The following is a 144,179-nucleotide window of genomic DNA, read 5'->3' as shown; positions in this document are numbered from 1 at the left end:
AAGCCCAGAAGAAATCAGGCAGACTGATTTTTGTGTGTACCTTTAAGGCCCTCTGCTGAAGTCCTTTTCCAATACCTCATCGTGGTAAGGTGCCTGTAGAGAGCTCCCTGGGCTTATCGGGTCCTGCCAAGCCAGAAAGGCTTTTGGCGTGGTCAGGGAAGGACTGTGTGTCTGCCATCCAAGGAACAGCTCAGTTCAGAGGGGCCCCAAAGGGACCCCATGGCCGATCGCAGGCATTGGCTTTTTTTGGCCGTGGCAGCTCATCTCGGGTGCAGAGGCAGGGTTGGGGATACCTGTCAGTAGGAAGAGGAGTCACCCTTGTGAGACCATGAATCCTTGAAGTATTTAAATAAGAAGTCTTTAAGACATTTAAAAACCTGAGACATGTTAGAGACAAGTAGATTGCTAAGAATCATAAAATGATAGGCTTAGAGCAGAAAGAGGCCTCGGGCCATCAAGTTCAACCCTTTCATTTTACAAATGAAGAAACTGAAGTCACAGGGAAGTTGAGTGACTTGCCCAGTGTCACACAGCTAGTATATATCTAAAGCAGGATTTGAATTCAGGTCTTCCTGATTCCAAGATCACCACCTCTACACTACACCATGCTGACTCTCCAAAGAGCTCCCCTCCCAGGTTCTACTGAAAGAGGAACATAGAATCGGTTGTTCATAGGTAGGCTGAGCTAATATAATAAAAATGACAATTCTACCTAAGTTAATTTACTTATTCAGTGCCATACCAATCAAACTACCAAAAATGTATATTGTAGAGCTAGAAAAAATAATAAAATTCATCTGGAAGAACAAAAGGTCCAGAATATTAAGGGAATTAATGAAAAGAAATGTAAGAGAAGGTGGCCTAGCCATACAAGATCTAAAACTGTACTATAAAGTAGCAATCATCAAAACTGCTTGGTACTGGCTAAGAAGTGGAGTGGTGGATCAGTGGAATCGGTTAGGTACATAAGACACAGTAGTATAGTAATCTACTGTAGTAATCTATGCTATACTATAGTACTATAGTAATCTATTGTTTGATAAACCCAAAGACTCCAGCTTCTGGGATACGAACTCACTATTTGACAAGAACTGCTGGGAAAACTAGAAAACAGTATGACAGAAACTAGGAATATACCAACAGCTTACACCGTTTACCAAGATAAGGTCAAAATGGGTATACGATTTAGACATAAAGGGTGAAACTATAAGCAAATTAGGAGAGCAAGGAATAGTTTTCCTGTCAGATCTATCAAGAAGGGAAGAATTTATGACCAAACAGGAGATAGAGACCATTATGAAATACAAAATGGATAATTTTGATGACACTAAATTGAAAAGTTTTTGCACAAAGTCAATGCACCCAAGATTAGAAGGGAAGCAGAAAGCTGGGAAACAGTTTTTACAGCCAGTATCTCTGAAAATGATAGAAATGAGGCATTCATTTCTAAAGTATATAGAGCAGTGAGTCAAATTTATAAGAATACAAGTCATTCCCCAATCGAGAAATGGTCAGAGGATATGAACAGGCAGTTTTCTGATGAAGAAATTAAAGCTATGTATGGTCATATGAAAAAATGCTCTAAATCACTACTGATTAGAGAAATGCAAATTAAAACAACTCTGAGGTACCACATCACACCTATCAGATTGGCTAACATAACAAAACAGGAAAATGACAGATTTTGGAGAAGATGTGGGAAAATTGAAACACTAATGCATTGCTAGTGGAGTCGTGAACTGGTTGAACCATTCTGGAGAGAAATTTGGAACTCTGCCCAAAGGGCTATAAAACTGTGCATACCCTTTGATCCAGCAATACCACTTCTAGGTCTATATCCCAAAGAGATCATAAAACAGGGAAAAGCACCCATATGTATAAAAGTATTTACAGCAGCTCTTTTTGTGGTGACAAAGAGTTGGAAATTGAGGGGATGCCCATCAATTGAGGAATGGCTGAACAAGTTGTGGTATATGAATGTAATGGAATACTATGATGAACAGGCAGACTTCAGAAAAACATGGAAAGACTTGTATGGACTGATGCTGAGTGAAATGAGCAGAACCAGGAGAACATTGTACACAGTAACAGCCACGTTGTGCTATGACTAATATTGATAGACTTAACTCTTGTCAGCAATACAAGGATCTAAGACATCTCTAAAAGACTCATGATGTAAAATGCTATCCACATCCAGAGAAAGAACTATGGAGTCTGAATGCAGATCAAAGCACACTATTTTCTATTTTTTTAAATTTTTGTTTTTTCTTTCTTGTGGTTTTTCCCTTTTGCCCTAATTCTTCTTTCGCAACATGACTACTGTGTAAATATGTTTAATATGATTGTATATGTATAGTCTATATCAGATTGCATGCCATCTTGGGGAAGGGGGAGAATTTAGAACTCAAAATCTTATAAAAGTGAATGTTGAAAACTAAAAATAAATAAATAAGAAAAGCATAGAGAACTGGCTTACGTGAGCAGAATGGATTCAGGGATGGCATCAGAAGTGGCCTCAGGAATTGCCTCATAGCAGCATCCAGAAAGATGATAGGGTGTGAAATTCAGCAGCCACCCCCTTTATCCTTCCCTGAACCATGCCCCCCGTGCCACAATGGCCTGAGTTGTCCTTCTAGTCCTGGCTAAGTGGCTTTGCTTTCTTGCCTGTTATGTTTATGAGGTTTGGACTTTTGGTTGTTTCCTCAGATCACCAAAAACAGGATCCACTCCTTCTGTGATTATGGAATTGTAATGCTTGACCACGTCAAAGGTTTGGTGCAGGAAAATATGATCTTTCAAGGGAAGACCAAAAAGACCATTTTGCAGCAGGTTTCCAATCTTGAAGACTGTTTAGTTCAAAACAACAAGCTTTTGGCTTTCAAGAAGTAAGTCATTGCCACTTTCTGTTGGCCTAGATGGAAGCTAGTTCATCGTGAACAGAACAGTATGAGCAGCTTCACCTCTCAGCAAGAGAGGAGAATGAGGCATCTGTGGCTAATGGGTTGATTTGTTTTTTTAGTTATATAAAGTGAGTGATGTATTCTTTTTAAAAAGTACTATCAATAAAACTTTTTTTAACAGCTTTTAGGTCACACTTGGAACTGGAACCATTTGTTACATAAAAGATTTCACCTGTTTTTTTTTGTTTTTTGGGGGGTTTTTTTGCTGTTATTTTTTAAAGAGGAAAGGGAAAAAGTTGGCATGAATCTATTTGCCTTCCTGATGAGAGTTGTGATCCATAAATTGTTATATAGATCAAATGAGATTGATAATGTATGGAAAGCAATATATAAATGTAAGGCATTATAATTTTTTTTTTTACTGGATTTAGGATTTCAGCAGTCTGAGTCTAACCCAGTAAGGATTTATCATCCTCTCACAGTGCAGATCTGTAGCTTCTCTGTGACTTAGTCTTAGACAGTCTTAGAAAGCCTGGGACACTGAAAAGCTAAGTGACTTACCCGGGGTCATCACCAACCTGTGTCAGAACTGAGATTTGAACCCAGGTCTAATTTATCACCACACTGCTTCTCATAAGATATCACCATCATCATCCTCTAATTATCTTTTTTGATGGGATTCAGATAGAAACAGTTCTGGGACAAGTCACTATCTTTTTTTTTAAACATTTATTACTTACTTTTAACATTCAGTTTTTAAAAATTTTGAATTTCAAAATCCCTCTCCAAGTCACTGTCTTGATATTATTTTATATTTAATGTTCTGCAGTGTTCTAGGGTCAGGTGCTTAGGTTACAGGGCCTGGAGGCAGGAAGACTCATCTTCCTGAGTTTAAATCTGGTCTCAAGACACTTAACTAGATATGTGATGCTAGGCAAGCCACTTTAACCCTGTTTGCCTCAGTTTCCTTATCTATAAAATGAGCCAGAGAAGGAAATGGCAAGCCACTCCAGTATCTTTGCCAAGAAAACCCTAAATGGGGTCATGAAGAGTCAGACATGACTGAAATGAGTGACCAACAAGCATTCTGGGCTGGGCCTTACTAGGGCTAGTCCCCTGATAATTTATGTTAGAGCTTAGCATGAAACGAGAAGCAAAAGGAGATTTACTTAGCCCTTAGCAAAAGAAATATATTTAACAAGGATGTACATCCAGGACATCTGAGTTGGTTCAGCAAAACTCTCCTACCTCTGAGTTGTCCGCTGTTGTCCACTAACCAAACCTCAGAGCCCACTTGGAGCTCTTCACTGCTTCTTTGTAGTCAGGTGGCCGGCAAGCGGTATTAACAGCTGAAGGCTTCAGACCCCCCTGAGCAATGACGTCTCAAAGATGGTTTCATTTTCTTTTAAGGAAAAACTAGAACTTGTGTCAGGGTTGGAAGTTAAGACATTGCTCCTACCACATACGGATTATTGCACAAGTGAATATAATAACTTTTTTTGTAGCTGAATAGCAGTATTAGTTAGGATGTAAGCTCATCCTCGGGAGGCATTGAAAGCATCCTCAATGCAACTTCAGTAGCAAACAGAACAACAGGGATATGTATTTTAATTGTGATCTCTACATTTTGAAAGCTTTTCCTTCGATTTGCTTAAAGATGGTGGATGTTTGGTATGGTGACATTACTGTTATTCGTAGTGCCCACCAGCAGGGTCTTTTTCTAATGACCCACTGTGCAATCAGGGTGACCCTAGAGATCGCAGGTTATGCCAGTGGTGATCCTGCCTCTGGCATGTCCCACCACAGGCTGGTGAGAGACTGTACTAATTGTCTGTTGCCTGAGCTAAGTTCAGAGAGGCTTTTCCCCAAGTTAGCCACCAGTTTGTGAATTTTTAAACCACAGCCTACATTATTGCAGAGACTGCCCACACTGATGAAATCCCAGATCAGTGAGGTTTTTCTAAGAGGCAGGGTAATACTCTAGACTTACAAGGAGGCAAATTAGTCATGTCCCTTTGGTTACTCCTTATTTTTTCTCTTTTTCCTATCTCAGGTCTTCATACTTTTGTGGCAAGTCACCTAACGTTTCCAGGCCTCAGTTTCCTCATGTTTAACATTAGGGGATAAACTAGGTGTGCTCTGAGATCCCTCTCAGCTCTCTCAGAGATCTATGATCTCATGGCTTTTCTTATGCACTTACAATTTATATTACAGTTATCTGTGTAGTTATCTTGCTCCCCTTACTAGACTGAACTCCCTGAGGGCAGTTTGGGGTTACATGATACAGATAATGCTATAGGAATTCATTGAGGCTCTCCATGGAAAAATGAGGGTTTTGAGCTGGGTTTTGACTTTTGTTCCCTGTCTTCGCATCACCTTTGGGAACTCACCCCATGTGTTTTGGCCCCAGCAGGTCCGAAGTCCCTTGGAAACTGGAGAATCCCCCTGCGCGGCCTCACATCGAAGAAACCACAAGAAGCATCTCTACAGCCCACAACAGTCAAAAGGTGGCCAACATGACCACCAGGATAGCCACCAGAGTGGAAGGCAGATGTCCCAACAGCCGCAGCCTCTTCTGTACTATTCTGTGACACTGCCTCGGCAGCTCCCATTGTCCATTCTTTGAGCTCAGGGCTAGGCTAAGAGACCAGTTGGTCACTTTGGCATCAGTGACTGCCCACTCTCCGCAGGAATAGAGCTTCGCCCAGAAACAGAGTGGGGATTTCTGATGGGCTGCGCAAGTGAAATTCATTGGGGTTTGGGGGGGGTGCTTATTTGAACTCCCACCTAGCCCTGCAGGAGAAATTAGTGCCCAGCAAGTCCAAGACCCCCAAGCTTTCTGGGAAATGGGAAAAGTACCTGAGGGAATTCCAAGGAGGACAAAACCAAACAGTAATTATGGCTTAATGAAAAGGGGAAAAAGGTATTTATTTGAAGGGGCCATAATAGGAAGCACCATTTCAAGTCAAAAGACTTGGGTTTGAATTCTGACTGTGAGTTATTAGCTGTGTGACTGTGGTCCAGTCACTTAACCACTGTTAAATGGGCCTCATTTCCTTCTCTGTAGAATGAGAAGGCTTGGACCAGTTGATCTTTGATGACCCTTCTAACCCTAAAATCATGAGATCCTGCGATTTTGAAGAGAACTGTTTGCTGGGAAGACGTTTCCATCAGCCTTTCAATAGTGGCTCCCTCAGTGCTCCCTGGCATCTGAGGGGTCATGCCACCTTCGGGGTGCAGACCAAAGCCTGGTTCCTGACAAGACTCAGTTTCTCCTCCCCAGAGCCTGGTCTGCCTAACACCAGCGAATCGTCAGGAAGCTCATCGTTCCCGACATATGTGTCATGACTGCCTGCTGGGTGCAGGACGTTATGCCCAGCACTGGGGACGAAGAGAGGTCCATGTCACAGCCCCAGCTTTTGAGGCTTAGCGGGGCACTTTAATGACCACCAGAGCGGGAGACCCTGACATCCACTTGTAATTATTGACATCAAACCAAGTCTCGTTCTCTGCCTTTCACTGAAGTCCTAACCTAGTACCTCACCATGGCAGGAGCTCCTGGGGCTGTCCTTCTGGAGTGCAAGCTCTAATGGGGCCTGCCGAGCTATAAAGGCTTTGATTCCGTTCCCAGAGACAGACCATGTCTGCTGTCCAAGGACAAGCCTTAGCTAAGTGTATACAGGCTTTATGACTGGAAGATTGACCACTAGCCAGTTAATTTTCTGGCCATGGTGACTTTTCTTACACACATGTGCACACGTACATGCAGATGTGCACATGCGAGTGCACACACACACACACACACACACACACACAGCCAGCACCCATTCATACAAACTCAATACAAATGCAGCTTAGACAATCAGATCCAAGGAGAATCAGAAGTCTCACTGTGCTTTGCTCCTTTGATCCCAGAGGGCTATGTTAAAACGTGTTATGTCTGGGGGTCCTGGAGTCAGGTAAACCCGCAGGCCCAGCCTCTGAGGCGTGGCCACATACGGGCCACCACTGGACAGAGGAGCTGTTCTTTCACGAAGATCGCGGGGCTCTGATATGGGGCATGCTATATGTACTTTTCCATCAAGGAAGGATGCACATTCTGGGGGGACTGCATTGTTTGACTGTGGCTCCAGTACTGTGGGCTCCTCTCTTAGGGGTGGGTGAGGCAGAAAGGGTGGTGTCCTGAGGAAGAGGATGAGGTTGGAAATGTGGGACCAAGCACAGGGCTGCCCCGTGTTGAGAGGCCACCACAGTGCTGCTCTCTCACATGCCTAGGATCTGTTTTCATTTCTTCTTTGATAGACCCGTTCCACATGGAACTGGTGGGGCCCCCTTTTAAGTTGTACAATGTGCAGCATTTCCTATTTTTAAAGAAAAATCATTTTTATGTGAAAATATAATGAAAAGACATAATGGAAAAATGAAGTGGTATATTTTTTAAAAATACAAAAATGTTTCTGCTGGTTTTCCTTGGCTCCATATAGATATCAACAATAACAATAGCTAACATGTATATAGTGCTCATTCAGTACCAAGGACTGTGGTAAGTATTTTGTAATTTTTATCTCATTTGAACCTGACAACAACCCTGGGTACTAGGGAAGATACTATTATCTCCATTTTACAGATGAGGAAACTGAGGCAAACAGATGTTTAAGTGGTTTACCCAGGGTCACACAGCTAGTAAGTGTCTGAGGCTAGATTTGAACTGAGACTCTCACTCTGTTCCCCATGTCACTTAACTATATTTTACAAACAGCTGAATCTAGGCATAATCCTGCTGTCAGAATGGATGCGAAAGCTCCTTTTTTTTTAAAATTTTAATTTATTTTTTTTTTATTTTTAGTTTTCAACATTTACTTCCACAAGATTTTGAGTTCCAAATTTTCACCCCATCTCTCCCCTCCCCCCACCCCAAGATGGCATGCATTCTGAATACCCCTTCCCCTAGTATGCTTTCCCTGCTATCTCTCCCCACCTTCCCCTTCTATTTTCCTGTAGGGCAGGATAGATTTCTGTACCCCATTTCCTGTATTTCTTATTTCCCAGTTGCATGTGAAAACATTTTTTTTTAAGCATGTGTTTTTTTTTAAACTTTGGGTTCCAAATTTTCTCCCTTCCTCCCTCCCCACCCACCCTCATTGAAAAGGCAAGCAACTCAATATAGGCTATACTTGTGCAGTTATGCAAAACACTTCCATAGTAGACATGCTGTGAAAAACTAACTCTGTTTCCCTTAATCCCATCCCACCCCCCCATTTATTCTGTTCTTTCTTTTGACCCTGTCCCTCCTCAGAAGTATTTGCTTCTGATTACCCCCTTTCCCAATCTGCCCTCCTCTCTATCATCCCCCTACTCTCGTGTCCCCTTCTCCTATTTTCCTGTAGGGTAAGACAGATTTCCATACCCAATTGAGTGTGTATGTTATACCCTCCTTAAGTCAAATCCTATGAGAATAAGATTTACTCATTTCCTCTCACCTTCCCCTGGTTTCGCTCCACTGTAAGAGCCTTTTCTTTTCTGGTTTTTTTTTTGTGAGATAATTTACCCCATTCTACCTTTCCCTTTCTCCTTCTCCCAATATAATGCTCTCTCACCCCTTAATTTTATTCTCCAGATATGACCCCTTCATCTTCACTCACCCTGTGCCCTCTATCTATCTATCTATCTATCTATCTATATATATATATACATACATACATATAATTTTTTCCCTCCAACTACCCTAATACTGACAAAGGTCTCATGAGTTACAAATATCATCTTTCCATGCAGGAATGTAAACAGTTCAACCTTAATAAGTCTCTTATGATTTCTCTTTCCTGTTTACCTCTTCATGCTTCTCTTGAGTCTTGTATCTGAAAGTCAAATTTTCTATTCACCTCTGGTCTTTTCATCAAGAATGCTTGAAAGTCCTCTATTTCACTGAATGACCATTTCTTCCCCTGAAGAATTATACTCAGTTTTGCTGGGGAGGTGATTCTTGGTTGTAATCCTATCTCCTTTGCCCTCCAGAATATTATATTCCATGACCTGCGGTCCCTTAATATAGAAGCAGCTAAATCTTGTGTTATCCTGATTGTGTTTCCACAGTACTTGAATTGTTTCTTTCTGGCTGCTTGTAATATTTTCTCCTTGACCTGGGAACTCTGGAATTTGGCTACAATATTCCTAGGAGTTTTCCTTTGGGGATCTCTTTCAGGAGGAGATCGGTGGATTCTTTCAATTTCTATTTTGCCCTCTGGTTCTAAAATATCAGGGCAGTTTTCCTTGATAATTTCTTGAAAGATGATGTCTAGGCTCTTTTTTTGATCATGGCTTTCAGATAGTCCAATAATTTTTAAATTCTCTCTCCTGGATCTATTTTCCAGGGCAGTTGCTTTTCCAATGAGGTATTTCACATTGTTTTCTAATTTTTCATTCTTTTGTATTTGTTTTACAGTGTCTTGATTTCTCACAAAGTCACTAGCTTCCAACTGCTCTATTCTAATTTTTAAGGAAGTATTTTCTTCAGTAATCTTTTGGACTTCCTTTTCCATTTGTCCAATTTTGCTCTTTAGGGCATTCTTTTCTTCATTGGCTTTTTGGACCTCTTTAGCCATTTGGATTAGGCTATTTTTTAAGGTGTTATTTTCTTCAGTATTTTTTTGGGTCTCCTTTAGCAAGCTGTTGACTTGCTTTTCATGATTTTCTTGCATCACTCTCATTTCTCTTCCCAGTTTTTCCTCTACTTCTCGTACTTGCTTCTCAAAATCCCTTTTGAGCTCTTCCAAGGCCTGGGACTGATTCATATTTTTTTTTAAAGTTTTGGATGTAGGAGCTTTGACTTTGTTTTCTTCTTCTGGTGGTATGTTTTGATCTTCTTTGTCACCAAAGTAAGATAATATAATCTGACTCTTTTTGCACGGCTTACTTATGATCCCAACCAATTACTTGAGTTTTAAACTCTTTGTTAAGGTAAGAGTCTGTTTCCAATGTGGAGAATGTACTGTCCCGAGCTTTGGGGGTTTGTACAGCTGTTTTCAGAGATACTTCTAGGGACCTAAAAATTTTCAGATAAGGGGCGAGGTATTTCCTCTCCACCACCACAATAGGCTCCACCACACCAGCATTCATCCTTGCCCCAGGACCACCCCTCAGAACTGTGACCCAGATCCAAGCACAGGCAAAGCAAGAGATTCCTGCCTCAGCACTGGCAAAGAGATCCTTGCAATCCCCCTCTGATCAGCCACTTGATTCCCCCTCAGTCTGTGGGCCAGAAGCTCAGAAGCCAGCCGCTGCCCTTGGGGCGGCTGAGATCTAGCTTCTTCTCTCACGCAGTAACAGACTTTTCCCAGTGACCTTCTAAGTTGTCTTTGGCATTCGTGGGTTGAGAAGTCTGGAAACTGCCACAGCTGCCCACAATTCAGTCCTCTGAGGCCTGTTCCAGGGTCACTGTGGCCTGCGAGCCAGCCCGGCGCGATATACCTTTCTGATTAGCCTTCCAGGTTGTCTTGGGCTGGAAATTTGTTTTACTCTGTTTTTTTGTGGGTTCTGCTGCTTTACAATTTGTTTAGAGCCATTTTTTGTAGGTATTTGGAGGGGTTTAGGGGAGAGCTCTAGCAAGTCACTACTTTCCCTCTGCCATCTTGGCTCCGCTCTCTAATCCTGAAAGCTCCTTTTAAAGAAGATAGGAGAGAAGCGCTTCCAAGAGACTGGGGATGTGAGAGATGAGAGATCCAGAGAGCAGAGAACTAGAGCAGGGGGTGAACGATCTCTGCTCCAGGGCACTAGCATCCAGGTGGGCTGGCTTCCTCCCATTGAGATAGCCATCCCCAGGCCTAAGCCTCTAGTCCTCAGTGCAGTTATCCGTCCCCACCAACCCCAAGTCTGCATCATCATTGCTCCCTCTGCTGGTACAAGGGCACCCATAGTCAGAACGACCTCTGCACCTCTGCCATTGGGTTGTGAGTTCCCAACTCCCAACTCCACATTAACTGTTTTTGACCTAGGGGAAAGAATGCTGTTAAGGTTTTGCTTCCCTGTCAATGATGTTATCTCATGTATTTTCTATTCTCTTTCTTCCCACTGCCACCAGGTTGGTTTAGACCCTCATGCCCTTCCTTAGGACTATATATATCTAGCTCCCTAAATCTTAGTAGTCAAGGGGAAATAGTTTTTAGCCACTTTTCTTGGTTGTGTCCCTCAACTGGAAGGGAGTATTCCAAGCCCTTCCAAAGGCTTGACTCCCTTCTCACCAAGTGTCTGTTACACAAAGACCATCACAATAGTGAATAGCAAATAAATCTATTTATTCAAGCTGATAGCAAGAAGAAATCAGAGAAGTTATACAGATTGTTATTGTCGTTGTCCTTTGGTTTTGAAAGAAGACCAATGACATCACAGGGTGATGTTTTGACATTAAGCAAGGCAGAGTTGCACAAAGTCATCAACCTCAATCTTTCTTCCAGAGTCATCAAAGTTCAGTGGCAAGACAAAAGTCAAGACAAATGGAAATGGCCTGGGATGCAGTGGATGTCCTTGGTGTCTTTGATGTCTGACCAGTTCTAAGTGTTCCACAGCACCTGCTTCAGCTGCCTTCATGGCCATCAAAACAAATTGTTCTCATCCACCCATTGCTGGAGTAGACACCCCTCTAACTCACTGACAGGTTTGAAGCCTGTCAGTTACCCTCAACCTGGTTCGGACCATCTGCCAAGATAGTTTTACTGAGGTGTGGCCACTGAGAATACTACAGCTTGTTAGAACTACAGGTGAGAGTTGAGTCACAGATGGACACCCAAGCTACTAGTTCTCCCTGAACACCCCAGAATACACCGGGCAATACACAGAGTGAATGAGGAAGATAGCTCAACCAAGAGCCCCAGTCTCACTCAAAGAGGAAATTCCTTAAAATCTAGCATGGCAAACTGGGAAAATGGGCAGGCTGGTTCCTGAATGTGTCAGCTTCCTCCCAGAGTCTCTCCCTCCAGTAACCTCATGTGTCCTCTCTCAGAGCCTCTCATAGCTGTGATGAGCACAGGTTGGGAGTGTGAGAAGCCTGAAAAATCTTTCTCCTCCCATCCTCTCCCAACCCCAATCCTCATGCAGACATGATGAAGCATCAAATAATCTCTCTCTGCTAATGAGGAGAGTCTTGTGCAAAAGCCTAGGTTGGAGCCCTGGGTTAAAATTAGATTAGATCTCTCTCTGTCTCTCTGCCTCCCCCCCCCCCACCCCCAGATTTTGCCCTTATCACATTTCACCTGGCAACATACTGGCTTCTGTAGATAGGATTATAGCTCTAGGATTCTAAATTGAGTAGAATTTACTATTGGACATGTTATAGATAGGAATCTTCTTCAAGTGTGGTTGGACTAGACTGTAAAGTCCCATTTCCTTGGGAGTTCATAATGGGCTATCTAGGTGACTGGCCACTCACACCAAGAATTATTTCAACAACTGGCATGTGATGACAGTGTTCTTCTGTTGGAAAATGACAAGCTTTTTCAGATCTCATATAGGCAGCACCTCCCTCCCAGGGTTGTTGTGTGGATCAAATGAGATGGCGTAAAACATTTAGCACAATGTCTGGCCCATCGTAAGCACTATATAAACGATGGTTATTATTATCCTCAATATTCCACCAGAGAACTGCCTGTGAGTCCGGAAGACTGGTACTTGGGTACATAGCTCCCAGGAAAGCTTCACACAAATTCACATGGAAATTTAAAGTTGCTAAAACACACTTCTCCCAACACCCCTGTGAGGTACGTAGTGAAAGTATTCATTCCCATTTTATAATGAAGAAACAGGTCCTGAGAAGATCCACGACATCCCTGGGTAGGCAGCTGGCAAATGTTGGAGCTGATATTTGAACCCAGATCTCCTGACACCAAGTCTAGAACTCTTTCCACTATATCACTTTGGAGAAGAGGATGAGGTGAGGTGGGTCCCCCTTTTAGAGATGCAGACCTTCTCATGAAAGGCAAATAAAGCCGAGACTCATGAGAGACAGGGAGCAGAACACTGGCATTACCCAGACATACGGGGGAAGAGAAGAGGTCAGGAATTAAAATCTGGACATTTCTCTCTCCCCTTCTCCTTCTGAACTGGACCTAAGTCAGGGAATCTGGGTTTGAATCTAAACTATCACATACTAGCAATGTTGCTGACAGCAAATAATTTAATCTTCAGTTTCTGCTTCCTGTGTATAAAATGAAGCTGGAAACATTCACCTCCAGGGTTTTTGTGGGGAAAGATTTGTTTTGTAAAATTTGGATTTAGTCAAAAAGCCATACTTAAGGATCTAGAAGGTCACATGTGGCCTCAAGGCCATAGGTTCCCCACCCTTGGGTTAGGGGATTTATCCATCAAGATGCTGCAAAACTGTGGCTCCTGTTTTTCTCCCAGAGACATTACAATCAACACCAGTAATAGTGACTGATGATCATCCCACCATAAAATGCAGCTACATGGGAAGAAAAAGCTGCCCATCATCTTGGTGCAGAAATGAATGGCTTATCTCTTGGATTGAGCTAAAGGAGTTATTCATATTGACAATCAATTAACCAACTCCAAAATCCTACCCACCCTTTACTGTTAAAATTCTATTCCTTTCATAGAACCATTCCAGACTGTGTCAGTCATCTCTGGCGGCAGATGCAGAGATGGATGAGGCAGGGCTTCTGTAATCCTCTCTGCGTTTTGCCTTTTAGCTTCTTTCCCCCATTAGAGTGTAACAGGTGGGCAGGGGCCAAACATAGCTTTTGGAGCTGGAAGGGGCCTCAGCAATCATCCAGTCCTACCCATTCAGTTTGTGAAACGGATGAAGAATCTGAAGACCAAGAAATTCAACTAGCCTTCAAAGCTGCATCCACTGACTCCAAATTTAATTTTTTAAAATTTAATTAATTTAATTAAAACAATTTAATTTTAATAAACCCTATCAGAAGATGCAGGGCAGCTAGGTGATGTGACAGATAGAATGCTGGGCCTGAAGTTAGGAAGACCCGAGTTAAAATCTGACTGCACTTATTAGCTGTGTGACCCTTGGCAAGTCACTTAACCCTGTTTGCCTCAGTTTTGGCATCTGTAAAATGAGCTAGAGAAGTAAATGGAAAACCACTCTAGTACCTCTGCCAAGAAAACCCCAAAGAGTAGGACATGACTGAACGACAAATCAGAAGATGAAATCAGGTTAGTTTGGTAGGTCTCATTCTTACAGAACCCATGTTGTTTCTTAGTGATTACCACTAAGTCCTTTGTCTAATGCTGACAAACTAGGTGACTCAGAAATTCACCTTCAGGTTAATCTTCAGGACTCTATTTCTTTCAATGAGGCACACCTATCTTTACCTAGGAGAGGTTTCTCCTGGCCCTCACAATCTTTTTTTCTGTTAACAACCTCTCATTTCATGGGTGACTGAAGAAAAGCAGCTTCCCAACTTATGTAAGGGTTGGCATTAATCTTCCAGAGGTGGGGGGCTTGGTCTTAGGTTTTGGTTGAATGACTTCTTGAAATCAGGCCTCAAATTGTCAAATCCATCAGAATTTTAAACTAAAACATGCATAGAAGCATTCTTTTCCCTACAAGTATATCAGAAATCTTTTCAGTAGAAAAAGAATGTGTTCTTTTTTATTGTCTCAGAGATGGAAAATGAGTATACCTATTCATGGTCATAGACTGTTCCTCTCCCCAACCTCCGCCTCCCCACCCCCTGGGAGCTTAGTGACATAAAAATAAGATTCACTTGAGATTTTTCATCTGCACATTTCTGCTATAGGGGACAAAGCTTGCAAGTAAGAGAGGTTAATAAGGAGCCATGAAAAACAGGGGCGAATAGTCAATATGAAAAAGATGGATTACGGCAGAGCCTCCACAGGTAGCTGTTTTATGTCATTCCTTGAATGGATTATCGAGCCAATTTCCACTAAATCTCCCGTTCATAATAACTGAACATCAAAATGTGAAGGAAAGGATATAAATAAGATGTGAATCATCAGAACAAAATAAAACCCTTGATTAAGATATCATTTAATTTACCATTTTTACAAATAATCTGGTCCCACAAGACCAAGGTGCTTGTCTCTGGCTATACGGAAAGGCAAATGGCTTCTTGAAAAAGGAACTTTCAGGGTCATCAAGAAACAGATGCCCAGCTGGGGCAGGCCAGGGTTTCTACTCTTTGGTCTAGAAGTCTCCCTTGAAACCCCAATTCTCAATGTGCCTTTAAGTCCTTTTTCTGCGAGGTAAGGCAGGCAGGGGGATGGACAGAGTTCCCATTTTGTGGTCCTCTTCACCTCCAGATTCCAAAGACAACTTCTTTTTGGAAATCTTCAACCTCATGGCTTTTGCAATCTCAATTATCCTAAGGAATAAACATAATAAAGTCAGTCAGTCAAGGGGCCTCACTTAATGTCCCTGATCCATCAGACTTCCACTGCCGAGTCCTTCCGAGATCATTGGCAATGAGATCACAAAGGCAGCTCACAGTTTTGACCAAAGATTTTCATCTACTGGGTTGTCACTGAAACGAGACAGTATTTTGTTGTTTTATGCAGACTCCAAGTATGCTTTCACCTTTGGAAATAATACAGGCAATTTATCACGTCAAAGAATTCTGTTACCTGGACAGTTCTCAAAAATCCATGTGTGAACACATGCACATTTAGAACATTTCTGCAACAGTCACACTAAATGGCTGGGGTCCTTGGAATTTCATTGATTTGCCAATAGGTGTAGCTTATGAAAGACGGATGTGCTCAAATTGCTGACTGCGAATCTGCAATCTACTGCCAGATGGCAAGGTGCATGTGACAGCAGGGCCAAGCACAGCTTTTAACTACTGCAATGCTTTCTATTACGGCTGCTCTCTGTAGCTATACAGCCAGGTCAATAATGGATCTAACTATGTGTTTGCAATTTAGGATTTTTATAACTGCCAGAGCCAGCCTTCCTCTGTGAACATACCATGGTTGACACTGCTTGTTAGAGAATGTATACAAGCATAGGTAAACTGAGGTCTTTTCTCCTTAACATTAGAGTGTTTGTGCAAGCCTACCCTCCCTTCTAGAATCCAAAGGGAAGGCTCTTACTCCTCATCTCAAAGGTGACTGTTCTCCCTTCAACCAGGAAGCCCCAAGGCCATTTCTCTGGGCATCTGTCAAGCTAGCTGGACAACAAAAATTCCTTAGGATAGTTTGACTGTTTTTTGATTACCTATGAAATTTCACTATTTTGCATTATATCCCAACCATTAGGAAGACCTCTCCTCACTTCAGCCCAACTGAAACAACTTTTTGTAACATGTTAGAACTTGGAGATTATAGATTTTACATCTTAAGAAGAAATAAGGATAAGTCTCCCTTCCCATCCTTGTCAAATTCATCAAATTACTGTCTTAGAAATCCTGGCAATGAGAAAGCCTGAAGCACTGCTAATAGGAGTCAGGAAAGGGACCTTTTTGCACAAAATGGGAAGAAAGCTTATGAGCCACCTGAGGAGGGGTTCGGAGCTGCTACTTCTCATTCAGCCCTCCTGCCCCCCACCCAAAGGCTGGTCTGAGACAGCCGGCCTCTCAGCACCTGGAAAGCCATCTCTTCAGGAAGGGTTCCCATTCACCTCCTCCCAACAAGCCCCTCGGGGAGCTTCCCTCTCTTCCCCATTGGCCAATCTGAGACCATCGGCCCCTTGGCCTTGGGGAGAGTAGCAGAAACCTAACACGAGACACAGACCTGAGGAGCGTCTCATCTCCAAATGTCCTAAAAACTCGACAACTTGGCTACAAAGGATACCCTTCAATGAACCTATTAAATTTATAAGTTTATGCACATAGGCTGTTTCTTTCTCCCTTTGGTGTGGCAGTTAATCACAAATCACTTGTTTAGAGTGAGACTGCCACTATGTGTAGAAAGTAATGGGAATCTGATCAATCCTCCTTTTCTTTCAGTTACTTTCCATGAAGCTCTAGAGCAGGGGTGGGAAACCTGCAGCCTCGAGACCACATGTGGCCCTCTAGGTCCTCAAGTGTGGCCCTGTGACCGAATCCAAACTTCAAAGAACAAATCCCCTTATTAAAAGGATTTGTTCTATACAACTTGGACTCAGTCAAAAGGCTACACCCGAGGACCTAGAAGGCCTCATGTGGCCTCAAGGCAGTAGATTCCCCACTCCCGCCCTACAGTAAACGTGACTTTGGAAAAAGGAATAGCCAGCTCCCTGTCACTCTAAGCAAGAGAAGAGGAGGAAGCGTTTCCAAGTCACCCACTAAGTGCCAGGAACCATGCTGAGCACTTTTTACAAACATCTCCTGTGGTCTTCACAACACCCTGTGAGGTCGCTGTTGTTATTAACTCCATTTTACAGTTGAGGAAACTGAGGAAGAAACAGTTAAGTGGCTTGCCCCGACTTGCACAGCTAGTAAGCGTCTGAGGCCAGAATTGATGTGGGTTCTCGTGACTCTGGCCTGGCGCTCTTGCCACGGTGTCACCACAGCTGTGAGGACTGAAACAATGCCACAGTAGCCAAAACGGGGTTCTGCGATCTACAGGTGCTTAACATGGGACAACTGACTGGTTACACTCTGAAAAGGTGCAACAACAAAATTCATTTCTTTAGGGCTGTTTGAAGGAGACTTACTCAAACCCATGAGAGCTCTTTGAGGACCAAGACTGTCTTTGTATCTCCCTGAGCATCTGCCACAGAGTTCTGTACATAGTAGACACTCGGTGTTTTCTGAGCTGAACTGAGCAGAATTACAGACTTCAGGTATGAAGAAGGAGGCTCTGAAATCTTCAGTCATGGAAATGGATTTTCAAAGACACACACACACTCTCGCCCGTGTAGCTGTCATGTGACTAAAAGCATTTTCTAGATATCTAGTGGGGGAAAGGAGTACACTCTGGTGCCATACAACATACCAAAGCTAACGACTCCTTATTAGAAATGTAAAAATGATCATGATAATAATAATTCATAGTTCCAAAGTATTTTAATGTTTAAAAATGGTTTCCTCACATCAACCCATGAAATTAGGAATATGAGTATTACCCTCATTTTACAGATTAGGAAACTGAGGCACAGAGAAGGGAAAAAGACTTGCCAAAGTCATAAAAGAGAGTAACTGGATCTAAGTCCTGTGCTCTTTTCACTAAGTCCCATGCCACCTCTGCACCATGTGGCAGCCATCTGCTGACCTTTAACCTTCCATGTTTCACGTCATTATAATGGAAAATTTGATCATCTAGGTACAAATTCACAGAGGCTGGAGTGAAATCTAATCTAAGATTCAGCTTGTCCCCTTCTCCCTGCCCTCAGGTAAAGCCTATGAGATTGAGGGATGGTTAAACAAATGGCAGGACAGGAATGTCATGGAGTATTATTGAACTTTAAGAAACAACAAATGAGGGACAGCTAGGTGGTGCAGTGGATAGAGTTCTGACCTTGGAATCAGGAGGACCTGAGTTCAAATTCGGCCTCAGACACTTGACACTTACTAGCTGTGTGACCCTGGGCAAGTCACTTAACCCCACTGCCTAGCCAAAAAAAAAAAAAAAGAAAGAAAGAAACAACGAATGGGAAGTATGGGAAGACTTATATGAACTGACACAAAGTAAAGTACCTCGAACCTGGAAAACGATATACACAGTGCTTACAACAACGTAAATGGAAAGAAAACCTAAAAAATCAAAATGGAACACTGTAATTATAATGACCAAGCTTTGCTTTAAAGAAGAGATTTAAAAATGTAGCCCTTTTCAATTCTGCAGAGGGGTAGGGGCCTATGGGTATGGAACATGACATGTGTTGTTGAGTTTTCCTCAAATGATTTTTTTATCCCCTTTTTAATGCTTTCTTATAGAGGATGGTTCTCTGGGTTGGGAGTTATATTGAACAATGAAAGTATATAAAAATATCAATAAAACACTTTAAAATGACATTATTATATAATAGAAGATCATACAATAAAAGGTTATCAAACTCACCTTTTTTCAGTGAGTTTCATGTCCCTCTGTAACATTGTCAGGTCAGTCTGGAAATCATTAATGTGCAAAGCCAATGCAATTACATAGGCTGTTATTTTAGCTTTCATTGAGTCAGAAATCAAGTTCCGTAAACTGTGGAAAGTTAGAATAAATTAGAGCTAAGAAAACTTTTAATTGAAGACAAAATTTTAAAATGTCATCCTGCATTCCTGTTTTCTGCTTCTTAGTTAAAAGGAAAATAATTCACTCATCACTTTAAAATTATAAGGCATTTTCCTTTTAAAGGCAGTCAAATAAAAATAAACGCCAGAGTGTATACTGATCTCCACATTCATTTTAACCAGGAGGTAAAGCTAGCATTTAAGAGCTGTGACAGTGGATAAAGCACCAGCCCTAGAGTCAGGAGAATCTGAGTTCAAATCCAGCCTCAGACACATAATACTCATTAGCTGTGTGACTTTGGGCAAGTCACTTAACCCCAATTGCCTCACCAAAAACAAAACAAACAAACAAACAAAAAACAAGCAACTGTGACAAAAAATAAGTAAATAAAGGGGCAGCTTGGTGGCACAGTGGATAGAGCACCAGCCCTGAAGTCAGGAGGACCTGTGTTCAAATCTGGCCTCAGACACCTGACACTTTCTAGCTGTGTGACTCTGGGCAAGTCACCTAACCCCACTGCCTAGCCCCCCTCCCAAAAAAAAAACTGTGCCATGATTTCAGACCGTATACATTTATTATAATTACAATACAACATAGAGGTTACAGTATGTTACAGGGTTCAGTCCTCTCTTACCAAAAATTTTCTAATGTTGGAGGAAAGAATTCCATAGAATGCACCTCCAACTTGATGTAAGTTGGTATGCTTCACTGGAATTCTCTACTTTTGAAGTTTGAGATGCAGAAAAAAAATTTTTTTGTGCAAACTTATAAGCAAAAAGTATATGAGCTGAGGTGTGAAGGGCTTAATGACCCACTGGAATTAGTTCTCAGTGAGCCGCCAATACTGAAAAGATGAGATGCCCTGTTAAGACAACTATTCAATTGGGCACACTGTTAAGTCAATTTTAAACCAAATAAACTATGTGTGCGATAAGCTGCTCTTCTTCCTTACACCTACGCTCATGGGCGTTACTCCCAGAAACATTATTTTTCTTTACCTGCCATTATTGTAAGTCAAACTAGTAAAATTCTTGAGGAGTTTGGTATTAATGATATGTGGCACGTCAGGTCCCAGCGAATCTAGAATGGAAAGTTTTGAGACATTATTTAGTTTTCTTTGTAAAATTTTATGCTATGGAACTCGTTAAGATGACAGTGAAGAGAGAGTCCAGGTCATTAAAATGCCCCCAAAAAACAGTGAGAGAAACACCAGAAAGAAGAAACACAAATAACAACACAAGGTAATTATTACATTTTAACAAAAAATAAAGAGAAGCATGGAAAGTTTAATAAGAAATGTTGCAAAATGAAGTAAGCAGAACCAGGAAAACACCATCCACAAGGGCTAGACCAATGTAAATCAGAAGAACAACAAACCAATCAAAACTATAATAACCAAGGTTGGCTCCAAAGAAGAGACATGAGAAGACCCTCTCTGATTCTCTGAAGAAGTGGGAGATCATGGATGTGGAATACTGCACATAACACCATAATTTCTATATATGTAAGTTCCTTGAGGGCAAAAATTTGTGTTCTTAGGGCTTAGTACAGTGATTGGCACATAGTAAGTGCTTGATAAATGTTTGTTTTTTTAATTCACTCATGTTAGTTTTGTGAAACTCATTTTCTTTCTTCTTTTTAAGAATTCTTTATTATAATTATATAATATTATATTATATATTATTATATATTATAATTATATAATATTATTATATTACATAAACTTCCCATGGTATCCTTTCCCAAACCCATTGGAATTAGTTCTCAGTGAGCCTCTTAGAAGGGTTTGGGAAAGAATACCATGGGAAATTTATGTAATGTAAAAACAAAAACCATCTATCTGTATTTTAAAATTTTCACCAAAAGATAAACTGAACAAAATGAAGCCCACCACAGCTACAAAACCAAATACCATCAACTGAAAATCTAAAGGACCAAAAGCAACACATACAGAAATAGAAAAAAATCTAAAATACCCCAAGAGATGTCCTGAAATTAATAAATAATACTTTTGGGCAGACACGTCCCACCGGCACCTCAAACTCAGCATGTCTGAAACAGAATGCATTAGCTTTCCTGACAAATCTATCCCTCTCCCAAACCTCCCTATTTCTATGGAGGTAATGCCATGTTTTCAGTCCCTCAGGTTCACAATATGACTTGTCCTTCACTCTTAATCACCCCTCACCATCCTGCCTCCTGGTTATAAGTCTTTCCTATTCTTTCTCCATGACATCTCTCACTCTCCTTCACTTTCCCTCACATGGATACTACCATAACTCAAGCCCTCATCACCTCTCACCTGGACTTCTGCCACAGCTTAACTGGTATTATCCTGCAAATAAATACAGAAAAAATACCAATATTCCCCAAATTTATAATACCAAAAGGCTAATTCACAGAATTGCATGGCATCATAACAAAATTCACGTGGAAAAAGAGCGGTTATTGGAGACAAAAATCAATGGATAATTACACATAGAAAAAAATTGTCAGGCAAAAAACAACACCTCCAAGACAAAACAAAAATATACTGGGAAAAATATTAGTAGAAAATATATCAGCTCAGGGCCTGACATCCAGAAATTTTAAGGACTGATCAGTCTATTAGTATAATTATATATCAAGAAGTCAAAGAATATAAATATACAATTTTCATGACAAAAAAACCCATCTTGTTAAAAACCAATGACAAGGAGGCAGCTAGGTGGCACAGTGGATAGAGCACTGGCCCTGGAGTCAGGAGGACCCGAGTTCAAATCTGATCTCAGACCAGACACCACTTGACACTTACTAGCTATGTGACCCTGGGCAAGTCACTTTACCCCAATTGACTCACAAAAAAACAAACAAAAAAAAACAATGACAAGCTGTTCAAATTCCCTAATAACTGGAGAAATGTACACTAAAAAAAATCCAAGATTCCATACTGTAGTCATTATACTGTCAAAAATCCACAAAAGATTATAAAATTCAATGTTGCAGGAAAATGAGCCTTCTATTATATTACCTGAGGAGCAGGAGACCAAACTTTTTAGGAGGATGATCTGATAATATGCCATAAAGGTTCACAAAGCTGATATGCCCTTTGAGCCAGTGATCCTAATGTTAATATTATCCTAACGCTATCAAAAATCTATCTGTAAAAATAATTCATAGCTACTTTATTTATAATAGTGAGTAACTACCAACAGCCTATATGCCTAACATTAGGGAATGGCTATTATTCTATGTTAATGTAATGTGATGTAATATGACAACACCATAAAAATGACAAATTTATAAGGAAATATGGAATGACATATGAAAATTGAAAGATCAGCAAAATAAGATATGTTAAAAAAAAAAAAAAGACAAAATCCAAAACCGAAGATAAACAGAACAAACATTCTGATTTTCAAGGGTACACAAGGCAAGTGTGTTTTTTTAATTTTTATTTTGTTAAAATTTATGTCAGGTATGGCCAATGTGAGAGTTTGTTTGGCTTGACTATATGTTTGTTAACAGGGATTTTTTCTTGCTTTGTGAATGAGAAGGTGAGGGGGAAAGAATGCAGATCTGAAAATAAAATAAAATTTAATTTTAAAAAATGGATGTCAGGTGTGTGGCCAGAAGCCAGCCTCTAAACTTTCTGACTCCAAGGCCTGACCCAGCCAACATTCTGGCTCTGTGTCCTCCTCCAAGTCACTCACCCACTCAGGGATAGCAACTCTGTAAATAAACTTCAGAACAGCAGAAGAAGTTTCCTTGCTGGGAGCTCCACATACCAATGAAATCACAAGTCCAGTAAAATTTAAAAAAAAAAAAAAACAGGTTTACTATTTTCATCCATTCAACCAAAACTTAAATAGAGGATTCTAAAATAGAGATTTCTCCCCATATTTGGTATAATTACTTACATACTTATGTATTTGTGAAAGCTGATTATAATTATTACTTTAAGAAAGGTGTAACATATTCCAAGCATAGGGAAGATACTGTACAAAGGCATGGTGATGAAATGCTGAGTTGAGGGAACATTTGGAAGGCCAGTTTGGCCAGAAAAGAGAATGCATGCAAGCCAGGAATGTGCAACAATCCCAAAAGACAGAGTGGAACCAGACTGTGAAGGGCTTTTCTTTTCAAGCTGAGGAGTTTGTCTTTTATCCCAGGTTTAATGCGAAGCCACCTAAGAGTCTTCGGCAAGGGAAGGACTTAGTCAGACTTGCCGTTTAAGAATATTATTTTGAAAACTGTGTGGAGAATGGATTAGAGAGGGAAGAAATTAGAAGTCAGGAATTCAATTAGGAGACTGTTGTAATAATTTATGGTCCAGACCTATTTCTCAGTGCTTCACCCGTGGCCTTCTTTGTGCTCAGACACATGGCACACGCCATGGCTGCAGTGCCCTCCCACCTGCACCTCAAAAGACTCCCTTATTTCCTTCATGGTACTAGCTATAGGAAGTCTCTCCTCCCTATACTCCCTCGTATTTATTTTGTGTTTATACTTGTACATGTTTTCCCCCTCTAAAAATGTAAGGCCAGGAATTGTTTCTTTCTTTTGGTATTTGCATCCTTAGCAACTAACATGGTCCCTGGCACATTGCTGGTGCTTAACAAGTGTTTCCTAATTTAACTGACTGGAAAATCCTGACACATATAAGCTGTGTGACTCCAGGAAACTCTAAGATGCTAAGATGTCCAGGAGGTTGCCATAATGCATTAGTGGAAGGAATTTCCTCATCTGGGAACTCCAAAGATCACAGGTCCAAGAAAAAACAAAACAAAACAAAATAACCTATGCCTTATTTTGAACTCTAAGACCAAACTGGAATTAAACCATTATAACAAAAACCAAAAGAAATCAATATTTAGAACATAGCTTTAAAAAGAAATAGCTTCAAAGGTATCTTCATATACCAAATGTGAAAGAGAAAATGGATATGAAATGTGGTCAAAAGAAACAGATTTTAATCTATTTGACCTTAACAAAAAGATGCACAGTGATGGGCATAAAGAGTATAGCATATTACGAATGATGACTGGCACCATCAAGGACAAAGACATCAACAAGTAGATGTAAGACTGGAGAAGGGTGGGCTGCTCAAGTAACAAGATTACTACATAAGAGACCAGCAGCCTGAGTCCAGCACTGGTACCCACAAAACAAGCGAGAAGAGAACCAGAGGATTTCTCCACCATGTTGGGGAGATCCTTACTGAAGGATTTACAGGAAGACACGGCACGTGACAAAGTAACAATGGAAGGTTGTGGTCTGTACCAGAAAAGAGAGAGTCGATCATGATGTGCTCATATATTATTCAAGTATCAAAGTTACAAAGCTTTAATCTATGTTATAGACAGGTAAGTGTTAAAATAGCAAAGAACAATTTTCTGACAGAAAATGATGAAGGCAGAACAGGAAAAGATAATGTGCCCAATGCACAATAGACACTTAAATACTTGTTAACTTGACTTATATCTAATAAATATGAAAGACAAAAGCAAATATAGACAAGATTGTGCACACATGGAATAAATATAATTCATCAATCTAGACATAAAGTTAGCTCAACAGAGAGACTATATCAGTTATTTCTCCTCCCCCCACTTTTATCTTCAATATAAAGCTCACTGTATAATCCACCTGAAATCTTTCTCAAAAGCAGACTGGATAAAAATTCTAAATTTAAAAAAAGAGCGAGAAAGAGAGAGAAAAATATTACTGTATCCTGTCCTAATTATGATATTGCTCTTTACCTTTTTTCATCTTTCAGTATCAAAAATACACATAAATGTCAGCCTACTAAAAATAACTCTTTAGATGCATCAGATCATTTCTTCTCCTTCTGGGACTATTCTAATAAAACAGCAAATTTCTTAAGAACTCCACAGATTTGGATGTATGATAACCTTTGATGTGACCCAGCTGAGTAACTGAGCTAGACTGTGGCATTCCTTCATGCCTCTAACAACAATAGCTTAATCACTTTACTGAGATACGTATGCCAAAGAGCAGGGGTAACAGACTTTCTCCCTCCTCTCGCTGGAGATGTTCTTCTGGTTAGAAAACAATAAAAAATGAAATAGAATCTTTCCCATGTGTTTACTTACTCTTCTTCCTAATCACATTCTGGGATCTGAATTTGAGGAGGATGTTTAAAAACCACAGACATCGAGCCTTGTGGTCCCGGCTCTCCTCATCTAAGGGCAGGTTCTTCAAAGCTTCTATGACAAAGGGACAGTAGCTAAAATTGGCATGTGAAAAAAGAGAAAAAGAATCAAAGTCAACTCGAGAGGCAGCAAGACATTGCTCAAGAATAAGCATCCAAATGAAATTGGGAAGGGTCATAAACAGACCATCATCCTGAGAAACGGCCCCTATGGGGAGCCCTTTACCCGCATTGCAGCTTCTAAATTCATAGCCACCCACTTCATTCAATAAACATTTATTTGGCACTTACTAAGGGTAAAAACACCTCTTCACTTATTTAACTTAATTTTCATGTAATTTACTACTACAAGGAAATAAAAACTGAGGCCCAAACCAGAGCCAGAAAAAGATCTGTGGGCATCCTAGGGTAAGGTAGGAAGCCTACAGCTCCCTGAGTGATGAAGTTCATTCAAGAAGGCTAGAAGCCCTCACTGTAACACAATTGCTTTGATGTATCACAAAAACAAATGCTACTGTGCCATAACAAGTGGAGTTTTCTGACATTAAAAATAGGTATAGTTTGTAAAAAAAAGTTTTTAGGAATATTTTGTCCTCATTGTGTTTGGGGCCCTAGGTGAACTTGCCTATCTAGAGATCATTCCAATGACTGGGAGGGCCCATAACTGTATCGGTGTGGATATTCCCTCTGCCGAGGCAGGCTGCAGCTCCTCTCCATAGAAGATCATGTCATGAGCAGTTATGCCCAAAAACTACACCTCAGCTGGTGGCCACGTTTCTGATGGAAGAGCATCTTCAAACTGGTTGGTCTGGTCCTTGGACAACAGTCATGAGAAGAGACAGGTCCGCACTGGAAGCTTTTCCAGTCTGGCAGGACTTGTCAGAACCTGAGGATTTTGGGGGGATGACTGTCCTGATTAAGTTATTTTGGAAGATACACAACCAATTACAGAACCAGGGCAAAACTTCTCAATGACGACTAAGCTTCATGACAAATTTCTACAAATTTATGTAACACGCCGTTACTTTCTTTTCTAGTCACTCAGGCTGGATTTCCACTTTGCTTTATGCTCCATTATAAGCCTTACCTGTTCTCTTCCATCATTTTCACTATTTCTTCAGATGTAACTTTCTTTAGAACTTCAGATGGGACCTGAAGTGCTTTGTATTCTTCAGGAGAAAGAACTAAAAGGATGTTAAGGAACTAACTCAAAACAAAATGTAGGGGGGCAGCTGGGTGGTGCACTGGATAGAGCACTGGCCCTGAAGTCAAGAGGAACTGAGTTCAAATCCAGTCTCAGACACTTGCTAGCTGTGTGACCCCGGGCAAGTCACTTAACTCCATTGCCTAGTCCAAAAAAACCCCAAAATGTAGAAAAGACTCTTGCTTATGGCCTAAAATCTAGCTTTAAGTACTTGGATAATCTGCAGAGATTCCTGAGTCAGGACATGGTCTTACATATAGTGTGTTAGGGTTACAAACGGCCTTTGTAGACATGATTTCATTTGATATTCACAACAAGCTGAGAGAGGAGCAGGTTTATCCTCACTTTTATAGACAAGAAGACTAATGCTCAGAGAGGCTGTGATGGTACTAGGGAGCAGAGCTAGAGTACAAACTCCTAACCTAGGATTCTTTGTACTCCTTCCCAATGCCTAGATATTTCCCAAACTATGACTCATCAAGTCAAGTCTAATAAAAGCCTAGAGCAATCTATGGACCTTGGTTCCAAACATTATTTGGAATAATATCATCTTCAAGGACCATCTACTAACACTAAATGAGGAGAGCTAACAAACAGGTTGCGAGTAAAAGAAATAGAAAATAATCCCTAAAGGCAGGGGGGGCTTGCTTGCTCAAAAAACAAAACATTTTAAAATTACTTGTAAGTATTTGAAGGTCTGTTAAAAGGAGAACATAGACCACTAGGTCCATTTCCACAGGAAAGAAAACAAAGAGGAAAGTTATTAAATTATAGTAAGAAGATATCTATTAAGATACAAAGAATGTTTCTGACTGCTGAACAGAGCACCAAGAAAGACTCATTTTTTTATAAATAGACACATCTGTACTGGATGATATTATTAAAATTGCAGTGATAAAAATGCATTTACTAGATTCACTATCATATCTAACTTGTAGAAAACTGCTTCCTCACAGATTTTTGCTATGGTTTACAAATGATTTAAAAGAAACTGCCAATAAAATAATAAAATAACTCTGCAATGTGATATCCTAGATAAATGTGTCTAATATTGACTTTGTGGTACTCTAACTATAAAATGTAACTAGAAACTAGCTAAACTTAAATGACATAATGAAATGAAATGTCACAAAGGCAGGAAGTAAAGATTTCTCTGAACGTGTGAGCAGTTGCCAAACTCTAGAGATAAGGACAAGATTCATTCAATATAGAGTACCTACTACGTGACCAAGTTTTCCTTCATCTTTCTATTGCTCAGGATGCTGCAATGGCCAGGGATGTGCGTGAGTCATCAGACGACATTTGTCCTCGCTCTGGCTCTGCCTTTAGAGAGCTGTGTGACCTTGGCCAAGTAGATTTCTGAACTAGATCATCTCCAAAGTGCCTTTTGGCACAGAAAGTTTTTAATACCTTTTCAATGTATTGAAGACTATAAATTGGTTCTACATCTATCAATAAATCAATAAGTATTTATTAAACATTCACTATGTGCCAGGCTTTTGGGATACAAAGAAAATAAAACAGTCCCTGCCCTCATTTTATTGGGGAGAAAGGTGCCAGACAACACATACCCATAAAATTATACTATACAAAATAAACAGACAGCAAGACTAAAGGGAATCAGAAAAGCCTCATGTGGAAGGTGGCCCTTGAGCTAAGGTTCTAAGGAAACCTTCTGAGAACCGAGGTGAGGACGGAGGGCATTGCAGGGACAGAACCCAGTTTGAAATATACAAGAGGAAGTTGGTGATGTGGGACTGAACATCAGGAGAGACCAAGGCTAGACAGCGACAACTGATAGCTATCTGCATAGAGATAACAGTGAAATCCATGGCCGATAAAAAAGCCAGGAAGAAAGTAAACAGAGAGAAGGCCCAGGTCGGAGTCTTGGGGTATCCTCACAGTTAGCATGATATGGAGGATGAACCAGCAAAGGAGACTGAAAGGAAGTGGTCAGATAGGTAGGAGAACCAAGAGGATAATGTTGTGAAATGTATCCTCAGAGGGGACAGAGGTGAGTCTGGTCAACTCCATCAAATGCTGCAGGAAGGCCAAGTTGTATGGGGGCTGAGAATGCCATCACATCTGGCACTTAAGAGACCTACTCTTGGGTGACTTTGGGGAGAGCAATTTCCTAATTTTTAAAAATCACAAATAATTTCAAACTCCTAATCTCTTAGGTGTATTGGTGGAAGCAGCAAACCAATGCTTTGAAAAATGCATAACGTTATGTGTGCCCTCTATTTTGGGGAAACATGGTATAATGGAAAGAACGCCTATTTGAAGCCCAAAGAGATATGGGTTAAAATCTGGCATTTACTAAATCGGTGACCACAGGAAATCACTTAACCTCTGTGTGCCTCAGTTTCCTCATCTGTAAAATAGAAGTTCTAATAATAACTGTGCCTACTTCACAAGGTTGCTGTGAAGATCAAAGGAGCCAATGTACAAAAAGCATTCTGTAGACCTTCAAACATTGGATAAATGTCAGCTATTGCTATTCATGTAGCTGTTCAATAAGCCCAACCCTCCTATTTGTGTGAGATGAGGGCCTCTTGTTGAAACAAAGAAGCTTCGGCCCCAGAAAGGATACGGTCTTCAAATTTGTAAATGTCCTCCGGCTTGAGACCATCGGCATGGCACGGGGGTAGGTAGGCGGATTCATCCTGTAGGTCATCTTGGGCCGCATCATTGACGAGAGCTTTTCAAAAAAGAAATCAATGCTGAAGTAAAAATACAATGAAATGCTTTCATTTAGCTAGACCTCTATACTCACTGTTACTTGGAATTCAGGATCACTCAGAAATTCAGAGAAACCCCTAGACTAGACATTTCCAGAAACGAAATAATTTCACTATCCAGATTATAGCTCCCAGAACTATTACTGTCTTTGCTTTAAACGTCAAGGACTCAAAATTCACCCAAGTCCTCCACATAAAATGAAGTGTCATTACATAAGCAGTGAAATATAGGATTCAACTCATGTGGAACAAGAAAGTAATCTTTAAAAAAAGAGGAGTGAGTTTCAAAGTGTATATTATTTACCAGTGACCCCCTTTTCATCTATAATGTTTTCGGCTGCTTTGGCCACAGCTATATTTAAAGTTTCACTGCCAACTTTGTTCATTCTTCTGGAGCTCAAAGCTCGCTTCTGTTTGGTGGTCCCAAAGGCCTCAATGCAGAAGTCCACCTAGCACAAAAAAAAAAACCCAGTTTAAATCACAACACAAATTCATCTAGGATACATTGAATACTCTAGTAAAAGTGACCCAGATAAAATTTTGAGAATCTATAAAAGTCTATGTGCTCTGGGTTTATAATAACAGAGACAATTAATTGATAACAGAGATAATTCACTGATTAAAAAAAGCCTGTCCAGAAAACAATCTATGATAAAAAAAAAATCACTTCTCATTTATTTCCTTCAAAGCTCAGCTTGTATATCACCTTCTACCTGAAGCCTTCCTGATTTCCTGGGCCGCCACAAGTACCTTTTCCACTCCAAATGAGCGTGTTATCAGTTTTGAATACATTTTTATACACTTATAACTGTTCGTGTTGCCTTCCTCAGTAGATTCCCTATGAGCAAGAATCTTCTCACTTCCATATTTGTCTCTCTAGAGCTCAGCACGGCACCTGGCGCATGGTGGGCATTCAAAATATGTTTGGTGACTGACTAGCAGGTAGGGATGGGTAGAGAAGTAAATCCCATCAATGAGTTATTAGTTTTTTTGCAACTCAAGGCTAGGCAAACAGTAGATAAACTATAAATTATTTCTTATTTCGTCGTTCTGAAGTACAGCTTTCCAAAATACTGAATAAACGCTGTTAGAAAGCCATACTGTTTTCTCTAACACTGCTAACAAAATGACAAGTGTCATTTGGAGAAAGTGAAAAACAATTCTCCCAGCAGATAGTTTTTAGTTTTTTTGGTTCACAGTAGTTTCTCTTAATTAGTTATGAGTTGTAAGATTTACTTCAACAAAACCAGAATATTGATAGAAGTTGCCTTTGCAAGTAATACTGCTACCTGGTATAGGACGGGACATTCTTCTCAGGATATTCCTCACCTCCCCAGTTTAGGCCTGTAACTTTTAGTCTTAGAAACTCAGGGCACTGAAAGATTCAGGGCTTAGAAGAAGCTAAATGGCTGCACGGTGGAGAAAACACTGGACCTAGTGTCAGGGGACCAAAGTTCAAATCCAGCATCAGACAATTACTAGGTGTATAACTCTGGGCAAATTACTTAATTTGTCTCCCTCAGTTTCCCCTCTGTAATATGGGGATAATAACAGCATCTATCTCTCAGGGTTGTGAGGACGAGATAATATTTGTAAACTATTCTGCAAATCTTAAAACACTACATAAATAGTATATAAAAGCTAGTTATTACTGTTGTTATTCACTGAGGTGGCAGCTAGGTTTCACAGTGGATAGAACGACGGGCCTGCAGTCAGGAAGACTCATCTTGAGTTCAAATCTGGCTTCAGATACTTACTAGCTATGTGACCCCAGGCAAGTCACTTAATCCTCCTTATTACCCCAGTTTCCTCATTTGTAAAATGAACCAGAGAGGGAAATGGCAAACCACTCCAGTACCTTTGCCAAGAAAACCCTAAGTTGGACACAACTGATAAATAACTAAACAACAATAACACAGAGGGTATCCTGAGCCAGATCCTGAGAGCTCAAGCACTGTGGGGAATTCTTGTGCCCAACTTGTCTGTCAATTCATTTTCCCTTTCCCCTCTCTCCGCTAAATGCTGACCTCCCATTCCCCTTTCTCCCATCCCTGACAGAGGGAACCCCAAGCCTCTACTCTGGGAGGCTATGCCCAGTAGTATGACCCACGGCCCACTCCCTCCTTCCCAAGGGGAGCCACTTCTCATACCCACAAGGAGATGGCTGCTCTTAATGCCTAGATAAGCAAGGAGTCACCAACTACAATCCTCCCAGTAAGACTGAGGAAGGGGACAAGGGAAGGGAACAAGCATTTTTAAAGCAACTACCCCGTGCTAAGTGTTTTATAAACACGATCTCATTTAATTGTCTTCATGACTCCAGGCCGAGCCCTCGATCCATTGGGTAGCCACCCAGCTGTGCCTGCCAGAATGGCTATGCCAAGGAGCCCTAAGGATCCCTGGAGCTTTTTCATCTGCCCTGAGGCTAAACCCTCCTCCATGTGTTCTCAGCTCAAACTAGAATGGAAGCTCCTTGAAAGCAAGGACTATCCCCACTTTCTTTTGTATCCTCAGCATTTAGCACAGTCCTTGACACATAGTAAACACCTAATGAATGCTTTTTTTTATTCATTCATTCACAAAACACTGTTTTCTACAGGTTTTTGCACTAGTGTCTTTTCCCCCTACTAGACTGCATGCTCCTTGACAGCAGGGACTGTGTCTCATGAAAACCGTTTTTCTCCGAGGACCTAGCACAGTGCTTATAGTGGACACTGTATAAATGTATTATATTTAGGACAAACATAAATGAGAAAAGTGAGCTAAAATAAGTACACTAACAAAAATATGTAAAAATATAAAAAGTCAATATTGGCAAGCCTTTGAGGGGATAGGTACACGGCTGGTGCATTGTGGGTGGTAATGCAAACAGGTACACTATTCCTACTGCTGAACAATTTCTCAATATGCTTAAAAACTGGTCTTCATACCCTTTGATACAGTAATCCCAAAAATGGGATATAAGTAGGAAGTCATCAAAAAGGAAAAAAAGACCTTTTTTATAATGATTTTCACAGCACAATTAACTGCAAAAATCCAGAAAGAATCTTAATGTTCAACATTGGGAGCCTGGCTAAACAGACAGTACTATATTAATGACAGGAAACACTATTAAATCATAAAGAATGCCAAATAGGAAGAATACACAAAAATGTCAATACGCAATAATGAAAAGTGGAAAAAGCAGAATTAGGAGAATTATTTGCAAACCTGACTAAATCACTATAGAGAATACAATCATACACACACGTACAATAAAGGATGAGGAACACTTAAAAGTATTAAGTAAACTACAATTGATATTTTGAGAGAAAGGGTTTTTTTTTTGTTGTATAGCTTATTAAACATTCAAATTTCAAAACTTATAAATAAATAAAATTTACTTGCCCCCCACCTCCACTCACTAGGACAATGGACTGTGACAATCATGATATATATTAGCATCATTAAAATACAACACTCCAAGAGACTCTTGTTTCCAAAGCAATGACAACTCAAACAAGATTTCAGTTACAAGATTTCCTTCTGCATCTTCCTCAGCACCTTTTACACTGTAGGGGCTCAATAAAAATTTTGCTGAATTTAAACTCTAAGTGCAGAGGCATTAATTTGGGGGGGCTGGAGAGGGAGAAGAGAATACACTGTAAAAGAAAAAAAAGTAGATATCCTTTCTACATTATGCCTACACTAACTCCAAGCTACAGAACCAAAATTGATAATAAAATAATCTCGAAACAGCTGTTGAGGAATTCGAGTTCTCTGTCCAGGCTGGTAAGTCCCCTAACAGCTCACTGTCCATATGGGAGGTTCAGTGTACTTACCTGATCCCTGTAAGATTTGGTCTGATTTCCTAATGTTGTTTCACTATCTTTCAAGTCATCTGCAGGAAGAAAAGCAAATTGGAAGGCTTTTCCTTCTATTACAATTACTATAATTTCATTCATATTCCTACTATAAGCATCTATTTCAAGCTGTTTCCTACATCAACAATGAGTTAAATGTAGTCTATGATTTTACCTAATAGCATAAAATATTCTACTTAGCAACTTCATGGTTCGAAAAGCAGAAAAAAAAGGTAGGCATCAAATCCATTCAAACAAATTAATCAAAATGTAAATAGGTACAAAATGACTGCTATTCAACGTTAAGCTTACAATAAATCATTTTTTAAAAGACAACAATTTAAAGTACTCCCCAGGTGGCCCAGCAGGTTCCTTTATATAAATTCTTCTTTTCAACAGATGTGAATTTTCTTCTATTGTTTAAATTTTTTGTTATTTATAAAAGAAAGCCACAATATACTAAGATGCTAAAAAAAAAAAACACCCAATACTTTCCAACTCAAATAATTTCTCTTAAAAACTTACTATGTTCTTTGAACCACATTTTACATGAAAATTAAGAAAAAAATGCACATTAAGTATCGGATAATACCTAGATATAAGCATGTCAACATTCACATCTACTTTCACCAACTTCCCCCCTGCTTAACTTCATGCAACACGTTTTCCTCGTACTGCATTCTCCAGCTTTAGATCAAAATTGAACTTCAATTTCTCTTTCCCTGCCACTCACTTATTTTTAGCACTTGTTTAGGAAAAGAATTTTCCCCTGATGCTTGAGAACACTCTCTTATATAGAAAAGTTATAATTGAAACAGTTTCACCACTGGAAGGGAGTAATGAGTATTAATGCTTAAAGGATGCAGAGACAGCCTCAGCTGGTTACCACAATGGATTTTTCTGGAACTCTAATTTCCTAAGGAATAAATGTGACATAAACAGGGCTGCATTTCTGATCAAGGACCTGGCATCAAATGAATCATGGAGCTGACAACACCAACTCTAATGCCAAGATACAACAGCAACTTCCCATAACCATTTGATAAGAACAAAATTATTCTTGAATTCAGTCATTGAACATCCAAGCCTAGAAGGGACCCAAGAGATCATCTTTGTAAACTACTACGGAAATGTGAGTTATAAAAATATACATATAGCACAACCACCTCATCCACCCCACTATATAGATGGCATTTCTGGGACTGTTTGTTTAATGCTAATTAGTCAGTTGATGCCACTATTGGCAGGAGAACTCATGCTTCCTAGGCCTCTTCTCACTACAGCAGAATGCACCTGACCCATCAAAGTTCTATACAACACACTACTAACAGCTCACATTTGACTTCCACTAAATATGGAGCCATGAAAAAGAAGCCCAGTTCTTCTACATATAGTATAGCACAGATCTAAAATGGGCACCAGAACGCATAATAATCAAGAAATTCAAAGAGAAACAGCAGCAAGTTCCTCTGGGCACAGATATATAGGCCTGAAATTTGCCAGGAATCTGGAGCGACAGAATTCCTTAGTGCTCTGACAAGGGACACTCCAAGAGGCCAGAAGCCCACAGCACTGGCCAAGGACACCCCAAGGTGCCATAAGGTTACATGGCTCTGACCAAGCCCATTTGAAGGGGCCACAGTTTTGTTGAATGAAGCTTACAGGGGCACGAAGTCCACTCACTCTGAGCACCAGGGGGCAGGAGTACTAGGAAACAGGGGACAAGACCAAACTCAAGCCTGACCACCACATCCAAGGCTGCAGGAGAGAACAGAGTCTGGCCTTGGCACAAAGTCCCAACAAGGAACTGAGGCTGGAAACATGACTAAACAGAAGAAAATACCAAACACCATATATGTAGAAATATGGGTTAAGAGATGCCCAAGAAATAAACCCAAAAGAAGAGAGCAGCACTACAATTAGAAACAGAGCCTCAGAGAAAAAAAAAAAATAGCTTGACTACAAGGACAAAAAGGATACCTGGAAAAAATGAAGCAGATGATAAAGGGTGAAAAAGGAGTTTGGAGGAAAGACCTAAAACTACCGGGCAACCGGCTTGAGTAAGGCCCAGCAGGAATAACTTCAACCCTTAGTAAAGCAACAGACGATTTCACTTTGTTGTTCAATTCACTCCAGAACACAATTAAATTCTCTCTGGAATCCATTTCACATTTCTCAAGATAAAAGCTAAATTCAGTCTCTAAGTACCTGAGTTATATTAGTCCTTTTTCTTTCTGGAGATGTCACAGTCTCTCTGGAATACACAGACTCTTCACAGAATTGTTAGTTCTAACAAGAGAAGTTTTTCCTCACGTTTTCTCTGACTCCTCTACATTCCTCACAGATTCTCAAAAACCAAAGTTAAGTCTCACGCACTTCTCTACTCTGCCTGATTCCATGATAAGAAAAACTTCACAGTAAGACAGTTACAAGTGAAATCTCAATTGCTGGCTCCAAAATGTCTTTTCTGTTACATTCCATGCGACCCTTAAAGAGTCAGTCTATCTCAAAGATAAAGTGTACATCTTAAAGATACAGACCATCTGTAATCTTTGTGGGGAGCACCTTGCCAAATAGGTGTTACATATAAAGAGAATTTCTATTAGGAATGAACTAGACCACAGGTTCCCCACCCCTGGACTAAACTAATACCCCTCTTAACCATAGGATTCCATGATTTTATGATTTTCCATTAACTTCCATTATTTTGCAACCTCTATTACCCACTAATAAGGCTCCTACACTCATTCCTATTCAGATTGTGTACAGCAGTAAAGACTGGATTAACTTTAGTGATAATTACCTCAAAATCTATTCTTGTTATTTTCACTATAAAATCTGTGTAAATATCTTTTCAAATGAGTTACTATTTCCAAATGTTTTTCTAAAATTTTACCACTGAAATGAAAACTGGCATAATTTCACCTTTTTAAGATGAATGTCATAGACTTAAAAGTCAATCAAGATATATAATGAGCCAAAAACAAGTAAAAGCTTCTTAGGAGAACCTACCTGAAAACACTGGTTGCATGTTAAACAATTCAGCATCAAATATTTCCATTTGGCCAGAATTATTATTGAAAACACCAACAAAATACCTACCAAAATAAAAAAAAAATTAACATATTAACAAAAATTTTTTCACATTTCTGTATCTTGTATTGACTATCCTTTCCATTTATAAGTATTCAAAATTTACACTAAACCATACTGTATAAATACTCTGAATCTTCTCTATGTAGGTACAAAAATATAATAGTATTATTATTTAAATATGTGAGCTAAATAGGAGAAAGTTCAAAGGAATTCGATTTTAATCTAAGCTTTAAAGAACTGAAGACCATGCACCCTCAATAAGACACAGGTGGGGTACAGGACACAGAAGGAACTGTGGCACACACTGTCAAGATGTGGTAGCTGTGTCAGTTTGTTTTACTTAAATATTTCTCTTCGTTATAAGAAGCAGTTCCATGACGGGGACAAGGATGAATATTGGGAAATGGCTGTGGTATTTTTAAAAAGCATCAATAAAACATTAAAAAAAGAAAGGCAGTTCTTATTTTCATACACATACCATACCTCGGAAAACTTTCTGTAGTGGTTCTGTAGAGTCCATTTTGACAGACAATATTACCATAGTACATATATGCAAATCACGTTATTCTTTAAATCAAATTAAAATTGTCCCTCCAATTTTGTTTACCCTGTTCTGTTTTGTGTTTTAAACCTTCCTTCACAGTGCCAAGTAAAACTTTAGGCTAGCTCTGGTCGTTATCACAAGATACGAATTAGTGAAATTCTTCCCACTGCACCAAGCAACCAGCTCTTTATACCACAGAAAGCAAGTAAAGTCACTTTCCCCCACTTCCACAAACAACAACCACCCCCACCATCCTTTCACACCTGCATAAATTGTTGCATTTCAGTGCTCCTGTACCAAAGTTGTTTCCTACATAGGAAAGTCTGTCTGTTTCAGCAGCCTAAAAAATGAGGAAAAAAGAGGAATTATTTCATTATCAATATATAAAAAGTGTCTGCCATTGTTCTATTTTCTTTCCTAAGCTTATCCAATATGCCAGAGACAGGATTAGATACTGTTAGACAAGAATGGGACATTTTAAAGCCTGGAGATTGGGGCCTTCAAGGTCCCTGGACTTTAAGACAGTTGAACTACTATTTCATTTAAAAATAAACTATAAGTCAATATCAATTTTCAGCATAATAATGGCACTCATGGCACTTGTTATCAGTCTCTGATCTGAATGATGGCCTTGAGTCTGCTGGGTAATCCACAGTATCATTTTAGCATCTAATATTTATTAGATTATAAAATATATTTTAAACTTTAGTAAAAGTGATCCACAAACCACAGTGGACAGTATCATAAAAATTTAAATCTGGCAATAAAGAATGGCATTTGACTTAATGGATGAGTTCAATTATGAGCAGGTATCAAAAAAAAAATGAACTCTTCATTTCCATTCAAGGAACCATAGTCTTATTGAGGCTACACTGACCCCTGGTGGTTTGTTTAGGTGCTGCACTCCTATGGTATCCAAAAAACCTTTTTACCTTTGTTTTTCACTCAAGATAGTGATGAAATTTAGGCCAGGTTGAGAATTTAATTCTTCTTCAATCCAGATTTGTTAGCCTACCCTAAGCATACAACATGTTTTCCATTATAAAGAAAAGCCTTCAGGAAAATCAAGTCAATTCTCTAAAACCACATCTAGAAAATACTTTCAGATTAAATGTTGGATAAAAACTTTTCTTTCTTTTTTTTTTTTTAAAGGGCAGGTAGGTGGCACAGTGGATAGAGCACCACACCTGGAATCAGGAAGACATGAGTTCAATTCCTCATCTGTAAAATGAGCTGGAGAAGGAAACGGCAAACCACTCCAGAATCTTTGCCAAGAAAACCCCAAATGGCGTCACAAAGAGTCAGATATAACTGAATAACAATGACAATACTACTTTTTTTCAAGGTACAGAATTTTTTTTTAAAAACCATTGGCTCCTGATCTTTTCAGTACTGTATGTTATCAACATACAATATTTTTTCTTTCCAAAAAAATTTCTTTTTTATACTGAACATCAAATAAAAGATTTTAATAAACCTGAGTACTGACATGATTGTAAAATGGCAATCCTATCACTTAGCCCCACACTCCCAATTGCCCCACCCCCTGCCCCCAAACTGAAGAATAGGAAAAATCAACTCCCTGTAACAAAACAAATTCCCACATTGGCCATGTCAGAAAATGTTGGCCTCACTCTGCTCCAAGTTCAAAGGTGCAGAGCTTCAAGATAGGATCTATTTTTTAAATATCAGCAAAGTCATTAGGATAGGAAGCTTTAACAACTTGTGCTAATATGTATCTCAGAGAAAATTCTTACTTTTAATAACTGATGCCTAGAAGTAAACACTTTCTTTGGGCACATATATTTTAAGGCTTCATTCATTTGTGCTAATTAGGGCTAAGGAGCTTAGGTACAGGCCTGTTCAGTTCATGCTAGCAAGAGAAGGCCAGTCAGCTCCTGTTATCTGGGAGGTGAGGCTGTCTGTCCCTAGCAAGAAAGGACAGCATATGTGTGGAGGGGAGGGGAGAAAGAAGGGCTAGCAGAACAGTGGGTTTATCATCTCTTCACAATTTTGTTTGAACTTTTATTAATTCCCAGATCAGATATCTTTCTTCAAATACAAAAGACACTGCTCAATGCTAGCTATACATCTATATTTATATCTGTCTATATGGATTAAATGTCTCTGTTCCCCTCTATCAGAGAAGATAACTAAAAGCTGACTATATTAATATCATATATTTAATGTCTATGTGCACTAAATAAAAACAAAGGGAAGGCTTAATAAAGTACCCAAGAAATTTGAAAATGTTTGTATTGAAAAAAAAATTTGAAAAAATGTGAAACGCAAAACAAAACAAAATCCAAACCATACATACACTGAGACTGAATAATCCAGATTATTTGCCTACAATTTGTAAATTCACAGAAAGTCACTGAATTATGTGCCTTAATTAGGTGTGGCCACAGGGCCAAGGAGTCAGTTTTCATTCATTTTTTTTTTTTACAAACAGACTGATACAAGTTTTGCCAAAACAAATGATTAAATGAATAAATAAATGAAATTTTGAAACTCAATGAAGCTCAGTACGAACATCTCAGAATCAGGAGCCAAAAAGAGCTCAGGAGGTTGAACAGTGGGACAAATCCAATAAGATGAAATTTAAAAGAGAGAAAGAGGTAAGTGGGTAAAGAATTTGAACAGGCAGCTTTCAAAAGAGCTTTTCAACAACCATGAATGAGTCAGTCAGCAGGTTAAATAAATGCTCAAAATCACTAATAAGAGAAATACTAAAATAAAATAACTAAGGTTCTGCACCTCAAATCTATCAGACTGGAAAAGATGACAAAAGACCAAAACAATAAATGGCGGAGGGGCTGTGGTAAGACAAGAACATTAATCCAGTGTTAGTGAAAGAGTGAACTGGTCCAACCATTCTGGAAAACGATTTGGAACTATGCTAAAAAAATCACTAACTGTATACACCCTTTGACTCAGGAATGTCACTTTCGGGCACATATACCCCATGGGTGTCAGAGAGGGAAAGTTTTACAAAACTTTTTGTATATAAAAATACTAGTAGCAACATTTTATAAAATAATATTTTATTTTTCCCTACTACATATAAAAACAATTTTTAACATTTTTTTAAGTCTTGTGTTCCAAATTCTATCCTTCCTTCCTTCCATTCACCCCTCCCTGAATGTGACTTTGTAGAAGAAAACTAGGAAGGAAAGAAGGAAGGAAGCAAGCAAGCTTCGGTCTGTATTCAGATGCCCTAAGTTCTTTCTCTGGAGGAGATTGCATTTCTCATCATGAATCCTTTGGGACTGTCTTGGATCACTGTATTACTGAGAATAGCTAAGTTATTCACAGCTGCTCATCATACAATATTGCCGTTACTGAGGATAATGTTTTTCTGGTTGTGCTCACTTCACTCTGCATCAGTTCACATAAGTCTTTCTAAGTTCTTCCGAAATCATCCTGCTTGTCATTTCTCATAGCACAATAATATTCCATTACAATCAGAACTTGTTCAGCCATTTCCAAATTAATGGGCATCCCCTCAATTTCCAATTCTTAGCCACCACAAAAAGAGCTGCTATAAATATTTTTATACAAATAGGTCCTTTTCTCTTTGTTCTGATCTCTTTGGTGTAGTGAGTAGTACTGCTGGATCAAAGTGTATGCAGAGTTTTATAGTCCTTCGGGCATAGTTCCAAATTGGATAGTAACATTTAAAAAATTTTATTTATAGTTATTGCTTTCACATCACCTTCATTTCTGAATTTATCTATCTGACCTCTACTATCCATTAAGCAAGCCATTCCTTTCAACAAAGGGAAAAAATGGGGGGAGGAAAGCAGTTCATCGAAATGATGCACATCAATTGAATCTGACAGTACATGCAATGTTCTTCGCTCATTGTCACAGACTGCTGAGAGAGAGGGAAGTATGTTTTCCCAACTCTCCTCCAAGGCCAATCTTGGTCATTATAACTGTACAGAATTTGGTTTCAACTTTTTTGGTCTTTCTTTCTGTACTATAGTCACTGTGTATATTATTATCCTACTTCTGATCACTTCATTCTGCATCACACAAATTGATACCAGTCTTCCTATGCTTCAGAAGCAATTTTTTGTGTTAAAAACAGAAACAGAGTGGATGTGTATGTCCTGGGAGTGACTGAACAGAGTGTAGTATATGAATGTAATGGAATAACAGTGTGCTGTAAGAAATAATGATTGTGAAAAGATCAGAAAAACTTGGGAAAACAACATGGATCAGTGGCTAGGACAATGGACTCAGTTAAGAAAGGCGGGTTCTAATCCCACCTCAGACACTTACAATCTCTGTGACTCTGGAGAAAGCACTTATTTACCTTCTTTATGCCTCAGTTTCCTTATCTGTAAACAATAAGGGGGGTTAGACATAATGGCTGTTAAGATTTCCTTACAGCTATGAATCTATGATCCTATAACCTGAATAAAGTGATGCAAAGTCAAGAGAACAATTTACATAACGACCACAATAACGTAAAGGAAAACAATACCGAAAGACATCAGAACTCTGATCAGTGCAGTGACCAGGCAGCATCAGAGGACAAACCTTCCTCCTTGTGGCAGAGAGATGATGGGCTACAGATCTGGATGCAGAAGCAGGCATTTGTAATCAAAGATTGAGAACTGGAAGGGACCTACTCGTCCAACCCTATCATTTCATAGACAAGAAAACTGAGGCCCAGAAAGGTGGACTTGCCCAGAATCACACAGGTAGTAAGTGGCAGGGCTGGAATCTGAATGAGAGCTTTTAAAATGCTATACTTTTTGGTCTATGAAATGCTCAGTGTGGTTACTCGAGTGAGGTTGGGGAATGCTTCCAAGCAAAACAGAAGATCAGTGGTAAGAAGAGAGGGACTTGATTCTGGTGCCAGGACTTCCGCCCCTGCAGGAAAGCAGATGTGGACGGCGTCGTCTTTAGTTTGTTTGCATGACTACACAGTACGGGAAGCTGTGATAGTCTCACCCTCGTTTTTAAAAAAGTTCACCTTTCTTTAATAAATTGAGAATATCAACTGAAAAAATAAAATAAAATAAAATGCTACACTCTTCCCACCGTACGTGCCCAATTTGTTGATTTGCTTTGCTTAACTATATTGTTAGAGGGAAGACTATGGGGAGATCAATCATTGGAAAGTGAAACACATAAAAAGCATTAACAAAATATTTATTTTTAAAATATTTGGTGATAAATGTAAAGCCCTGTACCTAATTTTTTTTTAAATCCTCTAGTAGAAGATTGGAGAGATGTGGATAAATAGCAATTTTTATGAATCACTTAGAGGTATTAGCTGACTACAACCTCAATTATGTCAATAACATATAACGTAATTACAATAAAGGTATCTTAGACTGTATTAAATGAAGTTAATAATCCCATTATGGTCTGTATTGATCAGAGTACGTTGGGAATTCAACTTTATTCAGCTGCGTGCAAACGCTGTAGGAGGGACACTGACAAACTAAAGCATATCTAGAAGAAGGAGCGCAGAGACAATGAACAAGAACAATGTTATGAAAATCAACCAAAGGAACTGAGGATACTGAACAGGGGAAATAAGACCTGTCTTCAAGAATCTGAAGGGCTTTCACATGCAAAGGGGCTGAGATTCACTCTCCTTGACCCCAGAACAGGACCAGGACAAATGGACACGAGCAGATTTCAGTTCAAAGTAAGAAAGACCACTGCTAGTTTTCTTTAAAGATCACCTCAGAAGCTACCTCCCACGAGGTGTTTCTTGATCTTCACCTCCTGCTTCCAGATGTTGGTGCATCCTCCCCGACTCCCCAAATGACTATGTATATATTTAGATGTGTACATGATGTCTCCTCTGATTGCAAATAAGTGCCTTTTAAAGTTGGGGACTACTTCATTTCCATCTTTGTACCCCTAGCACCTAGCAGAGCCAAGCATGAAATGCTAACTGATTGGATTTTAACAGCCTATTGGTATTTTAATCAGTTTCCCCCAGACCCCCTAAAGCAAAACTGTTATCATTTTGAGTCAGTGTCCTGTTTCCAAGCACACACCACCTTGTGAAAAAAGACCATCTTACCTGGTCCTGCAGAAACTGATGAACTACAAAGTAACTTACCAGTATCCTTCTGAACTTCTTCCTGGGGTTAGCGGTGTCTTTGCTCTTATATAAGGAAAAATTCACATTTTCAGAATTCTTAAGTTTCCCATTTGAAAACTGAACTGTAACAAATAAGAAAGCAATAAATGAAATGGTATTAAATATAGAGTGGATTTTTAAAAAAAATTAGATTAAAGAAAAAGAACTGGGTGTTCATAGTATTAAAAACAGAGAAGCACTTAAGAGAATCCCTAATTCTGGACTATAGAATCTATGAATGTCACAGAAAGCAAATCCTATCAGATCCAGCCTTCCTTTACATATAAGAGGTAACAGACAAAACTAGTTTTGGCAAGAAAGAATGAGAGGATAATGGGAGATCAAAAATTAGGGGACAGTCACAGTAGTTTTAAAATATCTAACTAGGTCCTGAGGGAGAGGCTAAGGGAAATTTGATGACAAAAAGTAAACAAAGTTTGATGATAAAATTGTACTCTGATAAAGTACAACTGGAAAATAAGAAAAACAAGCCAGAAGGGGGTAGCTAGGTGGCACAGTGGATAAAGCAATGGTCCTGGAGTCAGAAGGACCTGAGTTCAAATCAGGCCTCAGATATATGATACTCACTAGCTGTGTGACCCTGGGCAACTTACTTAACCCCAACTGCCTCACAAAAAGGCAAGAGGGGAAAATTGAAGTGGCATCATTCTCTGTGGTCAAATAACACACAGACACCTAAGAATAGCATCCCTAAACCTGTCCACATATAAATGTACTATATAGTACTACATAAATGAGCTATTGGTGTTATTGTTATTGTATATTTTACTTAGATGGCATATCCAGTGAGAATGGAAAGTGGAGAGGGAAGAGAGGTAAGGGACTAGCTATTGAAAAAAGAAAAAAAAAATACCCTATCAACACATAAACAGTGGTGTATCAGCTAGCTATGGAAGGCTGAATGCACTGAAATGGGCCACAGGAAAGAAATTTTGATGCCAACTGAAGTGGAAAAATGGTAATGATTGACGGAAAAGAGAAAAGAGAGGGGCCATTTTGAATTCTCCCTCTTTAATCCATCCTTCACACCATTACCTGCTTACCCTTCCTTACAGTTCAGATGTTCAGTCTATTTACTTATTTTTTTGCATAGAATAAGGTGACTTTTGTGTGTGGGGGGGGAGGGGACAAGTACAGTTAAGTAAATTGCCCAGGGCCATACAGGGTAAGTGTCCAAGGCCAGATTTGAACTCAGGTCCTTCTGACTCCAGGGCTGATGTTCTATCCATTGCACCACCTAGCTGCCCCAATATTGTGACTTTCTTGATGGTCTACAACATAGGACTCAGAGCTTTCTCCCCCCCATTAGAGGGGTGCCTTGGGGCAAAAACTATGTTTGGGGCATAAGATCCACAGTAGAGGGATATAGGTTCCGGATGTGGACTCCCCAGTGATGAAAATTTTCTTTTGGCTGGGGATAAAGAACCATGCTTTCTACTCTATGTCTTGGGGGCCATGTAGATCATGAGGTCTACTACATGGTTGTTATAATCATACTCACTGTCATGCCAGAAAATGAGCTTGACAAAATGGTTATTAGGGGCAATATCAACTCCTGCATAAAAAGTAGCAAAGTGGGTGCTGCTGTTAAAGTTACAGGTTACAATCTGATCCTCTAGGTAGCCCAAGATGTCTTTCAAGTGTCCCTCAGATAATTGCTTCACCATTTTCTTAATCTCATCATGACTGGCAGGTTTCTCCAGACAGCTGGTCAGATTCACAACAGATCCACTGGGATCTTGCCCAATGTTTTGCCTACAGTCTTAGTAACACCAATGGTAGTAGAGATAATATTCTGAGCAATGCCAGGCCACAACTTGCCAGACAGAAGGGGCATCTACTGTCTTCCAGGTAGCAGTAACATGGAATGTGGCATGAGTCCTTCCATAATGCCAAAGTTGTCATGAATGACCTTGGGGCCAAGCAGTTGGTGGTACAAAAAGTATTACTGATGATCTTTCTGGAATTATCATATTTCTTATGATTCACTCCTGTCACAAAGGGGCATCAGCAGAACAGGCAGAAATAATAACCCACTTGGCTCCACCCTTCAAGTGAGCCCTGGTCTTTTTGTCTGTGGTAAAGACAGAAGAAGACTCCACTACATACTTAGCTCCAACAACTCCCCATTTAATATTGGGAGACAGCAATAATGGCTTTTCCATGGATCACCAGCTTTCCATTCTTGGCCCTGACAGTTGGGTGGAATCACTTGCCATGGGTGAAATCACTTTGGAACATATCCACCATGAGTTGAGCTCAAGGAAGGGGTCACTGAAGGTCACAATGCCCACCCTGCTGGAGGTGAAAGCATCTCTGGTTACCAGGAGCCCAATACAGCCAAATCCATTGACTCCAACCTTCACCATCTAGTCTTGGAGATGCACCAGCAGATCCTGGCACAAATCTTGGAGCCACAATCAATTAACTTAGCAACCATTTATTTATATTTAACTATTAACTACTTATAATTACTTATATGATGTATAAGATATTGGAGAAGTCGTGGGGGAGATATGAGGAATAAAAACAGCAGTCTAGAAACATACAATCTAGTCACAGGGCTAAAACATGTATACAAAAATATTTTAATGTTAGAATTCGGTTAGGCGTATACAGGTAGCGAAAAAGAGGAATGAGAGGAAAGAAAAGAGATCGAGGAACATCACTTTTAGCTGGGGAAATAAGGGATGGTGTCACCGAGATGGCAGCATCTGAGCTAGAGCTTTAAGATAAAGACTTCAACAGACTAAGAATCCTTTAATGACTGCCTGACTTCTACAGAACAAAGTTCAAACTCATCTAGGCATTCCAGGCTCTCACAATCTATTACTACCATGTATTTTCAAAGCGTCTCACATCATTCTCTTCCCAGACAACCAGGTGGTACAGGGGACAGAGAGCTGGACTCGAGTCAGGACGACCAGTCCTGCCTCGGGGTTACAAGCACGTCCCTGGCAGGTGCTGGCACAGAGGGGGCAGACGCTCCAGCTGTTAGCACGCACTTTTCCCACATCCCCTAAATCAGGTAGGGAGGAAAGCTGCTCCCACTCTCCCTGCCTTCCCCGGCCCCGGGTTTGGGAGGGGCAGCAGCCTTACCCAGCGCAGCCTTCTGCCCTTCGCCCGGCTCCCCGCAGTACTGCCAAGTCGCAAACGCAGACATGGCTAAAGCAGCTCCAGGAACCTCACGGCCACCGGCAACAACCGCCCCTCCTCAGTCTGGTTTCCACGCAACTCATGTGTGGAGTTTCCGCCCACCACCTCCCAACCCCGCTTTAAGCGGAAGAGGTGGGGCCACAGGGCCGGAAGAACCTCCCTTTCCTGTCCCTCCCCCAAGCCCCGCCTCCTAAGGCTTGTCGTTTTAGCCTCTCATTCTCGGCGCAGAAGCCTGCCGGCTGGTTCTCTCCTTATAAGCCCCGCCTCCTGACGCCTAACGGTTCGTCCTCTTCTTCTCAATCCCGCTTTCTACGGCTATCTGGTTCGTCCCCTCCTCCCAAGCCCCGCCCCCGAAGGCTGTCGGCTCCTCCCTTTGTCCGAAGTATTGGCTGGGCTGTCTGGGATCCCGGCTTCCGGGAGTCCTGTGCCCCTCGTGGAGGGTTAGCGGTGAACACTTCCCTAGCCCGCCCTGAAGCAGCGGGAAGGGCTCATCCGAGAGACGGTCTAGTCCTGGCCGCCCCTTTCCCCCTTCGATTTTTGTTTTTGTGCAGTCCGACCCCTCATGACCCCATTTGGGGTTTTCTTGGCAAAGATACAGGAGTGGTTTGCCATTTCCTTCTCCAGCTCAAACAGGGTTAAGTGACTTACCCAGGGTCACACAGTTAGTAAGCGTCCCAGGCCAGATTTGACTGCAGACGGGCGCTCTATACACTTATCCCCAGGCACTCCTTGTCTGTTGGGGTCTCCCGGTTAGCACTTCTCTCACCACCTCTTTTTCTAGGTACTTCCAGTAAACGCTGGCTTGCATTAGGGCAGCTAGTTGAGTGACCCTGGGCAAGTCACTTAACTTCTACCTGCCTCAGTTTCCTCATCTGTATAATGGGGATGCTAATAGCTTCTACCTTGCAGGGTTGTCGTGAGGATGAAATGCAAACCTTAAAGCGCTTTATAAATGCAGCCTATTATTACCAGTTCCCCCATGTCTTCAACACACCATGACCTGGAGTCTGGCAAATGTCAAAGCTGATCACAGTCTCTCTGGGTTAAGGCCGGAAAACCTCCCAGTAGAGGAGCTTTTTTATGAGGAATAGTGTTTAGACCCACAAGAGACTCCTGAGATCATTTATTTAGTCCAACAGACTAATTTTACAGAAAGTCTCATGCTGAAAGAGTGAAAAAGTCTTTGTCGGAGATCGTATGGCAGTGATGGTAAAAACAAACAAACAAACAAACAAAAACCCAAAGATTCAAAAGCAAATCCTCTGATTACATATCCATGACCTTTCCACTATAAGTGGGGCTAAGACAAAAATCTATTGTGATTTTTCAATGTGAACTTCACTTGCCTGTTTAGCTAAGAAAAGAAAACCAAACTCATCTTAACACATCATTACTAACCAGCACTCAGGAAAGGGGATGGGAAGGTTGAAGAAAAATAATTCATAAGAATTGGTGGATCAAAGAACGAATCATAAAAACAAGTAATTTCAGCGAAGAGAATGACAACCATCAAAAGGTTTGGTATGTAACTAAAGCAGTACTCAGTAGTAAATTTATAACTGTCTGAAAATTGAGGAAAGAGAAAGAAAAGATTGATAAATTGGGCATACAACTAAAAAGTAAATAAACAACTGAATAACAAAACAAATTATAAAAATCAAAGAGTTTAACAAAATGGAAAGAAAAATCATTGAATTGATAAATGAAATTAGGAGCTGTTATAATAATAATTACAAAATTAACTAGTTCCTTTAAAAATAGAGAAAAATAAATTTCCAGTATCAAAAATGAAAAAGAATTTACAACAAATTAAGATAAAATAAAGGAAGCTATCAAACTGTTTTGCCCAATTATGGGACAACAAACAGATGAAGTAGAAAACATTTATTAAAAATACTTTTATTAAAAGAAGGTAATAGAGAACTTAATACAATATCATAAAAAATAAATTGGACAAGCCATAAATGAATTCCTAAAGAAAAAAGTCCCACTATGTCATAAAATAGCAAATTCCTCAATTATACAAACTGTTTGCAAAAAATAGGAAAATAGGTTTACTTCCAAACTTCTTCTATTATATAAATATGGTCTTGATACCTAAACCAAGCAGAGACAAAGCAAAGAGAGAAAACTATAGACTAATATCCTTAATGAATATTCATGCAAAATATTAAATAAAACATCACAGAGGCTGCAATAGTATATTAAAAAGATTATATACCTGACCAGGTAAGAGTTATACCATGACTGTAGGGTAGGTTCAATATTAGGAAAACTAATATTTATAGTTTATAATAGATCATATAAATAACAAAAATTACAGAATTATACCAATAGGTTCTGAGAAAGCTTTGACAAAATTCAAAGCCAGTTTCTGTAAAAAAAAACAAAACAAAAACCCAAAACGTTGAAAAATCATAGGAATAAATGTACTTTTCCTTAAGATGGTAAATAATACTTGTGTAAAACAAAGAGTCAACATTACAGGTAATGGAGAAATGTAGTATAGTAGTCCTTTACAAATAAGATCAGAGATAAAGCAAAAATGTCCACTGACACCACTATCATGTAATACAATGCCAGAAATGTTAACTATAGCAATAAAACAAGAAAAAGAAATTGAGTGAATGAGCATAAACAAATAGGAAACAAAGATATTACTTTTTGCAGATGATATGATGGTCTATTTAGAGAACCCTAAAGAATCAAATAAAACATTAATTGAAACTGTAATATTTTCTCACATATTCTGGGTCTGAATGATAGGAGAGTGAGTCACATAGGAAGGTTCTTGATAATAAGCCCCAATGGCTTTTTTTTTTTTTAAGATCCATATCTAGTGGCTTTCTCTCAAACTTCTCAACCTCCCCATGGTATTTTACAATACTCACCACCTTCTCCCAGTAGACCCTTTCTCCTCTCTGAGGTTTCTTGTACTACTCTTTCTTGATTTTCCTCCTGTCTTTTTGACTATTCCTTCTCCATTTCCTTTTCTGAATGACAGCCCTTAACTATGATACTATGATACTGTCCTGTGCCTTCTCTTTTTTCTCTATACGCTGCCATTTAGTGACCTCATCAGCTGCCATGAATTTAATCTTTTCTGTGCAGATGATTCTTATTTTTTAAAAAATATTTTTATTTTGTTAAATGTTTCCCAATTACATTTAAATTTTTAACATTCTTTTGAAAATATATTTTATTTCATTAAGTATTTCTCAATTACATGTGCAAAAATTTTGACATTCATTTTTTAAAAATTTTGAGTTCTGAATTCTCTCTCCCTGCCTCCCTACCCCTTGCGAAAGTAAGCAATATGATATTGATTATATATGTGAAGTAATGAAAAGCATATTTCCATGTTAGCCATATTGCAAAAAAATCCAAAACATAGCAAAAGAGAAATAAAATGGAAAAAAGGATACTTCAATCATATGCAGATGATTTTTAAATCTATATCCAGCACTAATGTCTTTTCTGATCTTCAAGTTGTACATCTTCAGTCACTTATGGGAAATTTCAAACTGATTTTTCTGCAGGTATCTCAAATTCAACATGTCCCGAACACAGCTGATTCTCTTCCTCCCCCATCCCAAACAACCATTCTCTGAATGGCCTTATTTCTGTCAAAGGCACCACTATCTTAGAATGTGAAGTTCCATGAGATCAGGACTGTCTTGCTTTTCTGTTTGTATCCCCAATACTTAGCATGGTGCTTTACACATAGTAAGCTTTTAACAAATGCTTCTTCATTCATTGTGCAATCCAAGGTCACAACCCTCAATGTTGTCTTCCACTTCTTACTCTTCCACCTTATATCTAATCATTTGCCAAAATTTCTTGTTTTTACTTTCACTACATCTTTCACTTCTATCACCTTATTTTTACTCCCACACTAGTTCTGGCTCTTCTCAACTCTTGACTGGATTATTGCAATCGACCCCATGCTTGTCTACCAGCTTCAAGCCTCTTACCTCTCCAATCCTCCATTCAGCTGTCAAAGTGATTTTCCTCCAGCATGCAACTGATCATGTTACTCCTTTACTCCACAGACTCCAGGGACCACTTATCACTTCTGAGATTAGATATAAATTTCTGTTTAGCTTTTAAAACCCTTCACTGACCTCAACCTAGCTCTCCAGACTTATAATACATTACTCCCCTCACACACTCCCTCATTTCAGCCAAACAGCCTTCTTGTTCTTCGTCCTTGCCTGGAATGTACTCCTTCCTCTTCTCCATCTCTAAGAATCCCTTGTTTCCGTCAAACCTCAACTCAAGGAAGACCTTCTACATTATACCTTTCTGATCCTCCCAACTGCTGGTGTCCTTCCCAAAATTATCTTGTATTTATTTTTTATACATTTTATGCCACAAGGAGTATTTGCTTTGGCTGTATGTAGACAGACATATACGGTGGCCTCTTGCTTTGTTTTAGATTGATGTTTTAGGTTGATGCATTAATCTCTTACTGGTTCCTGTGATGGAGGATTGTGTTAGAGGACTGACCGCTAAGCCAGGAAGAGCCACTCACTCTGTGGGCTATAGGATGCACTAGGAGAGATGGCTTCCATAAGAGAGAGAGAATTAGCAGAAGTTTCTTATGGAAAGAAAGGTTGAACAAAGGATCTCTAGTGACTTCTTCCTTAATCCCATTGGCGGAACTCCTTTGTGTAGCTCCCAGTTCTAAACCTGTTGTGTAAGGTCCAATTGTAAGATAATTCCTGGATAAAAGAAAAAAAAAAACACCAAAGAACAAATATACTGTTTCTTTTCAGAAGTATTGCTCTGGACTGGCTCAATGAAGCCTCTCTCCAGATCAAACTTGCAATGCTGAGCCCCCTCCTAACCAACCCTCTTCTCAGAGTTTTTACTGGGGCCTCCCCTTACTGTTGGAAGCACATGGTTGCTCAATTATTTTCCGTCACTTTAATGAAGTTCTTTTTGATAGTATGTTGTGACTGTCGTTGGTGTTCTCATGATGGCTGAACTTGGGCCCTTCATAGACAACAGCTTCAAATCTCTTTAAAAGGGGCTTCTTTATTGGAATGCAACCAATGCCAGCTCTCCCTTTGATTTCAGGGGCTGGAGAGAAGGGACTTCCTTAGAAGCAGTTATGGTGGTATAACAAACATAGCAACAAAGAATATGCTTGTCTATGTGACACTGAGATTGGATCTCATTTCCGTGGCTGTCTCTTCTGATTTGTGCTTCTTTCCCTGATCACCAAATAGTGAGATTAAGAGATATTTCTATCTTCTTCATGAGTTTTAGAATTTCATAGTCCTTGAATTAGGTGGTTTGTTTTTGTTTTGGGGTTTTTTTGCTCAGAAGGAAATGGTTTCTCCAGCTATATTCTTCTTAGAGGAGATGCCCACCACTTGGTGGATGAGCATTACCCTGGCTGGCCAGAATGTCTGTACCTGTTACTCAGTACAGACAGAGAAAACAAAGTTATTTAGTGGTTCCGCAATTCTCCAAGGAATTGACACAATAACCCTGGAACATAAATGCTATTATTATTCACATTTTACAGCTGAGAGAACTGAGGCAGATGGCAGTTAAATGACTTGACACCAAAGGAACAGGCCTGATTTGAACTCGTCTTTCCTTACTGCAGGTCTAGCACTCTATCTTAGAGCACTGGAGCTTATCAAATTCACAGATAATAAAAATCTGGGAGGGCTAGTCAGATCCCTCCTAGGGATAGTCCTAGGATACCCCCTAGTAGTATCAAATGGTGGTGATATGTTATAGTTTATATTGGTCAGCCAGACCTAACCAGCCTCTAACTTGTGGATGGCCAGAACCGAGCAGAGCAGGCTAGACACAGGAGAGTCAGGGATCAAATGGAAGTTTAATTTCAAAGTGAGGGAAATGGCTTGCAAGCAAGGCGGCAGATTAAACACATGTGCAAGGGTCCGTCCATAGTGGGTGGACCCAAGGCTGTGTGGGGAAATCTCAGCACTTATACCAATGGTTACACAGTGAGCTGCAGCCTTAACAATGAGGGGTAATGGCGACAATGAGACAAGTTTGATTCATAGCAGGGCTTCATGACTGGAACACGGGTACTTGTCCGGTGTTTGTCCAAACTCAGAGAATACCTGGTGCTAGTCAAAGCAATACAATAATTATGTGATTTTGCCAGAGGGTGAGATCATCCACAGGGTAGGCACAAAGGATTGTTGTCATGCCGAGCTCAAGGCACGGCTTATTTGCTGGGCCTTAGCTCTGGAAAACAGTGTCTCCTAGTATCTTGACATGTTTTAACGATATGTTAATGTACACTTATGAGTAACAGTTAAGCATTTATTTTATGAGGGAGGAGATAATTAACTATCCTATACCTGATATCTCTGACTTTGTACAGTGAATGTCCTTCTAGAAGAGGTCCTGTAAATCCCTTTGAGGAGAGATCCTTAGGGTTATTTCTCACAGCTGTACACCTGAGGAATTCACTCTTTTCAGAGCAAGGGATCTCAAAGTGTCAGTGAATATAATGATATATGATACAATTACAGATATAATATAGGTCTGTCAGAGACAGGGAGAAATGGCCTTTAGTGAAGTCAGGAACAAGGAAAGGAAAGAGAGATTCGAGGACACATTCAGCATTCATATCAGGGTACACAGTTATGGGAAACTGTGGACAACAAATGGGGTTTGTGCAGTATTACAAAATGCAGCTGCCCAATTAAGATAAGGTCATGCATGACTGCCTTCAGGTTGGGGAGACAGTTATCCCTACCTGAGTGAAATAGAGTTCATTTCTTTGGCAGGAAGCACAGGCCAAGGAAGAGGCAGTCAATGACTTCAGGTATCAGACAAAGCCAGTTCTTCAAGTGTTTCAAGTTTGCCCCTAAGAACAGATTTCTTTTTCTTCAGTATAAATCATTCAGGCTCTTCTTGTTTCTAACACAGAAATGGTCAATGCAGAGAATACAAAGCTATCAATGAACGGCGAAGCAAGGAAAGCAGATTTTAGGTTTAGGTTAAGAATTTTTTCTTACTCTAGCTGCCAATCTTCTCCTGACCCAGAGGACCAGTTTGAGCATGTTTGGACAACTTCATCCCTCTCTTGTCTAGAAGCTTCCCTCCTCTTCAGTGGACTGTCTTTCTCTTTTAGAACAAATCACTGCCTTTTTACATTCCTAGGAGCATAGCCTTATTTTTAAATGAGACACACACATACACACACACACACACACACACACACACACACACAGATGGACAGACAGAGAAAGAGAGACAAAGAAAGAGATAGAGAGAGAGATAGACAGAGACACAGGCAGACAGAGAGAGAGAGAGAGAGAGAGAGAGAGAGAGAGAGAGAGAGAAGGGAAAGGGGAAAGTAAGGGGAAAGTAAAGGGAAAGTCAAAATTCTCTGCATGTTGATCTCTCACAGCCTGGGATACTTACTAGCTCATGATTTTATTTCACATATTTTGGATTTTATATTTAGATCTCAGGTTCTTGCCGGGGGTACGAAGTGTAACATCAGTCTCTTAATTCCAGTGCCTTCTGCCTGTTAATTATTTCCTATTTATCCTATATGTAGTTTGCTTTGTATGTATTTGTTTGCATACTGCCTCTCCCTTTTGATTATAAACTCCTTGAAGTCAAGCACAGTCTTTTGCCTCTTCTTTTGGGTCCCCAGGGCTTAGCACAGTACCTAATGTACTTAATAAATGTTGATTGATTGATTGACTGATAGACCTTGCTACTTTGCCCAACATTTCTAAATTAGCTCCAAGACCTTACTGAACTTCTTGCTGATCTGATAATCTCTTCTTTCCAAACAGAGAATTCACTCTGTCTTTGTCTCTCCTCATATCTATAATTATTATTTAAGATACTCAGTACAGCTCTGGAGTTCTTTTGATCAACAGCTTTATCACATTATCACATTAGCGAGCTTAAGAGAAAGTAAACATCTGTAACAAATGTTAACACTTCTCAAGGGCAGAGGGGGTTTAAAGCTGGTAAATAAAACACAGTACTGTACAATCAACTCTTAGGGATAGGGAAAGAGTAATAGGATCTTCACTGGGTTTTTTTTTTTTTCTCAGCTCAAGTTAGATCACAGATATTGGAATTACCCCATACATAGCTTGCACTTGAATTATTCTTACCATCCTAGCTCAGGACCCGTTCCAAGGGCTGACAATTGCTATCCACTCTCCATGGCCCTGAATTCTCTTTTGCCACTTGTGATATCATCTGCTACTTTCTTTTTCCCACAAATCCCCTTACCAAAAGGGGAGGAATGAACTTGAGAGTTTGGGGACTGTCCACGTGGTGGCTTAGGCTCCTTCCCTCAAGTCTTTTGGGCCCAAATGAAGATTATACTTTCATATAAGAATTAAAATGTCAGCATAGATATTGATTTTTTTTAAAATTCATACTTGTGAAACCTGTAATTGATCATTTGAGGGTCTGCTTAAAAGAGGCATGGATGGCTATTGGTGAGACTGTTTTTCCTCTTTTCTCCATTGATTTTGAAAGTAGAATGTGGCAGTGGTTTTCTCTAAAAGGTCACATGGGTGTGCGTGGCAGGACCTAGCTGAAGACCAGGAGAGGTTTTCAGATCTTTACTAGAGGAACTGAGAGGGCAATTTTGATATGTGGATCTTTTCAGTTCTGATTTAATTCACTGAATGTACTTTAAAAATAATGTGAATGTGTTTTTCTTATGGCCAAAATAAGGAAGGATGAAAGAACCTCAAATAGCCTGGAAGCAAATATCAGCCAATTGCAACAAATTTATATATAAAAGATGAGCAAAGGAAGTGAATCAGCTCCTGAAAAAGTTGAGAAGTTTCCTAAGCAGCCTGATAAAGTGTAAAGTTCTTCCGTCATCCAGTGGCAACAGATGAACACAGATAACTTCCAATAATTGACTGAGAAGATCAGTGATGCCTCTTGGGGACCAGAAAAAAGGCAATCTGGCCCCTTAATCAGTCATGTCTGGAGGAGAAATTTAGAACTGCAGGGATGTGCTGGAGCACATAGTCCACATAGAACCAGCTCCTGAGAGCTGATTGCTAAAATTTTAGTATTACCCTTCTACATCAGCAAGTGCTACAAATCAGTGTTTGATTTATTATTTTGTTATTTGCCTAGTCCTAATAAAGTGATAGAGAAAATGTTAACGATGTGGATTAAACTTAAAAATGTTTCCTGAGCCCATTTGTTTTCCAAAGCTCTTGTTAAACATATACCAGCACACTGTTGGATGTAGGGGTAGAGAATACACTACCTTTTTCTTTGTGCCTCAGGGAGAATGCAGCAAAGGTGCATAATAGGGGAGGTGAAGAGATCTCTCTTTCCTCCCTGACCCATCAGCGAAGGAATTTTACAACAGAAGCCCCTGAGTTGAGTCCATGAGAGTTCACAGACATGAGCCTGATGCTGGGATTCTATTCTAAAGATGGCAGGCCCAGAACTGAGACCCTTACTGCTCTTGGGTTTTGGGTTTTAGTTTTTAAAATACTCAGATTGATGCTGTATCTCTCTCTCTCTCTCTTTTTTTAGCTGATCCTATTTACAGCCAATTGATTTTGTCCCATCACTGACTAAATCACGAATCTTTGTCTCTAAATTTAATAAAGAAATTTAGTTGGCCTGCAATGAGTTAAGTTTAGAAATACAGTTCTCCTGTTAATCACTGTTCTGTTCTTGTGTCAAGGAAATATGTTGCCCTCGAGGGATGCAGGTAGACACCAGGGAGTCTGGCCTAGTATCTTTAAACCACCAAGCTATCTTTCAAGGATGTTTGGTTTGTTATCCAAAGAAGTCTGGTTTCCTATCACCATCCTTGAAGATTACAGCTGGACTCAAACAATGAACATTTCTTAGTCACAGGAGGGAAGGAGGGGGTTGTTGCTAGTCCTCATTCCCAATTTCCATCCAATCATATTTTCTTCCATCTATGATGCTAGCCTTCCTTTTGTGCTGTTAACACCATACCTGGCTCTTAGCTTTGCTGGGGAAGCTGAGATCCTATTTATTGGTAAATTCCAACTTTAGTATTAAATTGACCATTCTTGGAATTTTGTGCATCAGTCCACATTAATTTTTTAACTGTTACATTCCCAAAAGGGCACAGTATTACCCTAGGCCAGGATCTCAGCTGAGTCTGAAGGTGGAGACAGTGGAGACAATGTCTAAGTATATATATATATATATATATATATATATATATATACTAGTCCTAGGGTATGGTTTGCAGTTCTCTCAAAGTGCATAGCAGAACATTAGAGCAGGAATTCAACTGAATCAAAAGCGAGAGATAGTGGAGACCACTGCCAAGCGCTGGAGTCATATGCACCACCCAGAAGCCAGCCCAGAGGACCCAGAAAAGAATCTTGCTTAGAGGAGGCATTATGCCTTATAAGAAGCAGCTTGTGGCTATCACAGGAAGACACTAGGGCCCAATCGTGCTGGAGCTGTAGGTTGCCTTGGGGATATGTCAACAATTAATGTGCATTTTTTTTTTCAGGTCTAGGTAACACATTTAGTTTTTTAATTGTCGACTTTTTACATTCATTTTTTTAAAAATTTGAGTTCTGAATTCTCTGCCTCTCTCCAACCTCCCTCCTACCCATTATGAAGGCAAGAAATGTGGTATCAATTAGATGTGTGAAATTATGCAAAACTTATTTCCATGTTAGCCATGTTGCAAAAACAACACCAACAAAAATAAAGTAAAAAAAAATTATGCTTCAATCTTCATTCAGACTCCATCAGTTCTTTCTCTGGGTGTGAATAGCATTTTTCATCGTAAATCCTTCAGAATTACCTTGGGTCATTGTATTACTGGGAATAGCTAAGTCATTCACAGTTGCTCATTGTATAATATTATTGTTTCTATGTCTAATGTTTTCCTGATTCTGTGCACTTCACTTTGCATCAATTCATGTAAGTCTTTCCAGGTGTTTCTAAAACCATCCTACTCATCATTTCTTATAGCACAATAGTACTCCATCACAATCATATACTACAACTTGTTTAGCCATTCCTCAAATGGTGGACATCACCTCAGTTTTCAATTCTTTGCCACCACGAAAGAGTTGCTATAAATATTTTTGTACATATAGGTTCTTTTCCTTTTCCTTTGATCTCTTTGGGATATAGACCTAGTAGCAGTATTGCTGTGTCAAAGGGTGTGCACACTTTTATAGCCTTTTGGGCATAGTATCAAATTGCTCTCCAGAATGGTTGGATCAGTTCACAATTCCATCAACAATGCATTAGTGTCCCAATTTTTCCACATTCCCGCCAACATTTGTCATTTTCCTTTCCTGTTATGTTAGCCAATCTGATAGGTGTAATGTGGCACCTCAAGAGTTGTTTTAATCTGTATTTTTCTAATCAATAGTGATTTAGAGCATTTTTTCATATGACTACAGAGAACTTTGATTTCTTTGTCTGAAAACTGCCTGTTCATATGCTTTGACCATTTATTAGTTGGGAAGTGACTTGTAATTTTATAAATTTGACTCAGTTCTCTATAAGTTTGAGAAATAAGGCCTTTATCAGAGAAACTTGCAGTAAAATTTTCCCTAGTTTCCTGCTTTCCTCCTAATTTTGGCTACATTGGTTTTGTTGGTGCAAAAACTTTTTAACATAATCTAATAAAAATTATCCATTTTATATTCTGCTATCCTCTCTTTCTCTTATTTTGTCATGAACTCTTCCTTCTTAATAGTATTTTATTTTTTCCAATTACATGTAAAGATAGTTTTGTTTTTGTTTTTTTGTTCTTTTTTTTTTTTTTGGCAATTGGGGTTAAGTGACTTGCCCAGGGTCACACAGCTAATGTCAAATATTTGGTCTGAGGCCGGATTTGAACTCAGGACCTCCTGACTTCAGGGCCGGTGCTCTATCCACTGCACCACCTAGCTACCCCAAGATAGTTTTCAACATTCATTTTTATAAGATTTTGAGTTCCAAAAAATTTCCCCCCTTTTCTTCCCTTCCCCCCTCCCCAAGACGGCAAACAATCTGATATAGGCTATCATATTAAGCATATTTTCACATGAATCATGTTGTGAATGAATAACCAGAACAAAAGGGAAAAACCACGAGAAGAAAAAAGAAAGAGAGAGAAATAAAAAATAGTATGCTTTGATCTGCATTCAGAACCCAATAGCTCTTCCTCTGGATGTGGATAGCATTTTCCATTGTGAGTCTTTTGGAACTGTCTTAGGTCATTGTATTTCTGAGAAGAGCTAAGTTTATCATAGTTGATCATCACACAATGTTGCTGTTACTGTGTACAATGCATGAACTCTTCCCTTATCCATAGATCTGACAGGTAAGATATTCCATTCTCCTCTAACTTGCTTATGATATCACCATTTATGTATAAATTATGCACCCATTTTGACCTTATCTTGGTATACAGTGCTAGCTGTTGGTCTATACCTAGTTTCTGCCAAACTACTTTCCAGTTTTCCCAGAAATTTTTGTCATATAGTGAATTCTTGTACCAAAAGCATGGATCTTTGGGTTTATCAAACACTGGATTACTATGGTCATTTACTACCATGCATTGTGTGCCTAATCTGTTCCACTGACCCACTACTCTATTAGCCAGTACCAGACTGTTTTTGATGATTACTACTTTGTAATGCAGTTTGAGATCTGGTACTGCTAGGAGACCTTCCTTCACATTTTTTTTTTCATTTACTCACTTGATATTCTTGACCTTTTGTTCTTCCAGATGAATTTTGTTATTATTTTTTCTAGTTCTATAAAATATTTTTTGGTAGTTTGATTGGTATGGCACTGAACAAGTACATTAATCTTGATAAAATTGTCATTTTTATTGTATTGGCTTGGCCTACCTATGAACAATTAATATTTTTCCAATTGTTTAGATCTATCTTTATTAGTGTTAAAAAGTGTTTTGCATTGTATTTAGCTCCTGGGTTTATCTTGGCAGGGAGACTCCAAGTAATTTATATTGTCTGCAGTCATTTTAAATGAAATTTCTCTTTCTATCTGTTGCTACTAGACTTGTTGGTAATATATAGAAATGCTATATGGGTTATGTGGGTTTATTTTTTATCCTGCAACTTTGCTGACATTGTTAACTGTTTCAGCTAGTTTTTTTAGTTGATTCTCTAGGATTCTCTAAGCATACCATTATATCATCTGCAAAGAGCAATAATTCTATTTCCTCATTGCCTGTTCTAATTCCTTCAATTTCTTTTTCTTCTCTTGTTGCTGTAGCTAGCATTTCTAGTGCAATATTGAACAAGAGTGATGACAATAGGCATCATTGATTCACCCCTGATCTTATTAGTAAGGCTTCTAGCTTATCCCTATTACAAGTAATGCTTGCTGATGGTTTTAGATAACTACTTATTTTAGGGAAAGCTCCATTTATTCCTATCCTTTCCAGTGTGTTTTATAGGAATGGGCATTTATTTTATCAAAAGCTTTTTCTGAATCTATTGAAATAATCATATGATTTTTGTTGTTTTTATTACTGATATTGTCAATTATACTGATAGTTTTCCAAATCTTGAACCAGCTCTACATTCCAGGAATAAATCCCACCTGGTCATAATGTATAATCTTTGTGATGTATTGCTATAATCTCCTTTCTTCAATGTGCATTTTGAAGACATCGATGATGTACCAGGAACAGTGCTAAATACTGGGGAAACAAAAAAAAAACCAAAACCAAAAACAAAAACAAACAAACAAACAAACAAAAAACCCCTGCTCTCAAGTAGCTCACAGGAGACATGCAAACAACTATGTACAGACAAGCTATAGAAAGGATAATTTGGAAATGATCTTTGAGGGAAATCACTAGCATTAAGAAGGATCAGGAAGAATTCTCCCAGAAAGTGATGTTTTAGCTAGGACCTGATAGAAGTCAGGGAAGCCAGGAGATGAAGATAAAGAAGGAGAGAATTCTAGGGATGGGGAGAGCCACCAAAATGTTTAGAGTTAAGAGAGGGGGTGTTATGTACAAGGAACAGCAAGGTGTCAGTGTTACAAATGCAGAATACCTGGGGGGAATACACATGGAAAGGTAGGAAGGAGCTAGGCTAGGTTATAAAGGACTATGAATCTAAACAGAGAGTTATATATTTGATCCTGGAGTTATTAGAGAGCAACTGGATTTTATTGAATGGAGGAGGGGGTTATATGCATAGACCTGCCCTTTAGGAAGTTCAATTTGACAGATGAGTGGAAGATGGAGTGGAGTGGGGAAGAGACTTGGGGCAGGGAAACCAACCAGTAGGCTATTGCAATAACCCAGATGTGAGTGATAAAAGTCTATATTAGAGTGAAGGCAGTGTCAAAGGAGAGGAATGTACAAGAGATATTACTTAGATACAATAGGATTTGGCAAAAGCAGATTAGACATGATGGGGTAAGAAAGAGTGAGAAGTCAAGGATAACATATAGATTGTGAGCCTGAGTAATTGGGAGATTGGTTGTACCAACAAAAGTAATAGGAAAGTTAGGAAGAGAAAAAGGCTTGGGGGGGAAAGATAATGAGTCCAGTTTTGGACATGTTGAGTTTAAGATGTCAACAGGCCCAGCTTGAGTTGTCTAATAGGACAGGTAGAATTTAAATATTTGGGTAGAATTGTCATTTATTGTTATAATAGGAAGTTGAAGATATGAGACTGCAGGTTAGAGCTTTGTAAATAGAACTGATAATCATCTACATAGAGCTGATAGTTGAGTCCATGAAAGTTGATGAAGATCCAACAAAGGAGACTGAGAAGGTGTGGTCAATCAGGCAGAAGGAGATTAATATCATGAAAATTTTAAAAAAGGAAAGTGTCAAGGAGAAGAGGGTCATTAATAGTGTGAAAGGCTGTAGAGAGGTTGAGAAGGATGAGGATTGAGAGGTCATTATATTGTAATTAAATGATCACTGGCAACTTTGGAGAGAGTGATTTTAGCTGAATGATGAGGTTAAAAGCCAGAAAGACTGCAGGATTAAGAGTGAGTGGAGAGGAAGTGGAGGCACGGATTATAAATAGTGTTTTCTAGTAGTTTACGTCTCTAAAGGGAGGAGAGATATGAGATAATAGCTAGTAGGGATTAAAGGATCAAATGAGGGCTTTTGCATGTTTGTAGGCAGTAGGCAAGCAGCCAATAGACTGGGAGAGACTGAAGATTAGTAAGAGAGTAGGGATTATAGAGGGGCAATGTGTTAGAGAAGAAGGGACAGAATGGAATTATTTGTGCATGTAGATGGGTTTGTCTTGGCAATGAGAAGAATTATCTCTTCATTTGAGACTGAGGTGAAGGAGGATATAATGGTGGAAATCATCTAAAATATGTGAGATGAAGAGGAGGGGAAGAGAGGGAGCCCTTGTTGAATGGCCTCAATTTTTTCCAGTGTAATATGAAACAAGGTGCTCAGCTAAAAGACGGGGAATGAAGGAACTGTGGGAAGTTTGAGGACAGATGAAAAGTTTTGAAAAAGCTGCTATGGTGATTGGAATTAGTCAATTAAGGGGGGGGGGGGTAAAAGGATTGACTTGCCTTAGTAACAGCCAAGTTGTAGATTTCTGTGGACCCTGTCACCCTAGTTTTATGATAATCTTTAGCACATGAGAAGGAGAAAGACAGAAGATGGAAGTAATTAATACAAGGCTGAAGTGCAAGATTGGTGACAGGATAAGGGGGCAAATAATTCAAGAGAACAGGACGGTGTGGAGTTGAACTGGTTTACCAAAGAGTCAAGATAGTTCAGGGATGACGGCCTGGGAAAGAACTGATGGGGCTTGGTAAAGGTGGAGTTGCAAGGCAGAGGGCTAGGTAAAATGACAATGGATCATGGTCAGATAAGGGAATTTCAGAGTTTGTGAACGTGGAAATAGAACACTTATGGGTGATGGCAAGATCAAGAGTTTTCTCTCTGTGCAGCTGTTGCAGAGTAGAGGGAAATTTCATGGAAAATGAGTAAGTTGAGGAATTGGAAGATTAGGGTGTTTTTATCAGTATGTATTTTGGAGTTCCTTGGTATTAGGGCAACAGAGAAAGATTGTGAGCCTGAACTTATTTGAGGAAAGAAAGAGAGTGTCTGGAAGTTGGTAGATAATAGCTACTAGTCTTAATTGGGTGATAAATATGGATTATATGAACCTCAAAGGAGAAGAGGTTACTGAATGATGGATAGCCCGAAAGTGGAAACAGGGAACAAAGAGTATCCCAATTCCCCCTTCAAGACCAGGGAGTAGAAGGTGGTGACAGTGCTATGAGTGAAAGTGGATTCAGTGCTGAAAAAGGTAGCCAGTGAATCTGTGTTATCAGGAGGGAGCCAGGTCTCAGGGAGTATAAGAAGATGGAGGGAATTTGAAAGGAAAAGGTTTAAGATGAAAATAAGTTTGTCACCTATAGAACAGGTATTCCAGAAAGCACAATGGAAAGGATGGGTATCTCTAGAGTGGGACATTGGGAAGAATAGGTTAAAGGGAATGGTGAACAAGGGAGCTGTCGGGGGGGGGGGGGGGGAAGAGAATGAGGTTTGAAGAGTTCAGAATCACTGGGATGTGGAGGATATTATGGGGTATAACATGGAAATATCCAAGGATTTATTGATAGGCTCTGTGGCCAATCATACTTATCAGCATGTAGAGATTTGAATAACTAGTTTATTGTATGCTTTGAGCAATAAGCTCATGGTATCCAAATGACCTCTGAGTGCCAAATGGAGTGTTAGGATTTCTTCTATGGGGCTCTCATTACATCAGCTAGAAGGAGATAATTGGTATTTTACAGTGGCCAAAAGGAAAGGTAAAAGTTTACATTTCAAAGGTAAACTTGTAAATTGATAGCAGGCAATCAGAGAGGAAAGAGGTTTATATATCAAAGACATCAGAAAGGAAAGCTCTTTATCAGGTAAAATAATAACCTGATCAACAAATACTAAAGGATTGCTTAGGAAATGGAAAACTAACCAAGATATGCTGATCATCAGTAAATAGAATTAATAAAACTGAGTCAGACAATCCTTTATCCTTAACTATTTAATCACCTGAGTTAAACTTTTGAAGGTCTCAGCTAAATTCCCAAAAGCATCAACTAAGTATGTGGCCTGCTGTTTTAGGCAAAATGGCAGCTACACTAAAATTCCCTTGTGACAGGTGGGAATATGTTAATCTTTTAGTTCAGGTAGGTCATCATTGTCCCTAGGGGTTCAGTCTAAGGGTAGAATCATCTTAGGGTTTAGGCAGATGTGTGAGTGTGTGTGTGTGTGTTGGGGTGTGTGTGTGAGAGAGTGTGAGCATGAGTGTGAGTGTGTGAGTGTGGTGTGTGTATATGTGGTGGTGGTGGTGGTGGTGGTTATTATCCTTCCCAGGGAATCAAGACACCTAGTGTGGAAGGAATGTTCCCTATGTGTATTTGATTGCCCACTCTTCCTGCTGATGCTATGTTTATTTGTGAAAGAACAAGCCCGAGGCTTAAAGGGAAAATTTTTTTGCTACTTTTCTCATTATACCATTTCAATAAATGCTTTTGTCTTAGGCAAACGGTGTCCTCTGTGTGACTGCTGAAAAGTACATATATACCTTGGTGGGGGCTTGTGACTTACAATTTTAAGAACGTAGACCTACAGAATTTCTTGACTCTGGGGTAGTCATCCCTGGGGTACCTAACTTGTGAGAGTTGGGATGTAGCCCAAAGAAGAACTACATGTGAAATATTGTACACTAATGATTTTCTATGTTAAACTCTAGATTGAGCTAAGAGAAACTCCAGAAAGCACAGGAACAGGTTTTCTAGCACATGCACTAGATTTCTGGATTAGGTTTTGCCAGCATCTGTGTTGAGATTGATTGAAGGAAGTTTAGGATAGTTTGAGTGAGTTCCAAGCGCCATCTAGTAGTTTATAGTGAGACTGCACTCTAGCTAATCTAGACCCTGGGAAACTCAAGGGTGATCATTGACTTGTCTTTTTCTTCCACCAGGGCCATGTAAAGTGCAGGTGCACGGATATAGAGGAAAACTATCAGCACTAACACCAAAATACAACCTTTATATTTATTAATTGCATAATACTATAATAGGCCCTGGAGATACAAAGAAAAAGATGAACCAGTCTCTGCCCTCAAAGAGCTTACATTCTTTGGGTAGTGGAGGGGAACCTGTAAGTGCTGCAACATACACAGATGAGAATAATGCTAGGTAATTAGAAGAGAAAGGGGGCACTTAGGTTTTTTTCTTTTTAAGTGTCTATTTCCTTTTTTAAAAAACTTTTAGTCCATGCTCCATGAAGAATTGCCAAAGTGATATTCATGAAGTGCAGGTCTTACCATGTTACTCCCCTGCTCAATAAACTCCAATGGCTCTCTATTACCTCTAGGTAGTATGGGTAAATGTCCCAGTAGACATTTAAAGTCCTTTACAACATGACTCCAACCTACTTTTTCTGGTTTATTAATCATTACTTCCTTCCAGTCAAATTGGCCTACCTGCATCATGTCACATATAACACTCCATCTCTTCCATGCTGTGCCTTTGCAAGGGCTGTCCCCCATGCCTGGAATGTACTCTCTCCACCTCAATTTTTTAGAATCATTAGCATTCTTGAAAGCTCAGTTCAAGTGCTACTTCCTACTTGAAGACTTTCCCCAACTGCTAGTTCCTCCTCCTATTTCCAACTGCTATTTCCCTTTCCCCATCTTGATTTAACCAAATCTACACTATCAAAACCTCAGGAAATGCCACCATTGGATTACCCAATTGTTTTGCTCTCCTTCAGTAACCAAAGTGACTTTCTTTGTCAGCAAGAATTGTCCTTGCTTTTATATTTGTATCTTCCCTCCCCGACTCCTCTTTAGCACAGTGCTTTAAACACTGAATGAATGTTTTTTCATTCAATCTTTATAAAATGGGGATAAAAATATCACCCACTTCACTAGAGTGTTGTGAAGATCCAATGGAATAATACACGCAAAGAAGTTTGCAAATCTTAGAGCTTTATATAGATGCTAGCAATTCCTGCTATGTATGTGCACACATATATCAACACCTATAATATGAATAGCTAGTATTTATATGGAGCTTTAAGATTATTATTATTATCTCCATCTTACAGATGAGGTTGAATGAATGAAAAAACATTTTTTAAGTGCTTGCTATATGCCAAGAGCTTTCTGGGGATACAAATACAAAAGCTAGGACAGTCCTTGCCCTCAAGGAACTTACATTTTAATGGGGGAAACAGTTCATATTGGGGGCTGGTGTTTTGGTATTTTGGTTAGGGATGGTGAGTGGAACCAAAGGGCTGTCAATTGTCATTGGCTACCTTGCTGTCCCTGGAACAAGAAACTCCATTTCCCTACTCCAGACGTTTTCATTGGCTGAACTCGATGCCCGGAATGCTCTCCTCCTGTCTCCACCTTCCTTCAAGATCCAGCCAAAACCCCACTTTTCCTAATCCCTTTGGATGCTAATGTTTTTCCTCTGTGGGTTAATCCCAACATATCCTTTCTACGTCTAGCATGTACATAGCTGTTTGCATGATGTTTCCTTGAAAGCAGGGACATTTTTTTTGCCTTTACATCCTCAGCGCTTAGCAAAGGGTGTCCGGCACAAGCTACGAGCTTGATAAATGTTTATTAACTGACGCCCATTTGTCAACAGCTACCTCACTATTTCTGAAACAAGAAACTCCAGGCGCTTAATAAATGTTTATTGACTGGTGAGTGGTACAACAGGGCAGCCCATTGACATTGGCCACCTCACAGTTCCTCAAACAAGAAAGAAACTCTCCCGCTTAATGAGTGCTTATCGAATGCATATCATCGATGCATGCATGCACACACACACACACACACACACACACACACACACACACACGCATGTACATGTACGTTTCCAGAATCCACAAGGTGGCAATGCTTCCCCCAGCCTATCCAAAGCTTGAGACTCGGCGGATTCCGGGCTTGGGGCTGCGCTAAGAGGCACATGGGCCATCGCGGACCGAGCAAGTCGAGCCTGGCGGCAGCCGCTGCACCAGCCCCAGACACCCGACGGAGCCGCCTCAAGCAGAACTAACTCTGTGCTCGAGGTCCCAGCCTTTTGTGAGCCCTGGCCCGGGTTCAGCCGCCGCTGCAGCGGCGGCTACTGCGATTGGTGGCGATTAAAAAAAAAAAATCCAGCTCCCTTACTGTCGGGATGGATCAGTTTATGACTGGCTGCGCTCCCCTGGTCTTGCCCCGGCATCCAATCCTGCAGCCGTTTATTGATAATCTCCCTGTCCAGATAACAGCCCAATGGGGGCATTCTAAGTTGAATCGTGATTGGTCGGAGGGAATTCCTGTTCCAGCAGTAGTAAACACACCGCGACTCTCGGGACCTAGGATTGGTTAGCACCGAGGCTCTCCGAGTAAATCACACCAGGTCGGGTCCCTCGCCTAGCCCCGCCCCGGCCCCACCCTCTCCCTCTGGTGATTGGCTGCTGCATGACCGGTGGGGGCGGGGGGACGAGACTACAGAATGTCACTTCCTGTGGCCGCCGCCGCCTCAGTTTCACAACGCCGCAGAGAGAAGGGACTGGAGAGTGCCGGGGCGGGCGGGGGGAGGGCAGAACTGGGGAGGGGGGGGTGGGAGGGTGGAGAAGACGAACCCACCCCTGAGGCAGCGGCCGGCCGAGTGACCGACAGCCCCCCCTTCTTCCTTTACAGCCATACCGAGTCGGAGCTGAGTCGCCGCCGACGAGCGGAGCAGAAGGGGCGGGGCTCGGCTCAGGCAAGGCGACCCCCAGCTTCGGGAGGGGCGGGGAGGGTACGACGGAGGTGGGGGAGGAGGAGGGAGGAGGGTGGCCTCGCGGGGGGAGGGGGGGCCGGGAGCGCGCTCGAGGCTGCCTCACGCGCGGGAGGGCTCCGGGTGTGCGCGGCGGTTAGGCTTGGGGGAGGGGGGGCGGCGTTCGCTGGGGGAGCGCACAAGTGCAAGGAGGGAGGCGCGCGGGTTGGCGGACGGGCGGCCTGGCTGTCAGTCAGGCATTGTTCTGGTGTGAGTGTGGTTGTCAGCTTTCCACCCCGAGGGCTCCTCGGGTCCGGCGGGTCCCGCGACTGTGGGGAGGGAGGCGGGCGGGAGGGAGGGAGCGACGGACGGTACTTTTGCGCAAGCGCGATGGGAAACAGATTGGTGCTCCAGACGCTGGACTGTGGAGGGGACGAGGAAAGGGAACCCCAAGACCAATATTCAGTGTATTTCTTCTCTTGGGGGTAGAGGGCCTTCTCCCCACCAAGTGCTGCGGCTTTTAGGCTTCTTTGAGTGAGATTTGGTTAAAACAGAAGGTGATGTGATGTAAGAGAGAGCCTGGTATAGACTATGGACTGGTGGTGAGTAAAAGGTCCGTCTTGTTGGCTGGGTGTGGGTATGGCAGGTTGGCCCCTCATCCTCTCCATCTAGCCTTGTGTTTACCATTTATTTTTTCCTGGTGAGCAGCTGTAACACGTAGGGAGTACAGGTTAGAACGATCTGACTCCTTGCATTGTGAGGGTTAAGTTCCATTTTACCCCAGAAGGTGATTGACAAATACTCAAGGAAAAGAAAATTTTGAGGCTATTGAATTAAGGCTGTTAAATGGCAAGGCCAGCTTGTGGAAATTTCTTTTTTTTAAAAAAGGTATGATGTGCCTTGAATGATAATTATTTTAAAAAATCATCAGGATAAATCTTTCATTTGGTAATATTTCTAAATCCTGAGTAGAGTCTATTAATTGAGCACAGTCGGACTTTTCTTTGAATAAAATATTTCTGTGCTGCATCAGCCTTGGGAAAATAAGCAATCTTCGTACTGTTTGTTATTTTGAATGGGATTTTCTGACTTGTTTATGAGGAGGAGCTAGTTTTCATTTCCCTAAGCCTTGAGATCCCTGAGGGTGGGAGTGGTTGGTGGTGTTGACTATGGACTAATGGGTAGCCTGTAGGGAAAGTGGATCAGGGAATCTGTGTTGATTGAGAAGTCCCTGAGTGGAGTGGGGGAGGAGCTGCTACTGCCAGCCCGTCTTCTCAGTGAGTCTAAGAGAAACTTAAAGAAGGGAGAGACCCGTGGTAGTGTCCATTTTGGAAATCTGCCAGCAAGTCTTAGAGCCCTTTGGAGGGAGAACTCTTCTGGTAGGTCCCTAACTATTTCTTGGAAACTCCTGGTGTAGGGGTTTGGACTGAATATGTGCTAATTCTTAAGATAGTTTTAGGGGTTGCTTTTTTTAATGTATCTGTAATATCAGTACGCTTTCTTGTAATTTAGAGAGGCAGCATGCTGCAGTGAGTAGAGAGCTGGCTTTGGAGCCAGGAACACCTGGGTTCAAGTACCACCTCTGAACACATAATGTCTGAATAATTGTGGGCAAGTCACTTAATGTCTCAGTGCTTTAAGGAAGGACTTAAAACTAGAAATTGCAGAGAACCTGCACTGGTATAGAATGAAATGAAATTTCCAGATCCAGCCCTTATCACTATTATGTTTTTTTCAATTGACAAGCATTTATTTCTCTCCTCATCTTCCTCCCATTGGGGAAAAAAAAAGAAAAGAAAAAGAACACCTTGATAACAAATACATATAGTCAAGTAAAACAAATTCTGGCATTGACCTTATCCTAAAATGATTCTTCCTCATCAGAACTCTGGAATCATGGTTGGTAATTTCATTGATCAGAGTTCTTAAGTCTTTCAGAATTGTTTGTTTTTACGATGTTTTTATTGTATAAAATTATTCAGCTGGTTCTTCCCACTTCACTATCAGTTCATACAAGTCTTTCCAGGTTTCTCTGAAACTGTCAAATTTCATTACGTTCATATGCCGTAATTTGTTCAGCTATTTCCCATTTGATGGGCACTCCCCTAATTTCCAGTTCTTTGCCACTTCAAAAAGTGCTGCTGTGCTTTTAGACATATAGATCTTTTCCCTTTTTTTTCTTTTTCCTTTTTCATTGATTTCTTTGGGGATATATGCCCAATAGTTATCCCTATTCTTATGATATATCCTTTTCTCTTGGGAGCTGAATGATCCCCCCAAAAGTCCATTTATTTGAGTAGTCTACTAGGTTCAGTTATACATTATTCCTTGGCACTAACTTTATGATTTAGCCAAACTGCCCAATCTGCTGTTCTCCTAATAGGAAATTCCATCTCTCCTAATAGGAAATTCTGTCTCTCCTCAGATTGCCTTTGCGAAGGCTGTCTGATCCTCACAGGAAATATTTTCCCTTCTCACCTTTGTCTCTTGGAATCCAGGGCTCCTTTCAAGGCTGAGCTCCAGTGCCACCTCCTCCACAAAGTCTTGTTGCTTCAGTTGTCGGTTCTCTCCCCCTCCTCCCCCCATCACTTTGTGTTTCTTACACTGATGGGTTTTCGAACCTCTTACATTTCCCTGTAGAATATAAGATCTATTATATTTATGTGTATTTGTTAGTTGATTTATTTGGTTTGGGTTAATTGTGTTAAAATCTGAAAGAAGTCTAAAGAACTGTAATTCAAAAAAATATATATTTTGAGGTCAGTTCTTTCAAAGGGAAATGTTACAGAGTGTTATTAGCATATAGAACAATGATAGTAACTTACTGTTGTATAACTATAGTTTTCAAGTCACTTTTCTTGTAAATACTTAAAGTATTTGTTTATTAAAGTCTCTTAACCCCAAGGTAGATAATAAAACTGCTATCCCCATTTTAAAAGTGAAGAAACAAGGTGAAGTGACTTGCACTGTTTAATAAAGGTTTGGAATACTTCATGCTTACGGAAATGTATGTAAATAGAGTCTAATATTCAACATACTTCCCATAATGTAGTTTCAGATGTCCTGAGACTTGGTAAGATGCGTAAATGCCTCACATTCAGTAAGCTATGACTAAGCTTTCTATAATGTTTGGGAATAGGTCTTGACTTTATGTTAGCCTTCCAGTTTCCTAAAAAGTGCATAGTAATAATACTTTTTTCTTTTCTTTGTTTTATCTAAATGATTCTACATCTTAAAAATCACATACATTGGTCAGGTTTGGAATAACTAATTTGTGTTAGTGTAGCAGGTGGGATGAAATGTAACACTACACTACACCTTTTGTTTAAGTATAAATTGAACTTTGAATGTGTTGAAAGACCAGCTGTCTCAGCAAAATGAACTATTGCCCTTTAACAGTTGTTTTCATTACTGAATTATATCTCTTGGGCCTGAGACCCAGCTTTTATTTGACTAGGACAACCTTCATCTAGTTACTAATAGCCATTATAATTTCTCTTTGAATATTCAAACAAATTAAGAATAGTCACACAAATTAGGTATAATAATAATAGCTTACATTTATGGTTCACTAAGTGCCTTCACTTATATTTTTTCATAGCACTTATGTTTTCTGATTTGATCTTAAAACTGTCAGATCAGCAAACATTTATTAAGCCCCTACTGTATGTCAGACATACTACTCTAGGCACTGGGGATAGAAAAACACAAAGTAAAACAGTCCTTTCCCTCATGTAACTTACTTTCTATTGGAGAGATAACATGGACATATATAAGTATAAAGATGAGACTGTTGAAGGTTTAGCCCCAGGGGAAGGCACTAACAGCTTGCAGAATTAAGAAAAGCCTCGATGTAGAGGTAGCATTTGAGCTGAACTTTAAAGGAAACTACAAGTTCTGAGAGGTGGAGATGAAGAACGGTACATTCCAGGCATGGGAGAGGGCATGTGCATAGGCATGAAGATGGGATGTGGCACATTGGGTGTGAGGAACAGAAAGCAAGCTAGTTTAGCAGGAGCTCATGAAGTGGAATAGGGTATATATATGTAATAAAATAGGTTGGAGCCAGGTTGTGAATATTCAAATGCCAAAGAGAGTAGTTTGTATTTGACCCTAAAGGTAACAGTAAGCCAATAACAATAATGATGATGATGATGGTGATGATAATAAGCATTTATATAGCAGTCACTATGTGCCAGGCACTGTGCTATGCTCTTTTCATCTCATTCGTCCTCACAACATGCAAGCAAGGTGGGTGCTATTAGTATCCCCATTTTACAGTTGAGGAAACTGAGGTAATCAGAGGTGAAGTGACTTGTCCACGGTCACACAGCTACTAAGTGTCTGAGGTCAAATTTGAACTTGTATTCCTGATGCCATGCCCAGTGTACTGTCCACTGTGTCACCCAGCTACCTAGCGAATGTTTGAATAGGGAAATTAATATGGTTAGATCTGTGCTTTAGGAAAATTACTTTAGTAACTGTGTTGAAGATAAATTGAAAAGAGGAGAGACTTGAGGCAAGGAGACCAAGTGGCTATTGCAGTAGTCCAGGTGTGTACTGTTTTATGGGGTGTGTAGTTCTCTGGGTGTGTAACAATGGAGCATATGCTCTGGTAGCTTCTCTCAAACCAGAAAGGCTTCAAATATGTGTTACTTGTGATTTATGTATGTCTGTAGGCTGAGAACCAGCCTACCTCATTTAGAGAAGCCCATCACCAGGTTGACTAATGAATTCCAGCCACAGCACCTCTCAAAGATTGTCTGCTAAGCTAAGTAAGATATACATGTCTGTTAGATAAGAAATATATGTTGTTGAAGGGAGTGTCCTTGCTGATAAATTTGCAGATTCTTTTTTTTTTTTTGGTTTGTTTATTTTTGCTAGGCAATTGGGGTTAAGTGACTTGCCCAAAGTCACACAGCTAGTTAAGTGTCAAGTGTCTGAGGGCAGATTTGAACTCAGGTCCTCCTGATTCCAAGGTTGGCGCTCTATCCACTGCGCCACCTAGCTGCCCCAAAATTATTTGGTTTTTTCTTTTTTTTTTTTCCTTTTTGGTGAGGCAGTTGAGGTTAAGCGACTTGCCCAGGGTCACACAGCTAGTAAGTGTCAAGCGGCCAAAGCCAAATTTGAACTCAGGTCCTCCTGACTGCGAGACCGGAGCTCTATCCACTGTGCCACCTAGCTGCCCCTAAATTTGCAGATTCTTAAAATGTTGGAGTAAGATAAAGTGAGAAAGATAGGTCCTGGGCCTTCTCTTCTTTCTCTATACCACATATCTTGGTAACTTCATTAATTCCCATGGGTTCAATTCCATTTTTATGCAGATGACTCTCAAATGTAGATATTTAGGGTTTATTATGATTTTTAAATGTCTCCCCCTTTAGACTGTGATCTCTTTGAGATCAGAGACTCTCTTTTACCTTTCCTTGTATCCTCAGTACTTAGCATATACCTGGTACATGGTAGGTGCCTAATAAATGTTTGCTGACTGACTGAATTATTTCTCTATTGAACACTAGTCCTGCTGAGCCAACACCCACTGTTTACTGGGCATTTCTCCCTGACTGGACCTTTGGCATCTCAAACGGAACATGTCCAGAGTAGAATTTCCCCCCTAAACCTGTCCCAACTCCATGATTACCCATTTCCTTTGAGAGTACCATTATTCTTCCAGTAACCTAGGTTGGCTATCTTAGTCATTCTTGATTCTTCTTTCACTCTCATTTTCTATATCCAATCAGTTGCCAAATCTTGTTGATAATACTTCTGCAGCATCTCTTGCATTCTCATATGTGTCCTTTTCTTTCTACTTACATAGCTATTAGCCTTATTCAGCCTCCTTAATTGGTCTCCCTATTTCCAGTTTCTTCCTTCATTAATTCATCTGCCAAAATCTTCCTAAAACACAGGTCTGACCATGTCATTCCCCTGCTGGGGAATATACAATGACTCCCCTATTCCCTTTAGGATGAGATTTGAATGTTTCCAGACTTAACTTCATATTACTCCTCTTCATACATTGTACATTCCAGCCAAACTGAACCATTTGCTGTTTCCTGAATTTGGCATTCCGTTGCCTGATTCTGTACTGTTGTATAGACTTTCTCCCATACCTAGAATGTTCTTTCTTGTCCCCTATATTTGTTAGAATACTTAGAACTATCTACTCAAGGAAGCATTTCCTGATCCCCCATTGAAGAAAAACATTAATAGTGTACTCTGAGTTTTCAGCACATCTGCTAGAAATTATTAATATATCATTCTAAATTCAAACACATTCTTAAGAAGTCCAAATCAGCTGAATCTCTTCATGATCCCAGGACATGGCTCTAAAACAAGACATTTCAAAGTAACAATAGGAATTTTGAGCAAGCAAAGTGTCACAGTATATAAAACACAATTTGGGCTTAATATTTTACTTCATCTAATACAGCAAATTCTTAAAGTGTGGGATCCATGAAACCCTTTCAAGGGATGTGTGAGGACAAAACAATTTTCATAATAACACTAACAGAATATTTGCCTTTTTCTCCCATATATTCTCTCATGAGTATACAATAGAGTTTTCCGAAACATAATGACTTGTGAGTTAAAGATTTAGCTGCAAACGTGAAGACTGAGTTAATATCTTGTCTGCAGAATTGTCCTTTTGCCTTATGAATGGATGAATCTTCAGATAGGGTGAGACTTGGAATATGGGAATTAACACATCATTGAAGCTCTTTTAATTGGAATCCTTGCTGACAAACACATGTGGTGTTGAAATATTTAAAGTACTGAGTACCTTTTGAATTTCTTGGTTTAGTCTGGAACAACTGTATTGACACTTGCACTGAAGGTACAGAAGTGGTAGTGGGTAAAACTGCCAGCTAAGGAATCAAGGCAGTGGCATCAAACTGTACTGGTTGTCACATTCTTCATTTTTACATATTTAGAGTAAAAAAAAAAAAAGCTAGCTTCACTTAAGAATTTTCTTGATTAAGGAATAAAAATTAACTTTATTAAATATCAACCCTTGAGTATATAATGCCTTATTAATATTCTGTGTGATGAAAGGAGAAGTATGCATAAAACTCTTCTGCTGCATAGCATAATGATTACCTTGAGGAAAAGCTCTCATTTGTGTTGTGAACTGAACTAGCTGCATTTTTCATAGAACAAACCATTTTTACTTGAAAGAATGACTTACAAACTGTGGTTATTCAGACTTGGGTGTTAGGCAGATATTTTACCAGAAATCAGCAGTCATCTTGTCATTTCAGGGAAAAAAATGACAGTATTTGTTGCCAGTGACAAAATTTGAACTTTCTAGGGAAAATTAGAATTTTGGAAAACTTGTATTTGCCACTGTGAGCTTGAGTTTTTATAGAAGGATTTGTCTGGTGATGTTCTACTCAGTAAAGCAGTATTTTCCAGATGACCAATGCTTGATATTACAAAATGGATAAAAGATCTATTAAAAGTGCTAGATATAGCAATGAATTTTACTGTAACAATTTGAGAAGTTCATTGATATAATTTCAGGCTTCACACTGCAACTAACCTTTAAGAAACTACCGCTTGTTCGGTTTTGATATAGTTTCAAAGAATAATATCCACATTTATCTGAAAAAGACTTTTTTTTTGGAGGAGGGGAGGCAGTTGGGGTTAAGTGACTTGCCCAGGGTCACACAGCTAGTAAGTGTCTTGAAGATGGATTCGAATTCAGATCCTCCTGACTCCAGGGCTGGTGCTCTATGAAAAAACTATTAAAATACTCCCTTTTCCAACTTAAGTTGAATTTTCCTCATAGACTTCCAACCAAAACAAAATATCATGACACATTCAGTGCAGCAAGCAGATTTGAAAATTCAAGGGTCTTCTTTTAAGCCAGACATTAAAGAGATACGAAAAATATATAAAACAAGCCTACAATTTCACTAACTTTTAAAAAAAATTACTTTTCATAAAATTGTTATTTATGTTAACGTAACGGGTTTATTAGTTTAAATGAATTAATACATGTTTAAAAAATTTATCAATTTTAATTTCTAATATGGTAAGTATATATATGTATATAATATATACACACACATATATATCCCACATAAACAAAAACGTGCTTTCTCAAATCTTTTCCTTTTTTACACCATTCATTCTGTAGCTTTCACTGAAACTTGGTACTCTCCTGATGATACAAGCTCCCAGGCGCCACTTTCCAGCACTGATTGTATTTTGACTCATTTCCCCTGACTCTTTGGTCAAGGTGGGGGAGTTACTATATTCCTTGCTCTCCCCATTGCCATTTCCAGTCTTTCCAGTGCTCTCTACATCACCTAAGTAACCTCTCCTTCTTTGAAAGGTTTGTTTCACTTCATCCTTATCTACCACCTAATCAAAATTCTGGTAGTTCTCTCTTATCCTCTAAGATACTCTCCATTTTTCAGTTAGTTTAGTGCTTGACTTAGTCTGGCAATTCCTGTCCTCATACTAGGGGACTTCAAATTATATCTTGATACTCCCTTAAACACTTACACCTCTCAGTATCTCAACTTGCTCATTTCCTGTGATCTACTCTTCCACCCCACCTCACTATAGCTACAGACAGAAATGGTAATACTCTTGCTATCACTCTCAAATGCTCTAGTTTCATATTTATGGACTCTGAAGTTCTGATCACAATCTGTTGTCATTCTGCCTCTCCCTCTGCCTTGCAGCTCCTAATCCTGGTCTTTGTTCTCCCCATGACCCCTGTTCCCTTGACCCCTTAGTTCTTTTCTAGGCCATTACTCCTGCACTGACTATACTTCCTCCCTTCACCATCTTGACCCCTTAGTGAACCAATTCATTTCTGCATTATGCTTTCGAATACTTTATCCCCTTTATCCTTTTATGCCTTGCCAAGTCTCAGCCCTGAATTATTCCCACTATCCTCTAATTTTGCTTCTACAAACATGCTGCAGAGTAAAGGTGGAGAAAATCATGCAACTGTTCTGACTGGGTCTACCACACATTTATGTTACATAATCTTGACTGGGCTCTCACTTCTGCAAGGCAATCCTTTTACACCTCCATAAATACTTAACTATTCTACTCACCACACCAACTTTTCCAGACCTTTTCATCCCTTTTCAGACTTCCCACAACTCACTCAGCTAAGAATCTTGCCTCATATTTCACTGGAAAAAATGAGCCATTCACCAAGATTTCCCAGTTCTCCCCTCTTCATCTCATGTCACTAAGATGTCTTCTACTACTTTCTCCTTCATCCCATCTCAAATGAAGAGGTGACTTTTCTCCTTGCCAAGGCAAATCCTTCTACATGCTTGAGTGACCCCATTTCATCCTGTCTTCTCCAGCAGATTACCCCTTCCCATCATCTAAACTCTAAGTTCTTTTCAATCTCTCTTTGTTTACTGTCTGCTTCCCTGTTGTGTTCAAATATCTATGCCTCCCCATCCTTAAAATCTCACTTGATCGGGGCAGCTAGGTGGCGCAGTGGATAGAGCACCGGCCCTGAAGTCAGGACGCCCTGAGTTCAAATGTGGCCTCAGACACATAACACTTAACTAGCTGTATGACTCCGGGCAAGTCACTTAACCCCAATTGCCTCCCCCAAAAAAAAAAAAAACTCACTTGATCCATCCATCACCAGTAGCCATCCTCCTATATCTCTCAGCCTTTGTGACTAAGCTCCTTGAGAAGGTCATCTCAAAGAGGTGCTTCCACTTCCTTTCACTGTGTTTTTTAAGTCTTATAGTTTGGCTTCTCTCCAAAGTTACCAGTGATCTTTTAAAAAAAAATTCAATTTTATTTTCAAGTCCACATTATCTTCCATATCACCTTTCCTACCCTCCTCCCCTCACTTGGGGAAGCAGGAAAAACAACCTGTTATACTGTTACAAACAGTATAGCCAAGCAAAAGATTTCTGAATTGGCCCTATTAAAAAAAAAAAAAAAACAACCCAAAACAAACAAACCAGAATGCCCCCCTTGTGGCTCGGTCTGCATTCTGTCCAATATCTTTCTGTCTCGAGATGGGTAGCTGCTTCATCATGAGTCTGGAATTGTAGGTTGGCCATTGTGTCGATCAATGGTCCTAAGTCTTTCAAAGTTGTTTATGACACTTCTGTTCTAATTCTGCTTGTTTTATTTTGCATCAGTTTATACAAGTCTTCTCAGGTTTCTCTGAAACCATCTTTCTTATCATCTCTTACTTCACAATAGTATTATATCACATTTATATACTGTAACCTCTTCCTCAGTTGCTGGGCACCCTCTTAGTTTCCAATTCCTTGCCACCACAAAAAGCAGTTACATTTTTGTGCATATTTTCGTCTTTCTTTGATCTTTTTGAGGTATAGACCTAGTAGTAATATTTCTGGGTCAAAGGGTATGCACATTTAATAGCTTTTAGAGCATTGTTCCAAATTGCTTTCCAGAACGGCTGGACCAGTTCACATATTTACCAACAGTACATTAATGTACCTGTTTTCTCACAGCCCCTTTAACACTTGTCATTTTCCTTTTTTTTTGTCATCTTTGCCAATCTGATCAGTGAGAGGTAGTAACTCAGAGTTTTAAAAATTTATATGTTTCCAATTATTAATGATTTAGAGCATTTTTTCACATGGCTATTGACAGCTTGGGTTTCTTCTTTTGAGGCCTGTCTGTTCCTGTCCCCTGACCATTTATCAGTTGGAATGATTCATGTCATTATAAGTTTATATAAGTCTGTATATCTTTGAAATGAGAATTTTATCAAAAGAATTTGCTACAAAGATTTTTCTCCCAATTTTCTGCTTCTCTTCTAACTGTAGCTGAATTCGTTTTGCTTGATTGCACAAACTTTAGTTTTATGTAATGAAAATTGTCCATTCTACCTCCCATGATCCTCTCTAGCTCTTGTTTGGTCATAAACTCTTCCTTTATCCATAGATCTGACATGTAATTTTTCCCATGCTCCTTTAACTTGTTTTTGATGTCACCTTTTAAATATGTATCATGTATCATGTAAATGTCTTGATATATACTATGAAGTGTTGATCTATGCCTAGTTTCTTTCAGACAGCTTTCCAGTTTTCTCAACAGTTTTTGTCAAATAAGAAGTTCTTTTCCTAATAACTGAGATCTTTGGGTTTATTAAACACTAGATTAGATTATCTTGTTTCTGTATGTTGTGTACTTTATCTTTTTCACTAATCTCTCTATTTTTTAACCAGTACCAAATTGTCTTGATGATTATGGCTTTTGTAGTGTAATTTGAGATCTGGTACTACTAGGCTTCCTTCCTTCTTACTTTTTTTTTCATTAATTTGTTTGATATTATTCACCTTTTTACCTCTATATGAATTTTTTCCTAGCTCTATAAAATAATCCTTTGGGAGTTTTATTGGTATTGCACAGATTGTCAATTAATTTTGGTAGTGTTGTCCAAAGTTTTCTTAACTGCCAAATCCAGTGGCCTTTTCTCAATCTTCATCCTTCTTGGCCTCACTGTAGCCTCTGACACTATCAATCACCCTTTTCTTGATTTTCTTATTCTCTAGTTTTTCAGCATACTACTCTCCTCTGATTCTCCTACTAACTACCTGGCCTTCTTGTACTGTTTCTTTGCTGGATCTTCATCCAAGTCATGCCTAGTAAGAGTCAATGTTCCCAATGCTCTGTCCTAGACACTCTTCCCTTCTCCCTCTGTACTATTTACTTGATGATTTCAGCAGCTCCTGTGGATTCAATTATCTCCTTAATGCTGAAAATTCTCAATTCTACTTACCTAACCCAACCTCTCAGCTGACTTCTTTTCTGGCATCTCCAACTGCCTATGTGATCTCTTCAACTAGATGTTCAGTAGACACCTTATATTCAACATATCCAAACTGAACAGTTATCTTTTCCCTAAACTTTCCCTTCTTTCTACCTTCTCCATTACTGTTGAGGGTACAACTATCCTCCAAGTCTCCCAGGTTCACAAACTAGATGTCATCCTTGACTTTTCTCTTTCATCTCCCAAATCTAATCTGTTTTTCAAGGCCTGTCAGTTTTATCTTTGTAACATCTCTTGTATATGCCTCCTTCTTTCCTCTGACATTGCCACTATGCTGGTGCAGGCCATTATTAATGACCTCATATCTCAACAATTTAAATAACCTATCTCTGTGCCTGAAGTTTTTCCTTATTCTAGTCCATATTTCACTCAGCTCTCATTGGGATCTTCCTAAAACATAGAACTGACTATGTCATTCCCTCTACTTGATAAACTCCAGTGGCTCCCTATCACCTCCAGAATCAAATACAAAATACTGTGGTATTCAGAGTCCTTCATAACCTTCCCCCCAACCTCTTCAATGACACAGGCCTCCTTGTTTTCCTTAAACAAGACACTTCATCTCTAGACTTGGCATTTTTCCTGTCTGTCCTGGAATCTTCTCCCTTCTCCTCCTTTTGGTGTTATGGGAGCATACTACAGTGTTTGTTTGACTAAAGTGAACGAAATCGATAAAGTATTGATACACAACAAAAGATAGACTTGTGATGAGGAACATCATTACCTATTTGCTCATCTGATGGAAACTAGAAGAGCTTTTGCTAAATTCTTGATGTGCCTTATTTCTAATTCTGTCGTTCCTTCTCATTTCCTGCCTTTCAGAATCCCTAGTTTCCTTCCAAACTTGGCTCAAGCTCCACCTTCTCTAGGGGGCCTTTCCTGACCCACCTCTTCCTTCTCTTCCTTCTCTCAAATTTCCTTTTATCTTATAGATATACATATCCTCTGATTGACTAAGCTCCTTAGTAATAGAGACTGATTTTTCCTTTTTGTTACCAGTGCCCCGTGCAGTGCCTGGGATACAGTAAGTGCTTACTAAATGCTTCTTTTCTTGATGACATGCCTGTGTACAGAATATGGGTAATAAAAGGACTTTGAGATATTAACTCAAGGATACAAATATAACCATCTATCACTAAGTTTTGGTAGGAAGATTGATAACTGGAATATTACAATGGAAGGATACACTGTATTCAAAAGTAACAGATTATGTATTTGGCATTAGAGACAATATGTCAAGGAGAGCTGTATGTACCTTCAATCTAAGTGGGAGTTTGGATCATGGTGGAGAACATTTGGGGGAGGATAGAAGGAGGGTGATAATGGACGTGATATCATTGAGAGAGAATAATAAAACCTGCCACTGACTACAGTGAAAGAAATGGAGAAATTATTCACACCAATGATAAAACTGACATAGTTGAGATAAGTTTGTGATGGGGAAACTGCAGTTACTTGTGGAAGCCTAGTTCTAGTGGAAGCCTCTTACTACTGAAAGGGCAGTTGATATGTTCTTGACTTGCCTCATTTTTATTTCTGTCTTTCAGAAGATAGAGGGAGAGATGAGGGGTCCAGGATTGCTTCAGCTCATCATGGGCTAAATAAGCTTTTGAAGACTGGTTTCAGAGGCCATATGTAGCATAGTAGAAGGAACACTGGAATTAGTGTCGCAGGACCTGGGTTCAAATCCCATCTTTGCTAAGAGTGAGCTTCATTTTTTTTTTAAATTTGTAAAAGAAGGTTGTACTACATAATTTCTAAGATCTCTTTTTTTCAGTTTTAAACATTTGATCCTATGAACCTGATTGCTATTTGTAGCATTGTCAAATAACTGGCTTAGAAATGTTCTTTTAGAATATAGCCTATTGAGCTGCTACTTTCCCCATTTGATTTATGTAATTGTATTTATAGTTTGTCAGAATGTAAGCATCTCTTGTATTTTTCATTTGCTTGGAATTGAACTTATTTTGTTTTCTGTGAAGTTGACAGTTAAATTTCCAAAGGGGCAAAAAATAAATTCAGTTATTGGTTTTTTTCCCAGGGTTTCATTCTAGATTTAGACATGTGGAATGTCAAGTATGCATTGTTATTCAGTATTTGGTAAGAAAAGGTTTTTGCAAGTAGCAAACCATGTTAGCAGTGCCAAAGCAAACAAGTTGCTACATATAGAGGTGCATTTCTTGAAAAGTGTATAGATTTGTTTTTTGGAAATCAGATCTGTAAATTTAAACTTACTAGTGGAGATTGTTAAAGGATCCCTGTGAGTTATTTTGAAAAAGGAAATAACTTTTAATAATCACTCCCTAGTTCATATGTGTTATAAATACGGATTTTCATATTATATTTAAATAAAAAGGGATTTGAAGAGAGATGGTTCTAATACTTTTTAAAAAAATGTTGACCGCATTAAATTTGTTTTTATGTATCTCTACCTTAATTTATTATTCTGATTCAATTTCTTAAAGTATCTTAAAGATTATGCAGAATATAGACTGTATCTTAATTTCTACCTTCTTAAAAATTATGCTTCCATATATATAATGATTTAATGCTCTTTGGAGTTTTATACAAAATAAGCTAAATAAATAAAGACATAGCCAGGACCTCTTCTATTGGCTTTTAATTGGTGAGTGCTCACATAATGCCAACTGATTTTGTGTTTGACTAAATAAAACACATTAAGAAATGCTGGGAAAAAATTTATGTAAATCATCTTGTGATTATTCATTCTAATAGTGGAGGAGTAGCAAGAATATTTTTAAAAATCAGTTCTATTTAGTTTTAAAATATGTTTTTGTGTTTATTTGACTATATATTTTAAAACCCCTATTGTTAGCATACTCCCTTCTCCTTTTATTTTTCCTGTCTAAGTAATACTGAGCTCCCTGGTGCTGAAGACAAACCACCCTTCTTAGTTCTAGTTGTCTAATCCTTCCTTTTACATACCTCAACCTTACCCTCTCCCCTACAATCTCCTACTCTTTTTATTATATCCTCGGAATTCCTGCGCTATAATTAACAAACTTCCTTTCATTTTAGACCTCTTCCTCTCCTGTTCCTTCCATCTGGCACTCACTGAGACCTGGCTCCCCTGGATGACACTACATCTCTGATGGTACTTTGTAGTACTGGTTAGTATTAGAGACTTTTCTCTTTTAAGTTACATATTGTCTTCTCTATTTAAAGTGTAAGGACCTTGATATTAGAGGCTGTTTTCACTTTTTCTTTGTTTCTTTGTATCTTAGCACAGCGCCTGAAACATAGTAAGCACTTAATAAATGCTTATTGATTTACTGATGGAATGATGTCCACCTTTTAAGATTCTATCCTTATCCCTTATGTCTCATCATGTCTTAGAAATTCTAATCTTTTCAACTAAACTGGTATTTTTTCTAACAGTATGTTTCCAGTTATGTGTTAATACTGTTTTTGTCAACTGTGTGTGTTGTGTGGGTTCAGAGAAGTAAATGAATAATTCGCTGTATCTAACTTGCTCTAGACTACCATACATCATATCCCATCTCACAGTTTACTTGGGCTATCTTCTTGCCTTCCATCCTGCCACATCTCCTTCTGGACCTTCTGAGACCATACCCCACTCATCTTTGGAACCATCACTATCTTGATTGGAGAGATAAACAGGGCAAATGCACTAGACTTCAGATTATGTATCACATCTCATCCAGCTGTTCAGCTAGCCATCTCCTTGCCATTTGTCACTCTGATTCTTCCCTTTCTGTCCCTGGCTTTGAGAACAGTAGTCAAATCAATATAACGTTGTTCCTGGAAAGGGTGTTTTTTTTGGACATCCAAAGGCATTTATGTAGTTCTCCTCACCATCCTTGTGGCTTTCCAAACCAAACACCCTTCCTTGGCTATCACTCCTTTACAAAAGTTGTCTCCTCCTGCTTGAATGTAAGCTTTTTGAGAATAGGGACTATTTTGCTCAGTGCTTGACACATAACTTAATTTCATTTTCCTGTCTTTGTAAACCGAGCACATAGCACAGTGTCTGGCACGTAATGGTTTAATAAATGCCTTTTGAATTGATTGATGTTTTTCATTCATGTATATTGTCTAGGCTAAGCTGTGGTAACAGCATCTTGCATCTGGATTACAGGGCCTTTGCCAGGAAAGTGATCTTAGATTAACAGAATAAGTAGCGGTATAAGAGAACCAAATAAGAGTGGGTTATTTTGTTCTTAGAAAAATTAAGCCAGGATGCAGGAGAACTGAGGAAATCAGCAGTAAATTTAGGATAGGACATCTTTTAAAAACCCTTTAATTTTTGAGGTGATTTCATGCTAACTTAGATTGTTTAAAAACACTTTTAAAAACACTACTTAAAAACATAATAAGCTTGGCTTGCATTTTAAAAACAGGTAGGAAATTGTTTACTTGCTGCTTTTTAAATAATATTTTATTTTTTCCCAGTTACATTTAAAAACAATTTTAATGGTCATTTTAAAAGATTTTGAGTTCCAATTTTTCTCCCTCCATCCTTCACCTCCTCTTTCCTTAAGATGGTAAGCAATTTGAAAAAGGTTATATATGTAATAACATAAAACATATTTCCATATTAGTTATGTTGTGAAAGAGGAACCAGACCAAAAGGAAAAAAAAAATTAAAAAAAGAAAGTGAAAGATGTTGTACCTCGATCTGCATTCCGATTCCATCAGTTCTTTCTTTGGATGTGGATAGCCTTTTTCATCATGAGTCCTTTAAAATTGTCTTGAATCATTGTATTGCCGAGAATAGTTTAGTTATTCATAGTTGGTCATCATACAGTATTGCTGTTACTGTGTACAATGTTCTGGTTCTGCTCTCTTCACTTTGCATCAGTTCATGTAAGTCTTTCCAGGTCTTTCTGAAATCATCCACTTGTATTTCTTATAGCACAAGAGTTTTCCATCATAATCATATACCACAATTTTTTCAGTCATTTCCTAGTTGATGGGCATTCCCTCAAATTCCAGTACTTTGCCACCGCAAAAGGAGAGCTATAAATATTTTTGTACAAATAAGTCCTTTTCCCTATTCTTGTAACGCTTTCTAACTTTTGTTTGGTCTTTTTCCCCCCCCTTTTCCCATAGATCTGACAGATAAACTATTCCTTGCTCTCCTGATTTGCTTGTGGTATCACCCTTTATGTGCAGATCAGGTACCCATTTTGACCTCATCTTGGTTTATGGTGTGAGATGTTGGTCTATATCTAGTTTCTTCCATACTGTTTTCCAATTTTCCAAGCTGTTTTTGTCAAATAGTGAATTCTTGTTCCCAAAGCTGGAATCTTTGGATTTATCAAACACTAGAATACTATGGTCATTTATCACTGTTTATTGTCTACCTAATTTGTTCCATTGATCCACCACTCTATATCTTAGCCAGATAGTTTTGTTGATTACTGCTTTATACTATAGTTTAAGATCTGGTATGGCTAGACCACCTTCATTCACATTTTTGTTTTCATTGATTTCCTTGATATTCTTGACCTTTTGTTCTCCTAGTTGAATTTTGTTATTATTTCCATGCAATAAAATAAAATAATTTTTGGTAGTTTGTTGAGCAATTATTTTTCCAGTTGTTTAGATGTGACTTTATTTTTGTGAAAAGTATTTTGCAATTTTGTTCATACAGTTCCTGGGTTTGTCTTGGCATCACTTGCTGTTTTTGATGCAAGTAGTTTATTAAAAAATAAATTTTATTACTATTTTGTTTTCATATTACCTACATTTAACAGTGTATATTTTAATTCCTTCCTGAGAGACATCCCTTGTAAGAAAGAATGAGGGGAAAAAAATCCAAACCAACATATTGAAAAAAAGTCTGATGTTATATGCAATGTTCCATAACCATATTCCATCACTTCTTCAAAGAAGGAAGGGAGGTGGGGGGGGACACCTTCTCATATGTTTTTGGTTTTTTTTTTAAATTTTTTCATGTTTTCTTTAGGGGCAAATATGATCATTATAATTTTGTGGCAGTTTGGATTTTTTTTTCTTCCATTTTACATTGCTAACTGAGTTATTTTGGTTCTGATTACTTCACTTTGTACCAGTTTATAACATCTTTCCACATTTCTCTACATGTATTATATATATTCAGTGTTTCTTATAACTCAGTAGTATTCAACTACCATAACTTATTGAGCCATTCTCTGTTGATGGGTTCTGTTTCTAGTTCTTTGGTATTACAAAGAGTGCTAAATATTTTGCTATATTATATGAGGCCTTTTTTTGACATTGACCTCCATAGAGTATATGCTTAGCAGTGGAATCTCTGGGTTATAGGGTCTTTGCCTATTTGAAAGTTGCTTTCTATAATGGTTGGACTAATTAATTCAACCAACAATTTATTAGTGTGCCTGTCTTTCTACAATTCTGGCCATTGGCTATTCCTATCTTTTGTGATTTTTGTCAGTTTGCCAGATGTGAGGTAAACTCTGAGTTGTTTTGGTATGTATTTCTCTTATTAGTGATTTGGACCATTCTTTCATATGATTTTTAAAAATTTGTAATTCTTCTTTTGAGCACTGTTTGTTCATATCCTGTGATGATATATCTAATGGAGAATGGCTTTTGTGGTTTATTAATTTCTATTAATTGCCAATATATTTTGCAAATGTTTTGATGCAAAGTTTTTTTTTCTAGTTGACTACTTCTAGTTGCATTAACTTTGTTCATGCAAAATCTTTTTAATTTTATGCAATTGAAATTGGCTGTATTATATTTTGTAATTGTCTCTTATCTCTTGTTTGGTTAAGAATTTACCACCTAGTCATGATTATGAGAGGCTCCTGATCTGGTTCTAATTTTTTATGCTATGAACTTTAATTTCAGGTCATATATCCATTTTGAGTTTCTTGTGGTATATTATGTATCAGTCCAGTCCAAATTTCTGTTAGAAGCAGTATACTTTTAAACATAACTTAGCCCATACAAAGCTGCATTCTTCTAATGGATCATGAATTGGTAGCCAACACAGTATACCATGTATACCAATTATAATATATTTGCTGCAACTTATTTTGAAGATTCTAGGGCTGGTCCCCGTTTGTGATGTCCATGGGTCACCTCTTAATATTGTCTGAGTTTTATAAAAGCTAGTTCTTCTGTAAGTGCAGGGCCATTAAGAGGTATCAGATCTGTCCTAAGAGATGTTAAAGTACAATTGAAAGGATAGTACACATTACCCCTCCCCCCAAAACAAACAAACAAACAACAAAACCACCAAACAAGCACAAGGTGGCATATTCTAAGTACCAAAAATTTCCTTTAGTCCTTTAGATACTATAGGAGTTCTATGGAGGGAGTGGTCACCAAGGGCTGTGGTGGTTGAATAAGCTGTGAGTGAGGGTGTAATTTGAATTTGGTCTTCAAGGAATGGTAGTATTTGCTAAATGGAGAGATTGTTGGTCTCTCTAGTAAGGGGACAGTGGACAAAGCTTGACTGTTAGGAAGGGTTAGGTGATGGTTTGCATTAGAGCATAGTTGAAAATAGGCTGCAAAGATAGGTTGGGGACGGGTTGCATTGGCTTGATATGCTAGTTTGGATTTTAATTGCTTGATAGAGTTTAATCAAGATTAAATAATCTTGATTAACCTGGTATCTGTAAGCAGTTTAGCCAGACTAGAGGATGGATAGAAGGCTATTGAAATAATGCAGACATGAGAGGATGAGGGCATGGAATAGGGCTTCAGTTATGTAATAAGTACATTTTTTATCATCGATCTTTTGATATGATTAGTTGCTACTTTTTTTGGTACTTTAGTATCTTTAAAAGTTATTTTCTTTCATAATATTATTGTAGTTATTATATAAATTATTCTTCAGGTTCTATTCATTTCACTCTGCATCATTTCATACAAGTCTTTCTGTATTTCTCTGAATCCATCATTTTTGTTTTGCTACTTTCTTTTTGTCATTTTTGTCAGTCTGAGGAACATGAAGTCGAACTTCAGAATTATTTTAAGTTTTATTTCTCATTTTTAGTGATTTTTTTCATGTGGTCACATTTTTTCATTTGAGAATTCATCTCCTGTTTTTTGACCACATGTCCTTGGGAAATAAATGGTTCTTGTTCTCATTATTTGTATCAGTACTTCTTGGTTTTTTTGGATATTATACCTTTTTCAGAGAAATTTGCCATGAAAATATTTTCCCAGTTAATTGCTTACTTTCTGAGTCCAACAGCTTTTATTTTGCTTTTGAGGATGCTTTTCAGTTTTATCAAGCTGACTATATTTTGGTATCACCTTTATCACTTGCTTTAAGTTAAGAATTCTTCCCCAACCACAATTGTGAAGGGATTCTTCTTTATTCCTTTAATTTGTTTACATGTCCATTTATATATGGGTGGTGTATCCATTTAAATCTTTTTATGGCACATAGTATAAGAGTTGGTCTAAAATGAATTTCTGCTGAACTGTTTTCCAATTGTCTTAGTAGTTTTTGTAGAGTAGTTGGTATTTGAGGTTTTATGGAGCACAGGGAGCAGAATGTTGAGTTACTTTTGGGTTTTGCTTTCCTAATGTATTCTATCGGTCCCCCTTAGTTCTTCTTGTTGTTGTTATTTCCCTTGGGATTCTTGACCTTTTTTTCTTCCGGATGAATTTTGTTACTTTGTCAACTTTTATAAAATAATCCCTTGATAATTTGGTTGTTATGACACTAATTTAGATAGCCTTTTATTATTGGCATGGCCCAACTGGGAACAATTCATCTCCAATTATTTATCTTCCTTTATAAAAATCTTTTGTAGTTACATTCATTTAAGTACTAAATATAGTTTGGTAGTTGAACTTGCAATCATTTTACACATTTTGCAGTTATTTTAAATGGAACTTCTTTGTTTATATCTTCCTGCTGGATTTTTTAGTAATATACATAAAGGCTGATGACTTTTGTAAATTTATCTTATGTCCTACTGCTTTATGAAGTTGTTTCATTAGTTTTTTTAGTTAACTTTCTAGAGTTTCCTAAATAAATCATCATATCATCTGCCTACACTTGTTCTCAGTTTCCTTTTCTTGTATTACTGCTATAGTGGGCATTTCTAGAATTATGTTTAATAATAGTGGTGGCAGTGTACATCTGTGCCTTACCCACTGGTTAGATTGGAAATGATCTTTTATTACAGATGTAAATTCTTGATTTTAGATACTACTTACAGTATTAATGAAATATTTATTCCTATCCATTTTAGTGTTATTTACAGAAAGTATCTTCTCAGAAGTATTTTTTGCATCTATTGATAGATACAGTCATGTGACTTTTACTGTATTAGTATTTAGTATTGACATATTCTAGTATGTTTGTATTTTTCCTAATATTAACCCAATCTTGCATTCCTGGAGTAAATTGAAACTGATCATAGTGAAGATTTTAAAAAATATTTGTGATAGCCTCTTTACTAATATCTTATTCAGTATTTTGCATTAAAATTCATTAGAGATATTGGTCTATAGTTTTCTTTCTTTTGCTTCTACCTGGTTTAGATATCGGACCATACTTGTTTCATCAAGGAAATTTGGTAGGATACCTTTTTTCTGTATTTTGACAAACAATTCATCTAGTATTAGAGTTAGTTGTTCTCTAAGTTTTTATAGAATACATTTGAAAATCTTTTCTGGATGTAGATTTTTTTTTTCTTTCCTTTATAGCTTTGTCAAGAGCATTTTTTTCCCTGAGTATTCACTTGCTGTGGTTGCTGAGGAGATGGGAGCTGGAGCATCTGTGGAATCAGTTGCCAGGTTGCAATTCCATAAGGATTGCTTTCCAGAATGATGGCTGGAGGGTGGAGGGGTGGGGTGAGGTGGAGGGTCAGGACTGGAAGTAGGAGGTAGGATCTGAGGGACACTGGCATTCCCGGAGCTCTTGGGCTTATCTGTCAGTGACATTTGGTCATGGTTTTGTGTTGGTGGTGATAGGAAGATAGTGCTTACTGGCTTTTGTGGCAGGACCTTTGTCCCAGTTCCCATAGGCTTCTGGCTACCTTTTTGTGCATCCTAAATTGGATGAAAATATTGTAGTTTCTCTTTGGACTTCTTGATTTTTTTTTCCCCTTCTTGATTGTTTTTCAGTCTGGTTTTCTTTTTAGAGCTTCATTAGACTACGTTTGACAGCTGGGCTCCCCTGTAATTATTCACACAGTCATCTTAGTTGGAAATCCTTTGAAATCTTTTTCATTACCCTGGCTAAGTAAACTTTATAACTATAAGATGGTCTACACGTCTCTTACTTCTTTTCAGTCCCTACCCTGAACCACCAAACCAGCCGAAGTCAGGCCTGGCCTAGAAATGGTCTGAAAAAGATGTGAATAGTTTGTAGTGGTATTTTCAACAGATACAGGATATTTTAACCAGGTATTAATATTGTATGAAGTACTTGGCCATCAATAAAATGACTGATGACACATCCTTTTATAAAGTCTTTCGTTTATCTGTCTCCATCAGCCATTTTATTAGTTGACTAAGTAGAATCTCAAAGGTTAACGACTTGCTTTTGGCTAAGAATTCTATGAATTTTCTAATTGATTAACTTACTAGTAGTGCTGTTACATGTTTCTTATTTCCCCCTTTCAAGTCATTTTATTATTAACATTGATTCAGCATGTAAATGCTTATAAGAATTTTTGAAAAGTGACATGATATTGCCTATAATAAAAGGTAGTTTTTAGCTAAATTAAGCAGAATCTTTTAGTGAAGTAACTTGTATAATTGTGATTTCTTTTTTTGTCCTGCCCCATGTCAGTGGTTTGTTCTCAACTTTTCTGACTTCTCAAAGGATCCTTCTCATAGCTATTGACTGTGGATACTTCAGTTGATTTCCTTTGAATGCTTTCCTTCACAGCCTGATGCTGAAGTAATTCTCTAGAATTTTAGTTCTCTCAGAACTTCTTTGGGATTCATCTCTATGTAGGTCCTGTTAACAGCTCAAAACAACCATGACTGATTTTTTTCCTGATCAGAAAGAGATAATTTCCCATTCTATTCTAAAGAGAAGAAACCTTCTATTTTTCCATTCTCCTATATAAACTTTTTTTTTTTTTAAGGCACTTGGGGTTAAGTGACTTGCCTTGGGTCACACAGCTAGTACATGTCAAGTGTTTGGTCTGAGGCTAGATTTGAACTCAGGTCCTGCTGATTCCAGGACCAGTGCTCATTCTACCATGCCACCTAGCTGCCCCCCCATATCAACTTTTTAAATTTACATTTGCTAGTTATTAACTTAAAATTTAAAAGATTTCTCTTAGCAAATTCCTGACAACTTGTACTTTTATAGTTTATTTCTGTATTAATGTTTTTTTCTAGAAACTTTTCAAAAAGGGTTATTTTGCTAGCCTCTAAATTATAGGAGTCATAAAATTTTCGAGCTGAACAGGGCTTTAGAAATCATGTAATCCAGTTCTTTTTTTCTGAGTCCCAGAGAGGGCAACTATTTTGCTTAATAACATCTAGTAAATGGTAGAGGTGGGATTCAGTTCAAGTCTTCTAAAGCCAAATGCAGTATTGTTTCTGTTAACATTGTAGAACATTTTGTGTGTGTGTATGTGTGTGTGTGTGTGTGTGTGTGTGAGAGAGAGAGAGAGAGAGAGAGAGAGAGAGAGAATATTTCTCTTAAAATTTTTAGTATTTTAAATAGATTTAAAAAGGTTTCATAACATAGGATAGCTTTTGTCTCCTTGCCCTTCTCAGCTGTTTCTTGCCTTTGGTACCTGGACTTTCTTCCTCCTTGAGAAATCTCTTTGGATCAGTTTTACCTTATAAACTTTAAAACTGGAACTCATGGTCTCACTTATTGTTGTGTTCATTTCCTAGAAGAGGTGTGATGAGCGTTTGAAAGGTATTTATGTAAGCTTAAACTAATAACGAAGTTCTGTATAACAAAGCTGTTAATAGCAGTGCAATTTTAAGCTGCTTTTGTAGAAGTAGCGTGTCTGGAATGAGTTTGGTGATAGCCTTTCCAAACACAATGGAAATATTATGTTTAGTTCTGGTTACCAAATTACTCCACATTCTTTTTCTTGGTAGGCTCATCTGCTCCCGTGGATTTAATTATCATCTCTATGCAGATGACTTGGAGACCTACAAATCCAGCCCTAGCCTCTGTCCTGAGATCCAGTCCCCCATTACCAGTTGCCTGTTGGACATTTTGAACTGAATGTTCCTTTGTTTCCTCAAACTCTTAACACGTCCGAGACAGAACCCTCAGCCTACCCTCATACTGTGCTTGGCTGTCTTTGTCCAGGGCACTGTTATTTTTAGATTCATAGTCGTGGTGTTTTCCTTGATTCCTTATTTTTCCTCACCTCTGTGTATCCAGTCAGTTGTCAAATCTTGCTGTTTGTAGCTCCACAGCATCTCTCACTTCTGACCTCTTTTTCTCACTCAGTCAAGCCACACCCACAGTGGCTCCTTTGCATTCCTGGTTGGCCTTCTTGCCTCACATCTCTCCCTACTTTATTGGTCCATCTTCTCTACTGATGCCCCAGTGTTTTTCCTGAAACATAGGTCTAACTGCTCCGCTCCCCTAGTTAGTGTTCCCTATTGCCTCAAGTATAAACTATCAACTCTTTTTTTAGCTTTTAACAGGACTTGGCTCCAACTTATTTTTCCAGCTTTGTTGTACATTATTCTCTTTTCTGTGTTCTATGGTCCAGTTCTCTCTGTTTCCCACATATATTGCCTTTTCCTCTGCAGTCTCTGATGCCTGGAAGGCACTCTGCCTCTTAGCATCTCTCACTTCCTTCAAGAGGAAGCTCAGACATCACTTTCTACAGGAAGTGATGATCCTCCTGACTTTTACTGCCCTACCTCTTCAGCTACCTTGTATTTAACTACCTTATGTTTTCTTGTCTTTCCCATTAATATGTAAACTCCTTGTGAGCAGAGCCTTTTTTTTTTTTTTTTTTTTTGCTTTTTTGGGTGAGGCAGTCGGAGTTAAGTGACTTGCCCAGGGTCACACAGCTAGTAAGTGTCATGTGTCTGAGGCCGGGTTTGAACTCAGGTCTTCCTGACTCCAGGGCCAGTGCTCTATCCACTGCACTGCCTAGCTGCCCTATTTTTTTTTTTTTTAAATCTTCACTTAACACAATGCCTGGGAGCTTAATTAAAGGCTTGCTGATAACATTGAGAAAATAGAGTGCCTCAAGAAGAATTTAAATAGACTGCTTGGGCAGCTTAGTTATGTCAAGGATTCAAAGAACTAGAAATGCTAGAGAAAAGGGGAAATAAACTTAGGAACATTTGTAAGGTTTGCAAAGCATTTTACATGTTACTATCTCATTTAATCCTCACAACACTGTGAGGTAGGTGGTGCTGTTTATCTTCATTTCACAGATGAGAAAACTGAGGTTGAAAGAAGTTAAGTGACTTGCTCAGAATCATACAGCTAGTGTCTGATTTTTGAATTCAGGTCTTCTGACTCTTAAGTCCAGCACTCTACCCACTGTGCCACCTAGCTGCCTCTGCAGCATATTTGAAAGGTGGTCATTTGGAAGAATTGGGATTTGCTATATTTTATTTGTCTCCTGAGGAGGGAACTAATACCAATACATGGGGATTATAGATAGATTTTAACTCAGTATAAGAAAGTAATTCCAAATAATTAGAGCTTTCTAACAATAGTATGGGCCACCTGGAAAGAACTTTATTATTTCTGCATTTAATTTCTATTGCTAGTCCAAATAAAATAGTGATGAATTGTTAGTGAATAAATAGTACTAAGATACAGGTAATGAAATTTTTGTTGAGACGCGTGAAATTCAGGAACTGTCCGGTGCATAATTTTATGCAGTTATTAGAGATAACTTTTTAGGAACTGCAATTTGAAAGTAAGCCAGGATGCTTTAACTTCTAAAATTTTTTATAGCCTAGCCAGTCTCTCAAGTTTTCATCCTGTATCTTTTTTTTTACTTTTTCTTCCCTAGAAAGATTGATCTACACTGTATGGCTTAATATCATCACCACCTACTTACTTTTTACCCTTTTTAGTCTAGCCTTATCCACTTGACTGAAATTGCTTTCACCAGGGTTACCAGTCATCCTATCACTACTAAACCCAGTGGCCTTTTCTGAGTTCTTATATTACTTGAACTCTAGCTTCCATTGCTCTTGACCGTTTTCTCCTCGTGAATATACTTTCCTTCCCTGGGTTCTGTGACATTTTTCTCTTAGTTCTCCCTTCTCCCTGCCATACCATTCCTTTTTTTGCTGGATCATCATCCATCTGCCTTCTAGTAACTGGGTGCCTCCTAAGGGTTTATCCTGGGACTCTATATCTTTCCATTTCAATGATATCATTAGCTTTAAATATTGTGTGTCTGGATTTTATAGGAGTCATAGATATTAGATTTAGATATTGTGTCTATGTATGACTCCTGGAACTTTATATTCAGCCCTAGTCTCTCCTGAGTTTTATGTCCACCTTCCTCATTGCCTCATAGGCATTTCTACCTAGGTGTCTGAATATCTCAAACTCAGCTTCAAAGAAGTTCATTAGATTTCTTTCTGAATCTCATCCACCTCTTAAAATCTCCCTAATTCTATTGAGACAGCCACCATTCTTTCAGTCACCTAGATTTGAATACTTGGAGTAATGCTTAATTCTTTCCTTTCCCTCATTTCCCTCCCTCCCCTATATCACAGCCTCTCTTGCATCTTTTCTCTTCTCTTACGTGGCCACTATCTTAGTTGAGAAGACTTATCACCTCTTGCAACAGACTCCTAATTGGTCTCCCTGCTTCCAGTTTTACCCCTCTGTAGTCTGTCTGTCATAAAACTGCCAAATTATATTCCTAAGACACTGATTTGAACCTGTTCAAAAATCTTCATTGCCTAGGATTCTGTTGCTCCTGTAATAGATACAAAATACTTCATCTTGGCATTTAATGCCCTTCACAGTATGGCTCCTTACCAGCCTTCTACACATTCACATTACTTCCCTTCATATACTCTCTGTTCCTGTGAAATTGGCTAGCTAGCTGTTTCCTAAACTTACTATCTCCCATCTTTGTGCTGCTGCACAGGCTGTCTCCTATGCTTGGGCTGTACTTCCCCCTCACCTATACCACTTAAAATCCTTAGTTTCCTTTTAAGGCTAAGATTAGATATAATCTCCTACAGGAAGCCTTTCCTGATCCTAATGAGATGTAATTTTCTCTTTTCTATAGTACTGTGCTTTGTACCTCTGGACCTAGTCATTGGTGTAGGAAACTCCCCGATGAGAAAACTCTCTACCACTGTAATCACATAACTGTCATGCCACTTTACAGTCTTAGAGATTTACAATTAACTTCCTATTCCAAGAACACAGGATTTTCTCTATTCTTACTACAGTCCTATACTGAGAGGTTGTGACCTCTCAGAATCACACAGCCAGTATGTGTTAGAAATGGGACTTAAATTCAAGTTCTGCTGACTTAGAGGCTGTTTCTATGTCCATGATGCCATGCTGCCTTAAAAAAATTTATTAAATTGAAATATGTGGGGGGGGCAGGGTATATATCAGTTTGCTGCACTTCTTAAGGCCTGAGAATACAGGATAACATATAATCTCAGAAACATCCAGTTCAGGAAAATCCTGAGGGCTATAAAATCAGAGAAAGAAACCTCCAGGAATTAGGTTAACATTAGAAGCTATGATAAAAGATCAAATTATAGGCCTAGGACAGTATTGTAGGCTAGTGAGAAGTTACTTGGCAATGGAGCCTCTTTCATGAAGACATTGACCCTTTAGTCCCATACCCTTTTCCTAGCTTTGCAACCTGACCTGAAATGACATCATTCTATTCAGTTTGGTTTTCTGTTATCTTTATTCTTTTAATCTTAAACCATTGCATTTTCTTCCCTAAAGAATCAACATTGGAAATGTTCCAAAATTTGGCAATTTTAAGATCATAACTACTGTTGATGCTCTTGAAACTGAAAGGATTTTTTGTCGTTTTGATGACTGATCTTTTCAGAAGAGATGTAAGTTTTCATTTTGGAGGATAGATAGCTTTGTGATTAAATAAAAGGAGATTTTCTCAATTCATTTAAATACTAATTTCTTCTGATTGGTAAAGAGACAGACACTGGACAGAAGGCCATTCTCATCCTTAAGAAGGCCATTGCTATCAGTAGTGTTGAATATTATTAGTTTTAGAATGCCTGTTGTATTTCTGAATGGGTAGATAGAATAACTTTACAGTGATTCCTTTCCCTAAATAAAGTAGAGGTCATATGATCAGCCTCTGGCATACCTTCTTTTCACTTTAGCAACACCTCAAATTAGAAGATCATAAGGGCAGTTCTGCTGGGTAGATCTGAGGTTTTTATATACCTCTCTGTCCTTTTTCCTCACATAGTTATCTTTTATTCCAAATCACAGAATTTCTCTTCTTTACTCTTGCTACTGTCCAAGTTTCTTCCTGGAACTGGATAGTTGTCCAATAGTAGAGGGCACGAGAGAGATGATTTATTCACACTTTGTTCTGTTTTCAAGGTTATGTGCCAATATATGTATTTGAAAGATCCAGTGACACCGCTGCTAAGAGTTCACATTTTAAGACATGAATTTTCAGTCTTTTTGTGAGAAGAACTAATTTTCATTTCTGCAAATCTGAAGAATGCTGGCAATAAAGTACCTGACTAAGGATTTGGTTTGCTTCCCATTGGGAATCCTAGCCAGCTAAAGAGAGGGAGGTCATTATACTGGTAACTATCCTGCAGATCAGCTAGTTGGGGCTCCCTGGTTTTAAGACATGATGTATTCACATAGCATCAAAAGAACAGTACCTTTTTTAACTGAATGTATTCCAATAACATACTTTGTCATCAGAAACTTTGGTAGTAGGGGTAGAAATAATATAGGGAATATCAAGATGTGTTCCAGGTATTTTGAATTTTTTTTTGTTTTTGAAGATTTTTTCCACTTCCATGTAAAAACAATTTGTAACATTTGTTTTTTAAAATTTTAAGTTCAAAATTCTCTCCTTCCTTCCTCTCCCTGTCATTCAGAAGGCAAGCAATTTGATATAGGTTATGCAGGTGCAGTCATGTAAAACATATTTCCATATTAGGTTGTGAAAGAAAACACAGACCCCTCCAAAAAACCCATAAAAAAATAAAAAATAGTGTGTTACAGTCTGTAGTCCGACTCTCTCAGTTCTTTCTTTGGAAGTGGATCGCACTTTTCATTATAAGTCTTTCAGAATTGTCTTGGATCTTTGCATTGTTGAGAATTGCTCAGTCATTCATGGTTGATCATCATTGCCATTTTGCAACTGCTGTGTACAGTGTTCTCCTGGTTCACCTCATTTCACTTTGCATCAGTTCATATAAGTCTTCCCAGGTTTTCCAGAGAAAAGTAATTAACTAATCCAACTTCACATGAATAGTAAGTAACAGGATGCAGGATTTGAAGTTAGGTCTTTGATTTGAGGAGAAAGAAAAGAATGGGGCCAATGAATGGGGGGGGGATATTAGGAATAAAAAGGCCAAGTTCCATCTGCATGTGCATTGAAGACCAAAGATACCTTTCAGTCCAGTATAAATCAAGCTATGGTTTTTCCAGTAGCAATATATGGCTGTGAGAGTTGGACTATAAAGAAAGCTGAGCACTACAGAATCGATGCTTTCAAATTGTAGTACTGGAGAAGAGTTTTGAGAGTCCCCTAGACAACAAGGAGATTAAATCAATCAATACTTAAAGAAATTAATTCAAGCTATACACTGGAAGGTCAAATGCTGAAACTTTAAAACTACGACCATATAAAACTTCCTTTTGTTTTAGCACCCAAAGCCAGAGCTCACTGTTATATTTCACCTCTGAATGTTATTCTTTTATTGTTAGAGTTTAAAGAAAAAATAACTTTGGAAAACCAAAGGACCTTTTAGCAAGGTGTAGTTTTTGTACTTAGCTCTTTGAATTTGATCTATTTTTGCTTTTGTCTGAGATCGTGATTGCTACTCTTTTTTTTTTTTTAACTACAGTGGAAGCATGATAGGTCCTGTGCCAGCCTTTTATGTTTACTCTGTGTGTGTTTTTCTGCTTTAAGTATGTTACTTGTAAATAACATATGAGGATTCTAGTTTTTGATCCAGTCTGTTATTTGCTTCCGGTTTTTTTTTTGGGGGGGTGAGATCATCTCATTCACATTCACAGTTATGATTTTTGTGCATTTTCCTCCATCCTATTTTTCCCATCTATCTTTCTCTCTCTATCCCTCCTCAAAAGTGTTTTGTTTCTGACCATCTCTCTCAATGTGCCCTTCCTTTTATTGGCTCCCCCACCACCACCTTTTATCCCCTTCTCGTCCTACTTCCCTGTAGAGTAAGGTAGATTTCCATACCCAACTGAGTATGTGTATTATTCTATTTTTCAGCCAATTTGGTGAGAGAAAGGTCTAAGCATTGCATGCCGCCCCCCACATCTTCACCTTTACTGTAAAAACTTTCATGCCTCTTTTATGTGAGATAATTTACCCTCTACCTCTTTCTTTCCCCTTCTTCCAGTTCATCCCTTAATTTTTTTTTAAGATATCCTATCATAGTCAACTCATACCCATGCTCTCTGTCTATGTATACTCCTTCTAACTTCCCATAATGATAAAGTTCTTAGGAGTTAAAAGTATCATCTTCCCATGTAGGAATGTAAAGAGTTTAACCTTATTGAATCCCTTATGAGTTCTCTTTCCTGTTTACCTTTTTATGTTTCTCTAGAGGCTGGTATTTGAAAGTCACATTTTCTGTTCAACCCCGGTCTTTTCATCAGGAATACTTGAAAGTCCTTTATTTCATTAAATATACATTTTTTTTCCCCTGAAGGATTATACTCATTTTTGCTGGGTAGTTGATTCTTGGTTGTAATCCTAGCTCCTTTGTCCTCTGCAATGCCATATTCCAAGCCCTCCAGTTTTTTAATGTAGAAGTTGCTAAATCTTGTGTTATCCTGACTGTGGCACCACAATATTTAAATCATTCCTTTTTGGCTGTTGCAGTATTTTCTCCTTGCCCTGGGAGCTCTGGAATTTGGCTATATTATTCCTGGGAGTTTTCATTTTGGGGTCTCTTTCAGGAGATGATAGGTGGATTCTTTCTATTTGTATTTTACCCTCTGATTCTAGAATATTGGGGCAGTTTTCCTTGATAATTTCTTGAAAGATGATGTCAGGGTTTTTTTTTTTTTTATCATGGCTTTCAGGTAGTCCAATAATTCTTAAATTATCTCTCTTTGATCTATTTTTAAGGAGATTTCTTCAGTGAATTTTTGTGTATCTTTTACCATTTTTTGTGCTTCCTTTCCAAGTTGTTGACTCATTTTTCATGATTCTCTTGTATCACTCTCATTTCTTTGCCCAATTTTTCCTTTTGTTTCTCATTTGATTTTTAAAATCGTTTTTGAGCTCTCCTAGGAATTGTTGGTCCTGACATCAATTCACCTTTTTATTTGAAGTTTGCATGTAGCCATTTTGACATCGTTGTCCTTTTCAGAGTTTGTGTTTTGATCTTCCCTGTTACGCACAGTAACTTTCTATGGTTGGGTTATTTTTTTGTTGTTTGCTCATTTTTCCAGCCCATTTCTTGACTTTTAACTTTGTTAAAGTTGGACTCTGCTCCTGGGGTGGAGGGGGCACTGTCCCAAGCTTTAGGGTTTTGTACAACTGTTTTCAGATCTGATTCTGGGAACCTGTAAGTTTTCAGTTCTTAAAGATGTAATGATCTAAGGAAAGGTGTGGTCACTGCTCTTCTGGCCTAAGCTCTGGTCTGTGAGCAACTACAAATACCTTTTTCTAACCTGAAACTAACCAGGGTCCCTGCTCCTCTGTGACTGTGAGCTCTAGTGTACTAGTGTTCCTTCTCACCCTGAGACTGTGACCTAGGCCTGCAACCTAGATCCCAGTATGGGCAATGCAACAGAGTCCTGCACTCAGCACCAGCAATGGAATAGCTCTGGAAGTCCCTGCTGCTGATTCATTTGCTGCTCCAGAATTTATTTTGAGGCATTATTCTAAAGATGTTTAGAGGGGAATTTGGGAGAGCTCAGGAGAGTCCCTGCTTTTACTCTGCCATCTTGGCCCTCAAAAATAGGAGTTTTCATTGCAAAATGCTTTTGGGGGATATTTGTTTAAGGAAGTTCATTTTACAATTTAAGAACCAAAGGAGTAATTGGTAACACTCTTAAATGTTAAGAAATTCTTTTTCCTTTCCTTCCCCCTGGAGGGCATCTAGAGGAGAGAAACCACAGCTGTGAAAGCTTTGATAGAAAACCACATGAATATCAGTTGAAAGCATTGGGGATATTTAGCCCTGAAAAGAGAAGGCTTAGGAGGGACAGGATAGTTGTCTTCAAATATCTCAAAGCCTTTCTCAAAGAGGGATTAGACTTGTTCTACTTAATCTCAAAGGGCATAGCAAAAGGTGGAAGTTACAAAGAGGCAAATTTAGGTTTGATGTAAGAAAAAACTTCCTAACAACAAGAGCTATTAAGTAGAAAGGGTTGCCTTGGGAGGGAGTTAATTCTCCCTCACAGAAGGTCGAGCAAAGGCTGTAGGACTACTCATTAAGGTTGATGTAGAGAGAATTCTTAGTTCAGAATAGGTTGGACTAGATTGCCTCTGAGGTTGCTTCCAACTCTGAAATCCTGTGATACTCAAAATGAAACTGTACCAGTCAGTTCGAAGCACTTTAACCTCTTTCCTAATTAATTAAGAATTATAAAAATTCAGATTTAGAAGGTTCTCAGTAGTTGAATGTTCCTGAAAAAGAATCCTCACTGCAAAACACCTTGACAGATGGTTGCCCAGACTTTGCTTGAAGACCTCCACTGAAGCTTTTAATGGTACAGTGCTTTGGCCTGATTTTTGGTATTTAATGATTTAACTTTGGGGTAAAGGTTGGAAGGACACAGTTTATTCAGATTAAGGGAGCAGTTCTTTCCTTTTGTTAGGAGAGTCTAACTAATTCATCCCTCAGCTTTTTTCCTTGGATCACATCTTTAAAAATGTTTTATTTGTATCTTGAGGGTTTTAAAAAAATATCATTGTCACTTCCTAATGCTTCATCACCTTACTTATAATAAAGAAGCAAAATTAAAGAACCCATCAGCCATGTTTGACAACGTATATGGCATTCTGCGTCTATGGTCCTTGAGTTTTTGATCCACAGAATGAGAATGACTGAAGTGTCCCTCCAGTAACATTTGTAAGAGGGATTTTCTTATCTGGGGGTTCCCTATACTAGTGAAATCATGAGTCTAGTACTTAACGGATTCCTTTTTCTGGGTCCTGCTTCATGGAAACATTTAGCTTTTAGATATTAACAGATTGCTCTGGACTGAAAAGTAGATGAGGCAAATAAACAAAGGCAACTTAATATGCAAAGGAATAAATTTTAGAAATAAGTGAAGGAACTAGAAAATCCTGTTCAGTGAGTTTTGGTGTGATATATGTTTAAGTATTTTGTTTGTAAATATTACAATAGCAAATGCTCATATATAAAGTTTCGATTATAGATTTGCCTATATAACATGTAACTTATATGTTATATATTTTCAGTGACTTTTATGTATGATTCAAAAAAATATTTTTATTTGACCCAACTCACAGTGATTGTCCACCTGTCTTCCAGGGTGATTGTGAGTATAATGTTTTGTAAACTTTCTAGAACTATTTAAATATGAGTAGTTACTGTGTTTTGTAGACATTAACTTTTTAATTCTCATGAACTCTACTAATATTCATTTTAGAAATCTGTATTTAAGTGGCTCTATGATCTACTGATGTAGGTACTCCAGAGTTGCAGAATTCTACTTATCCTTGCCCTCTCATACTGTGTGATTCTTGGCTATGTCTTCACATGAAAGCTTCACCATAGGCCCATCCAGCACACTGATAGCCTTCCTGTAATTCTTCAGGAATTCATGGAGACAATCCTAAGTTCTTGAGGGCGATGCCAGCAAGCTCTAGCAGGTTTTGCCATTTTGGAAGGACTTCAGCAAGTGTAGTCCCAAGGATAGGCTTTGTCTGCTATGTGAGGACCAGCCTTGCAAAGAATGGAGATATTGCCAGGTGATGAGTTTGCATGACAGTCTGCAAAAGAAATAAAATTATGAAATGGATCTTGGACTTGTGGGGTTTTCTGCTTCTGAATAACAAGTAGTGGAAAGGGGGCAAAGGGTATGCTGAGACTCCCACAGTTTTTAGACCATCATAAACATTAGCTTCCTCAAACATTTACTAGCTGTGTGACCCTGGGCAAGTCTCTTAATTTGTTTGCCTTAATCCACTAGAGAGGGAAATGGCAGACCACTCCAGTATCTTTGTCAAGAAAATCCTGTGGACAGTATTGACATGCTATGGTCCACAGGATTCATGAAGAGTCAGACATGATTGAATAACTAAAAACATTAGCTTAACTATTATTACTCCATATCAAAGATCCTTGTCTACTTTAGATGTCTAATAAAATAAAAAGCTTTTACCTTTTTTTCTTTGTTAATCATATCATTTGGATCCTGCTCTTATATTTATGATGATAATTTAATATAAAATCAGTATTTGTTGTAATTGTTAGTTTATAACCTTCTGTAGAACTAGGTTATTTACGGTTATTAATAATCACTGGTGTCTCATTCTAATTTAGTGCTTACTATTTCTTCAGAGTAGTTAATATAAATCAGTTTAGTTTACCTCGAGCCTTTTAACTAAACCACTACCTCTTTGTTCTAGGAGTTAAGTTTCATTTGGCAAATTCACTAAGAACCTGGCTCTGTTTACTAAAGTCTGATCCTTTGCCTCAGCCCAAAAGGTGATATGGTTCATTCCTATAAAGAAGAGGGAAATAATTGAGAAAATGAGGATAGGCAGGATGGGGATTATGAGAATTCATTCTTACGGGTCCTTGTTTGGGGGTTATTTTCATTGTAAACACTTAAAGATTCATCACGCATAAACACCACAGTGTAGTGATTTTTTTTTTGTGATTAATTTAACTGTATCTTTGAAAAAATTTGGTAGACTTTAACTTAGAAATCACAATGTAATGGACATAGTTACAACATGTGAATATTTGAATTTTGATTGTTTTTACACCTAAGTATGTATAGAAGCTGTACAGTGCTTAAGCCTCTTTGACTTTTTGAATTTTACTCCTCAAGGCTCATGTGTATATGCTTCTTTAATACCACTACTTCTTTTATTAGCTTATATGTTTTGTTAACTTTCTATTAGGATTTTATCAAGGAGACTCCCAGGGTATTTGAAACAGGAATTATTTTTGAGACTTAATCCCAAACTAGAAAATCCATATTTTATACATATACTTGAGGAATTTATTATCTTAATATAGTGTTAATTCAAAATGAAGCCCATATTCTGTCTCTTTAGTTACAGAGAGCTTTTCTTCATTGCTTATCTCCTACTCTACTTTAACCTTAGACACTAGCTATTCACATGTTAACATATACTGGTTTTCATTGTGTTACATAAAATATCTCAAAATGTACCATGTTGGAAATGGTTAAAGATATATTTCTAAGTACTGATTATCTTAGCTGGGTATTTAGAGAGCTCTTGGTTATTAAGGAACTTTTTATGGAGACCATGTAGGTAGAACGAAGCCAGAAACTTTGTAAATGATGTTTCAGTATTGACTTCAGCTGAAATTTAAATGTATGTCCAACTAACCTCTGCATTGTTATAAATTCAGCTCTTAATAATGACTTCTTTTTGTTCTCATAGATGATATTGCGCTCATTGATGCCGCCATATCTGAACCTTAAGAGTAATTTTATAAATTTTATAACACTGGAGCTTTTATAGTATTGTAGGTAGAATACTACATTTATGCAAATAAACACAAAATTATTAGAGGTACATTGTGAGTACCAGGGAGGCTATGAAGAAGTGGCATTTGAACTGTATAGGTAGGTATTGATAAATAGGCTTGAGAGTTAAGACAGCATAACAATTGATAGAAAGCTGAACCTGGAGTTAGGAAGCTTTTGGTTCGAATCCTGCCTTGGTGGCTCATTTAACCTTACTGGGCTTTAATTGCCTCATCTCTGAAACAAGGAGTTGGACTTTAAAGCCCTTACCAATTCTAAATCTGTGATCCTGTGATCCTATGACTTCCACAAATAAAAGATTGTGAATAAGGGGAGGGAAAGATACAATGCCTGAGCAAAGATGCATTGGATGGGAGATAGTAAGCAGACCATTTTGGCTATAGTACAGAGGACATGATGGAAAGTGGTGGATTCTGGCTGCTTAAGGACCTTGGGATCTGACCTCAGCTTTTCTGCAGAAACTCAGCTCAGTCCCTCCACATACCTGAAGTGATGGCTCTGACAACTTTCTTTTTTGTTTTATTTACTTGTTATCTATTTCCCAGAACCCTTTCTGAAGGGCAAAGTCTGTGTCCATTTCACAAATGGAGTTAAAGTCATGACAGAACCCTTTTGAGCGTAGGAACTATCAGGGAACTAATCTTATGGTGAATGCATAGCTTAGCTTCCTTTAGACATCTCCGACAGGAAGAGAGGGCATGGATGTTAGAACTTTTGTCTTCTGCCAGCAGACCAAGGCTATATAGCCTCCAGAGGAGACCGGGTAATATTGAGAGTCATGATGCCTTTTGGCCTGGGACAGTTTGATTCCCACAGGTACCCCCCCCCCCCAGAGGACACAAAGTTACTTGAAGCTGTTTAATTCCTTCTCTGCACTCCATAACCTGAAATAGGCATTTGACCCAGAACGTTATTTGAAATGAAAGTGAATTAGCAACATTTGAAACATTAAATAGAAGAGAGAGTCCCTTTCCTTGAGAAGCTTATACATACTGGTTGATAGCATGCTTATCAGTTTTGCAGATGACACAGAACTTGAAGGTTTAGTTGAGATGTTAGATGAGAATAATAGGCTGAATCTAATAATGAAGTTTAATAGGGATCAATGCAAAATTCTGTATTTGGGTTTTAAAAGCCCACAGTTGCACAAGTACAGAATAGGGAAGGCATGACTAGATACATAGTTCATGTGGAAAAGATTTGGGTCTTTTTGCAGCTTGTTAGCTCTGTATGAGTCAACAGTGTTACATGGTAGTTAATGGGATGTTAGGCTGCATTTCAAATTCATTTCAACCAACATTATTTGCTACTATATTTAAGGCATTGTTTAGAACTAGGGAGGATATACTCAACCTTGATAAGACCACTTCTGAGTTTTTGTATCTAGTTCAGAGTTGTTTATTTTAAGAAAAGCTATGACACACTGGAAGATGTTGAGAAGACTGGAAATCATTTCATCTAGGTTTAAAGCAAAGATTTAAAGATCTTTAGACTTCTTTTTAAGAGAAAAATTGAAAGAGGATGAGAATTTTCTTTTAAGGCTTATATGGAAGGATTAGATATGTTCTGTTTGGCCAGGGAGCAGAACTGTGAGCAATGAGTAGAAGCTGTAAAGAAACAGATTTTAGCTCAACCTAAGTTAAAACTTTACAATAAATAGAACTTCCAAAAACGAAATGGGTTGATTCAGTAAAGTAGTGAGTTCCCCATAATTAATTTTCAAGCAGAGGATGGATGACCAGTGTAAGGGAATATCATAGAGGAGGTTTTCTGTTTAGATATTTTTTGACCTCAGAGGTCCCTCTGAACCCCGAGGTTCTATGATTCTGTGTATGTGTAACAAAAGGCATTAAGTGCCTAGTTTGTTTCTGTTATAGTAGGCTGTAAGTCATTCCTGTTGGGCAAGCTTTGTCTCTACTAGACCCAGTATTTTCTACTTCCTGTCCCCTTTAGCTATCAGCTGAGAAAATGGTCAGCTTATAGGTGACAAAATAGGACCTAATGACTCATCTCTGGTCTTTTGACCCCTTGAGTTTCCTTCAGGATGTCAATATTGATCAGTGATCTGATCAGTGGATCAGTGATCTCTTTGACGCAGGTATTGTTTCCATTAGTGCAGTTTGCAACCCATTCATGCTTTCTAATCCTTTGCCTTGCTTGTCCATATTCTCACATAGCTGTCCATAGAGGCTCCACTTAATGTATAGGTTTTATTATATTTTGTGGATGTTAATTCATGTAGCACTGGGCTGTCTCTTTGCTTGTTTTGACAACATGACCAGCTTGCCTCCTTTTTTGAGCATTTATTTCCTTTGTGATTTTCCACATGCCTACTTTCTCATTTTTATGAGAATGATCTACACTTATAGCAAAGATATTCCTTTATGAATATATGAAAAAGGAACAGAGAGTCAGGCTTTTATACTTGATTTTCTGCATCAGACCATACACCTTTACCATTTTATAACTGACTGAAAGGTGATAAGAACTGTGTTGTTCGATTACAAAAAAATTTTTTTTGACTTGATAGCACAAAATTTAGCTTTAAAGACTATCCTCCAATAATGTCTTTCTTATGCATGTTAGGATTATTCAAGTGTCCTTGAATGCAGCTATAAAGATAACTGTTCAACAACCCTCTTATTATTAATGTCAAATGAAGCATAAAACGGAGAGATGTATACTTGCCCTAGGTATTCACTACTGTCATGGAGTCTGTCCTGTGCAAAGGTCCAAATGGAAGAAGGATTCCCTTGAGTTTAATTAAAAATAGTCTGACTACTGTCTCAGCTGTGTAGTGTCATTATTTTCCATAAGCAATGAGACAGAGTCAAGCTTGTGCCTCTATTTCTCTATTCCCTTGCCTTCACTCAGAAAAACCACAACAATGAGAACGCTATAGAGGGTTAGAAACCTGCCAGATGTGTTTTTGTTCCATGATATTTTTGTCCTTTGTAGCTCCTCCTTGCTCTGGGGAGTCCCCACAGCTCCAAGAGCACTGGGGCAGAGAGTGTTGATGAAAACGTACCTCTTTGGGGCTACTGGCCCCCTTTCCTAACTGTTTACCTCAGGAAGGTTCTGTCACTGAGCTGTATCCAAGGACACAAAGACTTTGAATCAGCCAATCACAAAGTTCCCAGGAAAGGGGGAGGTTTCTGAGAACAGTATGCTCCAGTAGTTTTCTGCTAAATTAAAGAGGTGAGAATCTACAGTTTTCTGGGCCTAAACTTGACATCATAAAACAGTCTTTTATTAAACAGCCACATATAATTTAGTGCTACACTTAGTTTTAGGAGCTGGTTGTTCAAAATTTACTTGGTGAAAAGAATTGGAGATTTTGAATACAAGGGATCTTTAGTCTGTCTCTTGGTCTTTATCATCAAATTTTGGTTCCTTTTTATTTTTATCTTTTATTCAGTTCTAGGTTATTAGAGGGCTTCTTTTGAATTTCTTAATCACTAAATCAGGGCCCAGCTCTTGTCTTCAAAATATGCATCCCTTTAACAAAGTCCTTTGGGCTTATTTATGTATTAAGCATAATTCTAATGGAAAATTTCCAACCTATAACTTAAGGACATAATATGAAAAGTGGGAGGCAGTATTTGGGCAGCCTGTGGGTTTATTTGCCAGCATTTGCACACTTGACTAGATGGACAGCTAAATTCTGTTTGCTCTTGATTTGGTAAGACTTTTAGTTTCTGTGCTTTTGCATATTGTTGACACCTTCAACTATTCCAACAGACTAAAATAAGACGGTGACTGGTAGTTTGTTTTTCTTTTGACTCTCATTTGCAACATTTATGCTTTATTCTCTCATTAAAACCATTCACAATCTTAATGTTGGTTTTTTTTTCCTTTTAAATTATATAGGATCATGGATTTTCCTGGACACTTTGAACAAATCTTTCAACAACTAAACTACCAACGACTTCATGGCCAGCTTTGTGATTGTGTCATTGTGGTGGGGAATAGACATTTTAAAGCACATCGTTCTGTGTTGGCAGCATGCAGCACCCATTTTCGAGCCCTTTTTACTGTAGCTGAGGGAGATCAAACCATGAACATGATCCAGCTGGATAGTGAGGTGGTGACAGCAGAGGCTTTTGCTGCTTTGATTGATATGATGTATACCTCTACACTCATGCTTGGGGAGAGTAATGTTATGGATGTCTTGTTGGCAGCTTCTCATCTGCATTTGAACTCTGTTGTTAAGGCCTGTAAACATTATTTAACTACAAGGACGCTGCCTATGTCTCCCCCCAGTGATAGAGTTCAGGAACAAAATGCACGAATGCAGAGGTCTTTTATGCTTCAGCAACTGGGACTGAGTATAGTGAGCTCTGCATTAAATTCCAGCCAGAGTACAGAAGAACAACAGACTACCATGAACTTATCCATGAGGAGTAACATAGAACAGCGTACGACATTTCCAATAAGGCGCTTCCACAAGCGGAAACAGTCTTCAGAAGATCGAGCCAGACAACGCATCAGACCTTCTCTAGACGAGTCCATGATTTCAGATGCAACTCCAGAGAATGGACAGGCAGTGGTTCATTCTCGTGAGGAGTTTTTTTCACCAGATTCTTTGAAAATTGTGGACAATTCTAAGTCAGATTCAGTTACTGATACCCAGGAAGACAATGCTATCATGTTTGATCAGTCATTCAGTGGACAAGAAGATGCCCAGATGCCCAGTCAATCTGACAACAGTGCCGGTAACATTTCTCAAATGTCCATGGCATCTCAGGCAACTCAAGTGGAAACCAGCTTTGACCAGGAAGCTACTTCTGAGAAAAATGGTTTTCAGTGTGAAAATCCAGAGGTTAGCCTCGGTGAGAAAGACCACATGAGAGTAGTGGTTAAATCTGAACCTTTGAGCTCTCCTGAACCTCAAGATGAAGTGAGTGATGTTACATCTCAAGCAGAAGGCAGTGAATCTGTGGAAGTGGAAGGTGGGGTGGTCAGTGCTGAAAAGATAGAGCTGAGTCCAGAAAGTAGTGATCGTAGTTTTTCAGATCCACAATCCAGCACGGACAGAGTAGGGGACATTCATATTTTGGAGGTTTCCAATAATCTGGAACACAAATCCACTTTTAGTATTTCAAATTTTCTGAACAAGAGCAGAAGTAGCACCTTTAGTGCCAATCAGAACAATGATGACAACATTCCAAACACTACCAGTGACTGCAGAATAGATAATGACACATCTTATATAATAAGTGCAGAGTCAGGGCCTACAACTGGTCATTCTTCTGCTACTGTCTCTCATGTGGAGAATCCTTTCAGTGAACCTGCAGAATCACATTTTGTTAGACCTATGCAGGAAGTAATGGGTCTTCCCTGTGTGCAAACTTCTGGTTATCGAGCTGCAGAACAATTTGGGATAGATTTTCCCAGAACCGGTTTGGGAATACACTCTCTCTCCAGGACAATGATAGGTTCCTCTCGAGGGGGAGCCAGTAATTTTCCAGGTTATCGTCGTATAGCTCCGAAAATGCCAGTTGTGACCTCTGTTAGGAGCTCTCAAATACAAGATAACTCAGCTAATTCCCAGTTGTTAATGAATGCACCTACTTCCTCCTTTGAAAATGGGCATCCTTCCCAGCCTGGTCCCCCTCAATTGACCAGAGCATCTGCTGATGTTCTGTCCAAGTGTAAGAAGGCCTTATCAGAGCACAATGTCTTAGTTGTAGAAGGAGCTCGAAAATATGCCTGCAAAATCTGCTGTAAGACATTTTTGACCTTAACAGACTGTAAGAAGCACATTCGTGTACACACAGGTGAGAAGCCCTATGCCTGCTTAAAGTGCGGCAAGAGGTTCAGCCAGTCAAGCCACCTGTATAAACATTCCAAGACTACTTGCCTCAGGTGGCAGAGCAGCAATCTACCTAGCACTTTGCTCTAATCCTGTTCTTCCCTCTGATCAAAATGAAGTCAGTACCAATTTCAGAAGAGTTTTTAACAGAACTATTGGCAGATACTTAACACTATTTTGTTTTAGGTTTCAGGCTGAACGGTGGCTCTTATCAGTTGAGGAACTTGTGTAATTAGACACAGGCACTTGTGCTAATAGGTCTTTGAGAAAATTCAAAACTTGGAAGAAAAAGGGATGCAATCCCTGAAACCAGGTTTTTCCTTTAGGATTGAGTTAACGGAGAAAGTTAAGAATGAAAAACTAAAGTGCAAATTTTTTTAAGGCAATTTTTGTAAAATTGTGTGAAGCATTTAAATAAAATAACTGTACATTTACGTTTGGTATATTATGTGTCTAAACGATGATGCAAAGAGCTCTTAACTGTTACTAATGGCGACTGTGTACCTGTATGGGGGGAAAGCCCTTTAGGATACCTCTGTCTGCCATAAAATGCTTTAAAATATATTATGAAAATAGTTCTAGGGGTTCAGAATGTACTGTATTTTTTATTTTAGGTTGTCGCAGTAATAGACACTGCGCTATGATGGTGCTGAAACTGAGTCCATAGCAAGCATTCTTTTGGACTATTAGATGTATATACTTATACAACAAGATCACTTGGATGTTTGGGCAATTTTTCTTGTTTTACAACAAAATTGTATATACTATGTACTTGTATTGAGTAATAAGTGAAGTACTGTTTCTGTATGTGTTATTAGCAGTATTTTAACCAACTTGTATTTCAGATGTTAAAATTCCATATATATGTATATAGTATATATATGGGAGTTTAAAAAGAATTAGTCTTTGTCTACTTCATTCTAATAACTTGTAGTTATGTTTTGTGGAACTTTCTTTTTTATCAGAAGATGACCTTTTTCAGATGTTAACAATCTAATTCCAACCATTGTGTAAGAAGACTCTCCCTTTCTTTCCCCCCCTTTTCATGCTTTGAGTTTCCATATGAGAACTTTTCCAAATGTAATATTATTTCTTAGTTATGCTCAAAAGTCAGTTTAGTTTTTGTGGGAAAGGATATATAATTTGAGAGAAGAGCCGAAAGTTTTGTTTCATTTTCCCTCAAAACCTCCCCATCTCCAAAGGGCCAAGAAAATGTTTAAAAAAGATGTTTCCAATTTAGGTACAACCGTGTTTTATAATTCACTATTTCCCAAAACTTTGTTTTATAATTTGATATTTCTCAAACTCTAAGTAAAGGTTAGGCATTTTATGGCATAGCAGCCATTGAGTGGCATGTGAGACCGTGGTATTCTGTCATTCACCAATCTCACTGATTACTTTTCTCTTTTGTCCTTACTTGCCTGCCTGGCTTCCTTTCTCTTATTTTCCCTTATTCTGTGCCTGTGCCTCAGGACTACTAGTGGTAGCCATGGATATTGCTCAGCCCTAGTGATAACATTCAGAGCCAAAAAACACCACCTCTAGAGGATCACAGTGATCTTACTTTAGGGTTTCTTTATTTTATTCCCTGGAGGTATTTATTGCATTAGTACTTTTTCAGGCAATGTATAGACAGGTGAGTTCAGCATACCAGGTTTTTTGAATAAGTTAAATTGTGTATAATTTGGGCAAATACTTCAGAATCATTGTGTTCAGAATAGAGTGAATTGATTTAAGGGAACCCTGAAACAAAAATCAGTCTGAATCTGATGTATGTAGTAAACTTCTGTGCAATTTAATGCACCTGAAGGTACCCTGGTTCTACTTAGAATGGATATTGACCTCTCCTAAATAAGAGCTTTGATTTCCATGAAGTAAAGGCACTGTCTTTGTGTTAAACTTGCAACAGTTGTTAGTCTGAGAGGGATAAGCTGCCACACTGAGAAAAATGTGAACATTTCTTTCAGTGAATGGCTATTAAAAAATGCAGCTAATTAGGTCTGCACTTAATTTTTGACTACATTTCCTTTGTAAGTAGGATGAAAATTTAATGAATAAAACATTTCCAAAGATGGTAGACACACTATGCCACATCATCAGGGTAATTCTTCTCAGTTTTATCTTTTGAGGAGGACAGGGATTGTATTAGAGATTCACTCTTTTACAAATGCCTAACATTTGAGAAGCAGGGTTTCATGTGTGTCCCTTATTTACCATATATGCTATATAGGGATTATGAGTCTGTTAGTTATCTTAATGAATATTTTTGGAACTATTAGAAATGTTAGAGGGTTGTCCATTTGGATTTTTAAATGGCATAAGGAAATTATTCTGATTGGTTGGCCTTAATTATAGGTTAGCATAAAAGAAGCAAAATGTTACCTGTTCATTGAATCCTTTTACACCCAGTGATAAACTGGTCAAAATACAGTATTTTCAAATAAAATTAACTTGTCATATGTAGGCAGCATGGCACAGTGGATAGAATGCTAGTCTTGGTGCTAAGAAGACATGCTGAAATCCCACCTCTGATACTTCTCAGTTATGTGATCATGGGCATCACTTTTCTTGGCAACTCCCTAAGGATTATTTATTAAGTTAGAGATGTGATCTAATTTGGTAGAGGGAGTTCCTAACTCAAAATCAGATCTTTAGATAAGTTGTAGCATTTTTATTTGCTGAAGAGTTTTGAATTTTGTAGCCAAAACACTAAAGGATAAATGGTATTACTTATTTTTTAAATCTGACTATTCTAGTAATATTAACTAAGCTAGCCCTAAACTGTTTCAAACCAGTAGTATTAATATTTTTCAGTTGTTAGGCTCAACAATTTCTCTGTTTTAGGCTCTGACTCCTTGTTCATCTAGGAGATGTATGCCCAAGTTTCTTAACTTTATTTTTGAAGGTCCTGCCTGCTGAGTCACATGCTTTATTCCATTGTCTTTTTACTGTACCTGGCTTCAGAGTTTTGAAAAATCCATATGCCACTTTGGCTATTGTGATGGGGGAGTGAAGTATGGGCCTGGGTGCTTTCATAAGATTCTTAAAAACATATAGTTTTCTGCTGATTGGCCAATCTAGATAATAATTATTGAACAGTGAGTATGCCACTGGAATGGCTATAGAATGGAAATGGGTTCTTGGGAGGAGAAAAACCAATGAAAAATTTGAATAATGGGAGAAGAGATTGGACAGAAAGAACCAAGACACTGTGTTTAAGCTTTGGTGCTGTTACTAATTTTAAAATAAATTTTTCAAACAATTTATACCTACTTGGTTTCCTCTCTTTTTCTAAAAAGTTTTTTCTTTAGAGGAGTAAGTATATTTTCTTCTTTCTATTTTCCCTCCCCTCCCCCAGAATGAGATGAGATTCTTCTTTCTCCTTCCTTACTTGGTTATAGTTTACCAGTCGATTTCATGTTAAGAGTATTGAATCTATCTTCAGATGAGTATCAGAAGATAGGACGGATTTAAATTTCACCAGATGAGATTTAGAATTGACTTAAGGAATAAGTTCCTGACTCTGACTTGGATACTAGAACATATGTATCAAGGTAGGTGTTCTTGATTTCTGTACATCCAGGAAGGATGAAGGAACAGGTGGAAATGTTGGGAAGGTGAGGATAAAAATCACTTTAAATTTTTTTTTTAATCATGGGTTTTTCTCTTTTAAAAGTTTGGTTCTGGACGGACATGGCTTCATTTAGAGAATAATTCAGTTTAATAAACATTTATCAAAGCATTTGTGCTTCCATAAAGCACTGTGTTAGACCTTGGGGATGCAGGGACAAATGAAAAAGTCTCTGTCCTCAAGAAGCTTACATTCTAGTGGGAGGGGTAGAAGTAAAACACTTAAGAAACATCTTAGATAATACAGTTTCAGGTAGCACTAACACCTAGGGGTATACAGAAAGACTTTCTGTTGGAGGTGAGTACCTGAGTGGAACTTCATAGGAACATAAGGATTTTAAGAGGTAAAGGTAAGTAGGAAATGCAATCTGGGCATGTGGACAGCTATGTCCACACAGCTATGGGAAAATGACTTTTGAGACTTGGAAATGATGAGTAGTCCAACTTGGCTGCTATGTGGAAAAGGGAATAATGTACAATCATTCTAGAAACACTAGATTTAACAGGCCATTTAGCAGATTTAGTGAGGGCTTTAAATGCCAGACTGGGGAGATTGCAATAGGGAGTCACTGACGATTTTAGAACTAGGCAGTAACCTCATAACTGCTTTAGGAAGATTATTTTAGCAGCTACATGGAAGGTAGATTCAAGAGGAGAGAGATTGGAAACGGAGACTGAGGTAGATATGAATTACATGAACTAAACTATTTGTTGAATTTGTGTAATTATGTGTTCAAAGAGCTGGGCTTTCACAAGATCATTTTTAGGAATTTCTTAGAACTGTACTTAATACACATATTTCCTAAGTTACCAGAGAACTATCCAACATTGGGAACATGAACCAGTATGCCCCAAAGTGCCCCAATTTAACTTGATATGCAAAAATATTTAGCAGGGGAACATCTAAGAGGGAGAGTTGGCTACTGTAGACTAGTCCAGTTAAGAGGTGATGAGGGCTTGAATTAGGATGAGTGGAAATGGAATGGGGGAGATATAGAGGTAAAGTTGACAAAATTGGGTTGGATAATAGGGGGTGTGAGGTAAGGATGACTTAGAGGTTGTAAATCTGGGAGACTGATAGGTCTCTTAATAGAAATGGGTAAGCTTAGAGGAAGGTTTGTGGAGGCAGATAATGAGTTCCATTTTAGTTGAGTTTGAAATACTGATGGGACATAGGGATAATGTCTAGCAGGCAATTGGCAGTCTGGATTAGGAGTTCAGAAAAAAAATATTAGGGAGATTTAAGTGTGAGAAACCACCAGAACCCAGGAGGTTATCAGAGGACAGAGAATGGGGCCCAGGATAGTCTTGGATATCTTGGCATACCCACATTAGTGGGTGGAAGGTGGATGATTCTGTTAGGTAGACTGAGGAGTTGGTATGGTAGAATAAAAAAGTATCTCAAAAGTCAAGGGAAGAGAATCTATTTGAAGGAAGAGAAGTAGGGATCTTTAAGCAAAAATCGGATGACCATTTGTTGAAGATGTTGAGATTCTTGTTCAGGTAAAGGTTGGAGTAGTGACCTCTGAATTCTTTTCAACTCAGATTCTATTGACAGTGTTGACTGAAGATGGGTTAAGTAGGCTGGGGACAGATAAATCCATTGGATTTAGACACTGAGAGATTGCTAATAATCTTGGAAAATGCAGTTTTAGTGGAGTGGTGGGGTCAAAAGCCAGATTGCTAGGGCTGGGTTGAGAGGTGAGGAAATAGAAGCAATCAATGTAGATGAGTAAGTTTGCCTATGAAAGGAAATCTAGGTATGGAGGGAAGCTTGAAGGGATGGCAAGGTTAAGTGCAATTTTTTTAAGGATGGAGAAGGCAGATATTTGTAGGCAGCAACGAAGAAAATGGAGCAAGGTTGGTGGACTAGGAAAAAAAATTTAGAGGGACTGTCACTGTGAGGATAAAGAATAGATTTAAGGGGACTATGGTAGAGGGGAAGAAGAGGATTTGTGATATGAGGGAAAACTTCAGAGTTAAAGATCATGAAAGTAGTATAATTATGAGCAATGTGCAGTTCACATATACTTTTTCTATACTGTATGTTGCCTGAGCTACTCATGTAGTAATCCTGCCCAAGAAATAAATGAGGCTAATCTAATGTGATTTGTTCTTGGTGGAACTTGTGCCAATTCATATTGATCATTGGTTCTCTTTCAAAGTGCTCCTGAATCATTTAATAATTTCTCCTAGAACTTTGCTAGAAATCAATGCTTAGTAGGTTCAAGAATCTACCTTCTCAGTACTGAAAATAGAGAAATTTGCACATTTCCTAGTCCTGATGTAACTTTTCCCTAGTATCCATGATTCCCCAGAAATGGCAGTCTAACACAAGAATTTTCAGTTTTAGTGCCCTGAGTCAGGTGATTCGAATCCATTCAATTAAGATAATGTGTGTAAAGTGCTTTGTAAACCTTAAGGTACTAATATATGTCAGCTTTTCTTGTTCTTAGCATTTTTCACAAATTTCATTACGTTATTAGCTTTAGTCATTCTGACATCTTTACAGTTCTATGCCATGATTTGTATTCAGCCCCACTCCAGTCCATTCTGACATTGCTACTAGTCTCTCTTATTTCCAGTCAATGGTCAACCAACACTTGTTTAAGTACATACTATATGTCAAGCTCTCTTTGAGGTGTGCTGGTTTTACACTGATAAAAATGAAATAGTTTCTACCCTCAAACAGTTTACATGTACACTTATAAATATACAAAAAATAATTACAAGGTAATTTTGGAGAGGGATGGCACCTGAATTAAAGGGGTCAAGAAAGTATTAATGTAGAAGGCACTTGAATCAAGTTTGGAAGGAAATGAGGGATTGAGTCTAAGCTGGAAGTTGGAGGTTGTACATTTGAGGCTTAGGGGACAGCAAATGGAGACAAGGTGGAGTGTTGTGTATTTGAACAGAAAAGAGAACACTTTGGGCTACCCTGTAAAGAGGAATGATAAGGTAGATTGTAACCCTGTTGTGAAGGGGAAGCCGGTTGAGTCTGAAGTCATGGAGTTGGATTCAAATTCTTGCCTCTGATGCATATTACCTGTGTCACTGAGCTAAATCATTTAACCTTCCTGGTCTTCAGTTTCTTTCTCTGTAAAAAAATGTTGGAATAGAAAGCCTCTGAGGACTTTTCCAGATGGTAAGTTTGTTGAGCAGGAAAGTGACATAAATCTATGCTTTAGGAAAATCGTGTTAACAGCCATGAGGAGGATGGATTGGAGTGGAGAGACTTGAGGCAAGGATGTTATTACTAATAGTCCAGGTGAGATGTGATGAAGACCTGAAATAGGGCAGTAGCCATGAATAGAGAGAAGGAAATAGACCTGAGAGATGTAGAAGTTGAAATGTCAAGATTTGGCAATTGGTTGCATATGTGGGGTGAAAGTGAGTGAGGAGCCAAGAATAAACCTGAAGTTGCAAAAGTGAGTGACTGGAAGGATGGTGGTTTCCATGATGGAAACAGGGAAGTTCAGAAGAGGCGGGTTTTGCCTTCAGCTCAGCTGGAGAGCTTGGGCAGCCCTGTTCTCTTTAGAAGCTTCCTCTTCTTCCCCGCTAGCACTATTTGTGCTTGCATGTTTCTTTTCTGAGTCCTTCCTACCCACCTTGTGCTGACCCTTCCTTTTTACTCTAATCTGTTGTCATCGCTTCATGCCTTACAAAAGACCACCCCCCCCAAAAAAAAAACAACTGAGAAAAGAAGACCTTTTCTTCCAATGTCACCAGGACAAGGAATAGAATTTTATTTTACGTTTTTGTAATTTAAAAAATGTCCTTTAAAAATTGTTTTAAATTTATTTATGAAGTGCATAGATAGCCCTTGTTCTGGTTTCTGTGAAAGATATAAGCAATTATAATTCGTTTCCTGCCTTCAAGGACATCAGTAATCAGAAAACATTTATTAAGTACCACACTTCAAGAATTAACATAAGATAGCAATACTAGGAGAGTTATATGGTCATATGGGATTAAATATCAAATGAATACAGTCCTATTGCTTCACAATGGCTCAAGTTTATTTTCATCGTTGTCACTCTAGTTACTACCTCATGCCTGGAGCAAAGCAATATCTCCATCCAGTCTATCATACGCACTGTTTTCTTATAACATGTCCTTCATGTTGCAGTGGCTTTCAGTTGCATACAGAATAAAGTCCCATACACATCTTAACTCAAAAGTATTATATGCTTTTGCCCTGAAGTCAGTTTTCATAAAACTCATCTTGCAACAAATTGCTTTCTCATTCCAAACCTTTTTAGTGGTTCTCAGTTGCCTATAGGATTAAGTTGATACTTTTTAGCCTGATATCCAAGGTTGTCCACAATCTAACTTCTATTTATACACTTCTCTTCCATTATTCCCTTACATGAACCATTTGCTCCAGACAAATCTTCTGTTTATCCCATCCTTCCAGTTTCATTTATGTTATGCCCTTGCCCAGAAGGTCTTCACTTCTGTCTGTTCAAATCCTACCATTCCTTTAGTACAGGTTAAACTCTTAGATTCTCCATGAAATCTCTAATCACCCCACTTAGGGGTGATTGTTTGACTTTAAACTCGTTACAGGTTGTCAGTACCACTCATGCATGATATTTATTGTATATGCTTTTGAGCTGTAGGTATTTGTGTCCTCACTTAGAATGGAAGATCCTGGAGACCAAGGACTATAACTTAACATTTTGAAGTTATTGCTTAACAGAATGCCTGGTAGATAATAAATAACACAAGTTATATTAAATCAATGAATGAGAGCTGTGAGGAACCTTAGTGATCATCTAGTAGTTTCTTCATTTTTGCAATTAATGAACTTTAGGCATAATGAGATTAAATGACCTCTGTGGTCCCATGGCCTTTGTCTAGGATTCCTAACCTAGCCCAAATGCAGTTTCGCTATACCATATGATAGATGAGATTTGGGTAATTGGGGGCTGTTGTCAACAGATATGAAAAAAGAATTAGAGATGAAAGAAAACCAAGATGGCATGGCTGCCAAGAGAATAAAGAATTTAAGGTAGGGGGTGTTTTTTAACTGTCAAATACTCTGTTGAGGTTAAGGTGAATATTGAGAAAAAATCCTTCGAATGAATAAGGACATCAGTACCTTCAAGATGGTGACTAGCAAGAGCTGGAAAGAGCCTGAGAGATGATCTATTCCAATCTTCCATTTTATAGAGAAGAAACTTGAGGACCAGAGGGGTGATTTGGCTTTTTGTCCAAGACATGGGTGTTTACTAACAGAATTAGGAGTCAAATCCAGAGTTGACTCGGAATCTTTGCTCTTTGCATTATGATTATTTTTGGTAAAATGGCTTGATGTGGGAAGCCATATGGCAAATGATGGCAGATGAAGAATTAGAAACCATTCACGCAGGCCACTAGTTCATGCAATACGTAAAAATCTATTTTTATGTTAGGATGCTGTTGTTACTGTAGACCAGAGTTGGTCTATTTTGGTCAGATTTTTTCAGAAATGTATGGATAAAGAAGTTAGTCTGTACTGCTTTACCCTTAGAAGTGAGGATGTGGGAACTGCTATGTAAAGAAATCAATGACTACAAAAGCTTAGTGACTGACAAATTTATACTAAAACTCAGGGATGTGAAGTTACTGTGTTCTCTAATGTGTGTGTCCAGAAAAAAGGTAACCAAGATTGTGAAAGCTCTGAAGTTCGTTGCATGTGAAGACTGAAGAGAGTAGGGTTATTTAACCTAAAGGAGAGATTGGGGGGGGGGAGGACGTGGAAGCTCTCCTCAATAATGTGAAAGGCCATCACTCAGAAGATGAATGAAATAATTGGTTCTGCTTGGCTTCAGAGGATATTTAGCTAGGAGCAATAGGTGGAAATTTCAAAGAGTCAAATTTGACCTTGATGTGAGGAAAAACTCAGTGCTCTAAAAGTCGAAGCAGTTGTCTTGGGCAATAGGGAACAGTGCTATGATCACAACCCAGATAAAGGGCATACACACATAAGTGAAGATTTTCAAGGTAAAACTGGATGACTACGTATTGGATGTGTTGAAGTGGGATTTCTTTTTTAGGTATTAATTTAACAAGATGGACTCTGAAGGCCCCTTTTAACCATGGGATTCTGTCATAAGAGGTAAGCAAATATTCATATTTGGTTAGACAAACACACATTAAGTTAACGCAATGGTTATTTAATCATTTAAATTTAATTTAGACTAGATAACATTCATCAACGAAAGCTGCATACCCATTGACACCTTTGTTTCCTAGATTATAGGATAATCACAAAGTAAATGTTATTCTTAGGCACTTTTCATGTAGTTTTGAGGCAAGTACATATGTATGAGGGGGTTCCCCACTGTTTGTTTTATTTATGACAGCTGAAACATTCCAGTGAAAGTAACATTGTTTAGCAGAAGTGAAAATATAATAATTATTTTATTAATTCTTCCTCAATTGTGAGATTCTTCTTGTTTCATCTTCACAGTTTGAATTCACTTGGCATTGGCTCCCCCTTTAGGCCAGCCAACAGGTTATTGACTGCAAGTACTGACATAGTGTTTCGGGTTCCATAGGTAGCACTTCCCATATGTGGTAGAATCACTGTAAAGGAAAGAGGAGGTGATAAGAAAATGGCAGGAAAAACAAGTGTAACGGTTTAATATTACCTAAAATTCAACTGAATAGATTTTCTGGTTAGTAAAATGAGGACCATGACAACTATATATATTGGCTATTGATAATTTTTCTTTTTGGCCTCACATCATTTCACCAACTACTATCATGGTAACAGAAATGCAGTTTGGAGAAATGGACTAAATAATCTTTGAGCTATTATACTTTCTAGACTTAAATTATCAACACAAGTTGATGGCTCCTTACCAAAGGGATGTCAAAAAGTCCAATGTAATTAGAATGCTTATGGAAAATTATACTCTTGGAATATACTACTTCTCATTTTAAGGACTGATTCAAACGCAGTGCCAAATATATAATGATGCTTACAGCAAAAAAACATGCATTTGAATATGGTACTTAGTAATAAACAGCTACTATTTAAGGCAATGACCCTAAATGAAAAAGAATGTTACATTTGTATAGCACTTTAAATTTTCAAAATGCTTTTATATATATGTTCATTGGAATATATTTAAACCTACAGTCACTTCTTCACAATGTGGGCACCGATCTAGTGAGCATCAGTCAACGAGGGCAAGATCTTTATGGGATGAAGGGTAATACTTTCACCAATAGTTTAGCTGACAACTGGGTGCCACCTCCAGTTGGCCTGATCTATATCTCTGGACCCAGATGGCTCTGGAGGAGAAAGTGAGGCTAGTGACTTTGCACAACCCTCCCTTACTTAAATCCAATTCACTTGCATATCATGGCATCATCTTCCTGATGTCATGGTCCTCTTCGAAAACAAAGGACAAACAACAGCTGACGACTCCAGGAGCTTAAATACAACATAATCTATTGATTCTACTTTTAAAAAAAAAAGTAAAACATGACCTCCATGACTTATTTAAAATTATTTGTCTTTAATGTTTTACCTTCAGAGTTAATGGTAGGATATACTGTCAATAGATGAACATTTAGCAGTCTTTCTGTATGTTAAAGTAACCATTATCAGGACTGGCTAAGAGAAGATGGCCAAACCTTGATAAGATTCACACATAATCCCTGATTATTCATGGATGAATGGACCAGAATACCATTTTCACTACTAATGTCTGTTACTGATCTTACTCAGGAAGTTACTTCAAAAGTATTAAAAACTTCAGGGCACAAGGCACCTTATTTTCTAAGTAAAGCACCATCAGCTAAATTACCCTTCTAAAAATATAAGCTAAAAAATCTCTTCTCACCAGTGGACATATAGTTACTTATATGTCTGGTGAAGTTTTAATGAAAATGATATGTCATCTTTCCTCTTGGAGATCTTATTACAGGCAGTTTTCATATAATGCAAAAACTTGTTTCTAGCTTGATGAATGTTGCTTTGGCTTCCACTTATTAAAGAAAATCTTTATCTGAGATAGATGTCTCTCTGTACTCTTTAGAGAACCCAGGTATGTTGCTTGTTGCTTCAACGGACAAAGATTTATTCCTTTCCCAAAGTAGGGTAAGTAACCCACTCAGTGATTCCACAATGGCCTTTAGGTTTCCAGAAACTAAAATTATGCTTACTTTTAGGTACTGTTCTGAGGAATAAGTTTTTGTTTAAAGAAACAGCTTCTGTCGGAGCTAAGAATACAGTCTAGAAATTTAGACTTCTCTGGTAGTTTTAAATTAAAGGTAAAAAGTAACCTTACATTTAAAAAAATTATTGATATCTTTTTTTTTAAACACCAGTTACTTTCCCATATTCCCTTAAGCAAAACTGGCCAACAAAATGACTTTATTTGATGTGATATACATCATTCTATCCCTATGATCCCTTCCTCACCTCTCTACTTTGAGGAGTAAAGAGCAAGCTTACATTTTAAAAACTAGTGTCTTACCACAATTCTTTAATGAAAAGAGAGGATGGTTTGTCGGCAGTGGTTCAGGGCTTGTGACATCTAGCCCAGCTGCTGTAATCTGGCCATTAGTCAAAGCCTGGTAAAGGTCCTCCTGGTTCACCACATCTCCCCTGGGAACCATAGGAATTAGAACAGTACTTTGGTATATCATCCAATAAAGAATGCAACAGCCTCTTTTAGATTTTGTTAAAAAAAAACAAACAACCCCAAAAAACAACAAACTCTACAAGCTCCACCCCCCAAAACAAAAAAACAAACCCAATTCCCTATACATGTGAGGATTCCAGGCTAAGTGTAACATTAAATTGTCTAACTTTATAAATTACTTGCTGTGGTGCAGAGGCCCTGGAGTCAGGAAGACCTGAGTTCAAATCCAGTCTCAGACTCATACTAGCTGTGTGACCCTGGGCAAGTCACTTAACCCTGTTTGCCTCAGTTTCCTCATCTGTAAAATGAGCTGGAGAAGGAAGTGGCAAACCACTCCAATATCTTTGCCAAGAAAAATCCCAAATGGGGTCACGAAGAGTTAGACATGACTGAAATAACTGAACAACAAAAAAAAATTTCAGAGTAAGGAACTCTGCAGTTAAGAGATTTGGAGCATCTCTTGTGCACCTAACTTGGTAGGTCCCTTGACCTCTCTAGGATTTCTGGAAGCATAAGAGAAGGGATAGATTTTAGTTGTTAAATGACTGGCCATTTAATAAGAAGTAGCCGAAGACCTTCTATAACACAGGCAAGGCTCCCCCTGGTGGAGAAAGCATGTTTATCTTTCACTAAGCAGTGCCAGAAATTGTCACCCATCACTCCTAGAAATAAGAATAATCACTAATGTTCGTTTAACACTGTAAGGTTTGCGAAAGCATTTTACATATATTGTTTCTATTGATTCTCACAGAAACCCTGTGAATTAGGGGCTGTTATCATCTCAATTTTATAGATGATAAATCTCAGGCTAAGAGGTTAGTGACTTGCCCAAGGTCACACAGCTACTATGTGTTTGAGGAGGGATTCAAACCCACCCTATTTTCTGTGCTACAAAATAATCAGCAAAGCTTTCTGCAGAGGTATGTCCTGTTCACTTCTGCTGAGACCAGCTAGATTATGGAAATGTTTAAAGCCTACAATTAAGGCTTCCTCCTCCCAGGGAATACAATATTCCAGTTGAGATTTAATATTTTTTTTTCAGAATCAAAGAGATCATGGTTTTTGTTTTATTTCTGATTTTCTCTTTGTCTTGCTTCAAAGAAAGAAACACGTGTCCAAACAGAGGTTTCAGTAACACTGAAAATGTGAAATCAAAAATCAGAAAAGCATAGTATCTATTTTTTTTTTTAAGCCACCAGACTTACCTGCTTACGTTGACAAACACAGCCGTTTTCTTCATTTTCTGGAAGAAATTCTTGTTGCAGAGCTCCTGGGTTTCGGGGGTTAAAGCACAAGAAACCACAACAAAGTCCGACTGGGCTGCCAGCTGCTCAAGAGGAACTTAAGGGAAGAATGGGGGGAGGAAGAGATCAGTAGCATAAGAACAGAACAGGGAAAAGAGTGAAATCCTCCCAAAAGAATGAGAACCAAGGCTTTGATGCACTTATCTCTCCTGTCAAAAGGCTTCTTGGAAGGGCCTAGTTTTCCCTTTTTAGAAATGATTACATTAGCCTTGCAAATTAAAATTAGTATAGTTTCCAGGACACTGGGGGTGAGGATGGGGGAAACTCTACTAAAAGAATCAGACTAGGGGCAGCTAGGTGGCACAGTGGATACAGCACCAGCCCTGGAGTCAGAAGGACCCGAGTTCAAATTTGGCCTCAGATACTTAGTAGCTGTGTGACCCTGACCAAGATACCTAATCCTGAGTGCCTTTAAAAAAAAAAAAAATCAGACTGAAAGCAGGTCAACAGGCAAGTCAGAATTTTGACATGACTTAGTGACTTCGGGGGGAGAGGAGGAAATATAGCCAGCTATGCACTGGGAAACCAACCTGGTAGTGTGCACGGAGGCTGGGAGAATAAGTCTCAAATCTTTTAAAGACAATAGGATGGCAGATAATTATCAGAAGAGCACTTTCCTTAAAAGACTGACAAGTGTGAAAATGTTTACTTTCTGTGAGAAATCCATTTATATTTGTAACATTGTTATAAAATGTTAGCCAAAATGTTTTCATTTCATACAGCTTATAAAAACTTGTGAAGAGGAAACTGAAATTTATTTTGCCAAAACACAGAGGGAAGATATTTAGACATGGAGACTGAAAAGTAAAGGATGTGTTGGAGAAACAAAAAATTTGAGACATTATGAAACAATATGAATTTCAAAATGCTTTTGTGTTTAGAGGCTGAGACAGCCAAAGTATGTGAAATAATTAAAAGATATACTTCTTAAACATGTGACAGTAGAAAAAGCACTAGAGCATTCAAAGACAAAAGATCTGAGTTCAAATTTTGCTACTTGCTATCCTTGTGTGACCTTAGGCAAATCACTCATGCTCTCTGGACCTCAGTTTCCATCTGTGTAAAAATGAACGGCAGGGAGTTGGGCCAAATATCTAAGGTTCTGTCTTGCTCTAAAGTCTACTGATTTAATCAAAATTTCATTTAACATGGAAGAGCCTAGACCAGGGGTGGGGAACCTGCAGCCTCCAGGCCACATATGGCCCTCTAGGTCCTCAAGTGGGGCCCTTTGACTAAATCCAAACTTCACAGAACAAATAATAATAATTAATAAATTATTATTTATTTATAAAATAAATATATTTATTTTATATAAATTATTTCTATATAAAAATATATTTTATATAAGTTATTTATATAAATATTTATAAAATTAATTACTATTTATTTTTATTATTAATTATTAATATTTAATAAAAAGATTTGTTTTGTAAAACTTGGACTTAGTCAAAAGGCCACACCCAAGGACCTAGAAGACCACATGTGGCTTCAAAGCTGAAGTTTCCCCACCCCTGGCCTGGGTTTTGTGGGCATAGAATGACCTAGAATTGAAATACTATCAGGAAAATTCAGTCCAAGATAATTCTTTTTGATTAAAATTATCCAAAGACCTCAGATTTTAGTACCAGCCTGGAGTCAGAAAGACCTGGGTACAAATCTGGTCTCAGACACTAGTCTGCTGTATCATCCTGGGCAAGTCACTTAACCTCTGTCTCAGTTTCCTCATTCATAAAATAGGAATAATAAGAGCACCTACCTCCTACAGTTGTTATGAGGATCAAATAAGATAATAATTTAAAAGTGCTTAAGCATAGGGCTTGGCACATAGTAAATGCTATTATAAATCTTTGCTATGCTAATAACATATCATGGGGCAGCTAGGTGGCACAGAGGATACAGCACCAACCCTGGAGTCTGGAGAGCCTGAATTCAAAACCAGTCTCAGACACTGGACACTTACTAGCTGTGTGATCCTGGGGAAGTCACTTATTCCCAATTGCCTTTCCCCACCCCCAAAATAATATCATAATAATTAAACATATTTATAAATTACAAAAAGTATAATTAGTTATAATCAACAGAATAGTATATTATTTTAATATATCATTACAGTTTATGATGATGACGATGATACTAGATTTCCGGTTTCCTTCAAAGCAGTTCAGGGGCTACCTCCTACTCTAGGTCTTTCTCAATCTCAGTTAACTGAATTAGCTCCCTCTCCCACTTGAAATTAGTGGTATAATTTTGTCCATACTTAGTTACTTACTTGTGGACATGTATCCCCTCAGTAGAATGTAAGCTCCTTGAGGGCAGGGACTGTTTAATTTTTTTTGTTTTTACCTTTATAACCCCAGCACTTAACACAGTACTTTACACCTGGCAGGTTGTTGAACTGAATTCATCAGCATTCCCCCTCCCCCCACCCCCACCCCCAGAAGGCAGCTAAGAAGGGAATTCTTCACAGAATATTTCTCAGAATTGATAATGTCTGGCAGCATCTTTCTTCATTTCTCCATTAAGAGCTGAGACACAGGCTGTAATATTCCCTATAGCCGAGGCATGGGGGAAAAATGCCCTCATGAAGACACCAAACCTCAAAGCCAACTAACCTAAAATCTCTTCCTAAGGACAAAAATAAGTTAAAAAAAAAAAAAAGGCCAGCCCAAGCTAAGTGACAAAAGAATTTTTAAAATAACATTAAGAAAGGAGAAGGGCACTCTGAGCTTTCAGAGATGGGGGCAGAGAAGAGTTCTGCCTTTCTTCTCAAATTTTACTTCAAAAAATAGTCAATTCCCAAGTAAGGAATGACATCTTAAGGGCAACACACTGCAAAAGGCCTGCTTTCCTTTGTTACTTATCAATCAAAATCATCTAGATTAGAGCTAGATCAATCAAGATTAGAGCTAGAACCGGTTACAGACCACACCTAGTCCAGCTGCCTCAGTTTGTTGTTTCATGACCTGTTTTTAGGTTTTCCTGGCAGAGATACTAGAGTAGTTTGCCATTTCCTTCTTCAGCTCATTTTACAGATGAGGAAACTGAGGCAAAACGATTAAGTTACTTGCCCAGATTCACACAACTAGTACGGGTCGGTGGCTAGATTTGAACTGAGGTCCTCCCGATTGGTGCTGGTGCTCTATCTACTGTGCCACCCAACTGCCTAGCCTCTACAGAAATGGAGAAAGGAGAGACCGTGCAATTTAATCATGGTCCCATGAATAGTAAACATTAGAACTGGGAGTCTAGCCTAGGTCTCCCAGCTCCAAATCTAGGGTTATTTCCATTTCGTCACACTGCTTTTTCATCTGGTTTGACACAGTGCCATACTGGCAGCTAGTGCATAGTGCCTGGCACATAGTAGGTGCTTAATGAATATTTCTTGACTGTCTTTGTTGTTAAAGAACTCTGTGATCTTAACCAAGGTCACCTCACCTGTCTGGATTTTTCCATTTGTACTTTGTAATTATTAGTTCACTGACGCAGTGGATACAGCACCAGCCCTGAAGTCAGGAGGACCTAAGTTCAAATCTGACCTCAGACCAAACACTTGACACCTACTAGCTGTATAATCCTGGGCAAGTCACTTAACCCCAATTGCCTAAAAATAAAATATTAGCACACTGAATCTTAGAGGGAGAAGGTACCTTAGAAACTGGCTAGTTTACAGATGAAGTAAACAGGATGGAGAGGGATAATCCAATTTTTGCACCTGTGAAATGAGGGCATTAAACTAGATGATTCTGTCACTTCTGGTTGGAAAAGTCCAAGGTGATGAGAAAATGGAGGTCAAGGACAAAGAAACCAGCACATAAAGGTTTATCACGCTTTTGACACCACTAAGGTTACTCATACCCAATCATAGGTCACAATTAATGATTTATAAAGTGCTTTCCTCACAACAACCCTGCAAAGTAGGTGGTTACAAACAGTATCCCCATTTTACAGATTAAGAAGCAAAGGTTCAAACTATGCCCCATGTCACACAGCTAGAACCAGGACTCAAACCAAAGTCTTTTTTACAGTAAATGGTTTTTTCCAAGTCCAGACTGGTGATCTCATTGGTACTGGTAACTAATTGGCGAGCAAATATCCTCTTTCAATGAAGATTGGCAATTGTTTTGCTGCTGTAGAGAATTGTTTGAGACACTAAGAGTTTCAGTGATTTGTCCAGTCATACTCAGTCTGGATATGTCAGAATCAGGACATGAACCCAGGTTTCCAGGCCCCAAGGCCACCTTTCTATACACTATAGCCATATTTCTCTCTATTATATCATGGGGTTTGTTTGTTTTTTTGGTTTTGTTTTCATGAGGCAATTGGTGTTAAGTGACTTGCCCAGGGTCACATAGCTGGTAAGTGTCAAGTGTCTGAGGCTGGATTTGAACTCAGGTCCTCCTGATTCCAAGGCTGGAGTTCTATCCACTGCGCCACCTAGCTGCCCTATCATGTTTTTTTTAAAAAGGCTCCTGGGAGAACATTGTACACAGTAACAGCCACATTGTGGGATGACTAACTTTGATAGACTTAGCCCTTCTCAGCAATACAAGGATCTAAGACATCTCCAAAAGTCTCATGATGGAAAATGCTCTCCACATCCAGAGAAAGAACTATGGAGTTGGAATGCAGATTGAAGCATACTCTTTGCTCTTTTTTTTTCTTCTGTTTTATTTTGTTTCTTCTTTCTTATGGTTCCTCCTATTGGTTCTAATTCTTCTTTATAACATGACTAATGTAATAGGAATGTGTATGTAGAGCCTCTATCAGATTCCATGCAGTCTTGGGGAGGGAGGAGAAAATTTAAAACTCAAAAGCTTATGGAAGTGAATGTTGAAAACTAAAAATAGATTAATGAATTTAAAAAAAAAAAGCTCCTAGGGGCAGCTAGGTGGGGCAGTGGATAGAGCACCGGCCCTGGAGTCAGAAGGACCTGAGTTCAAATCCAGCCTCACACACGTAACACTCACTAGCTGTGTGACTCTGGGCAAGTCACCTAACTCCAATTGCCCTCACCAAAAAAAAAAAAAATCCCCCCCCCCCCCAAAAAAGGCTCCTGGAGCAAACGGTGAACAAAAGCTGACCTGAGTAGTTGCCATTTGCAGGATTTATCATGCTGGACTGCCTTTTAAATGAATGCCAAACTTACCAAACACTGCTTGGAACTCAGCTGCCTCCTTGGCTCTGGGCCGACGTCCAGTATATAAAAATTTCTGGACGCCAAATGGTTTGAGGCGACGGGCAATAGCTTGGCCTGAAAATGAGAAAACAGCATCCATGTGATTGTGTCCCATTCACCCCACCCATCCTGGGGGTGCGAGGGAGGGGTCGAAGGTAGCAGCTATCTCCTGTAACTGATGGAACAGAACCATTTGGGGTCAGCGTGTTTGCTTCCTTGACCATGGGAGAAGAGGGAACATTAGGAAGACTCATCATCATTTAGCTCTTCATTAATGAGAGAAAAGATGTGGGTGGATGGCGGAGTCCGAGAAATGCTCTCCTGGTCAGTGTTGGTCATTTGTTTTTCCCACCAAAGCAAGCTCTCACTCCCTTTGGATAATAGAATCAGCTGTACTTGAGAGAGAGAAAAACATCTGGAAAGGAGAATGTCCAAACAGGTGCAAGAGGAGTACAGTTATCCCTGCCACAACATGACCTTCCTCATCGCAGTTTTGGTATGTTGTGGATCAGCGTAAGAAATTAAATGGGAATTTGGGGGAGTTTTGCAGAAGCCACAGACAACACGGTCAGCAAATGACATGGAAAAAGTTTAGAAACTCAGAAATGCATAAAATATATGTATAGGATTGTATAATATCAACATATTTTATCTTTTAATACCATAACAATAATTCAAACTTCTTCTCTGGTATGAAGGGAAGGCAAAAAAATTTTACCCAGATTTCCCAGGGGATGCTGTGCCCCTAACCCTCCTCCCTCCAGACCTGAAAAGTCTAGCATGGCTGCCTCTTTACAGATGAGTAAAGTAAGGCCGGGGGTGGGGTGGGGGGGGGGGGGGGGGTGTGCGTGCCCGCGCCCCGGCAGACCGGGGGCAAGGAGAGAAGGTGATTCCCCTGATGGCACATAGGTCATAAACCACAGATCTGGGATTCAAATCCAGGTCATAAAAATCCCGTGCTGTTTGTTTTCCCCATTTTACAGACAAAAAAAAAAAAAGCTGATCACAGAGTTTGTAAATATGGGAGCCACAGTCTGGACCCAAAGCTTGTGTTTGTTTGTTTTCAACATATCAAAGAGGGAGATGCGAGGCTTCGGTGCTGAATTTAAGCTCCAGGCCAGGATAGAATCCTTTGCTTTTCTTCACTAGGACTAAATACTTCTTTGGATGCTTTGGGTTGTATTTTTTTTAAGCCCTTAGGATTTTTTGTTTGTCTGTTTGATTTTTTTAAAATCAGAAACAAGATCATGCAAAGGATTACATTTTAGTCGCTTGGGTGAAACGGGCTGCTCCTGTTCTAAGTTCTATATTTTCATCATCAGATAAAGGTTTACTTTACTGATTTCTACCTATTTACTCATTCCTCCTTGGGGACAGCTAGGTGGCTCAGTGGATAGAGTGTCAGGCCTGGAGTCAGGAAGACTCATCTTGCTGAGTTCAAATCTGGTCTCAGACGCTTACTAGCTGTGTGACCCTGGGCAAGTCACTTCACCTTCTTTGCCTCAGTTTCCTCATCTGTAAAATGAGCTGGGGAAGGAATCTGTTTCTAGTATCTTTGTCAAGAAAACCCCAAATGACGTCACGAAGAGTCGGACATGACTAAAACAAGTGAACGACAACAAAAGGATCACTCAGCACTGTTTCAGACGGTAGCTTACTATATATATGTCTTCAATTCCAACCAATGTTATAAAATGCAGAAAAGAGATGTTACCTATTCTTCCCAGGCCGATAATTCCAACTGTGCTGTTCAAGAGCTGGTAGCCACACATCCAGAGAGGCTTCCATGAAATCCAACCACCACTGGAATAAAAAGAAAAGACTGAAATATTATGGCAGGAGTTCAATATTATACCTGAAGTATGTTGTTCAGTCATTTTTTTTTAGTTATGTCCAATTCTTCATGACCCCATTTGAGGTTTTCTTTTTCTTTTTCTAAGTTCAAACTTTTTTTAATAATTTATTTTTAGTTTTCAACAATCACTCCATAAGTTTTTAGCTTTTAAATTTTCTCCCCCTCCCTCCCCACCTCACTCCCCAAGACGACACGCAATCTGATATAGGCTATATACATACATTCTAGTTAAACATATTTTCACATTAGTCATGTTGTAAGGAAGAATTAGAACCAACAGAAGGAACCACCAGAAAGAGGAAACAAAACAAAACAGAAGAAAAAAATAGCAAATATGCTTCGATCTGCATCATTCCATCATTCTTTCTCTGGATGTGGATAGCATTTTCCATCGTGAGACCTTTGGAGATGTCTTAGATCCTTGCATTGTTGAGAAGGGTTAAGTCTACCAATATTAGTCATTGTACAATGTGGCTGTTATTGTGTACAACATTCTCCTGGTTCTGCTCACTTCACTCAGCATCAGTGCATACAAGTCTTCCCAGGTTTTTCTGAAGTCCACCTGCTCATTATTTCTTATAGCACAATAATATTCCATTACATTCATATGCCACAACTTGTTCAGCCATTCCCCAATTGGTGGGCATCCTCTCAATTTCCAATTCTTTGCCATCACAGAAAGAGCTGCTATAAATACTTTTGTACATGTGCGTCCTTTTTCCATTTTTATGATCTCTTTGGGATACCTAGAACTGGTATTGCTGGATCAAAGGGTATGCACATTTTTATAACCTTTTGGGCATAGTTCCAAATTGTTCTCCATAACGGTTGTATCGTTTCACAACTCCACCAGCAATGCATTAGTCTTCCAATTTTCCCACATCTTCTCCACCATTTATTCCTGTTTTGTCATGTTAGCCAATCTGAAAGGTGTGATGTAGTACCTCAGAGTTCTTTTGATTTGCATTTCTCTAATCAAGTGATTTACAACATTTTTTCATCTGACAATGGATAGCTTTAATTTCTTTATCTGAAAACTGCCTGTTCATATCCTTTGACCATTTGTCAATTGGGGAATGACTTGTATTCTTATAAATTTGACGTAGTTCTCTATATATTTTAGAAATGAGGCCCTTATCAGAGACACTGGTTGTAAAAATTCTTTCCCAGTTTTCTGCTTCCCTCCTAATCTTGGTTGCATTGACTTTGTGCAAAAACTTTTGAATTTAATGTAATCAAAATTATCCATTTTGCATTTCATAATGGGGTCTATCTCTTGTTTGGTCATAAATTCTTCTGTTTTCCATAAATCTGACAGGTAACCTATTCCTTGCTCTCCCAATTGGCTTATAGTATCTGCCTTTATATCCAAATTGTGTACCCATTTTGACTTTATTTTGGTCTGAGGTGTTGGTCTATGCCTAGTTTCTGCCATAGTCTTTTCCAGTTTTCATTTGGGGTTTTCTTGGCAAAGACACTAGAGTGGGCCATCTCCTTCCTAGCTCATTTTACAATTGAGGAAACTGAGACAAACAGGGTTAAGTGACTTGTTCAGGGTCACACAGCTAGTAAGTGTCAGAGGCCAGATTGAACTCAGGAAGATGAGTCTTCCTGATTCTAGATTCTGAAGAGAAAAATGTAGTAAGTGTGATGGAGACACACACAACCTCTCAAAAAGGCTTTGCGTTTAGGCTGTCAGTAATTGTCCTATATGAGTGGTCATGAAACTTTCTGGTTTCAGGACCTACTTTCACTGTGAAAAATTATTGAGGGTCCCAAAAAGGTTTTGTTTATGTTGGTTATATCTATTGATATTTACCATTTTAGACATCAAAACTTAGAAAATTTTAAAATACTTAGCATTACAAACCTATTATGGAGAGCTGGGTGCCTCAGTGGATGGTGGCCTGGAGTCAGGAAGGCTCATCTTCCTGAGTTCAAATCTGGCCTCAGACACTTACTAGCTGTATGACCCTGGGCAAGTCACTTAACCCCGAATGCCTCACCACAAAAGAGAGAGAAAGAGAGAGAGAGTATGAGCTTAATAAATGTTTGTCAAGATGAACTAAAGGGAGAGGCAGTTCTTGCTTCTGGTAAATCACACTGACATTCTCCTAAGTGGCAGTGTGGGAAGGGATAAAGAAGGTGGCCATAAATGAAGGGTGAAAAAGTAATAATAGCTTTTGTTTAAATAATACTTTTAAGGTTTATAAAGCACTTGCTCCTCGTGAGGTAGATACTCTAAGTATTATGTCCCCATTTTTTGGATAAGGATACTGAGGTTTGGAGTAGTGTGGTGACTTGCTCGGGGTTACAAAGATAATGACCTGGGACCCAAAACCAAGTCTACTGATTGAAGGCCAGTGCTTTCTATCTCACCAAACTTAGTCTCTGAAACCAAGACAACCTAAATTAAACCAAGGGCTTTAATATTTTGAAACAGAAAATCCCTAGAAACAAGGTAGAAGAGACTCATATTGAAGCACTGGATATGTAGAAAATGGAAGCCCTTAATCATGCCTAAGGGTCAGCTAGGTGGCACAGTAGATAGCACGGAGTCAGGAGGTCCTCAGTTCAAATCCTGCCTCAGATACTTCTAGCTGTGTGACCCTTGGCAAGTCACTTCACCCTGTTTGCCTCAGTTTCCTCATCTGTAAAATGAGCTAGAGAAGGAAATGGCAAACCACTCCAGCATCTTTGCCAAGAAAACCCCAAATGGGATCACGAAGAGTCAGACACGACTGAAAATGACCAAACAACAACAATCATGCTAAATCATTAGATGCTATCTACACTTTCAAGTTCCAAACACATTTTTCACTTGATACACTCAGAATCACGGTGAGTTAGAAATTTCTATGATGTCTTTCCTGGGTTTGTGTTTTTTCTTCCCCCAATGGCAAAAGAGCTGTACATCAGTATTCATGAAGTGTAAATGTAAATCTCATCTTTGGAGGATGATCTGTGCAAGTCTCAATTTATCGACCTCAAAAAAGATAAGTTTAAAATCCACTTACTCAGTAATTCCATCAAACATGTTAACAACCAGCTAAAACAAAAGTCTCCTTAGGAAGTTTTACTCTCTGTGACCTGACACTATCAAAGGTATAGAGTGCTATGGCTAGGATTAATGAATAGATTCTGGTTAATAAAAAGTTACCATACATGCGTTAGTCAATTAAAAAAAATTACACTACAATAAAATATGCCTCATAGTGAGAGAGAGAGAGAGAGAGACAGACAGACAGACAGACAGACAGACAGAAAGAGAAAAGATAAAAATGTCAGGTAGCTTGGGGATGGCATTACTTTAGTCCAGGGGTGGGGAACCTGTGGCCTTAAGGCCACATGAGGCCTTCTAAATCCTTAAGTGTGGCCTTTTGACTGAATCTAAATTTTACAGAACAAATAATTTGTTCTGTAAAATTTGGATTCACTCAAAAAAGCCACATGTTCCCCACCCCTGCCTTAGCCCATGTAGAATGTAGAATTAACTGGACAAATGATAGAACGCTCTGAATCTTCCCAACGTACCCATACTCACTTCTTTGCTTCCTGAATGCCTTCTGGCAGGCGGCGGCTGGTGGTAAGGAGTAAGGCCACAGCGAGCTCCGCCGTGGCATCTGTCAGGACGTCTGGCGTGTAGCCCAGGCGGATCCCTCTAGGAATGCAAGAAGCAAAGTTTCCATAACTGCCACAGAGAGTATTCCTTTACTTTTCTTTTCAAGAATTCTTCTAAATCCTTCCGCTTTCCAAGTCAGTCTTTTTGCCTGAATTATTAAGAATCCTCTTCTTTCCCCTCCAGTAATTCCTTCAGTCCCTAATGCTCCTTAGCAAAAACCAAAAGGCTGCATTTACCGCTTTTTAATTTCATCTACGGCAAGATGGTCAACTCCCACGGAGAGGGTGCTGATTACTTTGAGATTGGATCCTGATAAGTAGAAAGAAACCAAAAATTAGTTTTTGCTTTATAGAATTTAAGATGTCTTATGCATTAATTCTGATAGTTCCCACAGAAGATAGTGCTATATAATCTAATGTGGCTTGCAGGAAATGTGGCTTTTGTTCTTGCTGTTTTGGGCACGATTCAGTTTTTTTTCTGCCAAAAGGCCTTCTACTGGCATTCAGCTACACACAACCAACATTTATTAAAGGCCTACATTGTGCAGAGTGCATACAAAGACTAGGCTTAGGATTGCAGGATTTAGAGCTGGAAAGGACATTAGGGGTCATTTAACCCAGGATTTCTTAATCTAAGGTCTATATACATCCATATCCATATATATATAAAAAAATACACATACATGTATATACATATATATATCTACATATATACAGACACACATATTGGGGGTCTGTGAACTTGGATGGGGAAAATTACATCTTTATTTCAATGTAAGATTATATAATTTATAAAGTACTTTCCTTACAACAACCCTGCAAATGAGGTGGCATAAATTATACCCATTTTACAGATCAAGAAACAAAGGTGCAGACTGTGGTCTATGTTACATAGCTAGAGCCACAACTCAAACCTAACTTAAACTCTATAGTAAGCAGGTTTTTTTTTTAATGTTCATTTCAAAATAAGTGTATTTTATTTTATGCATCTAAAAACATTCTGAGAGGGGGTCCATAGGCTTCTCCAGACTGCCAAAGGGGTGCATGACACAAAAAAGGTTAAGAATTCCTGATTTCACCTAGTTCTCATTTTATAGAAATGGCGATGTTATAGGTGACTTGCTCCAGTTTACAAAGCAGCAGTTTACATTCCCTTTATTAATGAGTGCCCTTTAAAAAAACAAGGCTGCAGATGCCTACTAACCCAAGGTCAAATCAGACTGTTTTCCACCTTGCAGCAAAAACCCATCTTTGTGCTTTTGATCATGCATTCTTATACATGGCACGGACTCTTCCTCCTCCCCTTATCTCTACTGTTGATGTTACTCCCTCCTCCTCCCCTCTCTTCGTTCTTCTTTCTCTCATTCCTTCCTTCCTTCTTCTCCTCTTTGCGGGTCCATTTCAGGCGCTACCTCCTTGAGGTCCCATTCCATCAGCTGAAAGCGCTTTCTTTCTCCCCAAGTGCATGGTATGGGAGCCCACTGCCTGGCCACCTTATTTATTTATTTATTTATTTATTTATTTATTTATTTATTTATTTGTGTATGTATTTATTGAGATTTATCAACAATCATTTCCATAAACTTTTGAGTTTTCAATTTTCTCCCCCTCCCTCCCTACCTCCCTCTCCATGACAGTGTGCAATCTGATATAGGCTAGAGCCTATTTTCACATTAGTCATGTTGTAAAGAAGAATCAGAACCAATAGAAGGAACCACCAGAAAGAGGAAACAAAACACAACAGAAGAAAAAAAATAGCAAATAGTATGCTTCGATGTGCATTCAAAATCCATGGTTCTTTGGATGTGGACAGCATTTTCCATCATGAGCTGGCCACCTTCTTTGCAGTTCTCAGACCCTCCCTTGTAGTGAGGGGATATTTACGTACAGGTCTTAAGGAAAGGGATGGTTATCTCCAGTGCCCAAGCTAGCAGAAAGTAGGCATGGAGTAAGTTGGATTTAACTGATTTTATATATATAATATATAATAATGTAATATGTAATATATATATAATAAATAAAGGCTTAGGAGCAGGCACCAATCCCAAAATATGATTGAGATTCCACCAGAGACACCCCGGATCCTTAGGCTGCAGTTATGAAATCTTCATCTGGGGCCCCAATACACACCTGCGGCATCCAGGACTTCTTTATCTATTTTGTCACTCAAAAGGCAGAGAATGCCATGGGCTCCTGCCACTCCTTTCAGCAGGTCCTCTCTCGATATGGGCTCATCTGAATCCCATTGTTCTAGTTTGAAACTGAAAGAAGAAAGCAGAGTTAATGCGTATCCTACACGGCTGTACGGGCTTCAGAAAACACCCAAGCACAGCCATGGTTGTCACTGATAACTACAGCTCACACTGCTGAGGCTTGCAAAGCATCTGGCAGGCTCTCTCTCCATTCTCCTAACTCTGTGACGGAGGTGCTGTTAGTGTTCCCATTTTACAGATGAGGAAACTGAACCTCAGAGCCATCAAGTGACTTGGATTTAAGGGGCGTTGCTGTTGTTCTGCTATTGTCCGACTCTATGTAGCCATGTCCGTGGGGTTTTCTTGGCAAAGACACAGGAGTGGTTTGCTATTTTCTTCTCTAGTATGTTCCCATTTTACAGATGAGGAACTGAGGCAAATAGGGGTTAAGAGACTTGCCCAGGGTCACACAGCTAGTAAGTGTCTGAGGCTGGATTTGAACTCAGATCTTCCTGACTCCAGACTCGGTACTCTATCCACTGTACCACGAAAGGACTTAGACGTAGCCTAAGGAGTCTCAGTGGATACTGTTCCCAGCCTGGGTTAGGAAGACCTGAGCTCAAATCCAGACTCCAGGTACTCTATCTACTGCACCATCTACCTGTGCCAGAAGGGACTTAAATATAGTCTAAGATGTCTCAGTGGATAGAGTACCCAGCCTGGAGTTAGGAAGATCTCAGTTCAAATCCTCATCTGTAAAATGGGGAAATAACAGCACCGACCTCTCAGAGTCATGTGAATGACACCCTCTGCATTATTAAATGAAGGCCACTTAAAGGTTATTAGGACTAGGGTGCAGTTCTAGGGTCAGGTCACTTGTCTGGGCAGGAGGACCGTGCACCCAGGTTGGGAAGCCACACATACCTGGTCACTGACTGGTACTTATCTCCAATGTCTGAGGCGAGGCAGAGCAGAAAGTCATGTCTTCTGCCTGCTACTGGTTTCCAGAAGACCAAAACTTCCCTGTTTTCAACTCCTATCTACACCAGGAAAGAATCCTACATCAGGCTTCTGGGTATAGGCGGGACAGACAATTGTGGAAGGCTCAGGAGAAGAGGGGACTTTAGCTGAATAAGGAGTAGGAATCTGTGAAGGTGATATCAAGGTAATTATTATTATATATTTATATATTGTATATAACTTATATACATACAATTTATATTATATGTAAATCATAAGAAGGGAATCTTAGAGATCAAGTTCATCCCCCTCGTTTTACAGATGAGGAAACTGAGGTACAAAGATTAAGTGACTTGGCCAGGTTTATTCATCTAGTGTCTAAGGCAGGATTTGAAGTCAGGTTTTCCTCACTCCAAGTCAGATGCTCTATCCACTCTGCAACACTACCTCTTTAATTTGCCGGGATCTGGACTTTTGAAGGCCAGAGACTGGAACATTTTGGAAAAACTGAGGAAAATCTGAAGGAGGGCAATCTCTCAGTCCAGATTCTAGTTTCAGTTTCTGAGAGAGATGAGAATCAGGAGATTTATATTCTAGGCCTAACAAATTAGGTGATCTTGAGCAAGTGACTCTGTCCCGACTGGATGATGTCTAAGGTTCCCCAAGATTCTCACTTTCCTTCTGGGGCAGCTGAAGAGGAAAAATCCCCGTGGATATCTTGGCACAGCACAGGAGACTTTCTGCAACACTCAAAATGATTCCTTGGTCTTTTCAGGGATGTAAAGGCCCATGGTAATCGGGCCACCCAAGCCTAGAAGGAGTTAGGCATAGAGCTCTCACTTATCAGCTTACCAGCATTTTGGGCAGGAGAGGATTTAAATTTCCATAAGCATGCCAACTATTGCTAAAAACCTAAAGTCTAATGTGGACCCCTCTCAAGTCAGATACTCCTTTTAACAATGAATGAACAGGGGCAGCTAGGTGGCGCAGTGGATAGAGCACCAGCCTTGGAGTCAGGAGGATCTGAGTTCAAATCTGGACTCAGACACATAACACTAGCTGTGTGACTCTGGGCAAGTCACTTAACCCCAATCGCCTCACCAAAAAAAAGAAAAATAATGAATGAACAGACGAAAAACACATATTGGGTGCTTATTGTGTGTCCAGGGGTCTGCTAACTCCCTGCCCTCAAGGAACTTACATTCTAGTAAGACCACAAATCCATGGAAGAGTGCTAGCCTTTCCTAGCCAGGGAAGGAGGTTTTGGTTTCCAAAGTCACAGGAATGGTGGGTGTCTAAGATAACAGGGAAGTCAATCGATACTCCCTTTCCAGAGAAGCAATGCTAATGTTGATCTGGTTACAGTTCTGACAGCCAGGAGTAGAAAGCAGAGGGTTAGGGTGGTAGTGAGAACAGGATGTAGAGGGTCTGGAGTCTGCTGCCAGCTAGGCTCAAGAGAACAGCCTGGAGGTGGGAGTTCAAAGTCCCCTGGGGTCTGGTTTCCGGATGTCCTAGATGGGAGAGCACCAGAGAATGGAGCAAGGAGATGGTGGGATGCAGAGCATGAGAATGATCTGAAGCAATGTCTGTGGCCTGGCCAGATGGTTCATACTCTGTAAGCTATGGAGTGCTTTATAAACGTAAATTAATATTTTTTATTTTAAACCCAGTCCTTTGACATCATTCTTGTTGCGTAACGTCAGTTGTGGCAAATGCAATTCACCGGCATTTGGTGCTTTGGAGCGGTAGAAATTCACCTTCATTATATGGATTTCCATGGTATTAAACCAGAAAACCCAAATACCTTTTATTTTGTCCTTTAGATGAGCTTTTGTTGTTGTTGTTGCTGTTGTCTAGTACCTCCAACGTGCTTCTTACAAAAAGCACCAAAATTTCTTACCGGTTATTTCTCATTATTGGTCTGAATATATCAGGCCATTAAACTGAGATCTCATTGAAAATAAAAAATAGATATTCCTCAAAAAATAATTACACAAACATGTCAAAGGACCTGTGATATCCTAGCCATCCAAAGCAAATCTTAACCCATTTATATAATTACTAGACTAGGCTTAAAGCTTTCTGAAATTCAGGGAAGTTTTCCCTTTTTGGTGTCAAAGTCTGAATCTTTGAAGCCAGATTTTTAATGACTGCAAGTCTAGCACTTAGTCACTGCTTCCGAGAGTAAGGAGTAGGGGTAAGGGAGTGGGAAGGGGGAAGGGAATAAGCATTTATTAAAGGCCTACTGTGTGCCAGATTCTGAACCAAGCACTTTACAAATATTATCTCATGTGATGTACATAAAATTATATGAAAATGTATTTACTATAAACATTTAAAATTTATTTAGTTCAATGTTTCATTCATTTTTATCATCACTGCTCTCTGTCTTCATTATTTTCACTGGTAATGTTCTTTTCTTTTCCTTTGGGAGCTGGGTACAGCCTGTATTGAGGCCAATAACAAACTGAGGCTTCTTCATAACCTTATGAGGTAAGTAGTGAGGTATTATCTTCACATAAAAATTATTATTACAACATTTTAACAAGGTATGAGGAGCAGACCTGTGCAAACTAGGTCTTAACTTTTCAGAAGGACGATCATGAAAAACCAAGTTGGCTGGACTGACCACTTATTTGTCTTGCTTCCCTTGCTTTTTTTTTTTGACCTTCATAAGTTAAGTATTAACAAATTTCATCTTGTGTCATTGATTGCAGAGTAGGACATGAGGGGAGGGTAATCTCAAAAGAATAAAATCAAATATACTTTTTGCCTTTTGTGAAGGTGACATTGGGCAGCTGAGTGGTGCAGTGGATAAAGTGCAAGTGCCAGGCCTGGAGTCAGGAGGACCTGAATTGAAATCTGGTCTCAGACACTTACTAGCTGTGTTACCCTGGGCAAGTTACTTAACCCTCTTTGCCTCAGTTTCCTCATCTGTAAAATGAACTGGAGAAAGACATGGCAAACCATCTCAGTATCTTTGCCGAGTAAACCAACTGTTCTCATGAAGAGTCAGGCTCAACTGAAACGACTCAACAAAAACAAACAACATTAAGGTGATATTAGGATGTAGTAGTCTATGACTTAAAATGTTAATCTGGTATCTTGGATGTATGAAAACCCACATAAAACAGAAGATCAAAAAGGCTTACTACCCAACATGACTTACCAGAAAAGAGAGGGTGGGCCAGTCACTTATGTACCCTGGGCTCCCAATCCAGGGTGGGAGGGCAGAGGGGGAAGATAAGAGGAGAAGCAGATGGAGCTGATGATCAATGGCTCCGTGGAAGAAGCTATGATAATAATCATAACAACAAAAGGTTTGCAAAGCCCTAACTGTAGCCCTTCTGATCCTCACAACAATCTTGGGAGCTAGGTGCTGTTACAGGGTTGGCACCAAAACCAAGCAGAAAATCCACAAACATCTGTTTTGTAAAGAACCTCAACAAAATTATCCTGGTTGAAGAGAAACCTATGCACACTTCTCCTTTCACAGTCCTTTTCAAGAACCAGAAAAATTTACAACTAAAAAAAATTTTTTTTGAAAATTTTCAAAATGCACCAAAAGAACAGGAAATCATAAGCCTAGACTGGGTAAACGGGTTAAAAGGGTACTTAGCAGAAATCCCGAGTCCCAGAGCCACCCTGTCTTGTGCACTTACCACATGGGAACAGTAAAATAACCTACCTAACCTTTAGATTTGTAGGTCTTAGGATGACACTATAAATCTTAGGGCCGTGGATCTAGAGCTGAGAGAACCCCCAATGGCCATGGAGTTCAATTCCTCCATTTTTACAGATAAGGAAACTGCGGTCCAAGATCACACTAGAAAACCCAAGAACGTAGTAGCCCTGCCACCATCGGCAGGTCATTTGACCTCCTAGCGGTTCCTGTTTTCCTCATCTGTAAAACAAAAGGGTTGGGCAGAAGAGCTCTAAGGTCCCGTGACTGTCGGGTGGACTTGCGATCTCTGGCTTGGAATGGCCGTGTGCAGTATTTCCTAATAAACCCCGTGCTGCCGCGGCCTGGCTAGGGGCCACTTACAGCCAGCAGAGGCATGGAAGCTCGAGGCTTCGGGCTTGGTGCATGAAGCCTACTGAAAACATCAGAAGCTCCAAGAGAAGACATAACAAATCCACACTGGTTGTTGGCACTGGTAATCAAAGGCTCTGCAGGCAAAGCCACAGGGGGCCCGAGGGTAAAAAAGAAACGGTTCCGGAGACAAGCGTGGCAGCAGGAACAGGGTGGCCAACTCCTGCCTCACAGCAGGGATCCTCCTTTTCCCTCCTCCACCTCCTGTGCCCGCGGCTTGCTTAGTTTTCCTAAGCTTTCTTCCTCTTCTCCTCCCCCAAACCCTGGACAGTTCTTATCTCAAAGTCCAAGCAGGGAAGCTTGGGCCCCTGCACCTTCTCTCCTTCCCTTCCGGGTGCCCGGCCCCTTTAAGCAGAGAAACCAGCACCAAGGCTGACACTCCCAGGACTTTGACCTTGGGTTGATCAACTGAGCTCTCAGATAAGGGAGGGGCAGGGAAAGCCGGGGGGGGGGGGGGGGGGGGGAAGGCCCGGCCGGGGGGCGGGGGACGGGCAAGATGAGGACAGCCCGAGGGGTGCATGAATTAAGCACGCTCGTGGAGTGGGGGCTCAGGCGCTCGGAAGGGGAAGGGGTCCCGGGTTCATAGCCTAGGCACACGCGTGGGCTGGGGCCAAGGGTGGCGGTGTAAAGAACGTTCACGGGCGCGCGGGCTCCGGGGACCCGAGGCTCGCGCGTGGGGCCCGAGGTCGGCAGGCGCACGGCCGGCGCGCGCCAGCAGCTGCCAGGAATGTTCCCGGGCGCACGGGCTCCGGGGACGCCAGAGTCCCGCGCGGGCAAGGGGTCGGGATTGGGGGCGCCCCTCTTACATTCCGGTCTGGGCCAGCAGGGCCTGCCCCTCGGGGGGGATCGTCCGGGTGACAAACACCTTCATGAGTCGCGCAGTTAGTCTCACCTCTCCGCGCTCGGAGGAAGGCTTAAGAAGGGCGGCTTGGTCAGGGGTGGATGCCGGGGCGGGGACGCAGCCCTTTTCCGGGACGTGCCCCGCCCCCGGCCCCGCCCGCGATGCTCTCCACGCCTCCCGCCTCCCAGCCCCCCGACCCCATCCAAAGCCCGCCCCTTCCCCGGCCCAGCTACGAGGCTCCCCGTGGAGCACCCGCCCAGGACCCGTGCCGGCGGCGCGGCTGGCTCCGCGTGCCTCTTCTCTCCTCTGCCTCCTGGAGTCCCTCGCTCCCTTCCAGGCTTAGCTCCTCGGCGGGAGGCCTTCCCTAATCTCCAGCAGCTACAGGAGCCCTTCCTCCACTCCTGAAATTACTGTTTTTATTTTGTTTTCTGCCGCACAAGTTACTTAATTTTTCAGGGCTTCGAGGCAACCCTCTTTATCAATCAATAAGCATTTATTAAGTGCCTACTATGTGCCAGGCGCTGCTAGGCGCTGTGGATATAAATGCAATAAGTGAAAATCCTTATTGCAAAGACTTTACATTCTAAAGGGGAAACAAGGGCAAATGTAAATATAAATGAAATACAAGAATATAAATATAATACATATAGGAATAAATGAAAGATGCATTCAGACATAGTGGAAAGACAGTTGGTTATTGATGGCCATTGAAACCTGCTGTGTGGGGTGTTTATGACCCCCAAAATAATCAAATCAGAGACTTTTTCTTAAGAAAGGCAAAAAGGAGTTTTACTGCTTTCTCATGAGAAAGGACACACCCAGCTTCGCTCAAGATGGCTCTAGCCAGTGTTTGCAAGGGAGTGCAGCTCGAAGCCAGTTTATGTAGACCCTAACTCGGAACCCCCATCCTCCCACCAGCTCCTCTTCCTATTGGCTGGGCTTCAGAGCTCACAGTCTAAGCGGAAACTTTTCCCGAGCAACAAGGTTTGCAAAAAGGCGGGAAACAAGGAACTGTTGGTTCAGCAGGAAAGTAAGATAAAAGGAGGGGAGAGCCGGAAAGCCGGGACAAACAAGATACTTTGGGGGGGGGACATCGCCTGAGGTACTCCCTTATCTTGTTCACATATTTGTGTTTGTTTTCGGAGTCGCAGAGCCCACCTCTGATGGCAGAGTCTTTCCACTGTTTTTATCTTAGCTAGCTTCTCCTTTTCCCATAAGTCCAGAGGTGGGAGCCTCAGTGTCAAAGTTAGCCCTTTTGCCAAGTCCAAGAACAGGGGAAAAACTCCTTGGGAGTGAGGGGAGCCAAGGAGAAGGATGCTGGGAAATTCCTGCCTGAACGAGTAGGTATCTATCTCTAGTGTCCTGTTCTCCTTGGGGTAGTTTGCAGGAGGAATGGCCAAGACAGGGCTATATTCCTGTCGAGGGTCAGAAGTTTTACAGTCTCTTAAAAAAAATCAGCTACTAAATACATACATACATACATACATACATATATGTATATGTAGATGTATATATGTATTTCTACAAATATATCTCACCAGTGTTAAAATAAACACCAGTACTTAGAACATGGATGATTAACTCGAAATCCCAGGTAATCATCTTGGAGTGCCATTCACAGCAAATATACATTAGCAGTATACACAATGTGAAGCATCATTTGGCATGCTGCTTCAGTGACTACAGACTTAAATTATATGCAGTACATATTACACGCACATATCAGAGCAATACAGGTATATACAGAGAATCCAAGCCAATAAGCATAACAGTAAAGCAATAACAACATAAGGGGACTCCCATAACAACAAAGCATGAATAAACATCAGCATATACACAAACAGCAAAACTATGCATAGTTAACAGACAAATGTATCTGCAACACATGCATGATATTAGCACAGAAGCAGGTAAACACGAACAAAAAATTAATGAAAACAAGTGTATACAAAGCATGCAATAATTAGCATGTTCATTAATGAAAATTTGCATTTATGTACAAGGCCCAAATTACTTGGTCAAATGTGTTATCGTCTGGCTATGTGTATAAGGACCCCTCCAATTACCCCTATAACATGCTAAATTAGTGGTCTCACATCAAATAGACCGAGCTGTCTCATGATCTGCTGGTCTGTCTGTCCCTATACCTGAACTAGCTGATGGTATGAGCTGTATATCATCCTTATCAGAACTATAGTTCTGTATATAGAAACCCAAATTTTGTAAAAAAAAAAATCGATTTTCTTTTTTTTTTAATTAACAAGCATTTATTCTTTTCTCCCTTTCACCTTGCCTCCACCAGAAAAAAGAAAAACAAAACCCTTATAACAAATATGTTATATATTGGTCCTGCCCCAAAATGTGTCTCATTCTATTTTTTTAAACCATCACTCCCCTGTCAGGAGATGGGTAGCAATATTTATTTTTGGTCCTCTGCAATCTTGATTGACCATTGTGTTAATCAAAGTTCTTAAGTCTTTCAAAGTTGTTTATTTTTTGTAATGTTAAAGGATAAATGACTTTCTTCTTTCTGCTTATTTCACCTTTCGACTGATTCCTACCAGTCTTCCCCATGCTAAACTTGATCTAGTGAAGGGCTCAGGTTTGCTTATCAGTGTTACCTCCATGGGTGTATCTATGTCTTAGGAGTTTCTATGTCTGAAGTTCTAGGCAGCATAGGTTCAGTCTTCTCTCCTTATCTGAACTAGCTCTTGGGTTAGAGCGTGCAGAGCCTTTTTAACTTGAAATACCTGTTTCTGAACCATTGTCTGATTCAGGCAGTATTTGTACAATTGGTAGACAAACTACATGTCCTTTTCCCTTTAGATTATTTGCTTTAGATTATTAAGAAGGATATATGGGGTGTTCATGGAGAACCACCATCTCTGGTGTGAGGGCTTGCCCAGCCCTTTTCAGGGCTGCTCGTACACCTTTGGTGTCCACCTGGCACTCAACTCTTATCCGTGGCTCCAAGAAGCTGTAACACGTATTGTGGCCTTGCCCTGGTAAACCATTTTGGCTAAACCAAGTTGAGGGTAACTGCGGAGTCTCAAACCCATAAGTGAGTTGGGGGGAAGGGGTCTACCCCAAGCGTGTGAAAACTTTCTCTGGAGGAATGGGCAGATGAGAACAATTTGTTTCACTGGCCATGAACATGTCTGAAGCTTAGAGCTTGGTCAGGCATTGAAGACTCCAAAGGCATCCATTGCATCCTGGGTCATGGCCAGTCGTCTTGACTTTTGTCCTGCCACTGGCCTTTGATGACTCAGGAAGTAAGAGTCAGGCTGATGATTTTGTGCAACCCTGCCTCACTTTAATCCAATTCACAATGGGGTCAAGACATCACCCTGTGATGTCATTGGTGCTCCTCAAAAACAAAGGACAGACAACAACAACAGAAACACCACAATTGCACAAACACATCAGACTATTCCTTGTTCCAGATAAAGACAAGAAAAGGCACAACAACTGGTAAGCAGTTTCCTTTACTTATGCTGCACTGAGCTAAGTATCCATCAATATTCACTTGTTCATCTAATTCATTCGCTTGTCCAGCTAATTCTCCCATGGCAACAAGTAGTTATGTGGAATTGTCTTTAATGTGCTCCTGCCAGTCTTTGGGAGGTATTTTGTAAACAGTTGAGTTAACTTTTCTCTCAACAATCAGTATGGAGTAACTTTTGATTGATCTACTAACTTTTGTGTCTCCTGAACACCAAGTTTTTTCAGCAAAATACTGTCTAAATTTGAAGGTCTTGACCACAAAGT

The 144,179-nt window shown here is 39.2% G+C and overlaps 4 protein-coding genes across 8 annotated transcripts in view; 2 read left to right on the top strand and 2 right to left on the bottom strand.

Annotated features, from left to right (window-relative positions):
* The window catches only part of FBXO10 (F-box protein 10), a 97,369-nt gene extending 90,045 nt beyond the window's left edge, over positions 1 to 7,324 (top strand). The window contains exons 11-12 of one of the 3 annotated variants that reach the window (XM_027859080.1): positions 2,707 to 2,885; positions 5,314 to 7,324. In XM_027859080.1, the coding sequence (XP_027714881.1) occupies positions 2,707 to 2,885; positions 5,314 to 5,491 (357 nt within the window). In that variant the 3' untranslated portion in view covers positions 5,492 to 7,324. Of the gene's footprint in view, positions 1 to 2,706; positions 2,886 to 5,310 lie in introns of all 3 variants that reach the window. The other 2 variants (XM_027859079.1, XM_027859081.1) reach the window with 2 other exon arrangements.
* A 7,568-nt stretch (positions 7,325 to 14,892) lies between these two features.
* Positions 14,893 to 46,032, bottom strand: POLR1E (RNA polymerase I subunit E). Its single transcript, XM_027858995.1, has 12 exons — positions 45,848 to 46,032; positions 42,707 to 42,810; positions 36,873 to 36,949; positions 35,982 to 36,067; positions 32,949 to 33,007; positions 29,432 to 29,576; positions 28,980 to 29,087; positions 26,270 to 26,366; positions 25,124 to 25,257; positions 20,027 to 20,108; positions 18,867 to 18,998; positions 14,893 to 15,250 (listed from the first exon to the last, which is right to left on the bottom strand). The coding sequence occupies exons 1-12, from the start codon at positions 45,909 to 45,911 to the stop codon at positions 15,112 to 15,114; spliced, it is 1,227 nt and encodes a 408-aa protein (XP_027714796.1). The 5' UTR covers positions 45,912 to 46,032; the 3' UTR covers positions 14,893 to 15,111.
* A 20,480-nt stretch (positions 46,033 to 66,512) lies between these two features.
* ZBTB5 (zinc finger and BTB domain containing 5) lies at positions 66,513 to 111,360 on the top strand. Of its 3 annotated transcripts, XM_027859104.1 has the most exons (3): positions 80,066 to 80,153; positions 81,489 to 81,580; positions 106,150 to 111,360. In XM_027859104.1, the coding sequence occupies exon 3, from the start codon at positions 106,154 to 106,156 to the stop codon at positions 108,182 to 108,184; it is 2,031 nt and encodes a 676-aa protein (XP_027714905.1). In that variant the 5' UTR covers positions 80,066 to 80,153; positions 81,489 to 81,580; positions 106,150 to 106,153; the 3' UTR covers positions 108,185 to 111,360. The 3 variants fall into 3 exon arrangements, with proteins under 3 accessions (XP_027714904.1, XP_027714906.1, XP_027714905.1); XM_027859103.1 differs by lacking the exons at positions 80,066 to 80,153; positions 81,489 to 81,580 and adding an exon at positions 66,513 to 66,649; XM_027859105.1 differs by lacking the exons at positions 80,066 to 80,153; positions 81,489 to 81,580 and adding an exon at positions 67,238 to 67,256.
* A 6,521-nt stretch (positions 111,361 to 117,881) lies between these two features.
* Positions 117,882 to 140,456, bottom strand: GRHPR (glyoxylate and hydroxypyruvate reductase). Its single transcript, XM_027859101.1, has 11 exons — positions 140,377 to 140,456; positions 138,647 to 138,770; positions 135,442 to 135,557; positions 134,456 to 134,586; positions 132,563 to 132,635; positions 132,249 to 132,365; positions 128,564 to 128,652; positions 126,820 to 126,924; positions 121,575 to 121,710; positions 120,202 to 120,332; positions 117,882 to 118,297 (listed from the first exon to the last, which is right to left on the bottom strand). The coding sequence occupies exons 1-11, from the start codon at positions 140,439 to 140,441 to the stop codon at positions 118,176 to 118,178; spliced, it is 1,209 nt and encodes a 402-aa protein (XP_027714902.1). The 5' UTR covers positions 140,442 to 140,456; the 3' UTR covers positions 117,882 to 118,175.
* Between the last annotated feature and the right edge of the window lie 3,723 nt (positions 140,457 to 144,179).

The sequence above is a fragment of the Vombatus ursinus genome, unplaced genomic scaffold, assembly GCF_900497805.2.
Source record: "Vombatus ursinus unplaced genomic scaffold, bare-nosed wombat genome assembly UNPS02014158.1, whole genome shotgun sequence".
Lineage (NCBI taxonomy): Eukaryota > Metazoa > Chordata > Mammalia > Diprotodontia > Vombatidae > Vombatus > Vombatus ursinus.
The sequence above is the reverse complement of the archived record's forward strand: the minus strand, read 5'-3'. Positions and strand labels throughout refer to the sequence as shown.

Excerpts from the sequence above, each read along its gene's own strand:
- POLR1E (XM_027858995.1), bottom strand. The coding sequence starts at position 45,911 with ATGTCTGCGTTTGCGACTTGGCAGTACTGCGGGGAGCCGGGCGAAGGG. Across the intron at positions 20,109-25,123 it reads GAATGTGATTAGGAAGAAGA|ATTCGCTGGGACCTGACGTG; the intron begins GTAAGTAAACAC and ends TTTCCATTCTAG. Across the intron at positions 18,999-20,026 it reads TTGACTTACAATAATGGCAG|TTTACGGAACTTGATTTCTG; the intron begins GTAAAGAAAAAT and ends AACTTTCCACAG.
- ZBTB5 (XM_027859103.1), top strand. The coding sequence starts at position 106,154 with ATGGATTTTCCTGGACACTTTGAACAAATCTTTCAACAACTAAACTAC.
- GRHPR (XM_027859101.1), bottom strand. The coding sequence starts at position 140,441 with ATGAAGGTGTTTGTCACCCGGACGATCCCCCCCGAGGGGCAGGCCCTG. Across the intron at positions 128,653-132,248 it reads GGCATTCAGGAAGCAAAGAA|TGGTGGTTGGATTTCATGGA; the intron begins GTGAGTATGGGT and ends TTTTTATTCCAG. Across the intron at positions 126,925-128,563 it reads TATCGGCCTGGGAAGAATAG|GCCAAGCTATTGCCCGTCGC; the intron begins GTAACATCTCTT and ends TCTCATTTTCAG.